The sequence below is a fragment of the Triturus cristatus genome, chromosome 6, assembly GCF_964204655.1.
Source record: "Triturus cristatus chromosome 6, aTriCri1.1, whole genome shotgun sequence".
NCBI classification, from domain to species: Eukaryota; Metazoa; Chordata; class Amphibia; order Caudata; family Salamandridae; genus Triturus; species Triturus cristatus.
The window spans coordinates 1,071,671,872-1,071,816,050 of NC_140589.1; the positions used below are offsets into that span (position 1 = coordinate 1,071,671,872).

The 144,179-nt window shown below is 46.7% G+C and overlaps 1 long non-coding RNA gene across 1 annotated transcript; it reads right to left on the minus strand.

The window, feature by feature from the left end:
• Positions 1 to 42,764: 42,764 nt before the first annotated feature.
• Positions 42,765 to 105,144, minus strand: LOC146821004 (uncharacterized). Its single transcript, XR_014963079.1, has 4 exons — positions 104,934 to 105,144; positions 51,883 to 51,979; positions 51,591 to 51,720; positions 42,765 to 51,390 (listed from the first exon to the last, which is right to left on the minus strand). It is a non-coding gene; the product is annotated as an uncharacterized LOC146821004 (long non-coding RNA).
• Positions 105,145 to 144,179: the final 39,035 nt, after the last annotated feature.

Below are 144,179 nucleotides of genomic sequence, written 5' to 3' on the forward strand. Positions count from 1 at the left end.
TTTTGAAGATCGGAACGATTACTTACTCTGACCATGTTTTAAAAAAAAACCCTTCCACAACTTGCTTGTAAAATCCTAGTTATCAGGGGTGTCCAGAGCAATGGGGTGGACTTGAATTGATCGATGGGAAGCCCATCAGGTCCAGGGGCCTTACCACCTCTACTTGCATTTAATGCCTCGGTCACTTCGTCAAGGGAGATTTGTAATTCAATGGGTGTGAAAGAGTTCAGATTTTCTGACATGGGAGCTATTAAGTCAGAATTAAACTCTTCCTGTCCCGTGATACTATAAACCTTTGAGAAAACATCTATCCATGTCTTTTCGTCTATTGCGACCGCTAATGTCGCAACATCCTTAGTTTTAAAAAAAAGGCGCATTTACTGCCCGCCAAAACAGGGAACAGTCTTTACTCAATGAAGCATCACGAAGTGCCACCCAGGCTAGATTTTTTAGCTCCTTCTTGTGGGTTTTACGCGCTTTGTTGTACAACTTCCTACACTCCCTAATCTCGTCTAGGTCTCTCTCAATCCTGTGTAGAGCCTCTTTTAAGCGGGAGTACAACTTTGTACAATTTGTATCAAACCACCCATTATTACGGTCTCGATTACATCTACGTTCAGCTTTGAGCGTGTTTTGAACTATTGAGGTAATCTGACTAAAAGCATTCAGAATAATATGATACGAAGAATCTTCCTGCAAGCAGGCTAAAATTGAATCATAAGCCTTATAGATAATTTGCTTATTTAGCTCAACCTGGTTACAGCTCTCCCAGCGCAAAGTGTATCTATTTTTGGTAGAAAGATGAACTCCCTGAGTCCCAACCAAATTATTATTCAATCGCTGAGTCGATGCGTCTGGCAGTACTAAATCAATACTTAAGAGGCAGATGGTCATTCATAACATTTAAGTGTATTTTAAAATTTGCTAGCCAGTTTGCATAACAGTTTGGGGCAATAATAAAATCTATGGTAGACCGACAGCCTCTACCCAAAAAGGTGTAATCATAGTCCACTCTAGGCGCGCACAGTCGGTTTGCAAAACCGAGATCATGGGAAAACAATAGTTCATTAAACTTTTCTCCCCCGCTCAGTGTGTTCATAATGTATTATCGGGTCATCCTCCTCAATCGTTAAACCACATGCACCTAACTCTGATTTAGAACATAAGTTAACATTAAAGTCACCCCCCAGATGGTAATCATATGTGTATCTTTAGGAGATCTCAATTTACCAATGTCGTCACTAAACTGATATCCCCCAGATAACCCTTCTTAATGTTGTTATAAATATTTACCAGGGTTAGGAGACAATTCGAGCCAACTTGAATCAAACATATCTGGTAGTAGTTTGCCGATTTTATCATAGAAATCTTTTGCACCTCCAATAGATTAGAAATGTAAATACAAAGTTCCCCTTGTGTCTGCCATGATTTGATTGGATTGCCGGCGTCTGGCGTGTCTTATACCCCTCAATGTGTAATTCCTCTGCCAGCCAGGTCTCTTGAACACATAGGATGTCGAAGCTGTCAACGAAATCAGGCCAATCTAAATTGTTTACTTTGCTCCGAAGGCCAGCCACGTTCCAAAATAACACACTAATAGCCTTCTGAGTATTTAGTTAATTGATGCTTATTGCTTCTGTGGCACTTTCAGTCTGACAGACCAGATCAACCCCCCTACACTCATCACAGTTAGGGACATCGGGGTGGTTAGACTTTAATAGGCCACTAGATCTAATCCTTGGCCCATCATATGTTTCCTTTGTGGCCATACACTCCATCCTGCCAGAGTTCCAACTCATAGTTATGTTCAGCCTATCGGGCTCATGATCCTTTGGTTTATCATACTCAGTATGAGTGGGCCTCTGCCCTTTCTTAGCCAACAGTCAGTTGTTCTCATCTAGCGTTTGCAAGATTTCAAATCTATTTGACATCTCCAGATTATAATTCCTTTGGTAATTAGGCTGTGGTCTACAAAAAGTTTCCTGTTGGCTCTTAAACCAGCTAGGTCGATAAAAAAACCTAGTGGGAAGATATTTATACCTACTTCAGTAGTATCTACTTCCCCATCTCTAGTCAGCACTTCCCTAACCAAGGATGGTGATCCAAGGGAGAGAACAACACAATCACCCCTAAAGGCTTTATAGCTTTTTCCCACCCAAGGTACCCGCCTAACCATCTTAAATGCCCCAAACATTTCAGCAGTTAGTCCCACTCTCTTCCCCAAACAATGGATAGTTTTATTTCTCAATGTATCCCATGTTTCAGATTCTCCTGATTTAAGAAATGGAACATTTGCCAGGATTACTGTAAATGGTGCTGCTGCCGGCAGAAGGTCGAGGTTATATACCTGACGTGGGCTTGATCCGGGTTGTAGGTCATTTGCTATTATGCCCCCCTGTCGACTCACTAGGGTTCTCATTCCTACTGTGCGTAGATCTCAGTCATTACTTACGGTTATTTTATCAGTAACTACCGCAATTTTCTTTTGTGAGCCATCCCTATCCACAGGTTTACTAGCCTTTTCTAGGGGTTTGTTAGTTAGATTTAAGCTTTGACAGCCAGTTATAATGGCTGAATTGCTAGGGGTGCTCCGATTGTGTGGACGCTTGTTCGATGTAATTAAGTTCTGATTATCGTAATCTTCTCTAGGCCTTTTTTGATCCGATCTAGTCTTTCTTCCAGGATGCCTATACATGATTTAACATAACTTGTTAGCTCTATAAGTAGTATTTCTAATTTGGTACTGTCACTTAGTGGTTGCGGACTATTTCTATTTTTAGGACCTAAGGTACTATCATTGTCCTTTTGTCTTAGCGTATGGCATTTTTTCCCCTGTTTTTTGGCCAAAGTGCTTTTGGGGAGGCTATTATCAGTAGGAACCTTATGAGGGTCTATCTGGCCGTTAGCGATAGGCTTTGGTAGCTTTGAATTACGCTGCCTTTTTGGGGCGGGGGGGGTAAGGTGTCAGAATCCTGATCACTAACAGAAACGTCCTCAATAGCATTATTCATCGATTGGATGCAACCATTTCCATTTGGTATTATGCTCAAGGTTTCTAATAAGCGACTCTCCCCAACCCCCTTGCATGATATACTTTTTTCCTGACTATTCCCAGTTAGTCCCTGCGCTTCCACACTTAATGACTCCTCAACTGATGAGATCTGTTTTTCTAGGACACCCACTGCACCCGTGAGGTAGTTTAACAAAGTCATTTTCACATCTTTTGGATTACTAGAGAGTTTATCAGACTTGGCACAGTGAGATTTCCGTTTCCCCATTTCCGCCTTCCGACTTCAAGATTACGAACTAGGGTTACCTGAACGCCTTCACTTATGATGTTTCAAAAAAACTTCTGGATACGAGTAATATGGCTTAATTTAAGTCTTAAACAATAACACAGTACCTTCTGGAGTTGTGATTGAAATACCTCGCTCAATTCCGGTGGTAACTGAAAGGGGAGTGGCCCAGCCCAGCCTCGTCCGCGTCCCGCGCTGCGGGAGGGCTGCTCGCGATTTGAAGGCCCCCGGCGCTGTACTGACACGTTCTGCGCGCGACACCCGGTACCTGCTGGGGGCTGTAGTCCTCAGGGGGCCGTTCCCTCACGGCGTGGCCCGATGGCCGATGAAGTGGTGAGCCGTTCCCCTCACGGCTAAGGTGGCAGCAATAATGAAGAGAAGAAAGCCGTTTCCCTCACGGCTGTAACAACGAGCTGCTAGGCACGTCCCGCGCTGCCGGAGGGCTGCTCGCGATTTGAAGACCCCCGGCGCTGTACTGACGCGTTCTGCATGCGACACCCGGTGCCTGCTGGGGGCTGTAGTTCTCAGGGGGCCGTTCCCCTCACGCCGTGGCCTGATGGCCGATAAAGTGGTGAGCCGTTCCCCTCACGGCTAAGGTGGCAGCAATAACGAAGAGAAGAAAGCCGTTCCCCTCACGGCTGTAACAATGAGCTGCTAGGCGCGTCCCGCGCTGCGGGAGGGCTGCTTGCGATTTGAAGGCCCCCGGCACTGTACTGACGTGTTCTGCGCGCTACACCCGGTGCCTGCTGGGGGCTGTAGTCCTCAGGGGGCCATTCCACTCACGGCGTGGCCCGATGGCCGATGACGTGGTGAGCCATTCCCCTCACGGCTAAGGTGGCAGCAATAATGAAGAGGAGAAAGCCGTGCCCCTCACGGCTGTAACAACGAGCTGCTAGGCGCGACCCCCACTTATAAATTCACCATGCACTGTCCTTGCAGTACTCTAATCATCCAATCAGTACCCATGTACTTATGCAATGACCCAGGTACTAACACATGCACTGCTACAATCCTCTGAGCACTACCCATGCAGTCCAGCCATCGCCCTGTCAGTACCCATGCACTCTTTCAATCACCCAGCCAGCACCATGTACTTATCCAATCACTCCACCAAACCCAAGCACTTATAAATTCACCATGCGCTCTCTTTGCAGTACTCTAATCTTCCAGTCGGTACCCATGTACTCATGGAATGACCCTGGCACTAACACATGCACTGCTACAATCCCCTGTGCACTACCCATGCAGACCTATAACCACCTACACAGTACTGATTCACTCCTCCACTTACCCAGGTTGTACCCATGCACTCTAGAAATCCCTCTGTCACTACCCATGCACTCCTCAAATCACCAATCCAGCATCATGTACTTATCCAATCACTCCGCCAAAGCCCAAGCAGTTATAAAATCACCACGCACTGTCCTTCTAGCACTCTAATCATCCAGTCACTACCCACGTACTCATGCAATGACCCAGGCACTAACTCATGGGAAATACAGAGGAGGTCATGCTAATTACAGGGGTACCCCAACGTATAGTGTTCCCAAGTGTATGTAGGTGTTTTAACTGTATTCTAAGGTGCCGATTACGATCCGGTAAAAACCGGGTACGAACCGTCGGTCGGAGCGTTTTCCCCGTCCGACTCGTACCCGGTCGTAAAACTTTACAAACATGGAATTACGATTTGCACGGAAACACCATTTCCGTGCGAATCGAAAAAAACACCGACCGACGAAAATATACATACGAATGTGAGCCGGGAATGCTGCGACGTGACGTCGGGACGCTTTCAGGCAGCGTTTCACGACCCAGGAATTACGATTCGAACCGACAGCAGTCCGGACGGCAATATTTTCACGGCACCCAAAAAGTGCCGCAAAAGCGAAGTACGGCGCGAATCGACCAGAGTAGGTGGCCCGGTACGCACCGTACCCCCCCCCAGCCCCCGTAGGTACGCGCCGACCACCCCCCCAGCCCCCGTAGGTACGTGTCGAACCCCCCCTGTACGTTCGAGTCGAACCCCCCCGTGTACGTTCGAGTCGTACCCCCACCCGTGTATGTACGGTGCGTACCCCCCCCGTGTACGTTCGAGTCGAACCCCCCGTGTACGTTCGAGTTGTACCCCCACCCGTGTATGTACGGTGCGTACCCCCCCGTGTACGTTCGAGTCGAACCCCCCCCGTGTACGTTCGAGTCGTACCCCCACCCGTGTATGTACGGTGCGTACCCCCGTGTACGTTCGAGTCGTACCCCCACCCGTGTATGTACGGTGCGTACCCCCCCCGTGTACGTTCGAGTCGAACCCCCCATGTACGTTCGAGTCGAGTCCCCCCAGCGCGTACATACACGGGTGGGGGTACGACTCGAACGTACACGGGGGGGTACGCACCGTACATACACGGGTGGGGGTACGACTCGAACATACACGGGGTGGTACGCACCGTACATACACGGGTGGGGGTACGACTCGAACGTACACGGGGGGGTACGCACCGTACATACACGGGTGGGGGTACGACTCGAACGTACATGGGGGGTACGCACCGTACATACACGGGTGGGGGTACGACTCGAACGTACACGGGGGGTACGCACCGTACATACACGGGTGGGGGTACGACTCGAACGTACACGGGGGGGGGGGTACGCACCGTACATACACGGGTGGGGGTACGACTCGAACGTACACGGGGGGGTACGCACCGTACATACACTGGTGGGGGTACGACTCGAACGTACACGGGGGGGTACGCACCGTACATACACGGGTGGGGGTACGACTCGAACGTACACAGGGGGGGTACGCACCGTACATACACTGGTGGGGGTACGACTCGAACGTACACGGGGGGGTTCGACACGTACCTACGGGGGCTGGGGGGGGGGTCGGCGCGTACCTACGGGGGCTGGGGGGTGGTCGGCGCGTACCTACGGGGGCTGGGGGGGTGGTCGGCGCGTACCTACGGGGGCTAGGGGGGTGGTCGGCGCATACCTACGGGGGCTGGGGGGTGGTCGGCGCGTACCTACGGGGGCTGGGGGGGTGGTCGGCGCGTACCTACGGGGGCTGGGGGGGTGGTCGGCGCGTACCTACGGGGGCTGGGGGGGGGGGTCGGCGCGTATGCGGGCACGTCTCCATGGTTGCTATGGGAGTTCGGTGCGGACGGTGATTTTTCCATCCGGTTGTAACCTCGGACGCACGGGATGGATCGTGATTCCTCGGTCGGACTTCACCTTTAACGTTTGTACGGTAAATCGTCCGAGGACGTGTCGGACACATTTTCCGACCCGAGGACGTGTGGGGAATGATTCCCAATGCGGTTCGTATGGACTTTTTACCATGCGAATCGTGATTGTCAGTTCGTACGGCACTTGTACGATTCGTACGGTAAAAAGACCGGATACGAGTCGCACGGGGAAATTTTTTACCGGATCGTGATCGGCACCTAAGTGTCTTTTAGCATAGCACTGGCTCCGGTCCTGGTTAGTCAGAGTCAGTTACCACCAGTACCCGTCACTAAAATGTTGGGGGCACAGGAGTACTTTCTGCTCCTTTGTTGGTTCTTTCTGCACATCTCTTGCTTCTTCCTGCACTTTTCTTCATCTTTCTGGACTTCTGTTGCCTCTTTCTGCATTTGCCTTGCTTCTTTCTGCGCTTTTCTTCCTCTTTCTTCACATGTCCTAACTTTGTAGGCAAAGTTAGAAATTAGCATTTATAAAACCATTGAAATTCACTGAAAAAAACATAGGTTTCAGGCACGTTATAATTAGAAATTAGCATTTAAAAAAACATTGAAATTCACTGAAAAAAACATAGGTTTCAGGCACATTATAGTTAGAAATTCCCATTTAAAAAACCTTAGAAATTCACTGAAAAAACCAAAGGTTTCAGGGACGTTATAGTTAGTTGGACATTTCACTCATACCAAACCATAGAAATTCCCCCGTTCTAGTTAGTTCAGCTAACTATAACTCGTGCCCCCGCAATGCACTGCTGATGTAGAGCCAGAGAAACCAGGTCAGTAGAGCTGCTCTAATGCTAATTTCTAACTGTGGTGAGCAGTCTAAATATCGAAAAGTTAATTTCGACCTACAATAATATTGAGTCTAGAATATCGAAGGGAAAGAATATCGATGTCAAGAATATCGATGGACAGAATATCGACCCTAAGGTAAGTAATATCGATTTTTTTATATCGATGTTAGTAATATCGAAGTTAGTAATATCCATATGAAATATATCGATGTTATTAATATCCATGTCACTAATATCAATATGTATAATATTGCTATGTATTTTATTATGTATTTAATATGTATGTGATAATTATTTTTTGTTAAGTGTTCAACTGGTTTAAAATATAGGTATATAATTTTTATATGTTAATAATGTTTTTTTAAGTTAATTTTGTGTTTTAGTACCGTAGCGGGTTGTGGGTTTATAGGGGAATAGGGTGGGAAGTAATTTAATTATATGAATTTAATAATACATTTTTGGGAATTATAAATTAATTTTAAATAATTTTTGCGTGTAAATTCTGTAGCGGGTTGTGGGTTTATAGGGGATTAGGGTGGGAAGTAATTTAATTATGTGAAATTAATTAAAAAAATTTAGGAATTATAAATTAATGTTAAATAATTTTTGCGTTTAAATTCTGTAGCGGGTTGTGGGTTTATAGGGGAATAGGGTGGAAAGTAATTTAATTGTAATTAAGTAATATTTATATTTATTTATTGGTATTGATAATTATATTTTTGTTAAGTATTAATTGGTAATTATTTTTATTAATTGGTAATTAGTTTTTATTAATTGATTAATTGATAATTATGTTAACTGTATTATTTTATTATTTGAGTGTTTCGTGCGTTTATAGGGGAATAGTGTTGGAAGTAATTGAAATTTAATTAAGTAATTATTAAAATTGTTGCTGGGTATTGATAATTAATTAAATGAGGATTAATTATTAATTGGTAAATATTTTAAATTATAATATTGTGGTTATGAAAATTGGGTTATTGTAGATTAATAATCAATTGGTAATTAGATATGTTTAAATATTATTTATAGATATTTCTAATTAATATATTAACAAGTAATTATTAATTGGTAATTAATGTATAATAATTATTATTTTTGGTATAAAAAAGATGCTATTGTTTAATATTTTTTAATTGGTAATTAAAGTTTGATAATTATTTTTTGGTATAAAAATGTAATTGTTCAATCTTTTTTAATTGGTAATTAATATTCATTAATTAGTATTTATTAGTATTTATTAATAATTTATTGCTAAATAATTATTTATTGGTAGTTATGTTTTTAATAAATATCTATTGGTATTTGTAAGTAATTTTGAGTTATTTAATAATTACATTATTATTTATTTTAAAGAATTATTGTATTTATAATTATGTTATTTTTAACTTCTAAGCTATCCAACACTTTCCCTACTGTTGCACTCTCTGGAATTCGAATAGTAATTTTTACCCCTACGCAATCCGACACTTTCCCTACTGTTGCACTCTCTGGAGTTGGAGTAGTAATTTTTACCCCTACGCTATCCAACACTTTCCCTACTGTTGCACTCTCTGGAGTTGGAATAGCAATTTTTACCCTTACGCTATCCAACACTTTCCCTACTGTTGCACTCTCTGGAGTTGGAATAGTAATTTGTACCCCTACGCTATCCAACACTTTTCCTACTGTTGCACTCTCTGGAGTTGGAGTAGTAATTTTTACCCCTACGCTATCCAACACTTTCCCTACTGTTGCACTCTCTGGAGTTGGAATAGTAATTTTTACCCCTACGCTATCCAACACTTTCCCTACTCTTGCACTCTCTGGAGTTGGAATAGCAATTTTTACTCCTACGCTATCCAACACTTTCCCTACTGTTGCACTCTCTGGAGTTGGAATAGTAATTTTTACCCCTACGCTATCCAACACTTTCCCTACTGTTGCACTCTCTGGAGTTGGAATAGTAATTTTTACCCCTACGCTATCCAACACTTTCCCTACTGTTGCACTCTCTGGAGTTGGAATAGTAATTTTTACCCCTACGCTATCCAACACTTTCCCTACTCTTGCACTCTCTGGAGTTGGAATAGCAATTTTTAGCCCTACGCTGTCCAGCACTTTCCCTACTGTTGCACTCTCTGGAGTTGGAATAGTAATTTTTACCCCTACGCTATCCAACACTTTCCCTAATGTTGCACTCTCTGGAGTTGGAATAGTAATTTTTACTCCTACGCTATGCAACACTTTCCCTACTGTTGCACTCTCTGGAGTTGGAATAGTAATTTTTAGCCCTACGCTATCCAACACTTTCCCTACTGTTGCAGTGTCTGGAGTGGGAATAGTAATTTTTATCCCTGCGCAATCCAACACTTTCTCTACTGTTGCACTCCTTGGAGTTGGAATAGTAATTTTTACCCTTACGTTATGCAACACTTTCCCTACTGTTGCACTGTATGGAGTGGGAATTGTCATTTTTACCCCTACGCCATCCAACATTTTTCCTACGGTTGCACTGTCTGGAGTGGGAATACTAATTTTTACCTCTACGCCATCCAACACTTTCCCTACTGTTGCACTCTTTGGAGTTGGAATAGTTATTTTTACCCCTACGCTATCCAACACTTTCCTTACTGTTGCACTCCCTGGAGTCGGAATAATAATTTATACTTCTACGTTATCCAACACTTTCCCTACTGTTACACTATCTGGAGTGGATATAGTAATTTTTAGCCCTCCGCTATAGTTTTAGTAGTAGTAGTTTTATTGTCTCTGCTATTTAATATTTTTTTTATTATTTTAGCTAATGTAGTATATAATTGATTTGAAATAAGCTTTATTTCGATAAAAGATATCTTAAAAAGCACATACAGATATAAAATGTACAAACATGTGGCACCAATATAAGAATCATATAAATATAAACTCATCATATCATATTTCATATTCCCAAGATCTACAAGGTTTTCTATAAAAAACATGTAAACATTATAAATAGGACAATATAAAAAACATACGCAGGCAAGTAAAAGAAACAGCCAGGCTACTTAGCCAAGAACTGCAAGTGCTTTAGATCTTAGGAGCCAGGCCCACCTTAGGAATTTTGATAGAGCGCAAGCGTACATAGATCGTGTGTCTGATTTAAGGATACGCAGCGCTATAAGGTGGTCACGTGTGCCCAAGGTTCTGCATAGAGGTTTGAGCCAATATGATCTTGGGAATTTATATTCTGGGCATGCGAAAAGCACGTGTGCAATAGATTCAATTTTGGTTTCACAGAAAGGACAAAAAGGTGAAGTTTGAGAGGGAAATTTCCAGTGAGCGGTCAGCTCGCGCACCGGGAGGGTACCAACCCTAAATTTAAAATAGAGGGCACGGTCATACGGCTTCTGAATAATATCGAGATAAGGCTCAAAGCAAACTACATCTTTGAGAAGAAGGAACTCAGTAGTGCATCTACCTAGTTGGGAACTAGAATTCCTTTTACCTATAACCCAACTCCAGTAGATTTTCTTCAACTCAGCTTTCGGGGGCGAAGTTCTGTTTATCCAAGCATCTTTAAGACCAAGATCGTAGAGAAGGGTCTTAACATCTTTCAGCCATTTAATTTTATTCCAAGAAGGCATAGAAAGTATTTCGGACAGGCCCTCCGCATACTTAGGTAGCTCCGGAGTCCGCCAGAGCCGTGCCCAGAGAAGTAGAGGGCGTACTTTTGCCAGGTCTATCAGCGGATGGCACCCTAAGTCCGACAATAGAGGCACTATAGGTGTACTCTGTGGAAGTGCCATCAGTTCCTTATAGAAGCTGGAATCGGATTTAGCAAGTTCCTCAATATTATTTGAGCCTCATAGTTCAGCACCGTAAAGTGCTGAGCTCACGCCCTTTGCCTTGTATATATCCAGTGCTGGGGCTATTGGCCTAGTTGAGGAGGAACGATGCTCTCTGAGAAGGGCACCAGTGACCCTCTTGTGGGCTAAGAGCATCTTTTGTACATGGGATGCCCAGCGCATGGTATCTGTGATGCGGATGCCCAAATAATCAAACTCTTTGACCCTTTCGAGAGGAACTGCATTTAAGACTGGAGGCCGACCTAATTTCTTCGGAGGATTCAGAATTAGGTATTTTGTTTTGGTGGTATTACTAATAAGGCCTCTGTCGTTGCAGAAAGATTGAAAACTGTCAAGAAGAGTTTGCAAGCCCATAGGTGTCTTAGACAAAAGGAGAGTATCGTCAGCAAACAGGAGGGATGGAACACGTTCGCCCGCCAGGGAGGGTGCATCAGCCGGAACTTCCCGCAGGTGGTCCACCACCCCATTCACATAAAGTGAGAAAAGGGTGGGAGCGAGAACACATCCCTGGCGGACGCCCCTGTTTACTGGGATTCTCTCAGTTTTCTGGCCCTGGGGACCCCAACGTACTTGGGCATAATTACCATCATGGAGTTTTACTAACAGGGCCAACAGATAAGAGGGGATGTTCATAGTGGTCAGGACACGCCAAAGATTATCTCGGGGAACAAGGTCAAATGCTGTTTTTAAATCTATGAAGGCTAGATAGAGACTGCCCTTTCCGAGAAGGACGACCTTCCAATAGATAAGAAACAATCTAAAGACCTGTTCTATAGTGCCTGTTCCGGCCCTAAAACCTGCTTGATAATCAGAGAGGATGCCATTATCATCCACCCAAGTTAGTATCCTCTCCAATATCACTTTCCCGATGACCTTCTGGGAGGAGTCGATCAGGCTAATTGGCCGGTAATTAGCTGGATCGTCACGGGCACCCTTTTTGAAAACGGGAACGACCTCGGCCCCCTTCCAGGATTCGGGGACCGGGGCACCATTTAGGATGGCATTAATAAGGGTAGAAAGTAGCTTCCCCCAGTTAGATGGATCAAGCTTGAGGACATCTCCAGGAATGCCGTCCGGGCCAGCTGCTTTCTGCGGGAAGATAGACTGGATAGCACTATGAACCTCTCTTTCCGTGAAGGGGTCAGTATTCAGGGCGTCCACGAGGGGGAATAGCTCCTCGGGCGGAAACTTCGCCACATTCTCAGAACCAGTGGAGTATAGTTTGTAAAAATGCTCGTACCATGCTATACCAGTGATATTATATGTCAAGAGTTCATGAACTGGTCTATTCTTTAATCTAATTGCGTCCCAGAAGACACCGGGGTTGCGCTTGAGGGAAGCCTCTCTTAAGGTCTGCCAGTACTGCTCCTCCCAGGACTTTTTGGCATTAGAGACAGAAGTCTTATAATCTTTCCTAGCTTTTTGAATCGCAGATGCAATCCCACTTTTTAGGGCCACTATTGAAGCAGATTAATTAATTAATTTTAACAACATTTAAATTAAATGTAATGTTTTTAATTTGTTATATATAATTATTTAAGTTATTGTTTTATGTGTGTAATGTTTTTGCAATTTTTAAATAATTTATAATTTATTAAAATAATTATAAAAACATTAAGTATATATATTATATGTATATGTTTAATTATTTTATTATTAAATTATATTGATTAATTATTAATTTTTAACATTATGAAAAATATTTAATTATGTTTATTTTATTTATAAGTATTATGTTTATTTTACATATTTTTAATAACCAAAAAAAACCGATATTTTTAAAAACGATATTTTTGACAACGATATTTTATTTTCGATATTTTTGTACTTACCATGTTGTAGATAGGATGTCGATATTCTTGACAACGATATTTTTGTTGCGATATTTTTGTAGGTCGAATTTCTGACCTTCGAAATTTTGTCAGAGATCCTCTAACTATAACATCTCTGAAACCTATGTTTTTTTTCAGTGAATTTCAAAGGTTTTTTAAATGCTAATTTTTCAGTGTGATAGTATACCTATTTTTTGTACTGATTTTCTACAGTTTTTTTAACTGTTTATTTATAAATATTTTATTCATTAAATAACATTTTTCTGAAAATAGCACACAAAAGAATTTTGTAATTCGAATTGAAATATTTATAAATGTTTTTGTTTTCATTTTCTACTTTAATATATTGATATTATTTTCTTTTGAAAATTTTTTTTTTACTTTTTTTTCGGAGTCGTGCACTCAAAGCGTACACATCGTGGTGGGTGCGCGGATTCTAGCTGCCATTTTAGAAAAGTCGTGAAGGATCCATGTACGGTGTGCGGCGGCTGCGTGGTCAGCAGAGCCGTTGTAGAGCCTAAGAAGCAGGTCAGCAGAGCTGCTCTAGAACCAGAGACCCAGGTCAGCAGAGCTGCTCTAGAGGCCGAGAACCAGGTCAGCAGAGCTGCTGTAGAGCCAGAGAACCAGGTCAGCAGAGCTGCTCTAGAGCCAGAGAACCAGGTCAGTAGAACTGCTTTAGAGCCAGAGAACCAGGTCAGCACAGCTGCTCTAGTGGCAGAGAACCAGGTCAGCAGAACTGCTTTAGAGCCAGAGAACCAGGTAAGCAGAGCTCTTTAGAGCCAGAGAACCGGGTCAGCAGAGCTGCTCTAGAGCCAGAGAACCAGGTCAGCAGAGCTGCTCTAGAGGCCGAGAACCAGGTCAGCAGAGCTGCTGTAGAGCCAGAGAAACCAGGTCAGCAGAGCTGCTTTAGAGGGAGAGAAGCAGGTCAGCCAAACTGCTTTAGAGCCAGGGAACCAGGTCAGCAGAGCTGCTCTAGAGCCAGAGAACCAGGTCAGCAGAGCTGCTTTAGAGCCATAGAACAAGGTCAGCAGAGCTGCTCTAGAGGCAGAGAACCAGGTCAGCAGAGCTCTTTAGAGGGAGAGAACCAGGTAAAGCAGAGCTGCTTTAGAGCCAGAGAACCAGGTCAGCAGAGCTGCTTTAGAAGGAGAGAACCAGGTCAGCAGAGCTGCTTTAGAGCCAGAGAACCAGGTCAATAGAGCTGCTCTAGAGCCAGAGAACCAGGTCAGCAGAGCTGCTTTAGAGCCATAGGACCAGGTCAGTAGAGGTACTCTAGAGGCAGAGAACCAGGTCAGCAGTGCTACTTTAGAGCCAGTGAACCAGGTCAGCAGAGCTGCTCAAGCCAGAGAACCAGGTCAGCAGAGCTGTTTTAGAGCCATAGAACCAGGTCAGCAGAGCTGCTTTAGAGACAGAGAACCAGGTCAGCAGAGCTGCTCTAAAGCCTAAGAACCAGGTCAGCAGAGCTGCTTTAGAGGGAGAGAACCAGGTCAGCAGAGCTGCTTTAGAGCCAGAGGACCAGGCCAGCAGGGCTGCTTTAGAGTCAGAGAACCAGGTCAGTAGAGCTGCTTTAGAGCCAGAGAACCAGGTCAGCAGAGCTGCTCTAGACCCAGAGAACCAAGTCAGCAGTTCTGCTTTAGAGCCATTGAACCAGGTCAGCAGAGCTGCTTTAGAGCCAGAGAACCAGGTCAGCAGAGCTGCTCTAGAGCCAGAGAACCAGGTCAGCAGAGCTGCTGTAGAGCCAGAGAAACCAGGTCAGTAGAGCTGCTTTAGAGGGAGAGAACCAGGTCAGCAGACCTGCTGTAGAGCCAGAGAATCCAGGTCAGCAGAGCTCTCTACTACTCACTCTCTACTACTCTCGCTCTACTACTCTCTACTACTCACTCTCTACTACTCTCGCTTGCTTTAACTTAAACGAGGGCAAGACCTATTGCATTTTCAATGCTTGTTTACTTTGGTTCCATCAAGAAGGCATTCAGATGCGTCACACATTTGCCATAAATTCTGAATGTTAGCACTCTAGTTGCTCATTAGATCACTGTAGTAAAGCTACTGCTCACCAGGGAAGTCTGCTGCTGGTATTCAAAGTGCATGTTTCAGTCTGCATGTCAGAATCTTTTAATAGAAGAGAATTTGAGAAGTCAAAATGTGCCCTAATATTTCTTTCTGCAGCACTAATCATAATTTCTATAGCAAAATGAACCCCCTCATTTTGTTCCTTTGCAAATTAAATGTTTTAAGTGTTACCACTGTGAGAAGTTGGCCTGATGTATGATGTCACTAGTTCTAGTGTACACCTTATATCAGTCCAAACAACCCTTATGGTGATTGGTTGTAAAGTCAACCTTATAGACCAGCTATCCTAGTGGTAGCATGGACAAGAGCAGTCTTAGGCTAAATTCTGAATGGCATGTGAAGCCAGCTGTGATACCATATATAATCCCTTGAATACCAAATGAAAGGACACCACAACAGATATATATCAAAATAAAGTGTATTTATTCTAGACAACCCTCAGCACTCTTTATGAGATTAGAGGTAAGTACAACACAGTCTTATTCAAGCATACATTAAGTCACACAGGTAAGTAATACAGTTAGGCCCTAGGGGCCACGCAAACCATATACTAAGTAAGTGGTATAAGGACCACTGTCACGGAAATAGGATAGGCCTAGGCCTAGGGAATCGCTGGGGCTACACTATACTACCAAAGGTTAGGAAGTGGGAGGCCCACGGGATTCAGGTGCAGAGTGGAAACACTCACGTGCAATGCGTATAATCGATAGAAATAGTACAGTTTTGAATTAAATAGATTTAGGACACTTGCGGAGTAGCTAGGAAGTCGAGACTGGAAAACTAGACACTAGGATAGTCACTACCCTGATGAGCACCGGAGTACCCAAGTTACCTAGCCCACAGGCTGCGGGTGCATAGGTGTGAAGTTGCGTCGGGTTTCGTCATCGACTCCTATGGATGCCTGAAGAAAGATGCTGACAGGCAGTCAGTGAAGAGTGTCCGGTGGATCCCAAGGCTGGGATCCGGAAGAAAGGATACCTGCAAGCAGAGGGGACAGAGTCAAGGTCACTAGCCAGTGACCACGTGGAACCAGGAAGGAACCAGGCGATGTCGTGAAGATTGCAGGTGAAGGTGAAGCTTGTCGCTGCAGCCACGAGGACCAGGGAACGTCGAGGACGACCAGGACCAGGAGGCGAGCTGTCCCACGAAGGCTCTTGCTGTCGGCGGCGTCGAAGTTGGACTAGGACTCACCAAGCCTTGGCAAGCGGAACCCACGAAGAACGGAGGACTTGCTTCTGGTGCAGACCAGGAAGGTCTGGGGTGCTTCTCTTTTTCAAAGAAGCGGGAGCCAGTCTGGAGGAGCCAAACCAGCGCTGAAGATTGCAGGGTGCGTCGTCTCAAAGGCCACTAGCCAGCGGGCAAGCAACCGGACAGACGCGGCAAGCAGTAAAATGCAGAAGGGCCCCACGCAGGACTCGTGGAGTGTGGGGGGCTGGTCTTCGGTGCAGATGGTGCTTGGGGTTGGGGCTTCTCAATCCCCGGTGCACAACTTCGAGGGTGCCTCAGAAGCTGCGCTTGAAGATACTAGCCACTTTTCCCAGGTAGCCGGTCCCACGTCTCTCGTCGCCTCCACGGATCTCAGCACGGCTGTGGATCAGGGTCGGAGAAGTCTGGAAGTCAAGGCTCTGGTCGGGCTCTGCAGTCGGTCCCTCGTAGAACTTTAGCAAAGCAAAAGGTAGTCTCTTGATGGTGCCTGTTTGCACAGGGTAGCCACTCCTTGGCCACAAGGGAGATTCTTCAGTCTTCTTCTTTCGTCGAATGTCGAAGGTCCAGAGTTTCTGTTCAAGTTGCAGGTTCAGGATAATCTAATCTCCTGGGGCCCAGCTACCACTCTTATACTAATCTGGGGGGCTGGGTTACCTGCTAGGTCACGCCTTATGGGTGGGACCTGGGAGGGGGTGGTTACACCCCCTTCCCTTTGTCCAGTTTCGCGCCAGGACTGGGGCTGGAGTGCTCCAGCACCGGTTTGAACTGGACAATGCATGGGGCACCTTGTGTGCCCCAGGCATGTCTCATTCCTTTCAGCCCTCCCTGCCCCAATACACTAAAGTCTGTCTGGGGAGGTGCTAGCACCTCCCCAAGCAGGAAACCTATTGTCCAAGCCTCCCTGGCCGGGATCACTCCCAGCAGCAGGAGGTCAGACTTGTGTCTGTGGCAGCAGCATCCATTTTGTGATGCTGAGGCTTTGGTTAGAGTTAAACAGCAAAGTAGGATTTTAACATGTCTCTCCCTCTAGAAGGGAGGAATAATATCCTCATCACCAGAAATGGTATGGGGGTATTATTCCAAAGTGTTAGACACCTTACACAACAGGTTTTGATAAAGCCAAACCATAGTTACCATAACCGTTTAAGATTATAAGGCACTTTAAGAGTATATGGTAGGCTATATCATAGAACAGCTATAAGGACATGGTTCCGAAAGCTGCAGACAGGCTCAGCTCATGCTAGAGCACCATCTCACATGTTACCAAGCACTCTGCCTCCAGGATTGTTAAGGCCTGCCATAGGAGTGGCTGATAGGTACACATGTGTCTATATATAAGGTAGATATAGATATACTATATCTAAGCAAGGGGTGATTACACGACCTTGCCCCAGCTGAGTGATCAGCCAGTTGTGTCTGATTGGAAGGCCAGACCAGGGGTGGCATAATACATGCTGCAGCCCCTGGGAGGCCTAGGGTACACCTATGCCCTGGGTACCTAGGGTACACTGTACAGGGTCCAATAAGGTGATCCTTACTAATTGTGTATGTACCTAGGGTACATGGTGTCCATTTTAAGGAGAGAGCAGACAGCCTGAGACCCTGAATGGCAGGATCTCAGGCCAACTAAGTCGAAAAACCAGCTAGACACTAGGCAAAAAGTTGGGGGTAACCATAGTCAGATATCCACCTTCCTAGACAACCCCCCCCCCCCCCCAAACGAAAGGAGATAAGGCTGGCCTTGACAGGGTAAGCCTCTATTGCCTAAGTGGCCATATAAGGAAGAACCAGCACTGGCATGGTTACCCCCCTGTCTCATGGTCCACTAAGCAATCCCTCACCCTAAAGGTATCATAGGGTCTCCACCATAGGGAATCTCTACCTTTGGCGTGTCTTTGCAAAGTAAAAGGCTGGTGTTGAGATGGAGTACTGAAGTGAGTGTCCTCAAAGTGAGGCCTCAGCTTCCTCCAATCATCCTCCACCATGTATGCCTTTCTTTCTTTAACTGAGTTGCACTGTGCTCTCAGGGTCAGCCTCTGGCTACCTAAAGCTGGAGGCCGGGTCCCTTTTGTGGGCTTACTGGAGGGACAGGTCAGGTTTGGGGCCCTAAGGTCCCATGTTTGCCTGTGCCCAACAGAATCCCTCTGGGGGAGGTCCCTAACTACCTGTAAAGGGGATCCCTCAGGAATGTTTTTACCCATCACCTGGCTAGGGCTACTAGCCAGGCAATCCTCATTCTTTTGATGGGGGGGGGTTCTTGTGGACAGGGGCCCTCTTGGGGTCCACTGGCCTCCCTGACCTCTGCAGCCCTGGGCTGACTGAGGCAGGGTAGAGAGAGGCAGGCTACCTGCACCAGACTGGGTCCCACCTTGGAAGGGGCCACTGACAGAGGCTCTGCCAGGCCAGGCCTGGCTACCTCTGGGGCAGTTCCTTCACAAGGGGTGAGGTCAGATCCCTGAGGAGGCTGACCTTTTCCTAATGTCTGGGGAGAGGGAGACTCTTCTTCCTCCCCACTACTCTCTGTTTGTGTGGAGTGATCCATAGTTTCAGGCTTCACTACACCTATGTCAGTCGGAGTATGGACTGAGACCATTACAGCCCTGCCAACCTTTTCAGGGAGGCACTCAGTTTGTGTTTGAGCTGTGACTGTCACAGCTCTGCCAGTCTCTACAGGGAAGTCTGTCTTTGCCTGGGCTGTGGCTACCACTGCCCTTCCAACCTTTGCAGGGAGGAAATCTACTTGGACAGGGGTTGTGGCTGGCACAGCCCCACTACCCTTTTTTGAAAGGCCTACCATTTTGGAATGGGTGTCTTGTTCAACTCCAGCCCAAGCTGAGAGTTCTAAGTCATTCCCCAGTAAGCAGTCCACAGGCAAGGTTGGAGACACTGCCACCCTTTTAGGGCCAGTGACACCTCCCCAGCTGAGACATACCTCTGCCATGGGATGACTGTTCTGTTTGCCATCAATGTTAGTCACCTGGTATGAGAAACCAGGCAAAAGCTGCTCAGAGGGAACTAGCCTATGGGCCACCATAGTGATGCTAGCTCCAGTGTCTCTGTAGGCCTCAGCTTTTCTACCATTGATGTAGGGCTCCTGTCTGTACCTACCCAAAGTGTTGGGACAGGCGGTGAAGTTGGCAAACCCCATGCCACCATCACAGACAAGAGTAGCTGCTGTAGGGGAATTGGCTAAGCCAGGATCCCCCTGTGTTCCCCAAGAAAACCCAACCAAATTGTTGGGGGCACTCCCACCACCTGGGGGATTACTGCTGACAGTAATAGGTGGTGTGACAGGAGTAGTTGGAGGAACAGTTTTGTTTTTAGCCTTTGGGCAACTGTTGTCAGTTTTCCAAAGCCCAGGAGTGTTACACTCATGGCAGTAAGGCTTTTTAACTGTGGTAGAGGAGGGAGCTTGGGACCCACCACCCTGTGTGGAGTTTTGGGGCCCTGAGGAAGATTTCTCTTTTGTTTTATCCCCACCCTTCTCTTGAGGCTTGGTGGTATCTTTCTTTTGGTCACCACCCTGATTTTTAGGCCTAATCCTGGTCCTGACCCATTTATCTGCCCTCTTTCCCAATTCTTGGGGAGAGGTCAAATCTGAGTCTACCAGGTGTTGATGGAGAAGCTGGTTCTGACAATTACTAAGGATCTGCTCCCTCATAATCAAGTTGTACAATCCGGTATAATCCTGCACCTTGCTGCCAGTTAACCAACCTTCCAAAGCCTTAGTGGCACAATCCACAAAATTAGACCAGTCCTGTGTCTGTGTCTTCTGGGTGTCTCTGAACAACAACCTATATTGCTCAGTGGTTAAGCCAAACCCATCTATCAGAGCACTCTTCAGGACTTTGTAATTGTTAGCATCCTCATCACTGACTGTGAGGAGCTTGTCTCTACCTTTGTCAGAAAAGGAGAGCCACAAGATAGCTGCCCACTGACTCTGGGGTACCTGCTGTAGTTTGCAGGCCCTCTCCAAAGCAGTCATCCACTTGTGGATGTCATCCCCATTCTGATATGGGGGGACTATCTTGCTTAGGTTTCTATGGTCATAAGACCTATCCCTATCTCTAGGAATGTTGCTGCCACCAGTGGGTTCTGTCCCACACAATTTTTGCTCTCTAGCCAGAGCAAGCTTCTCCTTGGCAAGGGCAAGTTCTTCCCTCTGAATCCTCAGATTAGCTTCCCTCATTCTGGCTTCATGCTCCTTTCTCTCAGGGGAAGTCATTCCCCTGTGAGAGGAAACACTAGAAATGCTAGAGACATGGGAGTGGATGGATTCCCTTGAAGGGGATCTGTCCCTCCTGCTTCTCTGGTTAAGCCCACTTGGGGGTCTGTATGGGGGGACCCCATGCAGACCCTGAATGGCAGGATCTCAGGCCAACTAAGTCGAAAAAACAGCTAGACACTAGGCAAAAAGTTGGGGGTAACCATAGTCAGATATCCACCTTCCTACAACCACTTTATTCCAATCAAGATGGCTTCAGGTGTGCCATACTTTTGTCATAAGTAAGACTGTTTGCGATCTAGTTATTCTTTAGAACACTCTGGGACATTCTGTCATTGGGCTATACTTGGGCTACATCTGGGTGATATTTGTGCTACATTTGGGCTCTTTTGTCTCTGGTGGCCATCTTGGGAGACTTATTTGTTGTGAAGTTTCCTAATTTACTCATTTACTATAGTCTCCTCAGTAGGAAATACTTTAGGTTTTTACTTTGATTCCATCAATAAAGCATTATTAAAAGTACATGTTTCAGTCTGCATGTCAGAATTTCTTTAATGAAATAGAAGAGGATTTGAGAAGTCTTTCAAAATGTGCCCTAATTTTTCTTTCTGCAGCACTAATCATACTCTTTATGGCAAAATGAACCCCCTCATTTTGTTCCTTTTTAAATTAAATGTTTTAAGAGTTACCACTTTATTCCAAACAAGATGGCTTCAGGTGTGCAATACATTTGTCATAACTAGGACTGTTAGCGCTCTAGTTGTTCTTTAGAACACTCTGGGAAGCTGCAGTATAACACAAAGGAATCAACTGACAGTCTCTGCCCTTCTTGGATGTACATGTTTTACTGAGAATGTCAGACTTCATTCTCACATGACTGAGACAGATAATGTGAATTTACAGAAAATATGCTCTCAGTTTAGCTTATAGATCACCTTCCAAACCTCTGTGGGAAAAGCATGAGAAAATAGTTTTCTCTCAAACATGATATCCCAGCAGAATGCTTTTTCACATGGTAATATCACCTTACAACACACCACAATTCCTAAAATGAGTATGGTACCATCAACAAATGATTTATAATGTAACTAAAGTCTTAAAATCTTCTATTAACTGCAATGCTTTTTAATGAGGTGCTCTCATGTATATTGGTCCCAAGATGGCTGCCAACACTTCTTGGATGAAGTGCTGACAGCCAATCAGATCTCACGATGAGATGTGGGGTTAGGCTCCGCCCAGATATATATGTGATTTTACTTTTGATTTTCTCAGCAACTACTGAACGGATTTACACAATTTAAGCAAAAGGCACGACTCTGAACCAAGGTCTACCTTTCTGCCAAATTTGGTGTAATTCCGTTTTGGGACCTCACTTTTTTCTCGGCCCCCGCTTAACGAATCACCCCGAGACTTTCAGGATAGGAGTGGACCGGGCCACGAATTTTTAAAATTTCGCGAAGATTCGTCAACCGGCGCCAAAGTTATTACAAATAGAATGTTGCAGATTTCCTATGGATAATAGGTCCTAACTATAACTACATACTGGCGACCGCCAGTAGGATATATATATATATATATATATATATATATATATATATATATAAACACCCCCCCCCCCCCCCCCCCAAGAACTCCTTCTAGAAACCAGAGCCCATGGGGGGTGGCGTGTTCGCCGGCAGAGAAGACCGGCTGTCAAATCCAGCATGCAGTAAAGTAGATCAAGAAGCATTCCAATTATTAAAAAGGGGATTTATTACACATCATAAATCAACACGCCACGGTGGATTTATAATGTGTAATAAATTCCCTTTTTGCCCATTGGAATGCTTCTTGATTCTTTGGCCTGAGAGCACGGATCTACTTTACTGCATGCTGGAGAGATATATATATATATATCCAACACAAACTTCTTTAGACAAGAAGACTCCGACAAACCAATTGGAGAAAAAAGGTGCTTTAATTTTTCACGGAGTATGTAGCAGTTACCATATTCATCCCTTACGCGTTTCAACTCCCTCTGGAGTCTTGATCACAGGTGTGCTTCTCCTTTCAAAACGACCACGTGATAATGTGTCATCAAACCTCATTTTAAATGTGTAGGTATTGATTGTATTGTCTCTTTAGAATGCGCACTGCAAAGTTTCTCATTATATATAGCAGCTAGTTTTAAAGCGTTTATACCTTCAGCGGCCAAATTATTGTTTTCCAATGCAGTACTCATAAATCAGCTTCTTGATAAGAGCTCCTCTATTTCTCCTTTTATACACGCAGAAGCCTCTAAACTGCAGGCAGGAAACGGTGCTCATGCTTGCTCCCTTGCCCTTCACCAATCCGATTTTTTTGTAGGAAAATCCTTTCTTCTTTCATTATGGAGAAGGATGGGTCAGGCTTGCCTCATTAAATCCAGTCCGTGAATCTCTGTGAAAGGCAGTGCAGGTCGGCATAAGGGGAGCGGAGGACCCACTTTAAATCCAACACAAACTTCTTTAGACAAGAAGACGCCGACAAACCAATTGGAGGAAAAGCACAAGTTACTTACCCTCGGTAACGCTAGATCTGTAAGAGACATTAGTTAGTGATAGATTCGTTACCTTAGAATTACCCCCAGGCGTCAGACTGGATCCAGAAAGTTTTCATCAGCAGTACCCCTGCACGTCGGAAGGTGGTGTTGTGCGGCTCCACGTCCATCGTATGCGTTGTGATCGCCAAGATGACGTTGCAGCAGCTACTTAGACGACGCCCTCGCGCGCTGATTTAAGCTCTGTACACAATGTCCCGCGCCAGGAACGTAGAGCCATGCAAGATACTGACCACTGGTGCATTGAAACAAGGGCCCTGAAAGGGATGACCTTAACCCTAGAAATCAGTTCGCCGAACGAGGAGGATGGGTGGGGTGGCAAGGAATCTATCACTAACTAATGTCTCTTACAGATATATCGTTACCAAAGGTAAGTAACTTGTGCATCTGAAAGAGACACATTAGTGATAGATTCCTTACCTTTGAATAGATACCCCAGCAATACCAACCCCGGTGGTGGGTCTGCGAACCAAGATCACACCAGAAAGTCACGGAGAACAGAACGGCCAAAGAAGCTGTCTCTCCAGACTTGGCTGTCAAGGCAATATTGCAGCGAGGCCCACGTGGCTGCCTGACAGATGTCTTGCAGGGGGACACCACGTCCCAATGCAGTAGTAGCTGCTGTCGCCCCGGTAGAATGGGCGTGCAGCCCCACTGGAGGCTCCTTTTTAGCCAGAGAATAACATGCTTTTATACACAAGACTACCCAGCGGGAGATAGTCCTATTGTGTACAGCCCGGCCTTTCTTGGCATCTACGTAGCCAACAAAGAGCTGGTCATCCACCCGGAACTGTTGTGTGCGATTCAGGTAAAATGAGAGCACAAGTTTTGGGTCCAGACGGTGGACTCTCTCTTCCTCTCTGGAAGGGTGCGGAGGTGGAAAGAAAGTGGGCAAGGTGATAGTTTGCCCAATGTGGAAGGCAGTAACGACCTTTGGCAAGAAGGAAGGACGGGTGCGGAGCACAACCTTGTCCGGATGAACAGACAGAAAAGGAGGTTTACAGGAAAGAGCCTGGAGCTCACTCACACGCCTAGCAGAGGTGATGGCAACCAGGAAAGCAGTCTTACAAGTGAGTAAACGAAGAGGACAGTTGTGAAGCGGCTCAAACGGAGCGCACATCAAATAGGTAAGAATCAGATTCAAGTCCCACTGTGGCATCACAAAAGGAATAGGAGGGAAGGATTAGTTACTTACCTGTAATCCTAGTTCTCTTCCAGGGGTATCCTCATCAAAGTCATAAGCATTAGAATATTCCCGCCCATGCGCGGGATCCCGGAAACACTATATTATATGTGCCCCACATATATGTATATATATATATATATCAAAACAAGCAATTGCAGCCTACTAAACACCGGAGCTGAATCATGCCATAAGGATTCTCTACCATACATGAAAAACATGCATTAGAAACAGGAGAAAACAATAGCAAAACTTGTTTTAGAAACTGTTTTAATGCTCAGCACACAGTAGAAATCCTCATAAATCACTGAAACCATAGGAAGCTCCCAGGCTGCATTGCAAACACCCAGTCTAAAAAGACTGAAAAGCTAAGTTGTAGCTGCATAGCAATACATTGACACCGTGCCTTTAAGGCACACCTGACCCCCAACTTCCCATCATGCCTCAGGGGTGAGTTAGGTCAGTTGTTCTTTGCGGAGACTGAAAAAGCCATGGCACAAAGAGATAACAACATCTTCAAAAGATAACCATCCTTTGCCCAGGGAGGCGGGAGGGCTGCTTATGACTTTGATGAGGATACCCCTGGAAGAGAACTAGGATTACAGGTAAGTAACTAATCCTTCTCTTGCAGGGGATACTCATCAATAGTCATAAGCATTAGAATAGAATAGCGAGCCTCACCTCATCTTCCTGCGGGCAAAGGGGATAAAACAGAAACATGATCAGTAGGCTTAGAAAGAAAAAAATAAGCTACCCAAATAGATTCCTCAAGGAGGCTTGGCCTACTTGAGCATCAGCCCCAGAATCAGATTCTAGGCAGTAGTGCCTTGTAAAGGTATGAACCGATTTCCAGGTTGCCGCCTTGCTGATCTCAGACATTGGGACGTCATGCAAGAAGGCAACAGTGACTGCTTTCCCTCTAGTGGAATGCGCCTTAGGAGGCAACGGTGAGGGCCTTTTCGCCAGTTGGTAAGCTAAGGTAATGCAGGATACAATCCATCTGGAGATGGATCTCTTAGCGGCTGGGAAGCCTGTTCTTATGGCGCCATAATTGACCAATAACTGATCTGTCTTCCTGATGCCCTTGGTACTTTCTAAGTAGAACTTAAGTACCCTCTTGAGGTCCAAGGAATGAAGCGACCGCTCAGCCGGGGTCACCGGATTCGGAAAAAAAGAAGGAAGGGAAATGGACTGATTAATATGAAAATCAGACACTACCTTAGGGAGAAAAGATGGATGCGCCCTTAAGACCACTTTGTTCTGGTGAAAAACAGTGTAAGGCTCCTTGGTACAGAGAGCCTGGATCTCGCTTACTCTGCAGGCCGATGTAATGGCTACCAGAAAAGCGGCCTTCCAAGACAAATACTGCAAGGAAGCTCTATGGATTGGCTCAAAGGGAGGGCCCATCAATTATGATAACACCAGGTTCAACTCCCACGGAGGAGAAGGGTTTCGAACAGGGGGATACACCTTCATCAACCCTTGTAAGAAGTCCTTGACCACCTACATTTGGAAAAAGGAGGGCTGACTAGGAGATCTCCTGTACGCTGTAATGGCAGATAAATGGACCCTGACAGAAGCATACTTTAAACCTGATCTTGCTAAGTACAGAAGGTAAGGGAGAATGACATCCTCCTGCCCCTTCGTAGGATCAAGGTGATGTTGTCTACACCAAAGAAAAAACCTCTTCCACTTGAACGCATACGACGCTCTTGTGGAGGGTCTTTTCGCTTCTTTCAAAATATGCATACAATCAGGAGGCAGATTCAAGTGTCCGTATTGCAGGACCTCAGGAGCCATGCTGCCAAGTTAAGTGAGGGAAGGTTGGGTTGAAGAATCCTCCCGCCCATCTTGGTCAGCAGGTCCGGCCGGCAAGGCAGTCTCCTGTGTGGAAGTACCGACAGATGAAGAAGGTCCGGGTACCACCACTGCCGTGGCCAGTCTGGAGCAATCAGAATCATCGTCATGCTGGATCTGAGAAGCTTGGACACCACCTTGGGGATCAGGGGCAGAGGCGGAACGGCGTAGGCATATGTCCCTGACCAGTCCATCAAAAGCACATTCCCCCTTGTCCCTGGACGGTGGAATCTGGACGCGAAGGCGTGGCATTTTGTGTTTTCGTCGTCTGCGAAGAGATCTATCTCCGGACGACCCCAATGATGGAAAAGGTCCGCCACCACCTCGTCATGCAGCACCCAGTCTGGCTGATCTTCGAAGTGCCTGCTGAGTGCGTCTGCCTTGATATTGAGCTCTCCTGGAAGGTGCACTGCCACTACCGAGAGGTTCCGGGCGAGAAGCCAGTGCCAGATCGCCTGAGACTCCAGGGAAAGAGGACGTGACCGAGTTCCACCCTGTTTGTTTAGGTAGAACATGGTCGTCATGTTGTCGGTCTGGATCAGGACCGAATCGGACTCGATTGCCGGTAGGAAGGCTTTCAGAGCAAGGTGGACTGCTCGGAGCTCCAGCATATTGACGTGGTAGGTCTGTTCCTTCGCCGACCACCGCCCTTGTATCTGAAGGCACCCCATGTGTGCCCCCCAGCCTTGCAGAGACGTGTCTGTCACCACCGATTACACTGGAAGTGGCTGGTGAAAAGGGACTCCCACCATCAGATTCCACTGCCGAGTCCACCACGCGAGGGAGGATCTCGCCGTCTGGGAGAGACATATCTGATCTTCCCAGCGACCTGTTGACTGATCCCACTGGTCCTCCAGAGTTTGTTTCAAAGGCCGCATCCTCAGCCGTGCGTTGGGGATAAGAAAGATGCAGGACGCCATGGATCCCAGCAGGGATGCCACCTGTCGGACTGACGGGTTCTGCTCCTGGAGCAGGAGTCTGCACTTCCGTTGCATTGAGGACAGTCTCTCCTCCGAAGGATACGCTCTTCCCACGCTTGTGTCCAGAACGGAGCCAAGGTAGTGGATGGTTTGGGTGGGCTGCTGCACTGACTTCTCCATGTTGACATGAAGGCCGAGACCGTGCAACTGTTGCAGACAGATCTGGAAGTCTTGCCTCACCTGCTGCTGGGATGGACCTTTCAGCAGCCAGTCGTCTAAGTATGGGTAGACGAAGAGACCTTTTCTGTGAAGACAGGCTGCCACCACTGCCATGTATTTGGTGAAGACTCGCTGAGCCGACTTGAGTCCAAAGGGCAGGACCTTGTATTGGTAATGCTTGTGGCCGACCACAAACCGCAGGTACTTGCGATGATGCTTTGCAATGGAAATGTGGAAGTACGCATCTTGGAGGTCCACCGAACACATCCAATCCCCTACTTGTAGATAAAACTTCTCCTTGACTATGACCTTGTTCAGAAGACGAAGGTCCAGGATCGGCCGAAATTGGTGCTCCTGATCTTTTTTGGGGACCAGAAAGTACCGGGAGTACACTCCCTTTCCAATTTGAGAAGGTGGAACCTTTTCGATAGCCTGCTTTTGAAGAAGGGCCCTCACCTCCTTTCGAAGCAGTTGTAACTGGTGTGGACGGGACTTTTTTGGTGGTATGTCCTTTGGAAGCGCACGGAAACGAAGCGCATATCCATTGCGCTGTATATTCAGCACCCAGCGATCTTTTGTGATGCCGTCCCACTCTGCCAGATGTTGTGAAGCACTTCCTCCCACTGGAGTGGGCAACGGCGGCGGAGGAAGCCACTGCTCATGACTTCCCTCCTCTCGCCGTGGTAGAGGACTGCTGTTGGTGGCCCCCTCTACCTCTGCTGGACTTTTCTCCCCGATATTGTGACTTTCCCTGGGCCTTATTCTGGGCCCACTGAGGGGTTTGAACCCTCTGTTGAGGCCCCTTGCGCTGGTTGGGTCTGTAGCGGCGTCTGAACTCTTTCTTTTTCTCCAACCCAACCGCCTTGAGGCTGTCCAACTCGGTCTTCATGCGACCCATCTCTTCGTCCGCATGCGTGCCAAAGAGCGAAGAGCCAGAGAATGGAAGGTTCAGGATCCTCTGCTGCGCATCAGGTTTCAGCCCTGTTAATCTCAACCAGGACGATCTCCTGGCACATACTCCATGCACGTAAGAATGCGCTGATAGCACCGCTCCATCCGCCGCCGTGCTAATCATCTGATTAGCCACCAAGGATCCCTCAGTGACTATCTCCTCGAAATCCTTCTGGTCCTCCTTTGGGAGCTTGGATTTGAACCGCTCCAAAGAGTCCCAGAGAGCTCTGTCATAACGGCCGAGCAGCGCAGCCGCGCTGGAGACCTTATGGGATGCAGCCGCCGACGTGCAGGCTTTGCGGCCCCACGAGTCCTGAGCTCTGCTCTCTTTATCTGGTGGGACAGAAGAAGAGGACGTCACAGCGCGAGTCTTCCTTGCCGCCGCTACTATTACCGAGTCTGCAGGAGGGTCCATCTTAACAAAGACCGGATCAGAGGTAGCCGGCTTATATTTCTTAAGGATGCGAGCCGGCACCGCCTTGATTGTTGCTGGAGTTAAGAAGGTGTCCATGACAGGTTCCAGGATCCCAGGAACCAATGGACGCAGCGGTCGAGATGCGGTCTTCTGATGCAAAGTCTCGAAAATCACCGCCGTCATGACTTGCGGGACTGACATCGCAATGTTGAGCTTCTGAGCCCCCCTCTACAGAACCTCATGGTAAGTGTTGATATCGTCTATGGGAGAGACCCTGGACACTGGGCTGTCCGATAGCGTGGGGGAGTAATCTCTCTTTGAGGATCGGGTGGAGGAAGTCGAGGAAGTAGATGGTGTTCTTCTACCTCGTCGATGATCACGGGCCCGTGAAGTGACTGCACGATCTTCTCGCCTGGGGGAGCGCGGTGCTGTCTCTCAGGTGACTTCTTGCCTGCTTGCCTGGGAGGGCTGACTGTCCACTTCGTCCACCAATCTTTGAAGCGGGGATCTATGCGCCAGACTGGCATACTCTTGCATCCTCCTTGTAGCCCCTAAGTCCTGCCAGTGACGTATGGGCAGCAGCCATCTGGGTGACAGTGGAACCGCAGAAGTGGTCTCGAGCTGCCTTGAAGGAGACCTGCGGACATGGCTAGCCACTTCCCTCAGTGAGAGACCTTGCGGAGTAGCTGACCTTGGAGAAGCCCTGGATGAATGAGAGGACGAATGGCGCGAAGCTGACTCCGTCACTAGGAGCACCGATCCATCCCCAGACCTCACCAAGGCCTGTTTCGACGTTGAGCGTGCTCTCGACATCGCTCTGGGCTCCTGCCTTCCTGCTGATCGGGCCTCTCGTGTGCTCGTCGTCGAACGCCGTATCGACGGCGACCTGTGCCGAGAAGAATGATGCCTCGACGTCGAACGGCGATGTGAAGCCGACGACGGAGGGACTCTCTCACTCGACGCCGAACGTCGTCTAGACGACAACGGAGCTGCGTTCAATCTCGACGTCGACGGTCTGCGCGACGACGGCTGAGGGGTATTTCTCGCCCTCGAAGCCGAACGCCGTCGAGACGACTACGGAGACCTCATCCTCGACGCCTGGTTGACGACGGCGGAGGAGTCTTCGCTCTCGACGTCGATTGCTGGTGGAACTGCGACGACGGAAGTGAGCCTGCCCTCAACGACGGAGGGGTGACACTCCTCGACGCCGAGTCGACGTCGGCGGAGGGTCTCTGGTTCTCAACGCCGATCGTCACCGGGTTGACGACGGCGGAGGGTCCCTGCTCCTCGACGCCGATCATCGCCGGGTTGACGACGGCAGAGGGTCCCTGCTCCTCGACGCCGCCGGGTTGACGACGACGGAGGAGTCTGGTCTCTTGACGCCGAATTGACGACGGTGGAAGGGTCTTGTCTCTCGATGTCGATCGTCGCCGGGTTGACGACGGCGGATGAGTCTTGTCTCTCAACACCGATCGTCGCCGGGTTGTCGACGGCAGACGAGTCTTATCTCTTGACGCCGATCGTCGCCGGGTTGACGACGGCGGACAAGTCTTCGACGGCGAGCCCGCTGTCGAAGGTCTTTTCTTGGAAATATGACCCACCTGAAGATCTTTTGTCAGCGCCGAGCCCAACGCTGAAGCAGAAGGACGCGAGGACTTGCTTCTAGAAGGCGTTCTAGACCTCTTGGAGCCCTTCTTCACCGGAGATCTTCCTCTAGATGGTTTACCTGCCAGGCCATACAGGCAAATTCTTTCCCTGTCCTTCAAAGTTCTTCTGGACAGGTTCTGGCAGTGAGGGCAGGTCGTAGGATCATGGTCCTCCGGTAGACAAAGGATAAGACCCTATGAGAATCAGTCTTGGCCTTCTTTTTGCCACAAGAAGGGCAAGGGTCAAAAAGAGATGGCATTTTAAGATATTAAAAAATGCCCAAACCTGTCAAAAAGGACAGCCTCTTAGTTTAACTGATGAAAAACGTCGAAGTAAGAAATAAAAGTTGTGAAAAGTGAAAATATTTTCTGGCAAAAGTCAGAAAAGAGTGGAGCTGTGTTGCCAGGATCCTTCCTGAAGGAGCCGGAAAGAACAACTGACCTAACTGTCACCCCTGAGGCATGATGGGAAGTTGGGGGGTCAGGTATGCCTTAAAGGCACTGTGTCAGTTTATTGCTATGCAGCTACAAGTTAGCTTTCCAGTCTTTTTAGACTGGGTGTTTGCAATGCAGCCTGGGAGCTTCCTATGCTTTCAGTGATTTATGAGGATTTCTACTGTGTGCTGAGCATTAAAACAGTTTCTAAAACAAGTTTTGCTATTGTTTTCTCCTGTTTCTAATGCATGTTTTTCATGTATGGTAGAGAATCCTTATGGCATGATTCAGCTCTGGTGTTTAGTAGGCTGCAATTGCTTGTTTTTATATATGTAAATATATATATATGGATATATATGTGGGGCACATATAATATAGTGTTTCCGGGATCCCGCGCATGGGCGGGAATATTCTAATGCTTATGACTATTGATGAGGATCCCCCTGGAAGAGAAAAGGTGAGTAACACCTTTGAGGAATCTATTTACAACAGGGTGTGGAAAACTGTGGAACTATACCTTTTTAGGGGTACACTGGTGCAGGGTCACCCTTTTGTCCACGGGTTCAAGAACCAACAAGTAGAGATCAGCACTGGAGTTGGGAATAAATAACACATTTGTTAATCACTTATGAGTGGGTCCACGTCCACACAACACTCTCACGTGCTGCCTGAAGGTAGTACATTGAAGTCCCAGAACACAGGCCTACACAGGAATAGTTACCGACAAACATTGGCAGATGGGAGATCACTTAGTCAGCAAAGTGAGAGGGGGAGCAGGAGTGCTTATGGCAGCAGTAAATGATTGACAGTTGAGTCTGAGACCAGGTGTTCTGGCAGCTACAAACTTTTAGCATGCACATTGCTTTTAGCTGAGTCAGGAAATCAACTAAAATAGACAGCACAGGCAGGGAAAAAGACGAGCAGCAGAGGATGGGAGAATTACAAAGCCAACAAAATGGATGCCACAACCAAGATGTCTTCAACTTATGCGAACAGAAATTATTTCAGATTTCCACAGACGACCCTTTTAGCATAAGCTAAGACATTTTTCCTATGCTTCTAAAGGGGTACGATAAAGGTTATATATATCAATTAGCATCATATCGCTGACTTTTCGGTCTATTGCTAAACGGGCATTTACATTTTGGACATTTGTTTTAGATGGTAGACAAGTAGTACAAGTGGAAATACAGAGGGAACAAAGCAGTGGCATGCATTGAATACATAAACAACAAGAGAAGAGAATTGTAATAATTATGAACAAGGCTGATAGTATTTTTAAACCCCATACAGAAAATATGCTCCAGAACCATCGAGCCCAAGTCCATGTTCCTGAATCTTGATGTATCTCAGTGGCTATTTTGTGTAGTTTGGAGATGACCGCATATACAGAAGGTGAATTGTCCGGTGTGAAGACACAACAGCTGGATCCGATGATACAGCCAGAATAACATTTAGAACAAGTCTTTTCTGCAAACCAACCATGCGGATCAATGCTTGTTCTTCTGTCAAGTTCCCTAAGGCTGCAGTTGTCTGATTGATCACTGCTTCCATTGTACGGGTGAGGCGACGGACCAGCTTACTGTTCTGTACTGGGCCAACAAAGAAGAAGAATCCTCTGTTAAAGTCTATATTGTTCCCATTAGGTCTCTGTCTGGTCGACTACAGAGACATCTATTGCACATTTTCCCCTACTACCAGCATGGTGATTGAACAATTGCAAATCTTGATGGATGGTAGGTTGGGAGAGCTAAAAACACAGGTAGTAGAAGGAAGGCTAGGATGTAGGAAGTAGTATGCCTTAGTTCCACAAACAAAATAAGTGTGACGCGATGCAAGGAAGCTGCTTCGGCCTCTCATAGACATCTGCAACACTGTAGTACAGTTACTGTGGTCCACTGGCACATCGCCTGTACTTTGTACACAAAGGGGCCAGTGGTCATGGCAACAGAGATAACAAGGGGTTTATTTCCTTTAGCCGACCTAGAATTTGGATACACATAGTTTGTTGCTGCACTTCCTTTACTATATGCTTCCATTTTAAGCTGGGCATGAGCCATTGTGAGAGAATGGCAGCGGTGACAACAGGATTCCTTTTATGTTCTGATAAGGAGGAATCTTGCCACAAACCCAACAGTTAGTAGCATTGCTTAGCTGGTGGGTCTGATGCAACATTTGAAGAAATGAATTGTTTCTCAGATTTTGCTGGTATCCCTGTTCATGTTGCAGCAAATCAAAACGATGGTGCTCTTTTGCAGCAAGTGATGTAACAGTAATGTTAGGTAAGGAGGCTCCAGGCATTACTTCCTCCACTATCCACATTACAGTAGCAATGATGGCAGCAGTCAAAGTCAGACCAAGGATGCAGATTGTACAGCTGTTGCACATTGTTGCAGCGATCTCCTTCTTCTTAGGCAAGCTCATTTTCATCGGCAAACAACAGCATAGATGATGTTCTAAGGTCCTGGGCAGGTGTTGGTTTCTTTACTAATGTTGAGACGACTAGTCACTAAAAGGCTACCCCCTTTGTAGTCAGTCTTTAACCACCCAGGGGAGTGGCTCAAACAGTCTTTCTGTGCTGAAATGTCTTTCTTCCTGGATCGAAGCAGATATCTAGATGTACCAGGGATCGTGTGGTCCGGGAAGTCTTCCTCAGATCTTTCAGGTTACACAACTGGTCCTTTCTCGGTAATCAGGATGTTGCGGTGATCTGTCAACACAGCTGGGCTCACGAGGGCATGCAGCATGGAATCGCCAGGCCGCAGATCGTGGCCTTCACCCTGCGACGTGTCTGGAAGTGCTTCCCATACCTGCTGATAGATAGAAGACAAGCTGTCAGTTAACTGGGACAAATAGTCACTCATCAACACATGAGGTACAATATGTATAGGGCGAAGCTTAGGGATTCCCCAAATATTCATGGGCCTGCCAAACACAACCTCGTATGGCGTAAGGCCAGATCATGTATGTGGTATTGATCTGATAGAAAGTAGTGCTAGGGGTAGAGCATCAGGCCATTTCAAAGACGTGGAAGCCTGTATTTTAACCAATTTCAACTTCAGGGTGGAATTGTAACGCTCCACCAAGCCTGCTGATTGTGGGTGAAAAGCGGCATCAAATTTCTGCTTAATCCCTAACCCCTTCATGACCTATTCGACAACTTGCCCAATGGAATTAGGTCCGTTGTCCATTTGCAGGACCTCAAAAGGTGCAGTTGGTGTCGCAAACCCTCCTGTTGGAGTTGGCGTTCACTTTTCAGGATTATACTGGAGACAGACCAGACAAGACTGGACTATCTTTTTTAGCAGTGCCGGCAATATCAGGATGATCCCAAAATTGCATAAGTTGTTTTGCTATTGAGGCTGCATCAACATGTGCCGGCCCATGTGCCATGTGAATCAAAGGATATAAGTAGGCTGTGGGTAACTTCCATTTGGTCATATCTTTATTCCTTCAACAGCCCTCATCATCCAGTGTTCCCTCCTTAGATCATCGATCTAGTTCTTTAGCAGAGGTAGATCGTTGCATGTCCAGCACTTCCTGCCTGGCATCATGCCAACGTTCAGCTTGTGTCTTCATCACAAACATGGAGGTGGTACTTCGCTGCATTGTGGTCTTACGGGCTGTGTGATCTGCAAACGTATTTACCTGCTCCTATTTTATCAGTCACTTTCTTGTGTGCACTACATTTAACAATTGCTACTTTCTTAGGATAGGTTAGGGCAATAAGAAGATTATGCACTAATTCTCCATGCACTATCGGTGTCCCATGTGAGATGAGGAAACCCCTTTCTTTCCATAAGCGACCAAAATTATATGCCACCCCAAATGTGCACTGGCTGTCGGTAAAAATATTGACAAGTAAGTCTATACTAAGCTCACATACTCGTTAGTGAGTGTAGTCTGGAGTTCCTAATACTGGTGCAGAACAAAGAGCTTGGCATGACTGTTAGAAGGCATTCTGACATTCAATAGTCCCTGGGAAAGGAATAGGAGTGTTTTTAGTCAAAAAGGGCCAACAAAGGGTTAATAATGTGTGAAAAACTGCATACAAAAATAAAAAGGTGAGGCCAATCAGTGCACGAACATCCTTTTGAGTGCGGGGTACAGTAGTGTCTAGAATGACCTGAATGCGGTTTGGTGGGAGTGCATGTCCCCCCCTTAGACAGGAGGTGACATAAATAGGTAACCTGCTGTCTACAAAATTGTAATTTCTTTCTAGAGGCTTGGTGTTGATGGGAGGCAAGAAATAGTGACAATGACACTAGGTAAGGACGCCTGAGCGGCATCCTTATTGATAAGACAGGATCTCTCAACCATTGGATAATTGTTAGTTAAATAACATGCACACCTTCTGGAAAACAACGTATTGTGGCACGAAAATATTTTAGCATATGGATACCCACAACATTGTCAGGTGTGGTAGGAAAAGCAAAAAATGGACATGCTGCAGTGTATTTGTCAAGTCCGAATTCAAGTGACTGTGAAAGTGGGCTATTGAGTGGGCTGTGTAGGTGTTCATTGAATCCTATCGATGTTATCATTGTGCCAGACAGGAGAGCCCTAGGAACCATTTTATTTTTAGACAGAGCACTACAGGTAGCCCCTGTATCAACCAGAAACCGATCAGTAGATCCCAAGACATTTGTGTCAACATAAGGACCCATTTGATCTACTGGCACCTCAACCGGTTCCTAACCCCATCCTAGGCATCCCCATGCATAATCGGAATCTGCAAGGGCATCAGTAGAATAATGAGACACTTGATATTGATTTTGTTTATCAAAAGTATTAGAGTAATTTGGCCTTTGTTCAACTGCTTTAAATCTAGGGCGAGCTCCTGTACCTCCCGTTTCCTGAATTCCCTGGGCATCCTCTCATACTTCCCCCATCCCCGCTTATACTGCTGACCTCACAAAAGAGGGCACTCAGAACGGCAATGCCCAGTCTCTTTACAATAAGCACACTGATCAGGGGACAAATTTGCTCAAGGGAGAGGGGGTACTCCAGGTGTATACATTGCACGTCCGCCTTTCCACCTCTCCTAAATGGTGGACCATATATTTAAGCCAACATAACTTGTTTTTAAAGCTTTATCCTTGACCTCCCTGCCTTTCGCTTCCTTTTCCTGTCGCTCATAATATTGGGCCACAGTCAAAAAAGAAACTGGGGAAGACTTAGTCCAAGAACTCTCACTGGCCTTTAAACGACTAACTATTTCCGGTAACATATGAGCAACAAATTTATCGGCAAACAAATGCAGACCCACATCATCGGCCAATAACTGACCACTAAAATCATGGAATGTTTCCTCGAACCATGAAAAGAAGTCAGAAATTGACTCATCCTTTTTCTGTTTACAGGACGCTAACGTAGTCCAATCTATTTTGTCAGGGGGTATGAGAGTCTTTAACTTAGTCACAATAGCTTTAGGAAGATCTAATATCTCCTTCTGAGGTTTCTGTGCAGGCTCCCAGGTGTCATCAAATGCCGCATTGTCACCTATTTTACGCATTATTCTTCACATATCAGGGGGCAAAATAAGTCCAAAGAACATATCAATATCTGGCAAGAACATAGTTCAGGAGCTAATGGCTCCTTCCGGCTCCTTCCGCCTCCTCATAGAAGGCGGCAGGATTTTTCCAGGGTTTGGGCAGTAGAAAGTAGGGATACCTTTCCTCATCATGGTTGTCCTTAAAAGTGACAGGTGCCATGCCCCCCCCCGATGTATCCTTAAAAGTGACAGGTGCCACGCCCCTATGATGGATGTGGGTGCCCCTGTGAGCCAAGGGGCGGTGTGCCGTAGGGCGAGGCTGCTTTGAGACAGCAGCAAATCAGAGCCCTATGACGGAGGTTGGACATGTTGTGATGTAGAGGTGCACGCAGGGGTTGTTTAAGGCCTCCTTAAGAGCCTAGTACAGCACACCGGCGCCTGAATACGAAAAGGATCCCATAGCAAAATGAAGAAACACAACCCGCTCATGAAAAGGCCCATGTGGGGTGGAGGTCAGCCAACTATCGATAGATATTACTGCAGCTTAACATCCCTGGTAATGGACAAGAATGCTCAACAAGAAACACCTAAGGATATGGGCTGCGATGTTACTGGTTTTGGCGATGACCGGTGTATGGAAGCACACAGTCTCAAGGATTGTGTAAGCCGGATGTCCCCCATTAAGGTCGATAGCAGCAGGAGTGTGGATTCGTGTAATAGCAGCGCGTATGAGGGATTCAGCTTCGTGGAGCTGGACGATTTGGAAGATACGATAGTTCCGCCTAACTCCCCCGTCTATGAAGACATGGGCTTTCAGGAGGATACGCCTCCTGAGAAGGTAGTTGGGCAACAGCCGGGTACAAGCTCCAAAGATGGGGCATATTAGGACATTAGTGACTCATGATTTCAGAGCCACCGCAGAGGGCGGTGAAAATGCGGAGGTTAGTGAAAATGTTATGAGCCTGCTGTTACATACTGATGAATTTCTATTTCTTCAACTAATGGCATGTCAATCTTTCTTCTTTTGACCCTAGAGAACAACCTTAGCTGGATGCACATACTGCATAATGCACTCTGGGGAAGAAGCTGGAGCACCTCTTAACACACCCGCCTATGAAGACATGGTTTTTCAGGAGGAAGCGGCTCCTGAGAAGGTAGTGGGGCAGCAACCGGGTACAAGCGTCGGAGATGATGGGGCATTGCAGGACATTAGCGACTCAAGATTTCAGAGCCGCCGCAGAGGGAGGTGAAAATGCTGAGGTTAGTAAAAAATGTATGAGCCGGCTGTTACTTACTGATGTATTTTATTTCTTCAACTAAACTAATGGCATGTCAGTCTCTTCGTTTGACCTTAGGGAGCAACCCCAAAAAGAACTGAGGCCTTGGAGCCTCCTACAAAAGCGGACAGCGTAAATCTTTACTGTCTACATTGTGCAAAACAGACTGAAAGTTCCACAAGACAAAGTACTGATGTTCCCGTGAAGGGTGACTATGTCTCCAAGAGTGACACGGATGTAAAAGAAATTCAAGTAGTATCCCACGAGGACCTGATGGCTGTTAAAGGTTTCACAGTGGATGTGGTACAAGCTTGTGTCAAGCGTGACTATTATGGCCTTTTTTACAGGCATCAGATAAATGATCCTCAGCAGGACTCGCATGAGTGTCTGGGCAATGCATACAGAGACCGAGTAATCCGCTATATATGTAGTTTGTTAGACCTGTAGAAGGTGTATAAACTGTTAAGGGTAGTGTACGGGCTGTCCGCTGAAAAGAAATATGTTCACCCTGATATGCTGAAGCTCTTGACAGCGACACTCGAGGAAACCCGACACGCCCATTACCCTGGCTTAAAAACTGCTGTGTATGCAGAGGTTGTGTGCAGCTACCGATAGAAAGATGATAGAAAGACTCGTAGAAAGGCGAATGTGTAAGCTGTATCTAAAAAATAGAAATAGGGTCTCTGACCCCCCGAAGACTATTTTAAATAAATAAGGTCTTACTTACCGTGACATGATAGCGTGTATTTAGAACAAAGTAGTAGACTGTACACCTTGAGGTGACTATGGGTTAATCGTCCTTACGACGCTTACTATAAAAATGTAAAGTACCTTCTGTTTATGCTTTGTTAATATTCTTTATTTTTAATAAAATGCCCTTACGCAGAACACTTGTCATTCATTGCCTGTGGTGTGGCGGATGATAACATGCCGGGTGCTTGGTTAAGAAAACTTTATTGTGATACAAGGAGAGTTGGCAGCTTGGGAAGCGCCGAAGCTCTGTATAGAAGGGCTGTAGCTGAAAACAAACCTGTAGGCAGAGGTCTGGTGAAGACATGGTTATCAGGAGAGGAGGCGTAGTCACTCCATAAACCAGCCAGAAGAGACGCCCTACAAACGTCAATGCGCAAATAGATTATCAATGGCAGGCTTATATCATAAGCCTTCAAGATATAGCAAAACATAACAATGGAGCACATTATATATTAACCGTCATAGATGTGCTGTCCAAGTACGCCTACGCAGAAGCGCTATGCGATAAAAGTGGGACGAGCATCACGGTCGCTTTTAAAGCCATCTTTGTAGTTTTTGAAGAATTTGACCCTTCTCAAACAGACGCCTGTAAAGAATTCATAAACAAGACATTTCACAAATTATTAAAGCACCACAGGGTTCAACATTTTGTAACACACACGGAGGTTAAGGCTGCGGTTGTAGAGCGGTTTAACAGAACTTTAAAGTCTAAGATGTGGAGGTATTTTACGGCCCACAACACCTACAGATACGTTGATGTTCTTCAGGCTTTTTTAGCTGTATATAATGCTAGTTATCACAGGCCCATCAAAACATCCCCTGTAGAGGTAACGCCTAGTAATTCTTTAACTGTTTGGAGAATGGTGTACGGTCATAATTTTGCTACAAAGGTGAAGAAGCCCATTTTTAAAAAAGATGATCAGGTAGGGATTTCAAAATTGAAAGGAGTCTTTATGAAGGGCTACCAACAGACTTTTAGAGATTAAATATTTATAGTGGAAAGTGTGGAGCTTAAAGAAGGGATGTATATTTACAGGTTAAAGGACTACGATGGGGAATCCGTGTCGGGGGTCTTTTACAAGGAAGAATTACAAAGAATACCCGACGATCCGCACAGGGTGTATAGTGTTGAAAAGATTCTGAAAAGGAAAGGTAGGGGTGCTAATAGTCAAGCACATGTCAAATGGCAGGGATGGCCAGAGAAAATTAACAGTTGGGTGTTGGACAGCTCCCTGAAGGGTGTGTGAGCTGAGGACCGTCTAAAAGCTGCTGTTAAGATGGATACAACACCCTTTTAAATCACCCTACCGTCCAACGCTTCTAAAGGCATGTTCCCCGACAACCAGATTTCTAATTATACTGTGAAATTGGCTAAGCCTGTGGACCTGAAAGGAGATTGGGAGGTAGCCCTAACCGAGATCCAATAACCTAGAACCTGGAATACATTTACACAGAGCGAGGCTAAGTTTTACTTAAAGCGTGAGTAGGACCATGTGAGCATGCACGAGAGCATCCCATACAGCTACTACCCAACCGTTTTAAGTGTTGTCGACGCCATCAACAAAGCCATAGGCAGCATCGAAACATATCCGAATACTCATCTGTCGCTAGATAACGTCAGAAGGAAGGTGTTGCTCAAAGCCCCGAGTCGCACCACGACATTTAACTGCTCCGGTAAATTAAGAAGAGTTTTAGGAACAGTACAGAATGCGAAAAGTCAGATCGAACAGGATCACACATGCCCTGATATTAACGGGGGTTCTACACGCTCTATGTGTATAGCGATATTGTGGAGGTCCAGAGGATCGGCGATAGTTACTCGCCATAGTTAAGATGGGTCCATGTACAGGGCGAAAATAACACGATGGTCAATATTCAATTCAACAAACCAGACTACGTCGCAGTTTCTAAAAACCATTTTGACACTATTTCAATTATGATCTTCGATGATCAGTCCGTCCCAGTGTCCTTTAAATATGGGAAAGATATTGTTAAGCTTCATTTAAGGCCAAGATGAGACAGAGACTATTAAGCAGGTATCATGGTGGTTGTGAAAACATATGGGGACCCGTCTATGTACAGGGACTATTACCGAAACCAGGCTGGCTAAGGAGGCCCGCAGTACTTTCAAGGGTCACCGGTTATATACGGGGCTGGTCTAGGAGGCGTCTTCTGCGGTCTGTTTAGAAGAGCTATGCCCTTCTTGAAAAAAGGCTATGAAATTGTAAAACCGCATGTTAAAGTGGTGGCTACGAACATTGGCCAGGACATGGTAGGGTCTGTTACTTCAGCAGTTGCCGAACGCATGAACAAACAGCCGCAAGAAGGCGCTGGTTTGGTGTACAGGCCTTGCGCCAATATTAAAAGGAAGCGCCACGCTTCATGACGCAGAGGACCACCTGCCCCATATAAAAAAAAGGAGGAGTTCTTCAAAGCGCATTCAGAAAAGAAAAACCCCAAGATGGAAGAGAACTTCGAAAAAGAAGAGATCCGCATCTAAAGTAAATATTTTTTAAAGCGCCGCAAACTAAAGGATTGCCTTCGCACATTGTGAATCAGGCGAGTGCGCCAAATCAGAGTTAGACTTGTTTACTCTAAAGCCCACGCAGACAAGCAACGAAAACAGCCTTTTCATGGAGGTATCGGGTTTAGCCGCTTTGACGCCTCTGGCCCCTATAGAGTTTTATGTATCAGGGTCCACGGATAGGTATTTGGATCTCAACAACTCGCTACTCCATCTTATGTGTAAAATCGTAAAAGCAGCAGACGCTAAAGGGGTGACGATCTCTTACCCCCCTAGCAACCTTGCTTCGTCAGGTTGACATCACCCTGGGCGATCGGCTCATCACACAGAGCGATAACATGTACGCCTACAGAGCCTACCTCGAGTTTTCTAAATTACAGTAGCGACGCCCTCGACACGCAGCTTTCAGGGGACTCTTCTACAAGGACACAGCCGGACACTTTGAAGCCAAGGAGTTGGTCGGTGACAATCAGGGTTTTGTAAAAAGAGCAGGTTTTGCGGGGCAGTCGCCAGTTTGACCTCCTGGGGTGCATACATTCACACCTCTTCTTCCAAGATAAGCTGCTCATCAACGGAATTGATCTTAAGATCAAGCTCACGTGTAACAAGGACGCATTCTGCCTCATCAGCGGGGATGCGGACCAGTACAAGCTGGAAATACTGTCAGCAAGTGTTTGTAAAGCGGGTGAAAGTGTCCCCGAGCGTCACTCGCTCACGCCGACGCTTTTCAAATATCAAACGGCAAGTACGCGGTGAAAAGAGTAGCTCTGAAGGTATTCAGCATCCCTGCCGGTACCCGGTTAACACGGCAACAGAATTTATTTATGGGTCAATTACCCAAGCTTATAATCATCGGGTTAGTGAACAATACAGCTTTAGCGGCGCCTTCGGCTCAAATCCCTTCAATTTTATGCACTACAACATCAACTACGCTGCGCTGGTCCACAAGGGCACCGTGATTCCTGCAAAACCCTACACCCCCAGTTTTAGAACCTCCAACTACATCAGCGAATACCAGGGGTTGGTTTCGAAAACCGGGAAGCATCTACGGGACTGCGGGGTAGCCGTGACAGGAGAAGGCTATGGTGCCGGATACACGCTGTTCGCATTCGACCTGACTCCTGACATGGAAGACGGTGATCACTACAACCTGGTCAAACACGGCAATTTAAAAGCTGAAATACGATTTAGTGATCCGCTAACTGCGAATGTGAACATGGTCGTATTCTCGGGATTTGACAGCATTATTCAGATCAATCACGCCAGACAGATTTTGTTTGACTACCTTTAAAAGTTTGTGAAATGGACACTGTGCAGATACGGGACGTCTTAAGCAGACATAAATATGCTAGGAAATACTTTAGGTGTTTTCCCTAGCGGTGGGCTACCGACCGAAATGGGGCCAGAAAGACCCCGCACCCTAGTCTTTAACACAGATCCTCATTACAAGGGTGGAACACACTGGGCAGCAGTATTTGTAGATAGTGACAAGGTTACGGTGTTTGACAGTACAGCAGAGTTCCCCAAACACAGTATCTATACACAGCCCATATTCAGTTTATGAAAAAAGCCGCAGCGAGGGTGGAGTATAATAAGCTAAGGGTAAAGGATTTGTTAGCCATCACATGCAGGGAACACTATGTATTTTATCAGTAAAATGGCGGAGGGGGTTTCGTTTAGAAATTTCCTAAATCTATATTCGAGTGACCTTGTTAACAATGACCGTCTAGTTGTGAAATATGTAAAAGTAAACACAAGGGCATCGGTCAGACCTGCGAAAACTAAATATAATGTTTGTCAAAATTGTAAGGGCCTGTAACGTGTTTTTAAAATACAGTCCTTTTTAAAACATGCATTCAGACTCTGTATTTCTATGTTGCCCCATACCCCATAAATAAAAAATGTTAAAAAGAGACGGGTTGAAAAGTTACAAAAGTGTTTATTACAAACAGTTATGTAGGATGCGCATTACAATGACATCTATTACTAAAGAAATATATGAAGAAAAATCAGACATGATTATACACGTAATAGGCACATTTATTCAAAAAAACTGTAGAAACATTAAGAATGAATCCATGTATGGGCTTTGGACAACAGCCTTTTCCTCCGTACAGATGGCGCAAGTGGTGTACTCCAAGAGGGGGATAGCCGTGGGGCTTCAGAGGTGGGCAGTAATGGAGGGAGGGTTGTCTTTAAACTTTCAAGCATACGGCGATGATCGTTATTACCCACAAGTGTGGAAGGGATGTTGAGTTCAGCGGCTGCTCGTAGAAACTGATCCCAACCTCTAGGAGCATTTTGATGCGTTAGGGTCTTCAGGTGAGTGAGGCCTTTGACTAGATCGTACATGTATGAACCAACAACCGGCTGCTCCTTGTAGAGAAATTCACCTCACTCATTCCATGCTGTTAGGTCTTTAGAAGCGGCGAATTTACTCATCAACATTTGCGCTGCCCCCCCCTGTGCCTCTAACATATTTTTTAGGAGGTCGTCAAAGATATCTGCGGTCTGGGACGGGGCCTGCTGCGGCTGTTGGGGGTGCGTAGCAGGCGCCGGCATTGCTGGCTGATCAGAGTCCGGGGCATACAGAGTTAGCTTATTTTTGTTTGGTATTCCACTGCTTGTAGTAACTTAGAGCATTTTTAAGGGTGGTGGTGTAAAGGGACGCTTTGTCATATTGGGTTAGATCAGTCCGGTTCAAAATGACTTTAATTTCAGCATCCAGGCGTAGAGTCTCATTTTGCCGTATATCCCATGCATTGTCCGCAGAAGAGCCCAGTTTCTCCAACTGCTGTCTAGGAACCAAATACATATTTGCGGCATGCTCCATCACTGTCCCGAGAGGAGGCTTGTAATTAGAGGTATAGCTATGCCCAGCAATGAACCTATAAAACCCCCAGACTGTTTCACCAGTTTCTTCTTGGTGATGAGTGAGGCCCTTTGATTACTGAGTTTCTTGATAAGATGACGCTTCTTCTTCAACACCTGTAACTGTCTCTTTGATATAGGGACGTTGCCTTTTAGGGTGTTTCGGGCTATTTCTGAAATGGCAGCCACTAAATCATCAGAAGCAGCGCAGAGGAGGGCCTTTCTGTGCTGGGGACTGGCTCTAACCAGCATTTTCAGGAGGGCCAAATTGCGGCGTAGGCGGTCAGACATTGTCAACACTCAGGTTATAAGGGCCGGGACTATAAATGTCTCTAAAGGTCTTCAGCGCTTCTTTTTATAGGCTCGGAACTTAGTCTTTGGGGTGTAAGCGACGGGGAGATCAGGGGGAAAAATATCAGACCTCAGTTTGTAGTCTTCTAGAGTGCTATTTTTTAAGTCGACTAGCAGGTAGCCGTGAGGTTTCGTTATAGCATCGTTAAAGGCCTCCATGAAGAAGTGTGTATTTCCTGGGTACATTTGTTTAGCTATGACGGATATTTGCTGTTTGTCACGAGGATTTTTAAATAAAACAAGGTATGAGGCGTTGAGTGCTATAGAGCGACTGTTCTTACCCTTGTAAAACAAGCTCTGCACAATGTAGCATATGCTTAGATTACGGTGGTATGAATATTGAGTAAAAGCTCGCTCTAGCTCAGGATGGTCACCACCTTCACGCATAAGGTCATCGACAATTACCATGTTTACAAGGGTCGGGGGTAGCAGCTCATCATCGTTGAGATTATCAGGTATACCTTCTATAAATCGGATATGAGGGAAGCTGCGGGACTGGTCGGTATAAAGATCTTGCCAGCACGAATAAAGCCACACAATGTTATTAGGTGTATGGGATAATGCACCGGCAGCATTTTCTAAGAGATTTTTTATAAAGTAGTTTTTACCGCAGTTAAGGGTCCTGCTAACACGCATGAGAACGGATGCTGTAATCGGGTGTTCATTGTGCTGTCTATGTCCTCTCTAATGCGCCTAATAACCGTACGGCATTGTTTTATAGTCCGTAGTCAGAACCTGTTTGTCAAAACAACGCATAAGGTTTTATGTAGGGGCTGGGTTATAATTTCCCACTTATTTTTGGATCTGACTGTGCAGGGCTGGTTAACAATTATGGTTTTATCATTTTCATGATCGGCCGATGATGAGTATTCGTGCACCAGATCCTTCAGACTGTCAAAATTAATTTTTAGGGTGGTGCTGACGTTTAACGTTATACCTTTGACCTACATGCACACTTTGTTGTTGTTTGTTTTGTACGAGTATGTCTTAGGTCCGGCTAAGGTACATTCTATTATATGCTCATCCTTATCGAGTTCGCTGGTCAAATTACCTAGATAATCCCCAAGAGGTAGATCTACATCCCCCGGTTTACACAGAAAAATCACAGAGTCCGTATCATGATACAGACAGCGGTCCTGGAGTTTATCCAGAACCCCGTAAAGCTCTAGACGGGCGTGTGCGGTCGTGAAGCATGTTATGAAGATGTTTATGTTGTCACATGTTGTGGGGTACTCTTTTGTGTATTTCCAGCACACAGCAGCTGTTTCGTCATCGATAAACTCGCAGCTGAACACCTCGTAACAAGGGGCAAAAAGGTACTTAAACAGTTCATCAGGATCTGTTATTAAGGTTGTGTTTGACATGTTTGTACGCTGTGCGAATTTTCCCCATAAGGAGTTGAGGCAGAGTTTGGCTAAAAGTCGGCGGACAGGGTTTACCTCTATCAAATGGGGCAGTAAACGTATACCCTCGTGAGTGTGGTAGTCATCGATGTATTTATGCTTTGCATCTTGACTAGTACACCAGTCGGGATATCCTGAGGCCTCCTGTTTGTCTCTGAGAAACAAATTATTTTAGCGTGAAAAGAGGCGTGTCGTGGTCCTCTTAAAATGCCACACCTCGTGTACTCTCCCGAGTCTGTAGCCTTTCTCTGAGGAAGCTTGGACCTCGATGCTGCACCAGGTCCCTGTGAGAATCCTTTGTTCTTCGGTGTGACTACAAACACCGACCTCTTTAAACACAGCGCAGGTTCGACAGAGGGGGAACATCAGCTTATCATCGACTCTGTATGGTAACACTGGAAAGTAAAGCTGCCTTGGAGGATAGATTTCACATTTGACGAGCCCAAAGTATTCGGAAAGGGGCTTAAAGTCTCTATATATGATGGCGGGGTGTCCTAAGCGGTATACCTTCATTTTGTTCACAAATGGGTACAGACTGGTGAAATCATAATAGTGTATTTTCTCAACGGCTCTGTACAGTTGTATGGCATTTGTACGGCCTCAAATAAGGCATCGCGGGGTTCCAGAGGTTGTGGTAAATCACGACTCTGAAGGAAACAGCTGAGCTGTGTGTCGGTTGTTAGCATATCTGACCACTCATGCTCCCATAGGACCCTCATAGCAAAGCCACATTTTTCAATATATTGGGCCCTCAGAGTACGTCTGTGTAAGTGTTCAAATTTGACACCCATCAGTCTGTTAAACATGTGGGGTTTGTAACACTGAGCACAACTGTGGTAAAAACAGCCGTTGTATTCAAAGGCCGTCGGCACGCCCTTAATCACAGCGTACCCATTCAGGTAATAGGGACCCAGACGGTATTTACCACCCTGTAAGGCGTGCTGAATATGTAGGTCTTCCTTCTCAGAGACGTAAATTAGCCATTGGATAGACGGGTTGAATAACGTTTCTGTTTACCGTTATAGAGGTCTGGCGGCACTAGAGCGATACTTTTGGTCTTAAAAACATGTGCTTGTAGATGGACATACACATGGAGGCCAATGTGATGTTTTGAAAAGGGTCTATGTATTCGACTGTCTTTGTCTTTTGAGGCGTCTTGGGTTTCAAGACCCTGACTTTTAGTCATTTGAGGCGTCCTGGGTTTCAAAACCCTGACTTTTAGTCATAGACACCACAAAATCTCTGAAGAGGTTGCATGCTTGTTGCAGGATCATTACATCGGCCTGGCAATAGGCTTTCAGCTCGGTTTGAAAATGAAACTCCTTTTCACGGTTTTGAGAGGAACATTGTAGAAAGCTCTCTTTCTCAGCAGAGATCATATATTCAACTCCGTAGCTGTCAGGAGGCGGCATGGGCCCCACATAATTCTGGTTTGCCCAGGTGTTAAAAAAGTGTGGAATATAACCTTTACACCCGGGGAAACCAAAGGCTTTTGGCAGCTTGCTCAATTTCATGGGTAGGAAATTCAGGGTATCTATGAACCTTATTTGTAACTGGCCAGCCATTAACAACATGAGCTTAGAACCTTGAGTGAGGAGTTCTACTTGCACCTTCTCACGAATCATATTTTGTAAAATAAAGAATGAGTCCTATGCTTTTGATTTATGGGCCAGCATGGTATACCCTTTGAATTTGGTTTGAAGGAATGTATTAAGGAAATCACCAACACACGTTCGCCGCTCAAACTCCCAGCTGTCATCAGAAGTTAGATGGTGGGCGTAAATATAGTTAGGTTGGTGTACCCCCGTCTCCTGTGTACACTCTATATCAAACACTATGTAGTCTTCGGTTTTGGTCTGGTGTTGACCTTTAACCATGTAACAGCGGTGTACAAATCCCGCCCTACATGGAGCCTAACACCTTGGACATTTCATGCCTTTGCATTTGTGATCTGCCGCCACATACCGGCCACACTCAAAACAGTCCATTTTAGGGGTGCATTTAACAGCTTTGCAGTGTATGTTCAAGCAGGCTTGAGAGTGACAAAACATCTGACAGTTGCTGCATCTCACCTTCACGGAGGCGTCTACGATGCACCCGTCCCTCTGACACATCTTACAGTGTATTTCACACTGGTGATGTGCCTTAGTGTTGTATATATGGTCGCAATGTGTGCACACGTACTTGACTCCCAGAAAACCTTTAAGGTTCAAGATACCGTAAAAGTGATTTTCATGGTGAAGGACATATATGGTCTTGTTTTTCACACGTTCCCTGGTTGTAAAGTACTTCCAAGAACCGTTGTGATAAATAACTTTCTCCGTAACAGCAAAATAGTTCTCAAAAAGACCTATGTCGCCAAAGCCGACCATGCGGTCTGGAGGTATTTCAAGAACCTCATGGGCTTCAGCCGCTTTAGACAGGATGGCAGCGTCGCTGGTGTTGCGCCCCATCAGCAACCCCACGATGTTGGCCGCCAGACAGGTGTTGGCTGCTCCGTTGTTAAAGTTGAGCAGCCATCGTTGTTTCTTACCAATTATCTTACTATATAGCACGCTCTTTAAAGGCCGGGAAACACCCCCCTCACGACCCCGTACAATGAGGGCTAGGACTCTGTCAGTGCCATAGGTGACTAGTTCCGCCTTACTCTGTAAAAGCCTCAAGAGGCCTTTGGCATGGGACCTGGCTCCGGGAGGTTAGCGGACTACAAGGTTTTAAAACATGAGATCTTATAGGCAGCTCACAGCTTGGGGATGTGTGGGCTAAAGGTCATATACTTACCTTCCAGGAGCTCCAAACTCGCTATTCCCTACAGTCGTCCCAGTTTTATAAATATTTGCAGATGAGACACGCCCTCCACGCGCATATCCCGGATGACACGAGGCTCCCCGAATACAGCCCCACTGGAGGCCCAGATAATGATGGGGGACTTGGGTAAGGGGGCGTCTCTCGTATTTACCGCACTTTAGTTAACAATACACCAGCCTTCTTATATAAGTTGAGGGAACAAAGGGTGGAAGGGGTGGGCCTTCTCGATGAAACGGATGGCGCAATGCTCTCATGGCCCCCAGGATAGTCACTGTCTCTGCCAAACTCAAATTGATTTAACTCTACTACCTGCATGCTGTGTATCTCACTCCCCCGCGCCTTTTCCAAGCGGGCTTATGCCCGGATGCGACCTGCGCAAGATGTGCCCACACCCCGGCAGACTTTTTCCATATGGTTTGGTCATGCCCCCGGTTGGAGCAATTCTGGAGAGCTATTGAGTCGGAACTTGCAGAGGTGTTGGGTTGGGAGATTCCGCACGACCCACGTCACTCACTGCTGGGAATCACGGATGGGCTGGATGGGTCCAGGAACATTAAGCTATTTTTAAGACAGCCTTGGTCGTGGCCAAGCGAGACATAGCGGCAGCTTGGATAAGTCCCGAGCCACCTGTTCTGGGGAGATGGCGCAGGGGGGTGGATTGGTGCACGTCACAGGAGAAAGCCCTGTACATGGCCAAGGGGTGCAGCAAGAAGTACTGTAGAGTATGGGGGAGTGGTTGGGTAATGTTGAGGGTTTTGGGTAACCTGCCCTTGTATTTTGCATGTGTAGGACTTTTGGGGGTCGTGATTGGGGGTTGCATTGATCATGGGAATGTAATTTGTTTAATGACTTTTGTGTACGTGTTGATTTGTTCAATGTGTTTAAAATCAATAAAACTTGATTATCAAAAAAAAAAAAAAAAAAAGCCAAAAGGTTTTCTAAAAATCCCACTGCATCAAACACATCGATGGGCCTTTGTTTGGTGAACAAAGGACTATCAAAACCCTGCTCCTGGAAGCGTAGCAGGAAAAAGTAATTAGGACCCACATCGCGTAACAACCTTTCTACAAGTGTTTGCACAGCCTGATGTATGGCTAAAACCCATGAGTGGAGGACCTTATCTGGTCAAGGTTAATAAACCTAAACTCATCGTAGTGTTCTGTAGCAGTAAATCTCTCTACAGTCCTGCTGTACCTTCTAACGCTCTAAGAACACAGGTTCTGAATACTCATTATGAGGAATCTGACTAATGGGGGAGTTTGCTGCTGTATCATTTTGGGGATTCTGGTTTAGCAAGAGCTCTGGGGACCTTTTAAGCCGCCGTGTAGCGCATATTTTGGCTTTCTTAATTTACTTATTAAAAGCCGGCGCTGCTTAGCGCTATTAGACCACTTTTGTTTTTTTAATGGGACCATGCTTTTCTAGGTAGCCTACCCCAGCCTACCTGAACCGTATAATTTGTGCCGGTGGTCGTCGTGCTCAGAGAGGCCTCTGCTACAGACCCTGCCCTCGGCCCTTCTGGGTGTTCCTGGTATCGTCGTGTTGGTGTTCTACCCCTCGAGCCCTTCAATAGTACCCCCCTCGGGCTGTTCTCTCCTGAACTTATGTAATGCTGGGTGCATGGTACTGGTGTATGTGATTCTGGCTCTGTTTGTGAAACTGTATGACTTTGTTTGAGGGGTTCCATGTACTTTTTACATTTGACCAACCGTAAGAAGCGCAGGGACTTTGTCAGTATCGTGTGGACCTTACTGCTAGATTTATATTTGCGCATACTTTTATTAATACCCAGAGCATGTTGGTTCTTTAGGGGACGGCATGGGCCTAGTCACGCAGCGATACTCCATATGTTGGCCGCTGTTGTTCGACACGTTTTGAGGATCACCCTTTTACAATGGTCAACCGTTTGTAGTATCTTACGCTGCGCCTCCAGCCCAGCCCCGTCGTCGCTATCGGCCAGCCCCAGTTTTAAGATGGCGGTGTATGCTTGGCATTTTCTGACCGCCAGCTGTATGTCTTTCTCATGGGTCCCTAGTACCTCTTTTTACAGAATCATATTGAGGCAGATTAGGGATAAATACAGTGCTTGGTTGTACAACTGTCTGTAACACCCCTGGACCCTCTCTAGCCCCGTCCGCCACAACACCATTCTGTACTATTATCGTCCTATATTGGTGGTGGTGATCTGTGGCTTACACTGGCTGCGGGGCTGGTTGGGTCGTATGCTCCCAGAGGGTTGATAGGCGACATAAGGGTTGGGGAGTGTAAATGGTTGCAGAAATAATAGAGGGACCTTTCGGCTAAGGAATTGTCGGGGTTGTGGGCTGGTGAATGTCTAAAAGCCGTACACAAATCCCCATTGTACGTGTTAGAAGGACCCTTGTGCGCGGCTTCTGAGGGTCTATCAAGTTTGTCTACCACCCCCTCCACCGCCTTGAGACACCCAATGCTGCCGTTATAAGGGGGTCATGAGGGTTTAGCATTTTCAGACTGAGTTCCTAAGCCTATCAGGCATGATTATAGCAGGTTTTGGGGGTTGGTCTAGGGGGAGCCCCTATACAGATGCCGTTAGTTTATTTAAAACTATAGAAGGTTTCAGGGTATGGGTAGGGGCCTGCGGTGTAATAAGTTTGATTATGTGATCGGCTATTGTTTCCACTTGTAACGCCTGTACCCCCTGCTTCTTCTTAAGAGTGGCGATTCACTTTAGGGGGTTGGAGCTGTACCTGCTCTTCTGCAACGGTCGTCACAGCCGCTGGACCATTAGAGATCAGGGATGTAGAGGGCTCATTCATAGATGTCACAATGTTTTTAATGAAAGATCTAGAGGTATAGTTTGGGGCTCAGGGACCACCTATTTCTTCTTGAGATCTAAAGGGTCTGCTTTGGCCTCCAGGACCACCTGTTTCCTCTCGGGATCTAAAGGGGATGCTTTGGACTCCGAGGCCATCTGGTTCTTTTAAAGGGCGGGAGTGCTCAAGAGACGATTCCCGTTGAAGGCCTGGTCATTTTAGCAGTTGGCTTGAGACGGCATTTTATCTCTTATCTGTTGGATGTGCGTATAATAAGAACACAAGGGATCCTGGCGTACACGCCTACTCACACCTTTTGCTGCAGGCTCCGCATTCTGAACTGTCTTTGTTATGTCCATTAATGGTTTAGCAGACCTCTTGACCTTACACAAATCTTCGTCATTGCTCTTTTGAACGGCTCCTAGAATGTAAGATAAAGATATATATATTAGAAAAAATAAAGAACCTGTAGAAGCTGCTTACACTACCCACAGACATCTCACCACAATAATTTCTACACGGCCCACTTTATACAGCCACTACTACTTGGCGGTGGCCCCTTCTACTTGCGAGAATAAAACCCTGAGAGTTCCTTATCGCACCCTTTTGTAAAAAACACACCTGTTAGAGGTCTTTCCCCAGCTCCTTTCTTTGTCACCGGTCCCTTTCCAGATGTTGAAGATTTCCTTTTCAGAGGCTTTTCTTTTGTTGGCTGAGCTGTCTCTTGCACATCCCCGCCGTCTGTGCATGACTCCGTGGGTCCGGCAAACAAAAAAATAATCACTTTTGCGGTATAAACAAGTCCTTAGCAGTACCTTCTGAGGAGCCCTCCTACAGTACGCCCCTGGGGGTTATTGGTCTAACAATGTCTAAGTCTTTGACAGTTTAAAGAACCATGGCATTTTTGATTTACCTGGAAGAACTGCGTTATCCTCCACATTCAGCAGCGCACTTTGAGATCCCAGGTACTGCTGTAGATCGTGAAGATCTAGTTGTACATCGGTATCAATCTATAAAACCATACACACATGAGAATACCATTAGAAATGCAGAGCTTCTGAGGCAGTGGTGTACAAAAACTACTCAGAACTATACAACTCTAAATACATATACCTGTTTGCAGGCTGAGCATTTCTGAGTCGGTGATGGTTATTACAGGGATGTCCTGTGTTTAGGGTTAGATTTAAAAAAAGGCTGTTTTAAAACTACGCCTCATAAACACGGCATTACAGTTTGTTACATTCACCTTAGAAACCGTAAATACATATTACATAGAGAAACGCATCCTTACACCGTGTATACGTAGAAACAACCTATAAGGCGTTTTACTTTTTATTAAGAAAGCCTGGTTGCCACCCACATGCCCCACCATATATACACACATAATTTGTGCATATCAATAGTATACAGTCCTCAAGTTGTTCTTTGCAACCATTTAATAACCACTGCGCCATGTTAGGATATTAACTTATAAACTGCAAGTAGCAACAGGATATCTCCTAGGTAGAAAGCAGTCACAATCTGACCCTAAATACATTATGCGCAGCATGGTCTATGAGGTACACATTCTTTGCAACATACCTATTAACCCTCATGGGTATTTTTAAGATCATCTAATACCATGACCACTAACAAAACCACGTCTCACCAGAAAGAGCATTAATCAGATGTGTAATTTTATGAGGTAGGCTGGGAAATGAGGGTTGCATTGTTCTTGGCAGCAGTTGATTTTAAAAACAGCTGACACCATTCTTAGAGTGCTTGGCATTCACTTGAGCTCAACATTGTAAATGTTTTTAATATTTATTTATTTTAGGTTTCCCTGGAAGCAAGGGAAACAATGATCCTGGCAGCTGCGGCTTTTAAAAATGGCTGGAGGGGCGAGCACAGGCATAAGAAAAAAAAAACCCTGCTCAACAACCTGTGCTTTTGGCCAAATCACTTAATGTCCCAACACACACCGTCTACATGAAATGAATGTAATCGTGTGTAACTTAACAGTGGCTCCAAAAAGCGCTCCAAGACCTTCAGGTCAAGTTTGCGCTATATAAAATGACCCCCTTAGAAAAAAAAAACCAAACAAACAAAATAAAAGCCACAAGGACGCTGCTAAATGATCCCTGTGGCTGTAAATACATTTTTTATTTATTTAATGCGCCCTTGGGGGCACAGCCGGCATGCATAAATACCCATCTGTGAGTTTCCTCGCCCTTGTTTGCGTGGCCCTGGCATGCCCCTCCGTGATGTCATGGGGTGTCCCCGGTGACGTCCCTGAGGGGCAGGCCTGGACCTCGCAAACACGGTGACGAAACTCGCTGCGGGCATGCCAGCATTTTTTTAAAATGTTTTTTTTATATTGGCAGCCCCTTGTGGCGTACAACACTCGCAGAGGAGCCCCCAGCCGGGAGCTTCCCTCCGCGGCTGAGGTGGAAGGACCAGCCCCTTCAATGATGTCAGGGGAGTCCCGGTGACATCACTGAAGAGGCGGGTCTACCGAAGCTGCGAAGGGGGAGCTCCCTGCTCCCCTGCCTCAGCTGCCATCGGGATCCACGTGGGATCCTAGGCCACCATCCTCCCCCAACCCCAAGAGTTGCGCCTATGGAGCGGGCTCTGGGGCCATATTTTTCTTTTTTGCTTTGGGGCCTCAAGCCCCCACACCACCGCACAGTACCCTCCCCCCGGAGCGAAGCGGGCTCCGGGGGCTTCTTAAAAAAAAAATATATATATATATATATATATATATAAATAAATTCGGGGCCACGAGCCCCCACCCAGCGGACCATGCCGCACACGGCCGCACAACCCCCAGAGCTCCGCATGGAGCACAGCAGGCCCCACACCTGCCAAAGTCCTCAGGAGCCCCCACCACTGCTGCACAAGCTCCCAGAGTACCACGCATGGAAGCGGACTGGAGGCTTTTATTTTTAAAATGTTGCAGACTCAATCCCCAGAGCACCACCAGGGGCCTCGAAACCCCACACCACCCCAGGACCACCCTTGACCCACAACCCTGGAGTACTGCACGGACCTCAGCGAGCTCCGGGGGCTTTATTTTAAAATATGCTTTGGGGCTGTGACCCCCACACACAGCAGACATAGCCGCACACACCGAGAGCCCTCCCGGCCGTCCGAGGGCTCTTGGATACCTTGGCTGTCCCCACCAGAGGCTTGCGTTGCATATCCCCAGAGAGCCCCTAATTAAACTGCATTAAATTCAATTGGTGCCTCTAACACTCCATACCATGGACAACGCTGATGAACCTGCCTCAACCTGGAGCAATGTGTTTGACCCATGCCGGTGCAGAACCTCTACACATATTGGTGAGTACATAGGTGTATTATTTATTCATTATTATTTTATTTGTAAACAATGTATATTATTTAGTATGTTCTGACAACCTTACAGTACCCCAAAAACTGTGTTACATGTTTCTAGGCGCTGTAAAATATTATTGTTACCTCTGTTGTTAGCCTCGTAGCGCCTCTCTTATACACCTTAAACACAAACACCCCAAATGTATTAAGTAACATTTAACATTACAATCACATTTCACCTCCAGCCTTATTCACATTAACCAACAGGCCACATCGCTTTAAACATTATTTAAAACACTATAAACACAGTCCTACATAGCGCTAAGTACCATTTTATAATGCATCCTTGTTCATTTTAAATGCATTCCCCTAATACTTTAAATAAGCCCTTAAATCCTTAACATTCAACATTGAGTCCCCCTTATTTACTTACATCCCTTAACGTGTAGCAGGCGGCGTCAATCTGTGATAAGTTGCTCTGATCTATCCTGGCCTTTAAGTTTCTGATGCAGGTCTGCACAGCAAACAATCCAAACAAGGAGTTCCAAAAGGGGTTTTTAAATGTCTGTTTCTGCCGCCACCTAAAGTACACTTTTTATACTTGTCCTGGCATGCTACTTAGAAGACCCACACTTTATGGTGGGTGGACGGGCTTAGAATCATGTAGAGGTGGTCTTTGGAGGGAACTTTTCACAGTTACATCATGCCTGAGCATTGTCGTAAGGAGTTAGGCCCAGGAAATGTGTTTGTAGGGCTTGCTGAGTCAGCACAACCCTGGATGCTGAGACTGCTAGCTTTATCTCCTGCATCCCGTTTTCCTGCATTGTTTTTTCCTTCCCCGTGTTACCAGATTTCCAATTCTCCTGTGGAAGTTTGAGACCCCCCCATCTGCTGTCCCTTTATCATTTTAACATCTGCCCGAGCCCTGCCTGGAAAAGCTGGAAGCAGCTTTTGTTTTAAGTTTTTGCCTTCGCAGCATTGGCTTGCCACACATACATCATGTCTCGAAACATTTTGCACACAAGCTGTCACTTTTAAGGACAGAAACATCCTGACACTTTTAAGGACAAGCGTTTCATGAACCCCACACTGCAACCCATGGGGGTGGGGGGTTTGAGGACGGCCTGCACATTTACAGCTCAGCATGCTTAAACAACATCTGCCACAGCCCTGGAGTCACAGTTTTAAAAATGTCCATGAAGACACTTTTGCGCACACCCATAGGAATACATTTATTTTCCTTACTTGGCCCTGCTAACCTAACACCACCCTCAAACCCTGCTCACACCGACACAAAACCCTGTGCCACACCCCCTGCTCAGCTCCTGTTAGGGCTGCTACACATTCATCATGTACCCAAACTTTTTGTGCACCAGCTGTCACTTTTAAGGACACACAGACCTGTCACTTTTAAGGACACATGATGAGGAAAGGTATCCCTACTTTTTACTTCGGGCAAAGCAGCTTGAAGAGCCATCACATCAGCTCTACTCCAAGAAGTATAAACCCAATATATAAAATATCCCTTTGGCTCTAATTCCTGAGAAATGTGTCTGTAATTAAATATTACCTCCCAAACAAACTTTTCTACAAAATAAAATTGCTCTGCACTGTTCCACTGTTGAACCATAGTTACAATTAGTGATGCCGCGTGAGGCCGGCGAACCTCCTCCCTAGCAGCGGCTTTTAATTTATCTTTTTCTGCTCTAGTCAAAGTAGAGTGAGTCTGTCGCCCATCTTTCTTATCTTTTATCTTTTTATTCTGAAGACAAATGCTCCTTATCAAATACCTCATCCTCAGGGGCACCTGGAGTGGGGAATTTATACAGGGGTGGGGGTTGATCAAAGAGGATGCAGTCATCCTGAGATTTATTAAGTATGGGATAAATAGGATGCCTAATAGGGTACTGGCCCTTTACCTCTAATCGACGTTCCCCATCTTTTTTTTTTCTTTTTTCTTAATTCTAGTGCTTTTTGATACATCGTTTTTCGTTCTTTTTCTGCTATAGCTTGTGCTCTTTTCACTCTCTCTCGTACTTCTTTATCCCCCATATGCACACAATCAAACATATCCTGTCTATTTTTTCTTTCAAATAAACACTACTCTACATATTGAACCTTTTTAAAATCAAATGACCCATTCACAGGCCATTGTAGATCAGAATCTTTCTTTGTGTATTTGTTCCACAGTGTACTTACTGTACATTATGGAAGGAATACAATATTTGACATATATGTCTTTATTAGGTATCCCCTCTGGGGGAGCCGGCTGACTTTTTTTTTCTCAAGTTTACTTTGGTACCACCAGAGCAGCAACACCACCTACGGAGTGTGCTGAGAATAGGCATGCTCTACAAATATTAGTAAAATATTACTATGTCAAACAAATATTTCAAAAGGAGAAAAATCTCCACACTACCCGCCTTCAATTTTTTCAAAAACTGAATCATAAATTCAAACAAAAAGCCCAGGCTTAACAAAACAAAAGTCCCGCTTTAGTGACCTTACCAGACAGAAGTCTCCAACTCCCACCTGCTGATCTCTGGTCGACCTAATGGTCACTACAAGAGTGCACCAAGGAAAACCCCCTGTCGAGACCGGCACCACCTGGAGGGTCAAATCGAGAAAACCGGAAAAGTCACGTCAGCCTGCAAAGACAAAGGTCTCCTCGTGCAGTGCACTTCCTCAGTGAAATTTCGATCTTCCGTCAAGACCACTCCTTCGGGTGGCCGCGTCTCCAATGGGGTCCCACGACGGGCGCCAACTGTGGAAATATACCTTTTTAGGGGTACACTGGTGCAGGGTCACACTTTTGTCCACAGGTTAAAAAACCAACAAAGTAGAGATCAGCACTGGAGTTGGGAATAAACAAGTTTATTAATCACTCATGAGTGGGACCACGTCCACACAACACTCAAGTGCTGCCTGGAGGTACTACATTGAAGTCACAGAACACCGGCCTTATATACAGTTTTTTTTGCACTGGTAAGCATGTGGATACAAATAGAAGGTACAGGCCAACACAGGAATAGTTACCGACAAACATGGGCAGATGGGAGATCACTTAGTCAGAAAAGTGGGAGGGGGAGCAGGAGTGCTTATGGCAGCAGTAAATGATTGACAGTTGAGTCTGAGACCACGTGTTCTGGCAGCTACAAACTTGTAGCATGCACATTACTTTTAGCTGAGTCAGGAAGACAACTTAAATAGACAGCACAGGCAGGGAAAAAGACGAGCAGCAGAGGATGGGAGAATCACAAAGCCAACAAATTGGATGCCACAACCAAGATGGCTTCAGCTTATGCTAACAGAAATTATTTCAGATTTACACAAGGGGACTTGAAAAGAGAGGGCTGATCAGGTAGCCTGAGGAAGGCTGAAATTGCACAAAGGTAGCCCATGATAGTGCCCAGAGCAGAGCCCTGCCGGGCCAAAGACAGAAGGAACAAAAGGACTTCTGAAAGAGGGTCAGAAAGGGGATCCACAGCCTGCAGGCGTATACAGACTTAGTGGAGGGATGCCTGGCTGCCAAAATAACATGGAAAACAAAACAGTTCAAAAAGGAGGGTACAAGGGAAAAGTTTTAAAGACCACTAAGGATTATCTCCTCAAATAACTAATGTCAAAACAACATCCCAGACCTCAGGAGGCAAGTCAAAAGGAATCAACTGTCGCCGCTCAATCTCCACGCAAGGAGCTGGAGACTGGACAGGTTCGGGTGGAGGACCGTCCCCTGCTGTTGCAACAGAAGATCCTCCCGAAGAGGCAGTCGGATCAGGAGATCCACGCTCATACTGAGTAGCTCGGGATACCAAACTCTTCGAGCCCAGTCCGAGGCCACAAGAATGACTTGGGCCGGTCGTCCCTGATCTTCTTCATCACTCTGGGTAGAAGTGGTATAGGCGGAAAGGCGTACAATAGACGGCAACTCCACTCATGACGAAAAGCATCGCCGAGCGTGTGCCGCCTTGGAAATTCCAACGCGCAGAACTACGGACATTGCGCGTTCTCTTCAGTGGCGAAGAGATCTAACCAAGGCTCTCCCCACTGTTGAAAGAGACCTTGTGCCACCTCAGAGTGAAGACGCCATTCGTGATCCATCATGCACCTGCGGCTGAGTTCATCCGCCCTGGCGTTCAAAGAACCTGCCAAGTGTTGAACCACCAAGGAAATGCTTTGATGTTCCAGCCATGTCCAGAGACGCAGAACCTCCTGACATAGGGTCCACGACCCAACCCTGCCTTGCTTGTTGCAGTACCACATGGCGGTGGTGTTGTCTGTGAACACCTGCACTACTCTCCCCTTGACAGAGGGAAGGAATGCCTTCAGTGCAAGTAGGATCGCCCGGAGCTCCATAAGGTTGATATGGAGCCTGGACTCCACTGGAGGCCAGAGGCCTCTGATCTCCACCTCTCCCATGTGGCCGCCCTAGTCCAGGAGGGACACATCCGTCACCACTGTTTGCTCCGGCTGGGGAAGGGAGAGTGATCTGCCTCTGACCCAATGCTGGTTCGTGAGCCACCACTGCAATTGCTGTGCAGTGCCCTCCGAAATCGGGACGTACTGGGACAGGTTCCCCTGATGCTGCGCCCACTGGAACATCAGGTCGCGCTGCAGAGCCCGCATATGCCATCTGGCATGATTGGTCACCAGGATGCAGGAGGCCATGAGGCCCAGCAGCCTCAATGTCATCCTGACCGAAACCCAGCACAAGGACTGAAAGATTGGAATCATAGCCCGAATGTCCAGGACTCGCTGTTCGGGAGGAAAAACCCGAAACTGCGCTGTGTCCAGAACCATTCTGATGAATAGCAGCTTCTGCGAGGGAATCAGGTGCGACTTCGACACGTTGATGAAGAGCCCTAGCAAATGCAGGAGATCGGCCGTAGTCTGGAGGGGGGGGGGGGGGGGGGGGGGAGACAACTGCTTGGGGCGAGCCCGCCTTCAACAACCAGTCATTGAGATAGGGGAAGACTGAAACCCCTGATCTGCGCAGATGAAGTGCGACCACCACCATCACCGGCATCCTCCAAATCCTCTGCCCAGTCCGGGTCTAACCCGCATTGGGCTGCGAGAGGGTCTTCAGATCCCTCCCAGTCCTCCGTAATCTGCTGGGCAGGAGGGAAAGACGTAGGATGGAGAAAAGGATAAAAATTCCCCATCGGCGTTGGAATCGGCATCGATCAACAACGGTTCGGCACCGTCTCCGTGTAGTGGTGGAAGCCGGGGACGACATCGGCCGGGGGTCCGGCCGGCGCCGGTGCCATAGACGTCGATGTCGGTCGTACGAGGTCGGCCGACATGGACTGGGATCCATGGGAGTCTGGCGGCGCCGAGGCCGGAGCATTTGAGGACGTCGGGGCCGGAGCCATCGACGAAGAAGGGCGAGAACCCCTAGTCGGACCTGCGGGGCCCGAAGGTGCGCCGGCGTGGCCAGACGGGCCAAAGAGGCTGGCCATTGCTGACAGAAATTCCTGTAGCCGGGCCGGAATCGCCGACGGACCCAGGAAACGCGGTTAGGCCATCGGCAACTGCGTAGGCTTCGACTTCTTGTGCTTCGTCTTACCTTACCCAGAGTGCGAAGACTTCGTCGAACGGGACCTTGAACGGCGCAAAGCCGACTCCCGGGCCTCAAGCAACTTTCGGGACCGCTCCCGCAAAGTTTTCAGAGCCATGGCCCAGCAGTCGGGGCACGACGTGGGGTCGTGGTCGCACCCCAGGCAGTAGAGACACTTGCGCTGCGGTTCCGTCACTGACATCATGCGGGAACAGGTCTCGCAAGACTTGAAACCGGGCATCCCTACAGGACCAGGAGTCAATACTCAAAAAAGACAGACTAAAAGTCCCAAAGAACTCAGGCAAAAAGTGGCTGGGGTACCGCTCTCTCCAGATCTGCGCTTGCTGGCACGGAAAAAGAAAGAACTGACGTCAGCGCGTGAAGGCGGCATTTAAGTAGCTGCTGCATCCTGGCGATCACGATGGACACGGAGCCACACAACTCAACCTTCTGATGCGCAGGGGTACTGGCTGACTTTTCAGATCCAGTCTGACGCCTGGGGGAAATTCTAAGGTAAGGAATCGATCACTAACTTGGCTTTTTCAGATAGGTGCTTGAATTTTTCACGGAGTATGCAGCAGTTGCCATATTCATCCTTTACGCGTTTCAACTCCCTCTGGAGTCTTGGATCACAGGTGTGCTTCTCTTTTCAAAACGACTACGTGCTAATGTGTCATCAAACCTCATTTTAAATGTGTAGGTATTGATCGTATTGTCTCTTTAGAATGCGCACTGCAAAGTTTCTCATTGAGAATATATATCTGCTGTATTTTATGCTTTTTTGTGGTTTAATTTTTATTAAAGGGAAGGGATTTGTGTAGTAATGGGTAGTGTTTGTGTCATACAGAAATTAAAGCTAGAATTGTTAGCATGTTCTAGTTACTTAAATATATGTGTGGAATGTTGGGATAGAGAAAGCTGTGCAGTACTTGCGTTGGTACTGGTTCACCTGTGCACTATGAGGCTGAGCAATAAAGAATAATTTACAAAGCTTACCTGAGTCCTTGGTTACTATAGTAACCCAGTCTTTAGTAGTATACTGCTATATTGCACACACTGTTCTGGTGCGTACAGCCATTGTTAAAAGGACTGACTGGCACCGGAGTCCACTTATCCGTCATTTGACAAGAACACAGCAGAGCCTGGGTCTTTCAAAAAGGAGAACATTAAAAAAAAATTGGTGTTTTTCGTGAACATCTAGACTAAAGGTAAAATTGGGCACTGACCATCCTGTACAGATGTAGTCTTCGTATGTTTGAGTTATAGTGATGTTAGTGGTTTTCTTTTCCTTCATGTAGAGGGCTGCGAGGTTGCCTTACATGTGCCTTAATCTCATGTTGCCCTCCTGTGAGCTCAAAAACTGGTGGTTTAGTTTGGACAAGCAGCTCCTTAAGATTTACTAAGGAGATATGGGTCAGCTTGAAGATCCCTGAATAAATGAATGCTCGCTGTCCGATTCCGATAGAAGCTGGTGGGGACAGGACACAGCCTATTCAAGTGTAAGTGAGGCTGGGTCAAGCTCCTTCCTCGCATCCTCCCGGGATGGCCCATTAAGTCACACTTAAGCTCCCACTGTGTGTAGCTGTCTAGGGGGAATACACTAAACCCAGCTGTCACCCACCTCAGACTGATCAGAGACTGGCAGCAGGCACCAAATGGCTAAAGTAAGAAAATCCCAACTTCCTAGAAGTGGCATTTCCCAAACTGTAATTTAAAATCCGGCTTCGCCATTAGTAAGGGTTTTAAAATAGGATTCCAGAGACACTAGACTTGGGGGTGTCATCACTTCCCAATTGGAAATTACACTTATAAAATATAATAAGGAGATCCCAATGTTATCCCATGGGAGATACGACTTGCAGTAGTGAAAAATGACTGTGGGAGTTCTTCACTACCAGGACATGTAAAACTTAAAAGTACATCTCCTGTCTTTTTAAATACATTGCAACCTGCCCTTTAGGCTGTTCAGGGCCTACCTTAAGAGTGACTTGTATGTAAAAAAAGGAAATATTTGGGCCAGGCAAAAGGTTCATTTTGCCAGGTCGACATGGCAATGTAAATCTACACACACACACAGACTCTACACTGGCAGGCCTGAGACACGGTTAAAGGGCTACTTCAGTGGGTACATAATCAGTGCTGCATGCCCACTAGTAGCTTTTTATTTACAGGCCCTGGTTTACTGGGGACTTATAAGTTAATTAAATATAAATGGGGATGAACCAATGTTACCATGTTTAGGTGTGGGGGCACAAGCACTTTAGCACTGGTTAGCAGTGGTAAAGTATACAGAGTCATAAATACAGCAAAGCACAAACAAGTTCCGAAAAGTGGATGAGGTAGGCAAAACGTTGGGCGGGGGGGGGGGGTTTGGAGACCACCCTAAGGCTGTCAGATCTAACACACTGTGTTATCAATTTTTTTTGCAGTGGTACAAATCTTTATTGTTTAGGTTAATACAAACTTAATCTTGCTACAATTATAGAAACATATCAAATATAGTACAAGGATAAAACAAAATTCATGAAATTCACGTCTCATTGGAGACTAAAGTCTTCGCAATTCCTTGATGGAGCATAAAAAAAAGAAAATCAGAATATCAAATTTCGGCAGATTAACATACAGTAAAATCCCCTTTACTTGTCAGTAAGTAGTCATTCATAAAGTGGCATAGTGCTCTTTGTGCCTAGATCGTTAATAAGTACAAATTGTTATGCACAATCCATTTTTTCATTAATGATTTGTTGAGTATATTATTGCCTTTATACCTAGACCAGCTTGTGGTCTTGTGAGCCACCACCTAGCAAGAAGATACCTATGGATCATCTGAATGTAGACTGAATAGCTTTTTCACGTAAAGTCAACTATTTCAACTTAGAGTTAAGCTGAGGATCTGCTGGATCAAGTCTGTTTATTATAGCCGTCCTGCAGGATCAAATGTCCCTAGCAATAAAAATCCTTGTCAATAGGAGAGCATGTTATGTTTTTAAAAAGGGGCATATATAAATTAAATTAATAAAATCCTCCTTCTTGGAGCCACAAAGTCTACAGGATATAAGACCACAGTATTTCCAGGATGGTTGGCCTGCCAGAGGTGGTAGTGGGCCAAATCAAATGGTCATCAAATTTCTCTTCATATGTGCTGAAAATGTCACAGTTAAATATGAGGACGGTTTCATTTTGTTGTAAGATTGAAGGACAATCCAGGCATGCACACGGTTAGTGAATCTGTTTTTATCATCAATATAAGAGGGCATTTTGGCAGCTTTATTGCTTGCCGAAAGACTGGGAAGGACAGGTTCATGTTGCAGAGCGCTTTTATCTTTGTTAATTTCAAGGATGAATAAAAATATTCATAGTGAGTAGCTTCAAGATCCTTTCCAATGCCAACCATATCAAGTTATTTAATAAACTTCCTTGATTTGACCAGATTTTATACCAGGTTTTTATTTTGGAGTCGCTTCTCCCTAGGGCTTGTTGCATAAGACCAAATTCCAAGGGACCTTGTGCTGGAGAGGCGTTTTGTGGAAGTCTGAATACCCGCTTGAAAGCGTTCACTTGCAATCCGTCCAACGACGGTGCGTCTTTCCCATGCATAACACTCGCATAAGCCACAGTTGGTAGCAATTTGGCCACTAGGACTGCCAGTAGTGGCTTGAAGGAGGGGCCGTCCAGCTTCTTACCCAGTGTACAAAACTCATAAATCAAGGTGCTTCCTTTCTTGGTGGCTTATTGCTGAGCTTTTTGAAATGTAGTCTACTATTTATGTACATTTCTAGATACATTCTATAGGACATCATCCAGCTTAATTTTGAGAGGTGGCCCAGGTCGATTACGGATAATCATTGTTTTAGTTTTTATTATATTGATTTCAAGTTTGTCAACAGTAAAGAAAAAACATTTCGATGAGCGATCTTTGGAGCCCCACTCTTGTTAAGCTAAGCAATACTATGTCATCTGCACAGGAGAGGTGTGTTAAACTTAAAGGGCCCAGGTGCTGTGGCTGAAAATGTACCTGGTCGAGTCTGGAGGCTAGATCAGCCAAGAACAAAATGTACAGGCGTGGGGCTAACACGCAGCCTTGTTTGAGGCCTATTTCCGTGGGGATTTTCCTTGATAATCTGGTACGGTCTGCAACTTGAACTTGGATCCAAGTGAGTGTGTGTGTACAGTTGTTCAATAGCACTAGTATTCTAGCTGGGAGGCCCCACTCTCAGGTTTCTCCACAAAAGCCCCAGATCTACATGGCTGAATGCTGCTTTAAAGTCTAGGAAGCAAAGAAACAGCATTTTCGGAGATGCTTGCATTTATCGGCTATTAGCGAGATGGCTAGTGTATTCGCAGTTGATCCAAACTCTCTTCGAAACCCTGTCTGGTTGGATGGAACCAGGTTGTTCGCGTTTGACCATTCTATAAGCTCCTTAAGAATTAGTGACGTATAGTACTTTGCTTCAGAGTCTATTAGCACTATGAGCCTATAGTTTGCAGGGTTAGACTGGTCTCCTCCCTTATAGACCGGATTTTTTATCGACCCTCTCCAACTCATCGGGATCGAGCCTGTTAGTGCCACTTCCTTGTACAGTGCGGATAGCAGGGTTGCCAAATATTTAGGATTTAGTTAAAAAATAGCCTGCGGGATGCCTTTTGGCCCCGGCGCACCATCTCTTCGCCCTGCCATTATTACTTTCATTACATTACTAAGTGATTAGTGCTGGGCTTCAGACCCAGGTGAACTGACCAAAGTGATGCTCAGGTTACTATAACCCATTCTTTTGTTGTTGCTAATATCTTCTATTGCTATTTGCTAAGTAGTGTAGCAGCATTCTTTATTACTTGACTCATCCATGTTGAATCTTCCCTTAGTAAAATGTTGCATACATTCGACCCAAACTAGGTTTGAAAAGAAGTACCGTCAATGCATGTATCAGTCAAGTGCACGGCCCTTTCCTTAGTAGAAAGACATATATGCTCACCCTGCACTTGATTCTTGAAGCGTGTATCATCAAGTGAGTGTCTTAGGTGGCCAACCCAAGCTTTCAATTTTTTGGCAGAATTCATCAGTTATGTGTTTAAATACTTAATAGATTTATTAAACTATGATAAAACTTACATGTAGGTAAAGGCTCCACCCTTTATTTGTCACAATTATGCAATTATATATTCAAACACAACATTATATTCACTGTGTGATTTGATTTCTTTAATGTGTGAGATGTATTTAGATCTATCAATGGAATGTAATTATCGCATAGACTTCGGATTTACATACAAGATTGCAAACGTTCAATTAAACAATGTAATCATGTTTTCTTTTATTCACATTTTGTATTTATTCTTAAAATTTCACATGTGTATGTATAATCATGTATTCCCAGTTCATGTTGACTAATGAGTTAACTTAGCCAGACTACAGGCCTCAATTGAAATGTGTTCAGCCTTGCCAGTAAGCTACTTCTTTTCTCTTACATGTGTAATGCTTCTTATAAGCTAGAAAGGCTCATTCTCTGTATTTGAGCAGGAGTCTCCAACCTTTCCTGTAATGAGAGCTAATTCTGATCAGTGAAAATCATTGTGAGATACTGAAGGCCAAGTAACTTGTGCATTGTTACCAGACCCCCCTCGCCCAGCTTCATTGACTTTAAACCTAATGCCATGGAACCGGATACTATGGTTTTAACAAAATACTGTGACTAGTGGTACTATGATAGAGCTGCGATATGCATCAGTGAGTGCATGGTCTGTGGGGGATGTATGAACATGTGTGTGAATGAATGGGATTTTATGTGTAAGGGTGACTAAGAACCTGTGTTGTGTGCATATGTGGCACCGTTACATGTACACGTACAAATGAGATAACAGTTCCTAAGAAAAGCAGTGCCGCTATGGTCTACTGTAAGGCGAGAGATAGACAGAGCAAGGGGTGGGCTGAAAATTAGGTTCGAAGATGAAGGTGTAGTGAAGACCAGATACTCCTGGGTGGTACTAGAAGTGCCCTCACACACCCTTGCGGGTGCAAAGCATCATCATCGGGCGGTGCTCCTCGTAGGGGTGGCGCTGCAGTCCCTCACGGGCCCTTCAGGAGGGCTCTTTGTCGGAGATCTTTTAGTGGAGTCGCCGTAGTTGTGCATGCGGGTGTGTGGGGTAGGAGAAAAAGTGTAGTGGTGAGGCTAAAAAGACCGTATGGTACCCCAACAATTTATTAGTGGGTCCGTGGGGTCTAGTAAAATCTAACGGGGGATAGTGTATAAATGACACTCTGAGTAGGGGAAGGCTAGATGTAAACAAGTCCCACTGCTCTCGACCCGTATGTGTAAAGGTTAAAGTGAGAGAGAGGGTGTAAAAAGGGTGGTCAACATGTTTCGCGCTGCCCGCGGTCCCTAGTGGATCCTTAGCGCTTCGTCAGGACCTTGGTGGGAAAGTAAAACGTAGAAGCAGGGAAAGGGATTCAGGACAAAAAAGGAGAATAACCTATAATCCCAACATAGCATAGAGGAACACGTGTTATTCGTGTCCCAGGCGTCGAACCTACAGGGAGAGGGAGAGAACAGAGAAGTTACAAAACATAAGAAGCTCATCTCGGACTGGGACTAAGGTACTGTACACCAGTGTAGAGAGCGTGCCAGCTGGAATCATGCTGGGGTAAGTGGTTGTACCAGGTGTCAAAGAGGGGGCAGGGTAAGTGTACAACCAAGCCCTTATGTGGGCCAGAGCAAGATACAAAAAAGCTCAGTTAGCAGTGTAGGAGTGACGGATATCCATCCTAGTGAAACATGCGGCACGATAATTGATCACGGGTGCGTGGCCATAAGATGCTGGATGTACCGTAGTGAAAGTTTAGAAAGCCGTAGTGCCAGGCAGTTACAGGGAAATGGATGGTAAACGTGAGCTGCCCGGTCTTGTAAACAGGTAGCGAAGGAGTGGACTAAGGACGTTGCTAACCGTAGATCTATCAGTGCCCGCAACTGGTGTAAGCTACATAAATGTGAGGGTGGATGCTATAAGCATAATGGTGGACTGAATTAGATACGTAAGAAAACACATGCCAGGAGTGCTAAATCTCGATCTCCTACCCGCAAAAGTCAGGGTCCAGGCTGTACCGGGTGTGGACCGTCTGGGGCGGGGGCTACAGCTAAGAAAAACCAAGTCGTTGGGAATGAAAAAGCTACGTAAACAGAAAAGAGCCAGGTAAACAGGAAGACTAGCAAATCAGACTGGCTTGTGAGACAGCTGTATTTGAAAGGAAAAAAGGCTCGTGCTCACCGCTGAAAGCGGTAGCGAATTTAAGTATTAAGTACTTACATCTGCCCCGGAAGTTCCAAATCGTTAACCTAGGGTGCCTCCAGAGTCGCCGGTAACAGGTGTTGGTGGGGCGGGACGTTTTATACTGAGGTTTGATAGGAAGTAGCAGTGCCGGGACCAAGACTAAAACTAAGGAGGGACTGACCTAGGGGCCGGAATGGTGGCGGCCATGTTGGAACGGGTAACAGTGTGGAGCTAGTGGATATAGAGAAATATCTCTCGTTACTAGAAAAACTTATCTCGCGATTCTGAGAGATAATGGTTGGTGACGAAACTGGTGCGCTGTATAGTAGAATGGTATTGCGCACCTAACGGAGGTCAGATTACATCAGACTCATAGGTGGTAACCCATGATAAGTGTGATTAATCCGAGTTGGTGGTATATGCTCTGTGAATGGAACCCAGCTGTCTGTACGGAATGTACAATAAAAAAAGAAAAAAGGGTGCAGCGAGAAACGGACAATGTGCCAGCACCACCCAGGTTGGTATCATAAAGTAGGTGCATATGCAAAAAGACTATGTGGTGGTTTAGTAGCATACCCTAATTGCGAGTTGTAGGTACGTACTAATGACCGCTACACTGTAGGTGTGTGTGGGGCGGATGTCTGCTGGCAGAAGTCACAAGTGTGGTCACTGTGCGGTAACATTACAGGCATACAGAAGTATGTACCTAGGGTACAGCTGGGCATTGAGGGAGTGTGTAGCCACAGCTGTGCAAGACCCGGTGTGTGGTTGTTAACTCAGGCAGTAAGGGTGAAGGTACTCTGCAGAATGTCATGGTAGGAGAGAACTCCATGGAATGTCATCGTTGAGGCCGGTGACATTAGACCTGAGTCTGAAAACCCAGCGTTGCTCAGTCTTGAATAGAGTCGCCGGTGTCCATGCAGGATTGTGGTCAATCACAGTCCAGCTTAGAATGTCAGGGGAGTGGCTGAGTTCCAAGAAATGGTTCTGCAACCTGGTCTGAGTTCTTTTACACCGTATCGTGCTCTTATGTTCCCCGATCCAGGTTTTAACCGGTCTGGCGGTCATCCCTATGTAACGGAGTCCACAGGGGCAGGTAAGTAGATATATGCAATTTTTGGAATTGCAGTTGGTGTGACGTCTTAATTGCCATGGTCTGGGCAGTCCTAGATCCACCTCTTTCATAGGTTTAGTTTGTGGACAGGAAGTACATGACCCACAGGGAAAATGGCCAGTGACTGGAGGTAAGGTCCATAGGGTTTGGGGCGGTTTCGAAGTGGTTCTGGGACGGGTGTGTACCAGAATGTCTCTCAAGTTCTGAGTGCGTTTGAACGCAAACAAGGGGAGGGGGCCCGGGTCGAAAGATCCAGTTTTAAGTATCCGCCAATGTCTTTTCACTATTCTCTGAATAGTGTTGGAAAGGGGAGTGAAAGAGGTAACGCACGTGAGAGCAGTACTCTCAGATCTCGTTTTAGTTTCCAAAAGAGAGTCACGATGGTTGTTCCTAGCCCTCTTGTGGGCTGTTTTTATGATGCTGATGGGATATTCCCTGGCAATAAGGTTCTTTTTAAGGATGGCCGCTTGGACTTCAAACTCGGTGAGAGTGTTACAATTCCTTCTAAGACGGAGAAACTGACCCACAGGGAGATTGTCCCTTAATGCTTTAGGGTGGTGGCTATGATAGAGTAAGAGGCTGTTTCTATCAGTGGGTTTTTTGTAGTTCGTAGTTAGAAGACCACCATCTGTGAGGGATATGGAAAGGTCCAAAAACGGGATAGACTCAGGAGATTGGGTCCCAGTGAATCTAAGGAAGGGATCGATAGTATTCATCCAGATGAAGAATGCTGCGCATTCCTCTGCACTTCCTCTCCAAAAGATAAGGATGTCGTCGATGTATCGGCGCCAAAGGAGGATGTTGTCATGGAAGGGGTTGGAAGGTGTTCTGATTTTATCTTCCTCCAGATCGGCCATGTAGAGACATGCCAGGCTCGGCGCAAATGTGCTGCTCATGCACGTACCTTGGGTTTGGTGGTATAGTTTGTTATTGAACGCAAAGAAATTTTCTTTGAGTGCGAGGTGGGCACAGTCACAAATGAAAGGTATCGGAGTGACATATGACCAGTGATCTACACTGTGAAGGGCACGTTCAAGGACAGTGAGAGTGGCGTCCTGAGGTATGTTCGTATACAATGCTTCGACATTCAGGGTGACAAGAAGATCAATCGTCTCAGGGGAATTAAATTGCTGTATCAAATTGAGAACCTCCATGGTGTCTCTCAAGTAGGTAGGAGTATTGATTACCAGAGGTCGTAGGAAAAAAATCACAAAACTTACTCAATGGTTCAAGTAAGGAGTTGATGCCAGAGACGATGGGGCGCCCAGGGAAAGGGTTTTATGCCTTTATGAATCTTCGGAAGGCAGTAGAAATACGGTGTCCGAAGGTTGGTTTGGTTCAGAAACAGCGCCTCGTCATGTGATATCCAATCTTCAGCTTCAGCTTCCAGAGTCAAGCTCTGTATCTTGTTCGTAAGGCGTTGGGTAGGGTCAGTGTCAGTAGGTTGGTAATACCTAGTATCTGAGAGTTGTCGTTCACATTCTGCTTCGTAAATCCCTCTATCGAGGATGACGATGGCGCCGCCCTTGTCAGCAGGTTTGAGGATGATGGTCTGGTCGTTAGCGATCTTGGTAAGGATGCCCCGTTCTTCCTTAGAAAGGTTATCAAAATGATGATCGGTGGCTTTTGTATCGAAGACATCTTTAAGGACCGCCTGCTCAAAAGTGAGGACTTCATTGGGTGTCATAGCTGAGGTAGGGGTGAACTTGGATTTGTTCTTCAGGCCAGTACCTACCACCAGGGTTTCAGGTTTCCCATCGAAGAATGCCTTGAGGCGTACTTTCCTGAAGAATAGGTGAAGTTCTTGGTGCAATCTAAAATCGTCTTCTCTGGGAGTGGGGACAAAACCGAGGCCTTTTTCCAGAAGTCTCTGTTCATCCAGAGTCAGGGGTCTGGTTGACAGGTTCACTACAAGGGTCTCGTTGACTTGCTCCTGAGAATCATCTGGTCCTGATCCTGCCATTGGACGTTTTTTGGTCCCGTTCTTCTTCTGCCTCTTCCTCTGCCCCTCCCTCTGTTTAGAAAAGGGGGGTTCTGGAATTGGTTGTACTGAGGCATGGTTTGATTAGGTCCAATGGGAGGATTCCACAGAGGTTGGGGGCCCATCCAGGGTCCTTGGTACATGGGTGGTTGGTATGGGAGGCCCGGAAAGCCTTGAAACAGAGGATGGGGTGGGTGGGGATGTCTATACTCTCCCCGGTACCTCGGTTGCCTGTTCTCATAGCTGGAATTGCTATTGGTAGAGCCAGATGAATGATTACTACTGGCATCATCCGATGTTTCTGCGGTCTGGAAGACATAGTCTTCCTTGGTGAAAGGGTAAACCTTCTCCTTGTCGAACCGTTTCACATCCTTCTGAAGTTGATGCATCTTTTGTTTGGTAAGATAATCTTTATGGTCGTTCATCTCCTGGTTAATCTCGGAGAGACGTGACTTAAATGCAGTGATGGCGATACCTGTCTTAAGTCTGTTCTTGGAGAGTGTGATTTGAATCAGGAGTTCGTCCGATAGCCTTTTAGCTGTGTTGATAATCAGTACCAACCAATTTCTAGTACATTTCCATGAGATACGGGACCATTCCCGCCGAAAGGTAATATCCTCAAGGAATATTCTGGGTGCCAGAGTGACAAGAAGACCATTAGGGGCAATGTTGGCTCTGAGGTACTCGGTCATGACTGTGCCATATAGAGCGGTTTTAATTTGTAATCTCCTCAATGCTTGTAAAGCTTTCCAATCGTCATCCCTGTTACCTGATGGAAGGTTGCCATCCTCTGACACATACAACTTTTATTTTAAATGGGAGAGATGTAAAGTGCAGAAAATTGTTCTGCAAAAATGTTCTTAAAAAGGAACATTTTTCTGCACTTTAAATTTCTCTTCTTTCAAAAAATGGCTGTATTTTTCAGTTATAAATATGGCAGCATGTCTCCCAGCCACTGGGAGCAAGAAGCCTGCTTTGCATAAATGCGACACTTTGAAATGGGAGAAAATTCAACTGAGCAGTTAACTTTATGTTTATATGCATTACATAAAACTCATCATTGCAATTTTCTCCCTGGTCAGACTCTCTTAAACAGCAGGCATATTACTCCCAGTGGCCTGTAGACATGGTGCCATGTTTATAACAGGAAAATACAGTTATTTGTTTAAAGGTGAGGAATTTAAAGTGAAACATGCTTCATAAAACATTAGTACTTAATTGGCTTAATTTAAACTAGAGCAAAACATTAGGACAATGTTTTATAGAAAAATGTTTCTTCACTTTATATTTCTACCATTTAAAAGAAAATGACTGTACTTTTAAGTTATAAATATGGCACTCTGTCTACCACCCACTGCAAGCATGATGCCTGCTGTTTGTAAATGTGACACTTTGGAAAGAGAGAAAATTAAAATGAAGAGTTAATTTTTTTTTGATAATCAAAATTTGTATTTTCTTGTAGAAGAACAAACTTAAAAGGCACATACAACAGACCAATTGAACTGGCTTCAAATTGACATATCATGGGCTCAATGACAGGCAGTAGCAAAATCCTCCATCCCCTCCCTTGGCCTCCCGCACCCCTCACCCGTGCTCCCCCCCCCTAGAATAAGCCCCCTAACCATTTCCCCCATACTCTGCGAAACTTTTTGGGGCATCCCCGTGCAACATAATGTCCATTCTTGTGCGGCACACCAGTCCACGCCCCTTCTCCATTTAGCACAATTGGGTGGATCGACCTGCTTCCAGGCGGCAGCAATATTTCTTTTAGCCACTACCAGAGCAGTAGTTAGGAAATATTTTTCATTGCGGGATCCGTCCATACCATCCGTTATCCCCAACAAAGCCATTTTGGGGTCATGGGGGACCTCCCACCCCAGGACCTCCGTTAATCCAAGCTCACTCTCCCCCCAGTAGCTCCCCAAGCGCGGGCAATTCCAAACCATGTGGAAGTCGTCCGCCGGGCCTACCCCACAGCGGGCGCATGAAGCCTCCGGGGAAAAGCCTGCACGGTAGAGGCGCTCCGAGGTCAGATATGCGGCATGCAGATAATAAAACTGGATGAAACTGGATGAGCCTCAATCTAGCCGAAGTGGTAATCGTCCTGGGGGCCATAAGGGCGTCTCTCCAATCGGCTTCATCCAATGGACCCACCCAGGTCTCCCAGCGCTGCTTCAGCCCTTCCCAGTCTACCGGGGTATTGTTAACCAGGGAACGAGAGATACGGGGAATTCCTCCCCTCCCAAGGCACCCCAGCATCACCTGGGCCTCAGGCGGGCTGTGGTCAGGAATCCGTGATTCCGGAGGGATGTGAGTTTGGACCGCGTGGCGCAGCTGGAGGTATTTATAGAATTGCGAAGGGTGCAATGAAAATCGGCCCAGAAGCTCCTGAAAGGAACACATGCGCCCCCCCCGCCACAGGTCACCTAAGCGAGAGATCCCCAGAAGGTCCCACGCTCGAAACCCCTCCAACCCCGCTACCTCCCGCAGCCAAGTCCCATGCCAACGTGGTGTGACAAGGGTCAGTGTCCTTGTCCAGCGGGTATGCCGTAGAGCAGCACGCCATGCCAAGAAGGGGGCCCGCGTAACGTCCGAGAGCGACAGGGGGATCGCCGCCCCGTAGAGCATGTTTTGAATGGAGGAGAACCCCACGCGCTGTACCTCTAGCCTATAAGCCGGATCATCCCACCCGCCCGAGAACCAATCATGGACCACCAGAAGCAGAGTTGCAAGATAATACAAATAGAGGTTAGTCATGCTCAGGTCTCCATCGTGTGAAGGAATCTGACAACGGTCCAGGGCCAGACGGGGCCTACCGCCACCCCAGAGAAACTTAGTTGCTACCTTGTCCATCTCCCGGAACCAGGAGCGGGAGAAGAAGCAGGGCGTATTCTGTAGCATGTATAGGAACTTAGGGAGGATCATCATCTTGTCGAGTGCGATCCTCCCCAATGGATTCAATGGGAGCGACTGCCACTTCATCATGTCCGATCTGGTCTTGTTTACCACCGGGGCCACGTTGAGGGCCCAGCAGAGCTCCGGAAGAAGGGTGATCCAGATCACCAAATATTTAAAGGAGAGTCTCCGGAGGGGAATATCCGACTGCCAATCGAAGCACTCCCTAGACGGGTGCAACGGGACCAGGACACCTTTTTTGGGGTTTAGGCGGAGACCAGATGCCTGTCCGAAACGGCGAAGAATCTGGCGAATAAGAGGGCCCGAAACAGCCGGGTCTGAGAGATAGAGAAGGACGTTGTCCGCGTATAGGGCAATCTTATCAGGGACCATACCCGGCCAGTCCCATCCGTGGAAAACTGGGTCCGATCGGACCAGAGCGGCCAGGGGCTCCATCGCCAGAGCGAAGAGGAGAGATGAGAGCGGGCAGACCTGTCGCGTTCCCCGCCCTATGGAAAACGTGCGAGAGAGCTCTATTCACCAGCACTCTGGCTCGTGGATCCGCATATAGGACCAGGACCATAGCACGAAACTGGATGCCAAAACCCATGCGCTCCAAGACCTCTCCGAGGTAAACCCACCCCACCGAGTCAAAGGCCTTTCCAAAGTCAACCAGTAGTAGGGCCCGATAAGGAGATAGGCACTCCCGGTGGACCAGGGCCAGATGCAGGCGCCGCAAGCAGTGCCTAGTCCCTCGAGCCGGCATAAATCCACACTGGTCCGGGTGGACCAGTGAGACAAGATGCGGGCGAAGCCGTTGCGCCAGGATGGTAGCGTATATCTTAAGCTCGGTGTTAATGAGAGATATAGGCTGATAATCCGAACAAGACTGCGACGGGGGTTGTGTTTTTGGAAGGACTACTATCGTAGCTGTGTCCGTCTCGGTTGGGAATGAGCACCACTTCAGCATAGAGATCCAGAAGCCTCGGGGCAAGGGTTTCACGGTAGTGGGCATAATATTCCTGCGGGAAGCCGTCCGCCCCTGGGGTCTTCCCGGAAGCCAAGTGACTAATTGCTTCATCGATTTCCTGGAGCGTGATGGGCAGATCTAATGTCTCACTAGCCTCCCCTCTCAATTGCCCAAGAACAGCCCCGCTCGTCCCCATCATCTCCACAAGGGAGATGCCCGAGCCCGGTATAGGTGGGAATAATAATCTGCAAAGGTCTGTGCCACTGCGACAGAGATTGTGTGAGTCACGCCAGAGGAATCCACAATGGCAGGAATAATCCGGTTTGCGCGAGGGTAGGTGACCAGCCAGTGGAGGAGCATACCGTTCTTATCCCCCCATCCGTACACCCGGGCCACCGAGGAGCGCCAAAGAGTCTTGGCCGCCTCCATAGAGTGCATACGTAACTCCTCCCACAGAAAGGCCAGCCGCCGCGCATGCTCGGCATCACTCAATGCCTCCTGGTCCCGTTCAAGTTCCAAGGCTTGTGCCTCGCAGGCCGCGAGCCGCTGGAGCTGTGTCCGGCGTTGCTGCTGTATGTGCCCCCGGGCAGCCCCCCTAATAGTCGCCTTGCCGGCCTCCCAAAAGGATGGGCGAGGAGGAGACAGAACCAACATTATGACGATAATAATCGGTAAACTCGTCTCCCACTGTTTTCCAAAAATCTTTGTCCTGGAGGAACCAGGCATTCAGGCACCACATCGGGCGGGCGGAAAAGGGAGGTGGGCCGAGAGCGAGAAGCAGTGGCGAGTGGTCCGAAAGGCCCCTTGGAAGAATGCGGGCGTCCTGCACACCCGCACATTCCGTAGACGGGACAAAAATTAAGTCAATCCGGGCGTGTGAATGATGTGCCGCCGAGGTGTGAGTGTATTGACGAGCGCGTGGGTGCCAAACCCTCCAGACGTCGCACAGGCCTTGGGCTTCAACCCAACTAGACAACTGCCTTGCGCGAGCGGCTCTGGCGCGTGAGATCGGACTCGTCGAATCCATATGGGGCGTGTAGACAGCATTAAAGTCGAATCCATATGGGGCGTGTAGACAGCATTAAAGTCCCCCCCTAAGATGAGCGAGCCCGCCGGGAGCGTTGGCAGCAAATCTGCGGTGTAGGAAAGGGCAGCCTGCAGCAAATCTGCGGTGTAGGAAAGGGCAGCCTGCAACAGGGACGGCGCCGCATATAGGGACATCAAGGTGAGTGATCGCCCCTCGAGAGTGCCACAAACTGCAACCGTCATACCCTGGGGATCTAAATACACTTGGGCCAGTACAAAGGGAAAGGACCGTCTGATCAGGATAGCCACCCCCCGGGATCCCCTAGCAAAGCCGGAGTGCCAAACCCCGTCATATCCGTAGCGGGCGAGAAAGGGACATTTATTGCCGAGGAGGTGGGTCTCCTGAAGGAGGAGCACGTCGATCTCCATACGCTGCGCATATTTGAGGACAGCCATGCGTTTGAAACGGTCCAAAAGACCATTTACGTTCCAGGACAGTATGCGCATGGCGGCCCTAGGAAGGGGTGTGTCAGCCATAAGTATAGTTGGGGGCATGCCTAACCAGAGTTCTCGTCTTCCGGAGTAGAGGGAGCGTATTCCTCAGACCGTGGGGAACTCCATAAGCTAAGGGGAGCGAGCCTGGAGCAGAGTACGACGCCATCTCGGCGCGTGTTGGGGACAGGTGCCTTTGGAAGAAGCGCGTCCCTTGTGGGAACGGATGACCCCGGAGTCCATTGCAAGGAGGGCCGGGGAGCACGCAGAAAGGGGCCACCCGTAGGGCACGGCACCCAAACCAAAACTGAAGGGGGCGCAAGCGCATGGTCTCCCCGGAGGGAGAGACATCGGGAGAGCGGACAGGGGATCAGGTCAACAGTGTCTGGATGCCATAGAACCACAACAATGAGGAATTCATCCCCCACCAACGAAAACCCCCCTAGGAGGAAGAAACACCCCCAAACCAACCCCAACCCCCCACCCTATACTTCGAAAACAGAAGCATCTGTCGCCCTAACGGTATGGAACAACAACCAAGCTAAAATGCTCGGGCTTGAGCATCTAGTGGACCCGTCAGTATAAGAATAAGACAAAATCTCCTGCCCTGGCCGAGAGCTGCAATTGTAGTGAAACACTGAAGCCCAGTCCCTCGCATCGCCAGCCTGGAAAGCAAATCCCTTCCCCCTTCCACAAGTCCACCTACATTAAAAGAAATCAAATGACCGGACTGCGGGAAAAGATCCGTAAGGTCCATTTGTGCGTCTGGCTGGGCTACAGAGCCCGCCTGCAGGGGGGACTCAGTGTGTCGTCCAGTAGCAGCGGGACGTGTAGGTGCAGCCAAAGAGGCAGAAGAGGCCCCAGACTCCCGGCGTGTCCGGCCCACGGAGCGCGTGACAACCGCTTCTCCTGCTGCGCACCTCCGGGGCAGTGTGCGTCGCAGTCGACGGGTTCTGGACGGCCGGGTCACCTCCTGTCCCAGACGCCCAGCTGCTGGTGATCCCTGTCCAGATCTGTGCAAAGGACGCTCCTCCGTCAGCCAGGTCCAGGTTGCACGCGGCATGTCAAAAAATATTGCTTTGTGCTGATAAATGACCCGGAGGCGGGCCGGGAACTGAAGCTGGTACTGCAGGCCGATGGCCCGCATCTTCTGCTTCACCTCCGTGTAGGATCGCCTGAGCTCCTGGACCTCCCGGGTGTAGTCCGGGAAGATCATTATAGTGTGGTTTTGGTATGTGAGAGTCTCTTTGCGCCTGGCCTCACGGAGAATCGCGTCCGTGTCTCTGAAATTGAGAATCTTTAAGATGAAAGGGCGGGGGGCGCCCTCGGAGGCCTGGGAGCCAGCGAGCAGTGGGCCCTCTCCACCACAAACCAGGTTGACAGGCTGTCCGCCGGCATCCAGGACTTAAACCACCGTTCCAGGAAATCATCTGCACGGCCCGATTCTGTCCCCTCCGGAAATCCCACCAGGCGGAGGTTACTACGCCTGGCGCGGTTCTCTGAATCCTCAGCCCAGCGGTGCAGCCCGGGTGGTCAGCTCTCGCACTTGGTCCTGTAACTGACGAATGTCGTCCTAGGCTGTCGATATTCTTGATTCGGTTTCGGAGATGCAGGCGGTGGCGTTACGCAGGTCCTGCCGGAGTAGGGCAACGTCAACTTTGATCTCCCCGACCATACCCTCCAGGGAGGAGCGGGAGGCATTGATGGCCTGCAAAATGGCTGTTAGGTTCGTGTTGGGGACTGAATTCGCCGCCTCGGTCGAGCCCGCCCCCCTCTCGGAGGTCGTGTACTGATCAATCCTGGTTTGGGTGGCTGCGGGTGGCGGCCTGGAAGCCCTGTCCTTACCCATGATGGCCGCCCCACGGTCAACGGGGGATGTCCCGGCCCGACAGTGAACAACACGGGTACCTTCTGGAGACCCCACAGGGACCAGGGCGGCAGATGGCAGGAGGGGACGATGCACAGCCGGGGCACCTCACCCATCCGGCAGGCCGATTGCCACCAGCAATGCCGATCACACCCTTGCGCGCCGCCCGAAGAGGCAGCCGAATAGCGCTCAAGGCCGCCGATTAGAAACTCCAGACTCGAGGCCCGCCAGTACCCAGGGCAGCGAGCCACCTCCTACCGGACAACACAGCAAAGGTCAGATCCACGGCGCCCCCAGCGAAGTCACAGGACCCGAGCAGTCCGTGCAGACATCCAAGCCCTTCAAGGTGGTCTTCGGTGAACAGGCGGAACAGACCTCCCCCGATCCAGGCACCTCGCGGTGCATCCCGAACCACCGATGCGAGCACTCAGTCCGGGGCCGCGGGCACCGGATTCAGCTCAGGTCGCCCCCTCCCAGATCTTGACCCTTCAACGCTGACAGCATAAAGCCAGCAGCCATGGGGGGGGGGGGGGGGGGGGGCAAGGGGGTGAGGATGCCGCACTCACCGACCGCCGGCTTGCGGCCCGATCAGCTAAGGCACCACTCAACGGCCCCCGCAGATCGCGAGGGACCAGGTCCAAGTGCAGCGGCGGACGCAGGGGGGGGGGGGAAGGGGGAGCCAGACCCCGACCGTCGACACCTGGCCCGAAGGGGGGCCCCCCCACTACTCCCCGGTCACCTCGACAGCCAGGGCAGCCCCACTCACATGCCTTGCTCAGCGCCGCACTCATCGGCCGCCGTCCACCAAAGTGCGGCCCCCCGGGGCCCGCTCCGCACCTCCACACTCACCGCCGGCAGTCCTGGGGCGGGAACACCTCTCTTCTCGCGGGGGGGGGGAAGGGGGGGGTCAGCAGCGGCAGCTGAAGTGTCTCCACAAGGCCGCCGATGTCTCAGGAAGGCCGGGCCTAGACACCACGCGGGAGCCGCGGGCTTGATTAGCAGCCCACCCAAGTCACAGCACCAGGATTGCCACCGCCAGCCTGCCTCCAGGTCGCCGATCGTCGCGTGGGCCAGGCCGAGTCCCGTCAACTTCGGGCTCAGGGCCGCGGGTCAGGTCCGCGCTCCGTTGCGCCACGAATGAGCCGGCCAGGGCAGCTCACCACGGATTTAGGAGGATTTACGGGGTTAGGCGTCCGGAGCCTCACCGACGAGCAGCCATGTCGGACCGGCGCCACCTAGCGCTCGGTGAATGAAGAGTTAAATTTAATCATTAAGTTAACGGTTTACTTTAATTTTCTCTCATTTATGGTTTTATTCTTTTTATTAAACAATGCCGTAAGCAAGCTTGCATTAAACGGGCCACACATAGGCCACCATGGATACTGATGAGTGCATTGAGATTACAAAAGTCAACAAATAACTGGTACATTCCCACCCTCCAACACGAGAAAGGAGAGAAAAGGAAAGAGAAGAAAACTCGGAGATTACCACTCCCCACCCACCCTGGTCCATTCCTTCTGTGCGACGCCGCACCAGGCGGAGTGTCATTCCTGAAGCTAGGCCAGCCTAAGTGGAGAGTCCAGTGCAGTCAGGCACAAGAGGCGTAGGTATCTCGGGCAGGACAGTTCCCGAAATTCTTGTGAGTAGAGCGAGGGATGGCTGCCAGAGATCGCTAAAGGAAGAGCCCTTCCCGGCTAAGGCAAGAGATTTTTTCCATGCCCAGTACGTGCCACAATCGCTGGTGCCACCCTGTATGTGCGGGGATGCAAGGTGTCATCCAATGAATCAGTATGTTCTGAATGGCTGTGCCCAGTGCTATGGCTATCTGTTTCCCTAGTCTAGATTTCAAACGGTAGTTAATGGGACTTGGTACCCCCAATAGGACATATGCGGGGAATCTAGGGAGTTCTGTGTCAAAGTGTTTGTCAACATCGTTAAGTATTTGCGTCCAGTAAATCCGGAGATGTTCGCAATCCCATAGAAGGTTAACCTGTGTGCCCCTCCTCCCACACCCTCTACAACAGTCAGGGCTCAGTTTCGTGTCAGCTTGGTGAAGTCTCTCTGGGGTGTAGTACCAGTAGTAGACCAGCTTGGTGAGTGTTTCAGTGAGGCCTACTTGTGTTGCCGTGTGGCGTGCTCCGTAGCACGAACCTTCCCATTCCTCGGGACTAAGACTATGTTCAAGATCCCTTTCCCAATGTGCACAATCCACAGGGTAAGCTTGGGTATAACGGGACAGGAGCATCATATACAGACCAGAAATCAGCTTCTTGTCCGAAGTCCGTGTGATGAGCCACCGTTCATAGGAAGTGAGAAGCCTAGACGCCTGCACGCGATTGCCAGGGTGCATGACCCAATGTCGTACCTGTAAGTAGTGCAGGCGTTCGGTTTCTGGGAAGCTGCAATAAGCTGAGAAGGGGACAATGTCACCCGTAGCAAATAAAAGTCCTAATGCTCGGCATCCGGCCTCTCTCCACAATGGAAAAGACTGCGGACCCATCCCGGTGCTAAAGTCAGGATTATCAAAAAGTGATGTAAGTAGAGAAGGGAAGGTGAGACTTCAGAAGAAAGGGAATTTTCATAAGAGATGTACCCACAATTGCACGGTCTTGAAAGAGCCAGTCTTTCTCGGATTCAGCCCGGCTACATTCGACCAAGTGTCAAAGCTGTGCAGCATTATAGTAGAGCGTGAGATCTGGAACCCCAAGGCTTCCTTTGTGAGGAGGGAGAAAGCTGATTAACCTTTTCATTCTAGGTTTGCGCCCTTGCCAAATAAAGTGAGAGAGTTCAGACTGCACCCTATGCAACCAACCGGCTGGAGGCAGCAAGGGAAGCGTCTGAAAGAGGTACAGGATTTTGGGGAGAATCGTCATTTTAATAGCTGCAACACGCTTCAGCCACAAAATCCGATAGTGTTTCCATCTGCGCAACTCGGTGCGGATGTGGGTGTGTAGGAGGGAGTAGTTAGCCATCCTCGTGGCCTGTAAGGTCAGGGCCAATTGGATACCCAAATAAGGGACGACGTTGTCCGACCACTGCAAAGGAATGTCGGGTCTGAATGTTTGCCCGCTCCTGGGGTGACAGATTCAACTAGATTTCATCAGGTTAACCTTAAACCCAGAGGCGTTCGCGAAGGTGTCCAGTTCCTCCAGAAAAGTCCCCAAAGCAATCCCAGGGTTGGTTAGGGTGACTAGCACGTTGTCCGTATACAAGCTTATAGTGTGGGTGTCCCCTCCAAAGCGGATGCCAGTTATCTGAGGGTGGTCCCTGACTCTCTGCGCCATGGGTTCCATGTAGAGGGAAAAGAGTAAGGGCGACAGGGGGCACCCCTTCCTCATACCTCTACTGATGGAGAATGGGGTGGACGTATGCCCATTGATCCGTACGGTAGCTGTAGGGGACCGGTAGCATTTAAAAATGTGCGTCCACATCTTTTCCCCAGGCCAAAGCGAACCATTGCCTGTTCAAGATAGGGCCTGTGGACCCGATCGAAGGCCTTCTCCGCAATTATGGTGAAGAGTATTGTTGTAATCGCCTTCTTGGTACGTTCCTCCCCCCCCCTCCTTCCTCCTCCCTTGGTTCTTCCCTCTCCCTGTCTCCAACATTCCATTGCACCCTTCCTCTGATTATGCTGGATCCTGTGGTGGTGTATGACCATTAAAGAAGAGTTCTTACTTACCTGCCTTCTGGTCATCTTTATAACACTGGCGACGTCTTGCTGTGTGGGGACGGCTCACCATCACCCCCAATTCTTCAATTCCAGCTCTCCTGTGTCGGCGGTCGTGAGTACCTGGGAGGCTCCGCTGCTTCAAAATTCTTCAAAGTAAGACTGTTACTGTGCTGATTAAAGAGGCGTTTTTATCCCTTCAATTTCGCAAGTGTGCTTCTGCCTGCATGTGGCTGAGATAAGGAGGGAGTTTGCCACTTTCGCTTCGCCTCCGTGACCTTGTGACACTTGCTCTGTGTGTGGGCCTCTTAGCGCTGCCTTTCCTGTCCTGCCGTGGCTTCGTCTGTGAAGGGTATGATTTCGACTGTGTGATTAGTCGGGTTTCTCCCTGCTTCTGCGGACGTAAGGAGCGTTTCAGCCGCCTTCGTTGCAATTCGCCTCATTTGGAGTAAATTCCCTGCTTTTGGCCATCCAGCGCTACCGCACCGGTTACCACAGCGCCTGCCTGAGGGTGCGACGGGGTTGGCTTTCAGTACTGCTTGGACCTCAGCAACGCTGTATTGGCTGTGGTTTGAAGCACCGTCAACATAGCTTCTGTTTCTTCGCCTTTGTCATAGCCGTGTGCGGCAGCCTCTGTGTTGTTTTCTTCAAGTGAGGCATTTCTGACAGGATTCCTGACGGCAGCCGAGTATTCCTTCTCGCGCGCTCGCAACTGATCCGTCATAATTTACACTCCTCAGCTGAGGTGAATGGGGGTGCGTTTCTGACTTCATCCACCAGGTGGCAGCGTGGCTCTTCTTAACGATCCGGTTGTGGGGAAAATACAGCAATTTCTTCATCTTAAGGGCTCCAGCGAAATTCTCCACATATCCAGGATATAGCTGTGTAAATCCTTCTTTGTAATGTGTTTTCTTCGTTTTCGCTGATGGGCACAGCTTGTGGAATCTTCTGCCTGTCATTTCACGCTGACAGGCACAGCTGCACATAGTTTTTGTCACTGATGGGCACAGTTATCATCACTGTTGTCGCGCTTGTCTGCTCACGCTGACCAGCTCAGTTTCCCTTTGCTAACATTCTCAATCACACGTTCTGTTGATACTCCTGTGTGGTGTTGTTCGCCAGAGTATTGTAGTGTATTTTGGTTATTCAATTGTATTTTTGATGACTGTCCAAACTGGTACCTTTGCTAATTTTCTGTACTGCTCCATCATATATTGAAATGTACATTGACTTTTGTATGGGGTGGGGTGTAAAACAATTTTGAGTATATTGGGTTTTCTCCTCTTCATTTCCAACGTTGTTCATTGTTTTGTTTTGCTGTATTTTACCTCCTCCCTCATAGTTATTGTAAATTATGGCAGCTGCTAATATGTCGCAGCCCCCACCTTTCCTTAACGAGGCAGGAGAACCTATTCTGCCTTGGAAACAATGGTTTGGGTTACTGGAGTCCTATCTTATTGCTATTGGAGGGGAGAAGTTTTCCCATTTACGCAAGTTACACACCCTGCTACACAATTTGGGCGTGGAGGGACGCAAGGTCTATGATGACATTTCGACTAATGCAGAAGGGGGAAGTGATAGTGATGACGATGAAAATGTGTATATTGTGGCAGTAAACAAACTAGAAAAGCATTTCAGTAAAAGGATAAACGTAGTGTTAGAGAGACATAAATTCTTCTCAAGAACACAGGGAAAAAATGAGAAGGTTAAACCATTTATTGCAGCCTTAAAGGGTCTAGCGAACACATGTGAGTTTGAGTCCCTTCAGGATTCCCTGATTAGAGACCAGTTGGTCAGGTGCACCAACAATCATAAGATTCAGGAGAGGCTGCTTGTGGCCAATCCTAACCTCAAGGAAGCCATAGATATAGCGGTAGGGATTGAGCACACGGCAGATTGTATGGTTGAAATGAAAGGTGAAGGGGGCAAAACCATGGAGGTCAATGCCATAAGCAAAGATCACAAAAGTAAGATAGCTAACACCCCACTTCAGGGAAATAAATTCAAGTGTTATAGATGTGGGAGCCCTACACACTTAGCCAATAACCCGATTTGCCAAGCACGTTCTGTTGTCTGCCACAAATGTGGGAAAAAAGGACATTTGTCCAGGGTATGTCATGATCAGCGCTCTAAAGCGGTGTTGGAGATTGAGCCACAATTATTTCCTGATCCCAAGTTAATTTTTCAACTTAAAGACAAAAACAATACCGATAAATTCCCATCTTGCAACATTACCCTGGATAACAAAACCCTAACGGTCTTTGCTGATTCATGTTCCCCTTACACCCTGGTTGATGCCACCATATTTTCTCAATTGTTTCCCTAATGGGAAGAAACGGTACAACCTCCGGACATACAACCAGGAGGCTACAATGGGGACCCCATACCCCTATTAGGCATGACCACTAAGGAAATAGGGTTCAAAGGAAGGAACACGGTGGGCAAGATATACATTACCCAGAAGGGGTCCAACTTGTTGGGATGGAAACACCAGAGGGAACTCGGGATTAAGTTAGACCCCAACAGTCCCGACCAAGTCCTCTTAGTGGATCCCTCGGTGGGAGGGATGGATGTTTGCAATGATTTCCCCAAAGTGTTTTCTGATGACCTAGGATTACTCAAGAATTATCAGCATTCCATCAAATTGAAATCCAATGCCAAACCGGTAGCACACAAAGCCAGACCCATACCACATTTAATGCACGTGCCTCTTCAAAATGAGCTAGACAGATTGCTGTCGTTGGGGGTGATCGAACCCACAGAGTGTTCACAGTGGTTGGCCCCCATTGTTCTTACCACCAAGGCTACCAGTAAGGACATCAGGCTCTGTGTGGACCTCAGGGACCTTAACCAAAACATATGGGTAGACAGGCACCCCCTTCCACGTATTCATGAGGTGCTTACCCTCCTTAATGGTGCGAGTTGTTTCAGCGTTCTCGACTTATCCTCTGCCTATCACCAGGTGGAGCTTCATCCCAACTCACGGCATCTCACCTCCTTTGTGACACCCCTAGGAGCCTTCCAATTCCGTCGCATGCCTTTTGGGTTGGCTTCTGCTGCGGCCGCCTTCCAGAGGATCATGCAGCATGTCTTGAAAGACCTTCCCAGAACACTCTGTTTTCAAGATGACATATTAATCTACGGGAAGGACTTAAACGAGCATAACGTCACCCTCAGGATGGTCTTGTCCAACTTGGAAAAATCAGGGCTCACTCTAAGAAAGGAGAAATGTCGTATTGGGGTGGGATCGGTTGAGTATCTAGGACACACCATCTCTCAAGATGGGATCAAACCCAAAATAGACCTAGTTAAGGCGATTAGGGACACTGAGGCCCCTAAAGGTGTTCAAGACCTTAAATCATTTTTGGGCCTTTCCGAATACTATTCAAAATTTGTGAGGAACTATTCCTCAATAGTGGAACCTTTACGTAACTTACTCAAATCCAGGACCTCGTATGTGTGGTCCGATGCCTGTCAGAAGGCCTTTGATCTTGTCAAAGAAAGCATAATTTCTGCACCATCCCTGGGTAGGTTTGACCCGAACAAAACCACAATCCTTTGCACTGATGCAAGCAATAAAGGGTTGGGGGCCAGCCTCACCCAAAAGGGGGAAGGCAAGGAACACATTGTGGCCTTTGCATCTCGAGCTCTTAAGGGGGCAGAAATCAACTACTCAGTGGTGGAGAAAGAAGCACTAGCTTGTTTCTGGGCGATCAAACACTTCCGCTTCTTTCTGTGGGGTATCCCTTTTACTGTAAAGACGGACCACAAGCCACTGATGTTTGCTTTCACCACCAAAGGGGCTAACAAAACCACTCCCAGAATTGCTAGATGGATTTTGGGACTGGAAGGATACAACTTTTGTGTGAGATATATGCCAGGTCATCAAAACACGGTTGCTGACTTTCTGTCACGGTCTCCCTCAGAGGGAGAAAGTGCTCCTGTTAGCTGTGAATGTGATGATGTGATTTTGCAACTCACATGCCTAAAAAAGGAAGAATGGAACGACAGTATGCAAAATGATGCAGAGATGTGTTCAATTAAAGAGTTCATCAAGAATGGTTGGCCGGAAAACAAGAATGACATTCCTATCAGTTTAAGTAAATTCTGGGATGTCAGAGTAGAACTCAATATACAAGGTAATGTGGTTTGCAGAGGGGAGAAAGTGATTCCACCGGAGAACCTGAGAGAAAAGATTGTGGGGCTTGCGCATGTAGGATACTTAGGGCGAAGCCTAACCAAGAATAAAATCAGACTGGAATATTGGTGGCCAGGTATGGACGCCATGACGGAACAGGTGGTGAGAAATTGTGTAGACTGTAGCCGAAGTGACAAAACTCACCAGACCCGCAAGCCCCCCCTGTCGCCTGTTGAAGTGCCTAATCGACCATGGTCAAAGTTAGCCTTGGACATCATGGGTCCCCTCAACCTAAGAACATTAAAGGAACGGTTCATTCTGGTGCTAGTGGACTATCACTCAAGGTGGTTGGTCTACAAATGTGTCCAGCAGATAGACACAAGAGTCCTCATACAATTCTTAGAAAATGTGTTCTTTGAGGAAGGGTTACCTGATACCCTTATAACAGACAATGGAGTACAGTTCACTTCGGACAAAATGAAAGAATTCCTGTATCACCGGGGCATCACTCACCTCAAATCTGCTTTGTACTGTCCCCGTGCAAATGGGTTAGTGGAAAGGATCAACAGGTTGTTCAAAGAGTGTTTGCAGAGAGCAGAAGTAATGGGGACACCAGCAAATTCAGCGTTAGTGGAAACAGTATGGGCCTATCGCACTTCTCCAAACAGTGTAACTGGGGTTTCTCCGTTCACCTCTCTCAAAGGTAGGATCCCGAAGACTAAATTAACTCCACCGGTAGGGCCAAGAAAGGACGCGGGTGTAGTAAACAGAGGTGAAATCTCAAGGAAAGTGGAGGAACACCAAGCTAAATACAAAGTCAGGTATGACCAGACCAAACATGTAAAAACACAAAGGTTCAAAGAAGGTGATTGGGTCCGGGTGGATTTACCTAAAGCACGCAGGAAAGAAGCGTCAAGATTTTCGGATCCTTACAAAATAACTAGTGTGGGTAGGAATGTAGTCCATCTCGACAATGGCCAAACATGGAGCATGGACAGAATCATTCCTCATGGACAAAGGGGTGACTTGGACAACGAAAGTGACCCAGAGACAGAGTTGCAAACCCTCAGTCACAGAAGGTCTATGAGAGCAAGGAGCTCACCTGTCTGGACCAGAGACTACTGTGTTGAATGAGAATTATTGTATATTGTTCCTTGTGGTTCCTTCTCTAGCTTTGCTGTTCTACTGCTTACATGGTTCTGCAGTGACCTGTCGCTGCTTGTTAATACGTATATGTCTCTTTTTGCCCTATGCAGGGAGGTGTGTTGTAATCGCCTTCTTGGTACGTTCCTCCCCCCCCCCCCTCCTTCCTCCTCCCTTGGTTCTTCCCTCTCCCTGTCTCCAACATTCCATTGCACCCTTCCTCTGATTATGCTGGATCCTGTGGTGGTGTATGACCATTAAAGAAGAGTTCTTACTTACCTGCCTTCTGGTCATCTTTATAACAAGTATATAGTCCACAGGTATGCGGGAGGCCTTCTCTATGGGGTGCGTGACACGTTTAGTGTTATCACTCGTTTGCCTCTGCGGAATGAATCCAGCCTGACCGGTGTCCATGAGTCCCAGCATATAGGGGGAAAGCCAGCTTCAGATCAATGTTCAGAAGAGAGATGAGTCGGTATGGGTCGGTATGACCCACAATCCGTCTTGTCCTTCCCTGGCTTAGGGATGACCGCTATCGCTGCCTCCAACATGGAGGAGGGGATTGCCCCAGAAGCTGCAAAGGAATTGAAGAGCCGGGAGTGAGCGTTAAGCAATATTGCTTATAAAAAGCCACGGTTTAGCCATCGGGGCCAGGTGATTTGACCAGCTTCAAGCGAGCAACAGTTGCTATGACTTCCTCCGGTCTGATCTCTCTCTCGCTCTATACGAGCCGCCTGTTCTGGCGTCAGGGCGGGGAGGTGAGCCTGAGCTAGGTACGCCTCTATATCCACCTTTTCCAACGGCTGTTCGTCATAGAGTTGGGCATAGAAGTTGCGGAAGACTTCGGCAATAGCCGCGTCGTCCGAATATGACACTCCTGCGCAGTCCCTAATTTCCTGCACCCCTTCGCGTTGTCTAACCTCCCGGAGCCTATTCGCGGGCAATCGCCCACATTTGTCCCCGCTAGTATAGAAGGAATGCCACAGACTTATTGCAAGAGAACAACCAACTGATGGTTGACACTGCGCTGGGGGTAGCTAAGACCCTAAATTGGTAATCTCCTTGACATACAAAATAGTCAAACACAACGGTCCAAATCAAATGAACATATATTAATTCATATATGTAGTGGATAAATACACAGGTTGTCAATCCGTTAATATAAAGTAACAATAATTATTTACAGTCATCAACTGAATGCATTTCTAAGAAATCATGAATATGATACATAGTACATTTGTTTGATCACATGATGACATGGTGAGCCCAATGCATTTCGGGACTTTGGTGTCCCTTCGTCAGGGGCAATCTGCAAACAAAAATGAACATAATGATCATGGATAATACTAAAACCTAAGATATATATTACATGATACTCAATGGTAAACATCACTGATCGTGTAGATACCAACAGTGAATTACCCAAGAGGGGCCTCAAAACAACATGCCACTATAAAACGGGCTATGCAAGATGTGTGAGATTCTATGTAAAGTGGAGAAGTAACGTCATCCAGAAGTGTGAGGGCACCATGGTAGTGAATGTGTAACAAAGTAGAAACTGCTAAAGGAAGGAAGTGTCGAAGAGGAATATAGGAGTGTTGAACGCATGGCAAAAGAACCTCACCTAATGTACTATGTCGATGAAACCTCAATGAGGAAAAGGTCGTATCTACCGGACAAATCCGCTGCTGTATTGGGAAAAAAAGCGAACATAAGGAACGAAGAGGATGCTGACCAACGTAAATAGTGGTCGGAACAGGGTAGACCTAACTTACCAACAATGCTGTCTGTGGGGCCACGCAGATGAGAACTGCAAGGAAAAACGCATGAAGTAAACAGAAATGCTGGGAGAGGTACGGCAAAGTAAAAAAAGTGTAAGAGGTGAAAACGCCCGAATGAGCAAAGTACTCACAAAGTGGTGCAGGAGGCGTAGCGTGGACCGTGGTGACAGGAAACGTCCGATGCCGGAAAGAGATACTGAAGATCAAACGTCACGCCATAATAAGCAACCAGGACGGAAGGACTGGTGCGAATGCGGACTTCCGGAGTATAGTTAATCTAGAAACAAGACTGGAAAGGGATCGCCATGTTGGAAAGGTATAACGTGACAGTCACGAAAGAGGAGCCGGAAATCGGGTACAAAGATGTCGCGGGGGAAGTCACGAAAAATGTGAATACAATAAGGGTAAAATAACTAGACAGATGCAAAAGGGAGTAAATAGTAATAATGAAAAGTAAATGAAATGGGAAGTGACATGAAAATAATACTCTGAATGGAAAACGGAGGCCCTGTACGGTGGGGCTGAGAATAGTATGGAACACCTCAACTGATACCATGATCGGGTACAAAGTTGTCAAGAGGGATATGGATACAAAAAAGAAAAATAAGTGCGAAAGGGAAAACAATAAAGAAATAAGTGAATGAAATGCAAATTAATGTGGTACCATTCCATTCGGAAAAGGGCACCGAGGAACTTCAGAGACTAAGGGCCGAAGAGACGACTTCCTGTGGTTTTTTAGGAATCCAAAAGAATCCATCAGACAACAGGCCTGGTGCACATCCTCCGATGCCTGAAAGAAAGAAGGAGAAACAATCAGCTAATCATCAAGGTAAAGATACACTTGAATTACTCGAAAATAGAGAATACCCACCGGGGGGGTGGGAAGATTTGTAAAAACTCTTTGAGCCTATGAAAGGCCAAAAGGGAGCACCTGTAACTGGTAGTGCCGTGAGCCCACTGCAAAGCGCAGAAATTTCTGATCTGCTGGATGGATTGGAACATGCAAGTAGGTGTCCATCAGGTCGAGGGAGGCAAGGAAGCACCCCCGATACACCAGCTGAATCATCGACTCCAAGGTCACTACCTTGAATCAGCAAAGAGGAATGTACAGACTCATCTCCTTCACATCCAGCACGGGGCAGAACACCGTAGTGTCCTTTTAAACCAGAAAAAAAAAATGGAATAACCTAGCCCCCCTTCCTGGGAAAGAACCTTGACAATAGCTGCCATCTCCAAGAGAAGCCGAACACCCTCTAGCAAAGCCGCCCACTTCACAGTATTCTGTGGCAGAGGAGTCTCCTTGAACTCCCAAGCTGGGCGAGATGAAAACTCGATCCACTAACTAGCGGTCACCGTCTGAATTGCCTAGGCATCGAAAAGACCCTGCAAGTGGAGACAAAAGACAGCGAAGCCGCCCTCTAACAGGAAAAGGCAGATTGTCACTGCTTTGGAGAAGGAGCGGAAGAGACACCAGTGGACTGAGACTGGGACTTGTCACCTCCAGGGCTCCCCCCGGGCCATGACCCATGCCACGAAAGGCCTGGTGAGCACTCTTGGCCTGAGGAAAGGCTAAAGTGTGGCGATATCCAAAACCCCTACCACAAGAGGGAGGGCAAACAGGAGCCACCAGCTTTTGATTTTCAGCCAACTGCTTCACCAGCTCCTCCAGCTATGAGCCAAATACCTTTGAATCATCAAATGGCAATTTCGGAAGGACAAACTTCCTCAGAGGCCTCTGCTTTCCCTGTTCGCATACAGATATGGTGACGAGACGCAATGGAAGCCCTTAAAACTGCAGCAGCCGCACACAAGTTATCGAAGGAGAGGTCAGACAAATAGCAAACCTGGAGCTCCATCAGAGCCAACAGTTAGGAAGCATCCCCACCCATCCGAAGAGCCAGAGCCTGGAAATCTTTTAAAAGGGACTGAAACATATAATTGCTATAAGCTGTTGCACTCACAGAAGGACTGAAGGCGGCGTAAGACCTCTTCACAGTACCCTCCACCTTCCAGTCGACAGGGCTGGAAGGAAGGGTGTCATCTGAAAGTACGATGCCTTGGGAAGACAGCCCAGCCATCAGGCAATCTACTTTGACAGACTGTGGGAATTCCTTGGAAAACCCTTCCAAAGCATAACATTTGCCCAAAAAGCAGGGGAATGCAGTCTCTTCAATGTCCAGCTATTCATGGGCAAGCACCGAGCGAACCACACTGTGCAATGGCAAAGTCTGGATAGGCTGGTGGTACTGGGTAAAAAAAAAAAAATCATCCTCCAAATTGTGCACCACAGGAGAAGCAAAACTCAGATTGCCCTTGACATGGGCAAATAGATCAGAGAGCTCACTCCCCTGCACAAAGCGCCCCCTTCGTCCTTTCTCCTCAACAGGGTCATCCATGTCTGCCAGGGGATTAGGCCTAGGTACTTTAGTAAGAGGACCATCCGCCTCCCTAGCCCTGAACACAGTCTCCACAGCCTCATTAAATGAAGAGGCGCAACGCATCCCCTGTCAGAACACCTGCTGAGCCACATGAGGCACCCGGCTACATGATTGCTAGAAGCATGAATACAGGCGCTTCCTGCATCAGACCGGTTTCTAAGGAAACTAAGTCTTGCGATCCCCACACTTTCACGGGAGCCACTGTTATGCAGGAAGCACCTGTAAGCCCAAAAGCAGCACAGGGGGGCAGGCACTTCAACACAGAAGAACTTGGCCACAAGGAGAACAGCAGAGGCATCAGCGGGGCCGAAACGTGCTCAAGGAAGCTCAGCGCCGCAACCCACAGCTTGAACCAACGCCCACGGAGCATGGCAGCCAGGTTCCCGGAGAAAAGGCCGACTGCTAGAGCAAGTGATGGTAGGCAAAAGATAACGATAAATAAATCAAACTTACCTAACCTCGCTAGGCAAAAGGTCTGCAGACACAGAAAGAAAAGAACAGGCAGTCCTGGTGACGTACTTCCTCCTTTATACATGCTGAGTAGGCACTGCCATATTGGAGGAAGTATTTCATCTCAGCTAGGTAATAGGGTTCTGTGGAGCAGATGAGCTGCTCACGTGTACGAAATGGGATGAGAATACGGACGCGGAGGAAATGCTAAACACTAATTCCCCCTTTTTCTAAGACTTCTACATAAGTCTGCTCTATGTGGACACCTTCTAAGCTGTCCAAATAAAAACCCTGGTCAGATGATCTCATAGTCAATCTATGCTTAGAAGAGAAGGTACTTAATGGAACCCCTATTAACAACAATTTGTTTCATCACTGTTGTGGCTGTCACTATTCTGTATCTCATTTTATTACTGCTTAATCTATAGAGATATTTCAGTTTACCGGCTGTATTTCTATACCTTGTGAACTTATTTTTATTTTGGTTATATACTGGATTGATTAATATCCTAAAATAAAATTCCTTAAAAATCATAGTTGGTGAGTCCTGGCTCTTATTGTGGAGTCACATTGGCTTCACAAGTCGGAAATGTATTTCTGATGTCCTCTCCCTTACAGTCAACAAACAAGGGTGTGGTGATGTGATGCTGTCAGCAATCAGCAAGGACTCTGATGTCATTTGGAGTGTGTATGAGTATTCTGCCTTGAATGTTCTGTAAGTGGCAGTTACGGTTTATGCCTGAGCTGTGTCAGCTGGGACGGCTCCCTGTACCCCTTAAATAAATAATTCTTCAATTTCAACAACTGTGTCCTCTTCACTTCGCATCAGCCATCTCCATCTGCTGATGACCTTCGTGGGCTGCGTTGCAAGTATTTTCCTATCTATCATATTGGAAGGCAGTTGCGAGTACAACCTCTTTTTACTTCTTCCTCACCCAAGGCATTCCTGCGCCTTGGTACAGAGAGCCGTGGCCGTGCTGAACATTTTCTAGAGCTTTTGTTTACTGGGACCTACTCTGCGCTCTTGAATTGGTTGCAAACTTGCTGTTGTGAGGTTCCTGATTTGTGCCCACTCCTCCCAGCGGTATTTTCAGTCTGGACTTTATTTATTTTTTTTTTAAAGGGAAGGGGTTGCTGCGCCGACATTGCTCTGTGAAGCGCTTCCTCGCGCTGCCTTACCGAAGCGCTCCCTCGCGCTACTGTACCGGCATTGCTTCTTCAAGACGTATTGCCGCGAGCTACCAGCACGCTCCAATTGGCTTGCGCAACACGTACTGCCAGCGCGCTCCAGTCTGCTTGTGTATCTCTCGAGTCGTCAGTGTGTCACGGCCCGACTCATGCTCAAGTCAGCGTGGCTTCAGGTTTCTGTGTATTGGTTGCCTAGCAACAGAATTCATTCACGGAACAGCGAGTGCACAGCCATTCAAATAAGAAAGCTTTATTCATTGCGCTGACACACTCAGCTCTTACATTTGTGTGTCGACAAATTATTATTAGCGTTTCTTCAGTTCATGTGGCATCTTAAAGAAGGCAATTTTTAAAAATTCCCGGAAAGCAATTTCTAACGATACTTCACATTCTTCCTTTAGTCAGACACTTTTCTCTGCTTTCATCTTATCCAATACTGCCATTTAGTGACCGAATTAAAAATGTAATATCTCATGTGGAATGTTTACTGTGTATTACATCTGTAATACACACACTTATTTTCTCTCATAATTACTTAATCAGACAAATCATTTTGTATACATATATATTTTTTTCTCTTTTTCTTTTATTTACTACTTCATTCCACAGGTATTTTTAAAACATGCAAAGTGTCACTCCGCCAGCGCCTTTTCTACAAGTACCTGGTGATCCACCTTTAGAATGGAAATTATGGGTCAGATCATTCATGGCGTACTTAGGTGCAATTGATGGCCAAAGGTATAGGCCTGAGAGAAAAAAGAATCACAATTATCATATAGGAGTCGAAGGTCAAAATGTATTTGATCATTTGCCTCCGTACGATCCTCCTGAAGGTGAAGATCCTGACGAGTTTGAAATAGCTGTGGCTCAATTGGATAAGTACTTCACCAAAACAAAGAACATTGTTGTGCACAGATACAAGTTCTTCACAAGGATGCAGAAACCTGATGAAAGTATAGACACCTTTATCACAGCTTTAAAAACGTTAGCCTCAAAATGTGAGTTTGATAACTTCACATCTCAAATCGTAAGAGATCAACTTATTGCACGATGCTACTGTAAAAAGATTCAAGAAAGACTACTTACCTGCAAAGATCCTACTTTAGACAAAGCAATTGATATTGCCAAGAGCATCGAAAGTTCGATGGAAGATGCAAAGCAACTTGAAACTGCTCTAGCCAATACAACCGTTTCTGGTGCTATCTCTGCCAAGCCTACTTCTACCAAACCTTCTTTTGTTCCACGTGATAATATCAGAAGACCAAACTGGCCTAGAGGTGGAAGAATTTTCACTCAAAGTAGACAATCCAATCCCAGAATTTATTGTTATAGGTGTGGTTCATCCTTACATGTCTCCTCTTTTAAAAATTGTCCAGCCATTTATCAACAATGTGGCCAATGCGGCAAAATGGGCCATTTTGCCAAAGTCTGTATGAGCAGCAGAAGAGGAAATGTAAGATGTGTTATCAATGAAAGTGATAACTTCTATGATGAAGATGTTACTAGTGCACAGATGCAAAAAACAACAAAAGAGTGTATCCTGAACAGGAAAAGGAATGTCAGAAAAAAAAGTCACTACAGGATAGTAAAAGAACCCTCACTCACCGACCTAGTCGGTGACATGCTTCTTCATAGGGTCCCCACCATAGATTCCGAATGTATCTCTGGTGTGCTGCGACGCTTTAGTTATAGCGGAGCGTATTGAGAATCCAGTATGTCAAGTGAAAAGTGAGATGAAATTTAAAAAGGGGGCCTTCGTCCAATCAATAATTTTAATTTGTGGAATTGAAAGCTCTTATTAAAAACAAGTGAGATGGATGTCACTAACTGGAATTATTTTGACCAGTTACATCCAAACAAAGTGCAAGTGGTCAACATGTTTCAGCTTCTATTATTTGTTTTAGCGAAACTTTCGTCAGGACCTAGAGGAAAGAATACCACGGCGGTATAAGCGCGCTAAGGCTTATCCTAACCTGTGGTATTTGTTATGTACCATAACTCACGGTTGTGCAGAAACCTTCAAGTATTTCTCAAAAGGTCACCAAGTCTGAAAAGAACAAATGGGGATATATACATTGTAATAGTCAATCTCATTAAGAGTAGAACAACCCAAATTCTGACGTATCTTGCTGACAACCAACTTGATAAGGGGCAATTAATTATTGAACAAATCAAAATTGGCTTCAAATTTGCTTAGCATAATACTCAATGCATATAATGATTGTTAACTACTATGGTAGTATTAGCCCGCTCGATACCAAAGATTATTGCGATGGTAAAGTTTGCAGTTATTCTGAAACAAACTGAATTTAAAAAGCGACGGTGGAATACGCTAGCTCAAAACAATGGCAGATTGGAGTTCATAACAATAATGGAGAACAAAAGGACTTACATTACACATGGGTAAACTTTGCTCCTTAAGTACTGCCGGGTAGCGGGAGCCTCGTCAAAATCTACGACAATAGGTAGCAAAAGAAATCTTGTTAGCGTCTGTCAACAAAGACGCGCAAAAAATGCTACCAAACGCTACGTGAACTTACTTAGCAGAGGATCAACCGCCGGCCGTTCCACCTAGGAGGTCCCAGCAGACCTGGAGATGAAACACTCTCCCGAGCTGGGAAAGAAATACCCTCCTGGTCCTTCCAAGCGGCGCCAAAAAAACACGGAAGTGTACTTCCGGGTCACGTAACATGAAGGTTACTAGCGAAAAAGGCTAGAATGCTAACCGCTGGTGGCATTTAGTCATCAACAAACTTTATTCAGAAGGAGCAATAAAAAAGGGAAACATTTTTATATTATTTATTAACCCAACGTGGAACCGTCGATAGCACAGAGTGACTACACTGCAATATACCAAAACCGCTACTGAGAGCAGCAGGAAACAAGAGTGATAATGCAGTTATTAGACACATAAAATCAAAAAGACATAGTAACAAGATACAATACTACGGGTGAGGGCGATCAGACTGAACCGATCGTGCATGGGTGTCGCTAACAGAAGATGTTGTAATTAGATAGAAAGAAGAAATCTAAAGTAGCAGAGCCCCAAAGCCTCATAAGAGGGACATCCTCTTGCCCAGAAAATTCATGTTAATCTATATCCTGATGAAAAAGGGTAATAGATCTTAGCAGGGGTTAGCGTCTCATCACCGAACCCCACGGAACATTGTCATTAAGACCATGAATGTTAGTGGATAAACGATAAATCCAACGCTGCTCCTTTTCAAACAATAAGTGTGTACATGATTTATTTGAATTGAGCTGTTCGATGACTGTCCATTGCATATCATTAGGTGTATAATTGAATTTTAGAAAGTGATCTGTCAGTTTCGTTGTGTTCTTTTTACAGCGGACATTACTACGATGCTCACAAATTTGTTGTTTAACTTTGCGAGCGGTCATACCCACATATCTGAGGGCACATGGGCATGTTATCAAATACACAACATTTATTGTGTTACAATTTGTGTGTGACCTCTGAGTCCATATCTTACCAATCTCTAAAGCTAGAGTTTTAGTAGCTGTAGTAAGATGGCAAACACAACATGACCCACATGGAAAATGACTAGTCACACGGGGCAGACCCCATGGAGTCAAAACTGAAGGATCCTCAACAGGATTGGTCTTCCTTGGTCTGGTATGTACCAGCGCATCCTTAATACTTCTTGCTCTCTTGTAATAAAAAAGTGTTTTCTCCCATTTTAAGTTATTACTCGTAAGAATACGCCAGTGTTTCTTGATCGAATTCGACACTGCGTTGGATGCTGTGCTGTACGTGGTGACACAGGTAAGAGGGACATCTTCAATTGATTTCTGTGATTCCTCTAATAGAGCCTCTCTTGGTTGATTTCTGGCTCTTTTACAACTCTTCTTCAAAATTTTCTCCGGATAGCCTCTGTTCTGCAATTTAGCAGTCAGATCTTTAGATTGTATGCGGAAATCTTCCACCTTACTACAGTTGCGTTGGATCCGCAAGAATTGCCCGTAAGGGAGATTTTCTCTTAGAGGTCTTGGGTGAAAACTTGAAAAGGTTAGCAGATTGTTCTTGGCTGTTGGTTTATAATATGTTCTAGTAAGTAAACAGCCCTCAGTCTTAGTGATCACAACATCAAGAAAAATAATTTCATGTTTGTTGAAAGTGTGCGTGAAAGTCAAGTTAGGATCACAGGTATTGATCCATTGAAAAAAATCCAAGAGAACCCGTTCGGAACCCTGCCAGATGACAAACACGTCATCTATATATCTTTTCCAAAATATTATGTTGGATTGAAAAGGATTAGCTGGTCCCAAAATGTTTTTTGCACTCGAAATCATAAACGTACAGCCCTGCCACACTAGGAGCAAAGGTGCTTCCCATAGATGTACCGGTGGACTGTAAATAAAGGGCACCCTTATATTCAAAAAAGTTTTTCTTGAGTGCCAGGGTTGCACATTCAATAACAAATTGTTTAGGAGTCCGAAAATCCCAGGAAGCTGACCCCAGAGCTTCGTCCAGGACTTTGATAGTATCATCCTGGGGGATGCTCGTATACAAGCTTTCGATACCTAAAGACACCAGGATAGTGGATTCCATTTCTACTCTCAGATCATGTAAAAGAGCCAGGAAACTTTTTGTGTCTTTTAGATACGTTGAAGTCTTTTGAACCAAAGGTTTAAGAAAGAAATCACAATATTTAGACATGGGTTCCAATTGTGATCCAATGTCCGAGACTATCGGTCGTCCTGGTGGAGGTGTCTTGTTCTTATGAATCTTTGGTAAAATATAAAAATAGGGGATCACCCCTGCTCCTGTCGTCAAGAAACCCGCCTCATGTTTGGTGATGAAACCGGCGGACTCCGCATGGTCAACCAAACTAATGATGGTAGTCTTCAATTGCGGGGATGGATCAGTAGGCAAAGGAGTGTAGTTTCTAAGATCACTTAGTAAACGTCTACACTCATTGTCGTAATCAGTCACATCCTGAATCACAATCCCACCTCCCTTGACTGCTGGTTTTATGACAATGGAGGAATTTGACTGTAAAGAGTGTAATGCTTGGAATTCTGCCGTACTCATATTTTTGAACACATTAGTTTCCTGGAATGATTCAAGATCGTTGTAGACTGCCTGTTCAAACGTTACAATTTCTGGGGGAATCATGTGGGGAGGAGGGGTAAACGTAGACTTAACTCGAAGTCCAGTATCGCTAGGAAGAGTCAAAGTTTCAACAGACTTCTGTTTTTCAAAAAAGGACTTCAATTTTATTTTTCTAAAGAACTCGGCGAGTTCGCAATGAAGCTGGAACCGATCTAGACGTGCAGTCGGAACGAAACCTAATCCCTTTTCTAGGACTGTCTGTTCAGTCTCAGTTAGTTCTCAGAAGAGAGATTAAAGATTAAACTCTGATTGCTTAGTCCTGCTTTGCTGCGGGTGTTCCCCACTGCTTCCTCTTCCTCCCAATGAACCTGATTGTTGCCCCTTCTTTTGCCCCGACCTCTTTGTCCTCTGTCTAAAAAAAGGCGGGCGGAAGGAATTCGGTTGGAAAGAATTTTGTGGGAATTGAGTATTATGCTAAGCAAATTTGAAGCCAATTTTGATTTGTTCAATAATTAATTGCCCCTTATCAAGTTGGTTGTCAGCAAGATACGTCAGAATTTGGGTTGTTCTACTCTTAATGAGATTGACTATTACAATGTATATATCCCCATTTGTTCTTTTCAGACTTGGTGACCTTTTGAGAAATACTTGAAGGTTTCTGCACAACCGTGAGTTATGGTACATAAAAAAATACCACAGGTTAGGATAAGCCTTAGCGCGCATATACCGCCGTGGTATTCTTTCCTCTAGCTCCTGACGAAAGCTTCGCTAAAACAAATAATAGAAGCTGAAACATGTTGACCACTTGCACTTTGTTTGGATGTAACTGGTCAAATTAATTCCAGTTAGTGACATCCATCTCACTTGTTTTTAATAAGAGCTTTCAATTCCACAAATTAAAATTGAGTGGACGAAGGCCCCCTTTTTAAATTTAATCTAACTTTTCACTTGACATACTGGATTCTCAATACGCTCCGCTATAACTAAAGCGTCGCAGCACACCAGAGATACATTCGGTATCTCTGGTGGGGACCCTATGATGAAGCATGTCACCGACTAGGTCGGTGAGTGAGGGTTCTTTTACTATCCTGTAGTGACTTTTTTTCTGACATTCCTTTTCCTGTTCAGGATACACTCTTTTGTTGTTTTTTGCATACTTGACCCAAGGGGACTAAGAGTGGTTCCTTCGTTTTTTACCTTTTCTCTCTTGTTGTTTCGTAATAAAATGAAGATGTTACTAGTCAAGAGTATGCTGTAGTAGTCAAAAACTGCAAAGAAAAGCAACATTTACTACATATTCCTGACCCTGAGGTTGATGTCACTATTGAAAAGAATCAAATTCAACTGTTAGTATATACAGGAGCACGCATTACTATTGTTTCACAAGATATTCTCACTATAGCCTTTGAAGGCAGTAGAATTAAATTGTTAGGCTATTTGTGGGCTACTATTGGTGTTTTAGGGGAATCCATCAAAGGTAAAGTGTATGTTGCAAGATGAGGGATCAATGTTCTTGGTCTTCTTCATCAAGCTGAATTTGCATTGACTACCAAACCTGGTCTAGCTAATCCTGTTTTCATTGACAGACAATCTAATCAAAGCTTTTCTTTCACTTGTGTCACTGATTCCCTGTCCACCATTCAAATGAGCAACATTTGGGAATGCAAGTTTAGCAAACTTTAAGAACGTCTGGGTAAGATCACCAATTTTCAACACTCTATTAGAGTTAAGGATTATGCCATCCCAGTTAAACATAGATTACGTAATGTTCCCTTAAGCATTAGAGGTGATCTTTCCAAACATTTACAAACATTGTGTGATCAAGGTATTATTGAAAAAGTTGAGTCTACCCTATGGCTTTCTCCCATTGTTTTGGCAAAAAAAAAGGTCTGGGGATTTGAGGATGTGTGTGTCGACTTGAGGAGTCTTAATGAAGCCAACTGGGTTGACGGTTTTCCCCTTCCACGTATTGAAGATCTTATCGCCAAAGTGGGGTCATCTTCATGGTTTACCAAGCTAGACCTTAAAGCCACTTATCACCAAGTCGCAAACATTCTCAATCTCGACACCTTTCAGCTTTTGTTACCCCGGAGGGTGTTTTTCAGTTTTGCAATCTTCCTTTTGGTCTGGCCTCTGCGGCCACTGTTTTTCGGAGACTTATGACTGAAATGTTTAATCATAACCCTCATATTGTAGTCTTTCAAGACGACATTCTTATTTTCACAAAAACTGAAGCTGAACATGATTCAGTGATTGATCAAGTCTTCAATATTTTAGAAAGCAGAGGAGTAACGCTACAGAAAAGCAAGTGCACCTTCAAAGTAAAAGCAATTGAATACTTGGATCATATCATTTCTGAACATGGTATTAAACCTAGACCAGGCCTAGTCAAAAGCATTGTTGAAGCACCTGCTCCTCAAAACAACCAACTCATCTCCTTTCTTGGCCTTTGTTAATTTTATGCAAAGTTTATGAAGGATTTTGCCAAAACCACTGAATGTTTTAGAACATTACTTAAGAAAGGGACGGATTACAAGTGGTCAGAGGAGTGAGAAAGGTTTTCGATCCATCAAAGATCATATTGTCAAAGCTCCGGCTCTATAAGCCTTTATTGAAGGTAGGCAAACGGTTGTCACAGTTGATGCTTGTGAGTATGGCCTAGGAGCTGTGCTATCGCAATATGCTGAAGGAAAGGAGCACACGGAAGGATTTGCCACTAGGACTCTTCGTCCTGTTGAACGAAAGTACTCTGTTATTGAAAAAGAGCTGCTGACTTGTGTCTGGAGTATCGATACATTTAAACCATACTTATGGGGTAGATCTTTTATCCTCAAGACTGATCATCGTCCTTTGGTTGACATTCTGTCTGGGTAAAATATTAAGTGTACTACTGCTCGTCTGGCCAGGTTGTCTACCAAATTACTTGAGTACAATTTTAGTATAGAGTACAATCCTGGAGGGAGGAATAGCAGAGCAGATTGTCTATCCAGGCTTCCCATCTCTGATACAGATGACAAAGATTGGGAGACTGAAGTAGAAGAGTGTTTTGTGGCAAATGTTAATCAAAACTGCTTGTCTTTTGTAGAAGATGACTGAGTAACTGAAGTTGAGAAGGATGTTGTACTCAGAGAAGTTGCTTCACTGATTAAGATAGGTTGGCCGGAAGAAAAGTGTCTTTCCTCTGATCTTCAGATGTTCTGGAAGGTCAGTAATGAGCTTTCTGTTGAGGGTGGAAAAGTAGTCAGAGGTGACAAACTTGTGCAATCGAGAGAAAATTATTTTAGCCGCTCATTCAGGTCACCTTGGTGCTACTATTACTAAAGGAAAGTTAGGTCTGATTTTTGGTGGCCTAGGATGGATACTCAAGTTGATGAAGTGGTTAAACAATGTACATGATGCAATGCCAGTGACAAAGTTCTTGACTTAGAGGGTAGTGGTGACTCCGGTACCTCCTCCTGGTAGAGCCTGGCAGAAGTTAGGTATGGACTTTCTTGGACCTTATCATGTTCTTCCCGCAAATTCAAGATATTTTTGGGTTCTTATTGATCATTTGTCCAGGTGGGTTGAGGTTGAACCCATCAATATCCCCAATTCTAAGAGTGTCATTAACTGCTTGAACAAAAATTTTCTCAGGGAAGGTTATCCTGAGGAAATTCCTACAGACAATGGTGTCCAATTTGTCTCGCTAGAAATGAATTCCTACTTGCGTTCTTGTGGCATTAAAACACACCAGAACTCCTCTGTATCATCCTCAAAGCAATGGCAAAGCTGAGAGATTTAATAGAGTAGTTGTAGAGTGTGTCCAGGCAGCTTTCAGATCTAATTCTTGTATTTTTCAAGCTATGAAAGATCTGGTTTGGTTGTACCGCACATCGCCTCATGTTGCCACCAATTTCAGCCCTTTCCAACTTATGAGAGGGAGAAAAGCTTCCTCACAGGTTTATTCCTTTTGGATGGTGAAGTCTTTTCACCATAGTGGTGACATGGGAGGCATGTGGGAATCGGCTAATAAAAAAATTGTCCAAAATTTGTTGTAAAAACATTGATTCTACTGTCGAGAAAGAAATTCACAGGATTCATGTTGGGGACTGGGTTGAAGTAAAAAATCCAGTCTCAGTTAGAAAAGGCCTTTCTAAATTTTTGGATTCTCAGCAGGTTGTAGAGATTCGCAGGAATGCTGTGAAATTGGCCAATGGAAATTGGTGGAACACTTCACGTGTGGCTAGGGATCCTTGTTTTTTCTATAAAAATGTGGAGATTGACAAAAATGTTTCGGGAGGGGAAGGGGTTAGGAAGAGCTCCAGGGTTCATGCCAGACCAAGCAAATTACGAGATTATGTATAAATTTAAATGTCAGTTATTTACATTTTTATATGCCTGTTCTTTGCATTGTGTTTTGGTTCCCTTTTCCTCTTTTCCTTTCTGTATCCTTCTCCTTTCCTGTTGTCTCTTTCTTTTTGTTAAAAGGAGGAGGTGTGGTGATGTGATGCTGTCAGAAATCAGCATGGACTCTGTGATGCCATTTGGAGTATGTATGAGTATTCAGCCTTGAATGTTCTGTAAGTGGCAGTTACTGTTCATGCCTGGGCTGTGCCAGCTGGGACGGCTCTCTGTACCCCTTAAATAAATAATTCTTCAATTTCAACAACTGCGTCCTCTTCACTTCGCTTCAAAGGGTCAATACGACCAACGGCTTTACTAAAAGATTAAGTTGTAAGTACTAACCCGCCATCGCCAGCTACAGTGGACTTCAGTCCTGCCAAGTACCACACATCAGGTGTTAGACTAACATTTTACTGAGGTGCTCCGCATCTCCACATTGAGATGCATCGTCACGCATATGCATGTCTCACCTGTGACTAAAGCCCCCCTGCAAACAGAGTGTGTAGCAGCCGGCAGCACGCTGCCCATGGCCTTTGCGCTGCAGGCTTAGGGCACTCACTGCGCAGCTGAGCTAAGGCACTGGCAAGCTCACTACAATGCACTGCTCTGAGTCACACAGCCTGATGTCATGTGATAGTGCCCAATGGCTGCTAGAACGGGGAGTTAGTGAGGAAAGCAGCTGGCTTCTGGTTTGAGGGCCATGGCACCGGCTACAATTATGGCACTCCGCTCACAGCACTGCCTGCTGCTCACACCAGGCCGCCCACGCCGCTCTGGCTGTCATATTATTATGATCTCATTATGCCCGCTGGCCACGGCAAATTCATTATTGCCTAGCCCAGGGAGAGAGGCATCACCAAGTCATGACTCACCGTCACTGTGACTGGTTGCAGCTGCCACAGAGGACAGACAGGGCTCACTGAGGACAACCGGCACACTGCACTAAAGGCGGGCGGCAAATCGGAATGGTTGCCAGTGGGTGGTGGCTCCTGGCCTGAGCTGCTGCCTTGCAGGAGTCACTGATGGAGCAGGGTTTTTACTTTAAAACCGAATGCCTGTTTCATTTTCGCATGTTATAACTAAAAGTACTACTGATTAATTATTAAGTATTAAAAGTTTGTCAAAAGTTGTCTAATCAACCTTATTAACAAGAGAATTACACGTGGGAAGGCTATTGCATGGCTACAATAATAAGTGAACTAAGTTGGTGAGCAAACTGACAGAACTTGATGGTGCTTATGTGATGTTATTGTGTTTGCGCTTATAATTAATATGCATTAATGGCTTTTGATGTCGCAAATGGCTAGATAAATACACACACATAAGGGTATTAGCAGGGGAATAACACTGTATAATCATTTCCGTGCAGTAATTCTGTTTTATGTTTATTTTTGCTTAAGTTGTCCAATGTGGCCTACCCGAAAATGGCTACCATCTACAGCCTGCACTCGAGTAGATGGAAATTTACAAAAAGGCTTCGCTCTACCTGTGACCTTGCACCTCCGATGAACTGAAAAGCCATAAGCATGATGACAAGTCCGGGACATCTGCCAAGAGCCCCTGGAAGACGGAGAAGTTGCAAAAGTTGAAATATTGACTACACGAACTTGTTATGATCCCATCATTTGAAACAAATTTATCCGGTAGAGACATCCGTAAATGTATCGAAATTAGTCATGAACATTCAATTTTCTATTCATTATTTGGGACAATCTATGCGTGAGAAAATCTCTCATAATATCGAAAAAGTACCAAGATGACATTATTTCCGCCATTCATCCGTTCTGAACAAAGAAATGTAACTTTATAGAATGTAAATTTAGTATAAATATGAGCAGACTAGAGAGGTATAGCGCCACTTCTTCCCGAGCAGACGATTCGAGGTCCCTATGCTGACGAAGAGGACGGTGACTCTACATGACTGCAGGAAAATCTGTTTCTCCTACGGAGGACCGGTTCTGACTTAGGATCTGACATTTAGACAGAATAGGTAAATATGACAGAAATTAATTTTGCATTTAATTGGCTTTTCCTACAATTTTAGATAAAATGAACAATCTGTTAGAATTTCTGTCTCGGGTGGTTATTTCTTGTCATGTTTATTGAATTTGTGTATTCTATGAAATGTTCTTGGCTAGATTTACAAGCAACTAAGCAGATGCCATTGACCTCAAAGTACAGGCAGATCGGATGTGTTTTAGTGAAGGTGTTTCTCCTTTACAGGGCACGGATAGAGTGATTTAGGATGAATGTTGGTGTAATGGGCCCCACCAGCGTATGATGTGTGTATGCGTGTGTGACTGTGAAATCATTCCGTCCATGGAAGTAGAGGAGATTCGGAAGCTCTGATCTGCACCATCACTACCTGCAGTGCTGCAAAACCCACAAACAGTAAGTAGTTACCAGCCAATACAATCCAGTGTGTGTGTGTACTGTGTTACTAATATAACAAATTATTTCCAATGTTGCCAAACTATTGCCTTTATTTTAAGCCTCATTACGAACGTACTAGAAATGATATTTTCCTCCAACTCCAAGCACATAAACATTTTTGTTGTATCATGTTGATTCACCTCATGCACTCTGACAATTAACCCTTCAAAGTCATCTGCTTGCTTCCTAAAAGCACCACACAGATAACATCACTGTCTGCATGATAGTTACACCCAGTGCCTTCCAGTGCATGGAGCAGTAGTCACGCGGTATAACTGTTCTGCCTAGTTTTCAGCTGCCTCCCGTTAGCGAACTTAAAATCAGTGACTTCTTCGAGTTTGACGTTGCTATATCGGCGTGTATTTCAAATATGTATGTTTACCTTATCTTTATTTTGATTGCAATAAAATGTCCCCCATAGTCGTTGAAACGTCAGTCATAATTACAGTGAATTTATGAAAAGGTCACACACAGCAATCTGAAACTTTGGCAGCTATGGGACTCCGATGAAAACACTTAGACCCGGTACTTTATCTTTTTACAAATTAAGCACTGGACAGGTGGGCACCAAAAGGGACACAGACAGGCAGGTGAGTGCTAGAAGTATCGGAGGAAGGGCGGATTTACTAGGGTCCTCCTGCGTTAAAAAAAAACCTAAATATTTAGTCTCTATTGGCGCCCACCTGTGTGCAGTGCCTAATTTGTAAAAAGATTAAGTGCCAGGTCGCAAGAGCTCTGTGAACTATTTAAGTAGCTTTCATTCACGACCGGATCGCCATGACTTACCGAGTTCGAATCGTCGAACATGCTTGCCTTGCGCCTCGACATCTTTCTAGAATCTTCAACACTTTCCGTAACCAAAAGGCTATGAACAAGTATGAGGCGAACAAGGTTACAAGAGTCGGTTAAACCGTCGCGCACGAACTTTGAGGCTGCAACAGTGGCGCGCAGGTTCCTATGTTAACTTTCTACAGTCTCTACGTTACAGCTCCTTGAGTTTTTTGTGTCATAGCTTTCTATATTTCGGCAGCTCTTTCAAATATATTGGTCCCGGAGCTCTGCCCTATTGGCCAGCTCGGAGGGCTCTTCGGTAGCCACGCCCCCTTAAGGAGAGCCATCTCAGCGCTGCCGCTGCAGGGACAGACGTAAGCAGTCGAGCTCCGATCAGGACTTCTGCTCTCAAAATGCATACACCTGTCAAATGAATGAATATATCGCTCCTCAGGGTCTCTTGAAAGCGCTGAACTGTCCTGGTTTGTTTATCTTGCTATCAGCAGTGAACACAGCAATGACAACCTTGTGGGACAGCCACAGTACGAAAATATAGCTAATAAAATGTTAAATAAACGGGGAAAAAGGAAAATATAACTACCTTATTTGCAATTTTTTTTTTTTTAATTGAAATGGAAACACATGAACCCAAAGGGAAGGTTAACAAAGGCACACAACAGTGCCAATAGCTTGAAGGAAATATGCAAAATGAAGCGCATAGCTGTCAAGTTTTCAGATTGCTTATGAGTGACATATTCATAATTTCAGTGTAATTATGAATGACATTCAACGACTATTAGTGACACTTTCTCGAGAGCAAAAATCAAAGAATGAAGACTTGGGAAACATAAAAATATCAGAAATTACACCGAATAACGAGGAACTCTAAGAAGACCTTAAAACTGCTGTAAAGCACCAGAAATGGAAGGGCACTAACCGACATGACACACATACATTGAAACTCATCTTCAGTGAGTGCTCTGCTGTTGGACTCACCTGTGTCGTGAACATTGAATCAGCCTCTCTGCAGTGCCAGGCTGAGGGAAGTCAGAGAGTGCGACTTTGGCCCATGTTCTGCAGGGGTATCAGTAGGGTGATCAACTGGCATGAGTGCAAATTCTGGATGGTAAGTGTAAAAATTCAGGACAAAGGGTCAAATATCAGGACAGAAGCTCAAAATTCAGGACAGAACTTCGGGACAAAAGGTAAGTTTACACATCAGAGGAAGTTATGAGATATAAAAGTAAGTAAATAGACAACCACTTAAGTACAAGTCAAAATAAGTTTATATTAGGTTGAGACAATCGTGCACTTCATGTGTTTTCGGTCTGCACGCAGCTTTGAGCAAATGTGCAGGTCTTTTTGTGGTATTTCATATGATAATAATCTACTTATATGGTTACTACACCGGGTTGTCCAGTCTGATATTTTGTTTAAAACTCATGATCCTGAGCAGGCATGTTTGGTGAGTGAAGTAGTCAGGAAGATCTGCTCGGATAGACTTTGTTACTAGCATTTCATATCTGAGTGCCATTGTGAGATGTTAAGTGGCACGCATAGGTGAACTAAAGGGAGGATTGCTGTGATGAAAACACTATAGGGAACGCATTAAGGGTGTTTCAGCAAGTGGAACTTAAAATATGGAATCTGACTTTGCTTATGGGGCTTCGCAGAGAGTTGCACTAGCTGATGGAAGTCACAAAGATGCTTTTCCCTGCAGCTTTCTTAAAGAAAGCACTGTAGATACACTATTACATAGTTTATTTTTAATGCCTTGCCTAGTGCTACAGACACAATATGTTTAGGCGCGTCCTAAAACCTTACACCTAAAAAAAACCATGCAAACATTTACAATTACTGGTGTAACATTCAAGTAGCAGTTGGGTGTCACTCAAAATGTCACATTCATGATGTATAGATCCCACACAGAAGCACACAGAAAATACAGAATAGTAACACATAGGCAAGGGAGAAGCCAGAAAATTTAAATACCTCCCACTTTCAACTAAAGCTCTTAAGGCACCAAGAAAGCAAAGTAAGTCATCACAACCCTCTCCACAAGAGCTCTCTTGTCCAAGAATCTAGCCATTCATCCTTCCATCAAACCCCTGATATCCACCATTTCAAATGTACATTCTGTCATCTATTCATTCTTTCATCCACCATTCAGTCTTTATCATTCATTCTGTCCTTCCATCTGTGTGCCCATCCATTTCCAAACCTTTTCAACCATTTGCAAACCTATCCATCATCTATCCTTCCATCCATCATTTAGATCATCCATCCCTCATCTACCCTTTCACTTATCGACATCTAAGTCAGGCGCTTGGATGCCGGTCGGCCAGAAAGATGTTTTCTGGAATCCTTATTGGGGGCCACACTGGGTGAGTACCGCATAGTGGTTTGGTTGTACCTTTGATACTCCTGCCTTTTCTGCCCTGCATACGCCTGGTTTTCTCGATTTCAGATGGTCAGCTGGGTCGAGATTGGTTGATGCCTTCAAGGCCCTGAGTGCTATCGGCTGCCCAGATCACTCCATTTCTCGCCTGTCCTCTGCTGTTTGCAGGTTCTGTCTTGGTTTCTTCTAGTTTTGGACGCTTGTGGTTAGTCAGTGTGCTGTAACCTTTGGAAGTGGTGGCTGGTTCCTGTTCCGGTTGCCTTTCCTGTTTGGGGCTACTGGTGACGTCTTGATATTGGCAGGATTGGGCAAACATTCCAGGAAGCGCAAACATATGGAGTGCTCCTCCTCTCCATCTCCGAAGTCTTCTCCCTCTCCTTCTCCAGCGCGGTCTAAACGATGCAGGGAGAATGATGATGCCAGAATCAAGAGATTGATTATGGAGACAGTGCAGGAGATGGGGGGGGGGGGGCAAAGGCTCTCTTCCTGTTATCCCTCTCATTCTTATGATTCTGAGGAAGATTGGATTGGGGGTGAGGCGCATATTGGTAAATACATTGATAAGGATATTTTGCCGGACTTGGTGAAGCATGTCAAGTCCAACATGGGTTTTCCTAGCGACAAGACTCTCAGAATGTCTGGTGGTTCAGTGCTGCGCCAATTTCAGAGTTCATCGGCTGTGGGTGCGCCAGTCCATCCCTACATCCATGAAGTGCTGAAAAGGGAGTGGAAGGACCCTGATCGTATTATGATTCCCAGGTTCATGGCAAAACTGTACCCTCTTCAAGACATGTCAAAGGACTTACCGGACTTCATTCCAATTGATTCTTTGGTAGCTAGTCTGGTGAGTTGGGCTTCATTGGCTGAGGATGCAGTTATTAGGGATCCTGTGGATAAGAAGGTGGATGCTTCCCTTCGGAAGGTTTAATCAGGTTTCTTATTGGCCCTACGGGCTGGTATTTATGGTACTTAAGCTGCCCAAGCTCTGATTTCGGATATCAAGGCTCTGTACCAGTCACTGGATGATACGTCTGACTGTTCTGGGAATTTGGAGCATATCAACTCACAAGTGAAATTCCTTTCCGATGTGTCCTTTGACGTGGTTAGGGCTTTAGCCCTTTCTGGGGTGGGGGGGGGGGGGGGGGCTGGTGTGGTGGCTCACCACAATCTGGTTTTGAAGGACTGGAAAATTGATTCCGCCCAGAAAGCTTCTGTCCTTTACTTGCCTTTTGAGGGGACTATGATGTTTGGGGAAGACAAAGGAAAAATATAGGTAGTAGTGTCCCTAAAATTAGGGAAGAACGGCACACCACACTGATTGCAAGTAATAACTGAAATACATAGAGTTAAGGCGTCAAAATATGAGAAAATCAATAATGATTGTAAGGTGCTCACAGCTTCAATTAATGTCCACTACCTAGGGACATCATCCATATGTGCAAGACATACATACATTGATTATTGCAAGCTTAGAAGACTTAAATGGCACTCCCACACAATATATGGGTTAAATACCCCACTAATATAGATTGTCAGCTCTATTCAAGTCACATATGCTTGTCAGCAACAGAGATGATGGGATCAGTTCCATTGATTGGTTGTGTTGTCTGATAACAAATCCAAAACCCCTTGGATATTAATTGCTTGTCATCTTTATTTATTAAAGCAGGATTGCAAGTTCCAATACACGGACCAGCCGACACGTGTTTCGTCTTACAAAGACTTTTTCAAGGCACAAAATGTAAGATGAATAAGGTTGTTGATAATATTCCGGGTCATGTAGCTCATAGACACGAAGTCCAAAGTCAATACATCATGTGATAAAACACACCATCCATAAAAGTAAGCAGCTGTCCCTTCCAATTTGGGCAAGTAGAAGCTTATCAATAAAATTCTCCAATAAAATTCATGGTGTAAGTGACGTGCTATCTCCTTGATACGAGTGCACTCACTACCTGTCTCCACCGAATGAAGAATATAACCGCAACCCGCACCGTCCAGCTAATTTGTTATCAGACAACACAACCAATCAATGGAGCTGATCCCATCATCTCTGTTGCTGACAAGCATATGTGACTTGAATAGAGCTGACAATCTATATTAGTGGGGTATTTAACCCATATATTATGTTTGGGGAAGAGTTGGAGGGCAAATTTCACAGGCTTTTTAAGGGAAAAAAATCACTCCTTCTTTTTAACAGTCCTCCACCGCAGCTTTTTCTTCTAAGTCTAAATCCCTCTTTCACCCACGCTCTCAGAGGCAGTTTTCTAGAGGTCATAGGAGGTTTTCTTCTGACAGGGGTCGGACAGGAAAGCTAAAATCCCCCCCCCGCCAAAACCTCGTTCCTGACTACATTACAGCCGATTCCGGATTGTTGGTCGGAGCTTAGCTTCATTTCTTTCTTCCGGCCTGGCTGCAGTCCTGTTACGAGGTGTGGGTGATGGACTTTGTGAGGCTGGGGTATCACATCGAGTTTTCAGAGCCTCCTCCGGATTCAGGGATTCGTCTGACTCCTTGTCCGTCCTGTCAGATCAAGCAGACTGAGCTGTCTCCGGGGAGCAAGTCTCTCTTCTATAAGGGGGAGATACAGGAAGTGCCTCTTCTGGCAATGGAGGGGCTCTTACTCCCTGATTTTTCTGGTGCCCAAAGTGACAGGGGGTTCCGTCTGGTGCTGAACAAGTTTGTGGTTCATCCTCCCTTCAAAATGGAGACTCTTCAGAGGGTGATTCCGTTGGTTCTACCGATTTCTTGTGCACCCTAATCTGCAGGACGCATACTATCATGTCCCGGTTCACTCCTGCTCTTGCTGGTTTCTGAGGTTTTGCCTTCGGGCCATCATTTTCAGTTCCGTGTCCTTCCCTTACCCTGAGGATCGTCCCCAGGGTATTTACCAAGGTGATGGCACCATTGGTGGCCTTGTTCCATCTTCAGGGGGTCCTTGCCTACCCATATCTCGATGATTGGCTGATCTATGCTCCATCTCGGGATCAGTTGTTGAGGGATCGGGAGTTGGTGTGTTCTGCGTTGAGGGCTCATGGGTTTCAACTGAACCTTCCCAAGTGTCAACTGGAGCCCTCTCCGGACTTGAGTTTCATAGGGGCTCGCTTTCACACTGATCTTAACAGGGTGTTCCTGCCTGTCTCTTGGGCAGTGACCTTGGGTTCTCTTGCTCTGGAGTTTTTGAGGGGTTCTCCTTCCCCGCCCGTCTCTGGTTGAGGCTTCTGGGTCTCATGGCTGCTGCTGAGTTTACGGTGCACTGGGCACGGTTTCATCTACGGCCTCTGTGGGTGCATCTGTTGGCCCGTTGGGATCGTTTGTCTCGTGATCTTGCCCTTTTGGTGCTGGTGTCTCCTTCCATCCTCCCTGCACTGCGCTGGTGGACGGTGTCAGCCAATTTTTCCAGGGGTCGGCTGTTGCAGCCTTCTCCTCCGGTGGTCCTGACAACGGATGCCAGTGCTTTCGGGTGTGGGTGACATTCGAATCCGACTCACTCAGGGTCATTGATCCCTCCTGGAGGGGAGGCATTCTACTAATTAGCGTGAGTTGATGGCAGTATCCCGGCTGTCATGGAATTCTGCAGTCAGTTGTTGGGATGCAATGTGGTGGTGCGTTCCGACAACACGATGATGGTGGCCTACCTGAATCATCAAGGGGGACCAGGTCCAAGTCTCTGAATACGGTGATGATTCCCTTGTTTTGTTGGGCCCATCTGTTGTCTCTGTCAGCTGTTCATATCCAGGGAGTGGACAATGGGGTGGCGGAAGCCCTCAGTCGTTATTTTCCTGCCTCCCAGGAGTTGTCTCTGACACCAGAGGCTTTTTGGCTGATGTGCATGAAGTTTGGGCTTCCCTTTCTTGACCTATTTGCTTCCCGGCACAATGCTCAGCTGCCTTGCTTCTGCTCCTGTGTCCGTCAGGAGGAGGTATGGGGGTGGATGCTCTGACTGTTCCTTGGTTGTTGCGCCTGTTGTATGCCTTCCCGCCTCTTGCACTGATCCCCTGGTATTTGGCTTGCCTGGTGCTGGAGTCTCGGGAGGTGGTGGCGGGGTGCCGTTTTGGCCTTGCTGGTCTTGGTTTCCCTCTCTGCAGTTGATGGTGGTTCGGGGTCCTTAGTTACTCCCCTGCTTTCCATCTCCCCTGTGGTCATCCCCGATGTTGTCCCTTCCGCGGCTGTGGCTGTCAGTTTGGCGGTTGGGAGGCAGAGGTGGCGGTTTCAGGATTTCCACGAGCATTTAGCCTTGGCTCTGCAGCAGTCTCGGAAAGCTTCTATTCTCCGGTCCTATGTGTGGCATTAGTTGAGTTTCCACCGGTGGTGTCATTCTCTGGAGTTGTCCACGATAGATTGCTCTCTTCCTGCGGTGCTCCAATTTCTCAGGGAGAGGTTTGAGAAGGGGTTATCTGTTTCCACTTTGTGGGCTCAGTGTGCCGCAATTAAGGTCTTTCATTCTCCTTGGGGGAATTTGTCAGATGTGAATGTCTTGGTCTCCAGGTTGCTGCGGAGTTTTTCTTTAGCCCATCGTGTTCTGGTGGGTTCTCCCTTTGAGCCTTTGGCTGACGTGGACATCATTTGTGATGTTAAAGGTAGCTTTTTGGGCGGCCATTACTTCGGCTACGTAAAGAAAACAATGGCCCACATGCATCAAGCTAATTTGCAACTGTAAAATTTGCGAATCGGTAAAAAATGCCGTTTCAGATCGCAAAATAGCTAGTTCCGATGCATTAAGCAAAATCGCACAAAATAGTACTCTTTTTTTTTTGTCCTCATTCACCTCAGAAAAAGAGAAAGATGTCCATTTTTTCTGCCCTTATCGTTTGTTTGGGTTACCAACCTCTTAACGGGCATACTCCAATAAACACCAACCTTTCTGCGGCTGTATCTCATACCCGGTATTATACCGGTACTGCAAGAAAACAAACGTTACAGGCCCTGAAGCAGTACAGGAGTGTTAGCCGGTGTAATCATTGGACGTGAAAGCATACTAATATCGTAAAAATATAGCCCCAACCATTACTTCATTCACCTTCCAGCCAAACAGTTAATAGATTCCAGAAAGCCTTCTTTTTTGACATTTTCCCAGAGAGATCCATTCGAGACATATATGTTAGGGATTCCAACCAATCCGAATGCTGTGGGTTTATGTTGCTTACCCATTTACGACAGATTTCCCTTCTGGCCAATAATACAGCATAAAACAGCAAATCTCTAGAAGTACCTGTTATCTCATCATCCACTCCAAAAATAACCAGAGAGAGGCTTACCTTTATTAGCCGACCCAAAATGCCTGTCATGGTTGTTTCTACTTTGTTCCAGAACTCTCTGATTTCTGGACATAAAAAGAACATATGGACATCGGCTGCCTTTTCCAACCCACATTTCGCACAACTGGATTGGGTTCCTTTCCTCATCTTGGAAAGTTTCTCTGGTGATATGTAAGCCCTATGAAGTGAAAAAAGGTGGTTTCTTCTTAAAAAGGCGGGTTTAACTGTGTTATAAAGAGTCCGCATAGATACTTGCCAAATATTCTGTAACTGGTCGCCAGGCAAGTATTTTCCCCACAGCTTCTCCGCCAAAGTGAATTCTCCATCCATGCTGTCTTGAAGGTACCAACACCAAAGAGATATTTCTTTGCTTCCCGGTGCCTTACTTATCAGTTGATCTTCCAGGATGTTATTAGTACCCAATGTCGATGTCTTGCTTTGCGCCCAACTTTTTAATTGTAGATACTTAAATTTTGAGAGGGAGCCCATCATCAATCCATTTAAGTCATACCAAGATAACAAATGTCCATCTCTAAACAGGTCCCCCCAGATGTTTAATTTGGCTTCTCTGATTGATAGTGCCAATTTATCATTAAGACACTCAGGGGTCCCTGGGGAATCCCAGATCGGGGCAAAATAAGAATAATAATCCATTTTCAACGAGCGTCGTATATGATACCACATTGATGCCATCGAGTGCAGTACCTTCAATTTAACTTTTTTGAAGAATTTAGGATCTCCAAATTTAAAAAGAAAGCCATCAGGTTTAATTTTTTGCTCTTTTAGCATAGCTGTAAACATTAAACCTATTACAGATCTATCGGGGGTCTTCAGAAGCACTCTGGAGTTTTTTAATTGGAAGGCCCACGCATACAGTTGAATGTCGGGTAAAGTTAAACCCCCCTTCTCCCTTCTTCTGCGTAGCTTCTTCCAAGAAATCCTAATCCCTTTATTAGCCCAAATAAAAGAATTAATTGCTTGCTGGATACTGTGTATAGTAGCATTGTTAAAATGTAACGGTAAAGAATTAAATATGAAAGTGATTTTTGGCAGGATACACATTTTTACCAGGCTGACTCTCCCTAAAATAGTTAATGGGAGATATATCCAGTTTTTCATTAATTGTGCAATCTCTTTAGACACTCTTCTTAAGTTTGTTTCAGCAATTTGATTAATATCCTGGACTATTCTAAGACCAAGATACCGTATCTCCCTTTTAACTAATGGATTAGAGCTAACCTGGTTCCATATCATAGCTTCGGTCTTAAGTTCGTTTACAGAGTACCCTGATATTCCTCCAAAGTCTGTCGCTATACGCATAATAATAGGCAGAGCAGCATCGAAATTAGATGAGTATATCATGAGGTCATCAGCATATAGGGCGACTTTTTTAACCCAGTTACCCTGACAAAATGGTGGAATGTCAGCTGAATGTCTAATTCTAAAGGCCAAGGGTTCCATATATAAATTAAATAGAAGAGGAGAGAGGGGGCATCCCTGTCTTGTGCCTCTGAAGATCTTGAAGGCGGAAGATAATCTACCGTTGACTAATACTCTTGCCATCGGCTCTTTGTATATGTGTTTTATAGCCTGACAGAAATTATCACCCAGATTATAACTTTTTAATACAGAGAACAGGTAAGACCATCGAACCTTATCGAATGCCTTAGAGGCATCCAAAGTTGTTATAGCTAACGGTGTATTAAGGCAAGTTGCAAAATCGATAGCCCCAACAAGCTCATAAGAAAGCTCATGTAGATATCTTCCTTTCACAAAACCTCTCTGGTCTTCATGGATGATATATCCCGCAATTTTGGCTAGTCTGTCAGCTAACATCTTAGTAAAAAGTTTATAATCTGAATTTAAGAGTGATATAGGCCTATAAGACTCACAGGATACAGGATTTTTACCCGGTTTCAAAATAAGGGTAATTGTCGCCTCATTCCATGATTTTGGTAATTGTATTCCTTGATCTAATATCTCATTTATCACTAATGTTAGGAGTGGGGATATCTCGTCGACTAAGATCTTATACATCTCTGTTGGAATGCCATCTGGCCCTGCCGCCTTGCCTCCTTTACTGGAATGAATTACTTTAGTTACTTCTTCCTTACTAACTGCTTGATTTAAAATATTCTGTTGACTAATATCTATAGGACTAGTAGATTCATTGAGCCAATCCTCTACCTCAGTTCCTACAATATCCTCTTTTTCTTCTGTGTATAGATCACTAAAGAAGTCTTTAAAAGTCTCTCTTATCTCCGTTTCCCTGTTAAGTATGGCTCCAGACCGTTCTTCTTTGATCTCCTTAATCCTATTCCTGCTCCGATCTGACTTGACTTTCCAAGCTAAAAGTTTTCCCGCTCCCTCACCATATTCAAAGTGTGCCAACTTACTGGTCTCCCACCTTTTTTTAACTCTTAACTGGAGAATCTCTAATAATTGATTTTTCTTAGATAGTAGCTGCTTCCCAAGCTCCTCTTGTTCTTCTGATTCAGATCCACTTATGTGTAGCTCTATGTTTTCCATCTCTTCCTCTAGTTGCGATATTTCAATTCTGTATTTTTTATTTGAATTGTTCATTATACTAGAGATTTTACCCCTTAAAAAGGCCTTTAGACTGTCCCACACTATTCCATTTGATGCCGAGCCTATATTAATCTCTATGAATTCTCTAACGTCAGCTTTAAGCTTTTCCATTACTTCGGTATCCATTAATATAGTTCTATCCAATGTCCACCTAATCTCTTCACGCCCACTACTATTTTTTAGAGTTAAAAGTACTGCCGAGTGGTCTGATAAATGAGCCGCCTTATAATTGATGTCTAAAATATCTTCTCTAAGACCCCAGTCCACAAGAAAGTAGTCAATCCTTGACCTACTGCCATATTTTTTATTATGGAATGATATTCCCTGTTGAAACCCTGCTCTTTCTCTGCAAAGATCACATATTGTGTGTTGAGTCATCAAGTTTTTTAATAATGTACGTGAGTTTGGGGTTGGAATGGTTCTAGTTTTACTTGATTTATCCAATTTTAAATCTAGCACAACATTGAAATCCCCTCCCATAATTATCGGACCAGTGAAATCTAAGAGGTTAGAGAATAGGTTCGTCAAAGGTTCACAATCATCATAATTCGGTCCATAATAGCCTACTAGCGTCAATGATCTGTCGTCGATTTTAGCTTCTGCAATAATCCATCTACCCCCTTTATCTGTTTTTGTACGTGTTACCCAGACTTTTGTCTGTTTTTTTACTATTATGGCCACCCCCCTAGTATTCCCGCTTTGGTCCGTGCAAAACACTTGTTGTACCCATCTTAATTTTCCAAAGATGTCTAAACACTCCTTTTTCAATAGATGCGTTTCTTGTAGGATCAATATTTGTGCGGGGGAGTCTTTTAGATATTGGAGTAGCTTATCCCTTCGACCCTTCACCCGTAACCCATTTATATTCCAGGATAATATCTGTATGGACATATCTTTGATAATTTAATGCTAAATATAAGCACTAATACTGAGGTGTCTGAGGATTTTATTTTTATATTTTTACCCATATGCTCCCCACCCTGTGACCCCATTCCCTCCCCCACCCTCCCCTGGAGAACCCACCCCTGCTTCTTCCTCTTGGACATGATGTTAGTCCAAGTTAGATTTTTGCTCCATTGGCCCCCCAGTCTCGCCAAGTCTCATTAAGTGTATGAAAATGCCTACATTTTAGCAAAGAGAAAGAAAGAAAGAAAAAGGAACAAAAAAGAGAGGGAATCGCCTCCGATATGTGTACCTATAGTGTATATTCAATATAAATGCCTAAAGAACCCAACTCTTCTTTCCTCCTCCCTTCTCCTCACTTCTCAGTTTCCTCCCCTACTCCCTCCGTCTCCATTCCCCCCTTAATACTTCCTAGCAAGTCCTCAGCCTCTCTTATGCTCCTAACCATATACATTTTGTTATTAAACATAACTCGTAGAGAGGCTGGGAATTTGAGCTGTATAGTTGCCCCCACTTTTTTAAAGTCACCCATGCGCCTCCCAAGTTCCCACTGTCTATCTAATGTGGCTCGTGCTAAATCCGATCGTATTTCAAACGAAAAATCGGGACCCCTTAGGGTTTTGAGTTTTAGCGCGGCTATCAATATCTTTTCTTTAAGAGCATACGTATGGAAGTTTATCAAGATCTTCCTTGCCTTTGTTCTCCCCGGGGCTCTTTTAAAGGGGTCCCTATGTATTCTTTGAATGTCTTTGGCAATCTCCATCTCGCTCTCCTCCACCTCAACTGCTGCTTTTATGAGAGCGACTACATAAGTTTTTAGGTCCTCCCTCTCTTTTCCTTCTGGAACGTTAAGTAACCTCAGATTGGTTTTTCTTGAGTTATTCTCCAACTGTTCAACCTTCTCCAAAAGCCCCTGTTCCTCTTTGCGCAATGCTTGGAGTTCCATTTTATTGTTGACGAGGTCCTTTTTTAACTCTTCTACTGTGCCCTCCAGGATCTCGGTCCTGTCTGCTAATGTATCTAGTTTTTTCTCCAGAGATTCACAAAACCCGCGAATCTCACGCTGGTTTGCCTCTGACTTTGCAAATCCGCTCCTTATTTCCACCGATAAACTCCCCAGCATTGTCTCTAGCGGGTTAACCGGAGGCATACATGGCTGAATATCCAGATCTCTACTGCTAGGAGCTATATTGATCGCTGAATCTATGTCTGAGCTTGTAATGTGCAGAATGTTAGTATCTTGCCCGTTTTCAACATTAACATTAACATTAACATGACCCCCATAGCTTATATTCGGGCTGTCAGTAGCGTTAATCACCTCATGAGGAGGTTCAGGTATGTCAGCATTTGTGAGGTCCTTATTTACAACATCCTCCTTGAGGCTCCCCTGTCCTGAATTAATACCGTTCTCCACACCACTCTTCATAACAACGGGAGTAGAATTAGTAGCCATGCTAACTCTAGTCGCTGCAGTTGTACTAGACCTTAATTTTAAATCTACTAATGTAGGTTGTGAAGGTCTTTTTAGGGCAAGTACTGAAGGCTGGACTTTAAAAAAAGAGCGTAAAGATGGTGTGATCTTAATTTTAGGCTCTATATAATCCCCTCTCTTCTTTTGTTTTTTGCCCTTCTTTTTAGTGTCTTGCTTTGCACTACCCTTGGGTAGCCCCTTCTGGGGGTATTCAGAAGTCCCAGCAGTGAGACTCGAGGAGGCTGAATCACATTCTAAGATCTGCCCACCTTTTTTCTCAGTACACTCACTTTGACTACTTTGATCCTCCTCTCCTCCCTCTGCTAAGGGGCCCTTTTTAGCATTGTTGCAAAACAATCTCTCCTCATTAGGTCGCCTACCTTCTGCATTCTGTAATTTTTCCACCTTGGTGCAGGAGATGGCCGATAACTGCCTCGAGGAAGCTCCAACTCCCAAGCGATTCAGATGTGTAACTGCCGGGTATGTGCTGACGCTGCCACTGCTGGTCCCGGGATAGCCTCGCGCTGCTGCCCTGCGGCTCTTCCTGAGCTCCAGGGCGGCTGAGAAACAACGCGGACCGCTGTCCGTATTCCGGAGGATACCGGGCGAAACAGGGCTCAAGGGACTCAGGTAAAACCCCCGTTCGAGGCGCATAGGAGCGGAAGGGTATACGAATATGCGGTAATTAAGTAAAAAACATTTTTAGGCACAATGCATGGCTCGGCTCGACCGGGAGCTTCTGGAGCTATGACCTACGTGCTTACGTGGCCGCCATGTTCTCCCCCGATGTACTCTTAGCAATTTTTGCTCTTCATAAAATACAGAATCGGTAATACCGATTCTGTATTTTAGGAAGGGCAATTAAGAAACCGCAAAATGGGATGAATCAAGTTTTCGCAAATACAGAACTAGCCAAAAATCGCTATTTGCATTCCTTAAACTAGAAGAAATCAAATCAGATGGTAAAAATTACACATAAGCAAAAACAGGCGGAAATCATCAGCAAACAACTTAAACAGTCCCAGAATGCATCACAATGACCCACCATGGTAGCGCTGTACGCCGTGACAAGGAGGATGAGGCTGAGAGCAGCAGCACATAGGAGAAGGAGAATCCAGGAGAGAATCTTTAGAGTGTGAGTCACATTGCTAGGGCAGACGGAAGAGGAGATTTATGATAAATATAGGCTGAATGCTGCAGCTATCTTATATCTAATTGCTGAGTTAGACCACATACTGCAGTGTCAGACCCGTAGGACACATGCCATACCCACCCATGTGCAGGTCCTGTGTTCCCTGCATCTCCTAGCATCAGGGACCTTCCAGACAGTAATTGCAGCAGCTGGAGGGGTCTCCCAAAGTCATGCAACAGATATGGGACCCCCTTAGAATTTACTTGAGGTCAGGGAAAAGGGGAAAACAAACAATCAAAACAGAAAAACTCCCTCACGACCTCTATTACTAAAAGACAATTTAATTGTGAAAGGGAAACTTAAGGGCCTGCACAATAGTGATACCAACCACAAAGAAATATTTTTCAATTTATTTATTTTTTATTTTTTATCATTTATCATTTTATGTTTTTCTTTGAAAAAATCAATATACTTCTTTTACTTATCACAAAAATAAATTTCAAACTCTTAAATTTCACTGATTAAATGCATTACAGTGAATATACATTGAATTAATTAATAATTAGCAGTAGTCCCTGGGACAACCTAATATAGATCACAAAGGATCTATCTCATCCCACAATCACATCTACACACATCCCACATCATTCCACATTCATACATATACATCTCAAAATATTTCTTTGTGGTTGGGGTCTCCCAAAGTGCCATATCGTGCTTTTTTAACAGTTTCCTAAATGCCATGTTGCAGAGGATACACCACAACACCAGGTTCCGCACGACACCACAGTATTTGATGCAAACAAAATTAGATTTTTATCAGGTTGCACAGTTCCCGCATGTGATTGTTTGTATCGATGGGACGCATGTACCCATATGTCCGCCTGCAGTGAATGAGTATATGTATAAACTGTGTTGTTTTATTAGAAAAGCGCTCCCCCTACCTGGCCGACCTTGCTCGGCTGAGCCTCCGTCGCGTCAAGGGGGTTAGCGCTCTGGTGTATTACCTGTGGCGGCTATATTACGTCACGCTGGAGCGACCGCGCTCCATTAGACATAGTAAAGAAGCGACGCCTGGGGGCTGGGCTGGGTGCTGAAACGCAGGAATTGTGTTATATTGTATTTTGCAAACTTTGCACACAGAAAGTATTTAACTTAGCGATTTTTGCACACGAAACAGCGGAAGCGTGCTTTTTTAGCTCCATTGTTAGTATCTCTTGGTTCATGTTTTAAAAAATGTTTAAAACTGTGTTTTATTAGAAATGCGCTCCCCCTACCTGGCCGACCTTGCTCGGCTGAGCCTCTGTCGCGTCAAGGGGGTTAGCGCTCTAGTGTATTACCTGTGGCGGCTATATTACGTCACGCTGGAGCGACCGCGCAGCGGACGCGCGCAGCGGGCGCGCCAAAGGCAAGCCTGTCTGCGCCCGTCCGCGCACCGTTGGCGCACAGCGCCAGGAACTATGTCGCTCCAGCTCAAAAAGCTCAAAAGGATGCGGATATTTTTAGACAATGTTACACTAGAGAACAGCTGTGCGAATTAGGTAAGCATAGCTTTGCATCAGGGGCATCAGGGTTAAGTCACTTGGTGGGGACCGGTATCGCTCCACTACAGGTAGAAGCCTTGAATTGTGGCCTCCTTAATGTAAGGTCACTCCCTAAACATGCTACCGAAATTCAATTGTTAATCGATGGGTACAACTTGGATGCCTTATTTATGACAGAGACCTGGACAGAGCCGGGGCTGGATCTTGAGCTGGGTTTAGCTTACCCTGTAGGATTTAAAGTTTTTCACAAGCCGAGATCCAGTGGCAGGGGGAATGAAACCGGGATCATATATAAAGACTCCTGGGACTTTTCGCCGCTGGATATAGATGAGATCATGCACATTGAAACCTTAGGTTTTTCGTTGAAAGATAGGTCCGGGCATATCCTGACAGGCTTGGTCTGATATCGACCCCTAGGTGTAATGAATGCTCAGTCACAACAGCAGTTACTTGATGTGATCAGTAATTTAGCTCTCACTCATCACAGACTGTTAATATTGGGAGACTTTAACCTGTGGCCCAATGAAAAGATGGCGTCAGCTTACAATAACATTATTCAATCGTGTTCCAACTTAAGTCTGCCGCAATTGGTTCTGGAGGCAACCCACACTGCAGCCCATGTATTAGATTTGATATTTTCCGGGGATAACGTGGTGGCCATTGACGGAATTTTACCAGTGGATTGGTCTGATCACCATATGGTCAAATTCCGAGTGATGCTTGTCCAAAGAAGTAGGCCTTCTTCACGGGAGGAAAGATGTGTCCTGGGCAGGGACTGGAAGGCCTTACTGAGGAAAGCCCAAATGGCGCCGCTTCTCAGCCTTAACTAGGGGTGGGCGGAATTTGCGAAATTAACTGTCGCAAACTATCGCGAAAATGCTGAAAATCTCCGCAAACATGCCAAAAATATCACGAAGACGCGGACGTTTTTTTCCCGCTTGTTCGCGGTAATTTTTGCGTGATCGCGGGTCGCCAACTTACCCATGCGGTTGCTCACGGGCGCGGCCATCTTGTTTTCACTTGTCCCGCCCTCTCGCGATGCTTACTTCCTGTTCCGGGTCGCGCAATGCATGTTCGCGCCCGTTCACGGTATATATTTCCTGTTCGCGACCGCTTTTACTTGATCGCGTTGCTTTTTGCTTGCTCGGGAGAATATATTGCGCGAACTTGCGCACATGGTCGCAATGGGCGCGGCCATCTTGTTTTTCACTCTATTGCATGGTTCTGGGGCCTGATTTTGAATCCTCCCAAAATCTTTTCAATCCTTTGTTTATAGCCACTTTTTTTGGATCTTCATTACTTATTATTTCTCTAACTATTTTCCTGCCTCTATATTTTTGGTTTTTGTCTACTTTTCTTTTGTTTTTTAGCTACTTTTTCTCTTTCTATTGCCTGCTATGTATTTCCTTTACTCCTTTATTAATTTTACCTTTTCTTTCCCGCCCCGTCCCTAGAACCATGTCCAAGGGTAGGGCTGTTCGCCGGCGCAGCCAGAGCCGCGACCGCCTTCCTTGCGGAAGGCGGCGCCCACAAGGGGTGCAGGCACGGGCCTTATTTGGGGAGGTGGAGTTGGCTGCACTAATTTTCTTTGTGCAGCGCCACCTTCCCTCAACCCTGGCAGCAGGTGGCAGGCCTGGGTCCGGGTACGGCCTCCGGGAGCGTCAGCAGCGGTGGGGGAAGTTGCGCCGGGCAGTGTCACGCTTCTCTGGTGTTCGGCGCACCCAGGCGCAGCTGACGCACCGGTGGTCCGACATCTTGGACCGTGAGCAGGACCTGCTGGACCTGCTGGGAGTGGAGGTACCGGGGCTTGGTGAGTACCTATTTAATTATTACTACTTTGTGTCTGTTCTTCTGCTATGTGTTATATATAGTGCGTATATCTTTTTTTTCTTCCAACCAGCTAGAATGTTGCTGCTTACATTCCAGGTTAATTACGTTTAAAAGTCTGTGATTTTTTTGACACAGGTGCTCTTCTGCGCTAATCTTACTTGTTTGCAGCTTTGCGTTTGCGCTTGCTTAGCGTGATTCTTTACGAGTTTATTTTAGAGAAATTAAGTTACGTAATGCTACAGTGACTCTAGTCCACTCCTTACTTTGTCCTGTCACTAATAGATAGGGGCGGATTGATACTTCGGTTTAGGTACTTTGTATGAGCTTCTAATTTGTTAGTGGTATGCGTGATGCCCCCTCACTCAGTTACGTGACGTGCTGGTAGTACGGCTGTCTTTATTAGAACCTTTTCATGTTTGTTCAATGAGTGGTGGTAGGCTTAGCAGTTACTTAGCACTAGCAGATCAGCATCAATCAATCAAACCCAAATTTGGTGTATACAAAACATGTAGTCATGTTCATGTGTCCTCCATGATTTGACCATATGCATTGTTGAGGAATACAGTGGAAATGCATACTTAATGTACAATTGGCATGCCTGGAATAGTTGGGCTAGGTTGGGTGGTACGTTGTACTTAGGCTTAGTTGTAACTTGGTATTCTGGAATCAGAATGGAAGACTGGATTACTGTTGATAAATAGTAACTTAAGTAGTCGAACTGCGAATCCCCCGATATTAGTTGTTGACCAGATGAGATCGGTCAATTTAGTTATTGCAATTGTTGTTTACATAAGTGTTTTTTGAGCGTTGTTGTCAGGATCTTCAGTAACACTGGAGTCGGCACTGATACCTATGCCCACTACCTCTGAAAAAGAACTCAATGTACACTCTGGACAATTGCTGTGAATAATTGGAAAATACAGGCGAAGTCTCTTACCCACAATATGATCTGTACGAGCCCCTGGAGATGATTGATGACAGGCGATGTACTGCTTATCCTCACAAGAGTCTATCGAAGGAACAATGGGGAATGGACAGACAACACTCTTGAGGAATAGTAGTGGAGTAGTTCCGACTCAAGGGATGAACTTTGAAGTAGACACTATGACTTAAAACCCTAGCTATGAGTAACTAATATTGTCCTATTGAACTGACTGAACTGTGAAGGAGTACTAACCCCAATTCTGGAACCTGAGGTAATTAACTAGAATTTCGTGAAGTGGCACCAACTAAATACATACTACGAATTCTTCAAATAAGTCACTTGCCAGAATCCCACGTTGCGCATGCGATAAGAACAACCAAAACAGAAGCGCTGACAGGAATTCCCTCAGAACAAGAACTTCACTCAGAGCTGCGCAGTGACTCCGGTGAAGAGGTCAGTTGAAGTGCGCAGATTCCTGAGCAGCTGTGCGCTTCATCTCCACAGCTGCTCGCACGCTCTCGAAGACTAGAGCGCTCACTCCTCGCTGTTTGTAATCCCCTTCGGCGGCCATGTTGGGGTACTCGCTTCTTCAGGTTCAATACACAGCGCCGCAGGAACAACGTGGTGACTCTATGCTGCCTTCGCCCACATGGATACTTGGAGCCCTGCTTGAATGACCGTTGAGCTTTTGCTGGCACTGATCTAATGCTGGCTATGGTTCTGGAAGTCTTGACAGTACCCCCTTTCAAGAATGTTCCTTCCACAGCGGGCTTGTTTGGGTGTGCCTGATGAAAGGCCTTAACTAGTCGTGGGGCATTTACATGGACTGCTGGTTCCCACGACCTTTCCTCAGGTCCGTACCCCTTCCACTCTATCAAGTAATACAGTTTGTTTCTTGTCACCTTGGAATCTAAGATTCTGCTGACTTCGTATTCTTCGCTCGATTCTGCCACTATGGCGAGTGGAGAGTTTTTTAATCTGACCTTGTCTGGACTTTTCTTCAGAAGGGAAACATGGAAGGTCGGATGAATTTTCAGTGACTTTGGTAATTGTAACTTCGCCACTACAGGATTTATGATCTTCTGAATTTTAAATGGCCCTATGAATCTAGGCTGAAACTTCCGATTACCCTTTAATCTCAAATGCCTTGTGGATAGCCACACCTGGTCACCTTTTTTAAACTGTGGGCCTTGTCTTCTCTTTTTGTCTGCCTGCTTTTTATAGGATTGTTTGGCCTTGATTATATTGCTCAAAGCTCTTTTGTAAGCGCGCTGCAGCTCCCCCATTACTCTAGCCACGGCAGGGACCTCCCCAATCTGTCTCCCCAGTGTGATAGCTGGATGTCTGCCTGTGTTCAAGTAAAATGGAGTGAACCCTGTGGAATCATGAGTTGCGTTATTGTATGCGAATTCTGCAGTCCACAGTAATTCGGACCATTCCACATCCTGCTCTAACAGATAGAGGCGTAAATATTGTTCTAGCTCCTGGTTCAACCTCTCGGTCTGACCGTCTGTCTCGGGGTGGTAACTAGTTGAATAACGTGCGTCAACGCCTAAGTTGTGCATAAAGGTCTTCCAAAACTTCGACATGAACTGTGACCCCCTATCTGAGATGATTACTTGTGGAATTCCGTGTGCCCGAATGATGTGTTGGTTGAATGTCTGTACTAATTGCGAAGCTGTGGGTACAGCCTTGAAAGGAATGAAATGTCCCATTTTAGAAAATGAGTCCACCACCACCAAAATCACTGTGTTACCTTGACTAGAGGGCAGATCCACTATTAAATCTAATGTCACGGTGTGCCAGGGGTAGGGTGCGTTAGGTAAGGGTTGCAATAACCCTTGTGGGGCCTGACGACTGGGCTTCCCTTTGATGCAGACTTCACAGGTCGAAACATATTGTCTTACTTGGGCTGCCAGACCCGGCCACCAAAAGTGTCGCCGGACCAGTTCTTCGGTCTTCTTGACCCCCTTGTGGCCTGCCATCCGATCATCGTGACAACCTCTCAAAGCCTCTTCTTGGAGTGTTCTGGTTGGAAGATATAGCTTGCCTTCATGATATGGGAGTCCTTCGACAAGGTTTCTTTTAGCATCGGCCTCGGCCCACTTACGAAGATCCTCTTCTGAGCAGACTTGCTGAATTTGTTCATCGAATTCTTTCATTTGCATGGCTCCGATTATTTGTTTCAATGGGACTATGGGTTCTTCGACTGAAGGTTTCTCTTCGGCTGTTGGGTTCATGCGCGAAAGTGCATCGGCCTTCCCGTTTTTCGCACCTGGTTTGTATGTGATCACGAAGTCAAATTCTGAGAAGTACAAGGACCATCTCAATTGACGTGGCGAAAGTGTTTTGGCAGACTTTAGGAATTGGAGGTTGCGATGGTCTGTAAACACAGTGACAGTATGCTTGGCCCCCAGTAAGTAGTGTCGCCAATCTTGGAATGCTTCTCGAACAGCCAGTAGTTCCTTGTCGGCAATGGAGTAATTGCGCTCCGTGTCCGACAGCTTCCTGGACCGGTAGGCCACCGGATGCAGTTGTCCCGTCGTTTTGTTCCTCTGTGACAAAATTCCTCCGGTTGCGAAGTCTGATGCATCAGTTTCGACGAAAAAGGCTTGTTCTGGATCAGGGTGCATTAGAATGGGGGCGCTAATGAAGGCCGTCTTCAAGTCTTGGAAGGCTTGTTCTGCCGTTGCAGTCCACACAAATTTTTGTCCCTTCTTTAGCAGGTGTGTGATGGGAGTGACTTTAGACGAGAAATTAGGAATGAACCTCCGGTAAAAATTGGCAAAACCAAAAAAACTTTGGATTTCCTTCACACTTCCTGGCGATGACCACTCCTGAATGGCACGGACCTTTGAATTATCCATCTCGACCCCTGCTGCGGACAACATGAATCCCAAGAACTCCACCTTCTCGGCATGGAAAGAACACTTCTCCAATTTCACGTACAAGTGGTTATCCAAAAGCTTCTGGAGTATAGCTCGCACATGCTTGACATGATCTTCCAAGTTGTCGGAAAAAATCAATATGTCATCAATATAGACGACAGCCACTCGATCCAAGAATTCTCTCAGAACATCATTAACGAAGTTTTGAAGTGCTGCTGGGGCATTGCTCAACCCATAAGGCATCACTTGATACTCAAACAACCCATACTTGGTCCGAAAGGCTGTTTTCCATTCATCACCCTCGGCTACTCTCACCAAATGGTAAGCTCCACGCAGGTCAAGCTTGGTGTAAATCCTTGCTCCTTTGACTTGATCCAATAGTTGATTGATTAGTGGCAATGGGTACCGATTTTTCACTGTAACTTGGTTCAAGGCTCTGTAATCGATACACGTGCGGAGAGTCCCATCCTTCTTCGGCCGGAAGAAAAGCGGAGATGAAACTGGAGACTGTGATGGCCTTATGAAACCCATCCTGGTAAACTCTTCCAAATACTCCTTGAGGTAGATGTTCTCTTTTTCGGTGAGTGCGTAAACTCGACTGCAGGGCAGGTTGGCACCGGCTTCCAATTCGATCTTGCAATCATAGCTTCTGTGTGGTGGTAATCTCTCTGCATTCCTTTTGTCGAACACACTCGCCAAATCTTGGTATTCTTTTGGTATTTCCACTGCGCTAACAGTGCAGATGTGGAGCGACAATTTGGCCAACCCTGTAGCCGGCGGTCCCTCGCACTCTTCTGACTTCTTAGTAAAACAATTCCTCTGACAAAATTCCGAGTTCATCTTGACTGTTCTCCTCTCCCAATCGATAACTGGGTTATGCGTGGTCAACCATGGTAACCCTAAAATCAGCTGGAACTGGGGTGCGTCTATGAGGTTAAATCTAATAAATTCTCGATGACCCTGCAATCCTTCCAATTCTAAGGTCTCTGTTTCTTCTACTATGGGTCCTGAAGTTAAATTGGAGCCGTCGACTGCCTTTACGACTTCGAGATTCTTCTTCTTGATCGCCCTTATGCCCATTTCTTGCGCAAATCTCAGGTCACAGAAGTTCCCAGTGGCCCCCGAATCAATCATGACTGAGACTTCTTCCAAATTCTGGGTTCCGAATTTGACTGTAAAAAATACTGTAAGATGGGGGGCCGCTGACTGCAATGTGTTAATCTGTTGCTGAGGCTCATGAGTTGACTGTTTGGAACATCCCACCAGGGCAACTCCTGTTACTGGTGGGATCGATCTTTTAACCCCTGATTACTCTTGTTTCTCTTCGGACACTCCCTCACAAAATGTTCCGAGGTACCACAATACAAACACAACTGATTTGCTCGCCTTTTATCTTTTTCTTCTTGAGAGAGAGGGCCCCTGATGGAACCTATTTGCATTGGTTCCTCCCCGGTACCCGTATCAGGTTTTGAGGGTTCGGGTCTCATACGGTCTAGGCGTGGCACAAACGACTTGTAGTCTCGCTTCTTTTCCGACCTTCTTTCAAACAATCGATGCTCTATTTGAAGAACTAAATCAATAAGTTCTGAGATTTCCTGAGGACGTTTCGGGATCTGCGCCAATGCATCTTTGAGACCACGATAGAATATCGCCGCACGTTTACTGTCGGGCCAATCTGTCTCGACGATTAGTTTGTTGAACTGAGCTATATATGTCACCAATTCTCGATTGCCTTGCTTAAGGTCTAGAAGTTCGTTGTCGGTGGCTTGATTGGCCGTTCTTCTGTCGAATATTCGTAGAAATTCCTTCTTGAAACGGTTGAAATCGTACAAAGCTGCGTCGTCTCGAGAGACCAACGGCATAGACCAAGCTGCGGCGTCGCCGCTCAAGTAAGACAACATGAATGCGACCTTGGCTTGATCCTCTTTGAACACCACTGATCTGCACAAGAAATGTAGGGAACATTGGGTCAGGAAAATCTGGGCCTTATGGGGGTCCCCGCTAAAGCGTTCTGGGTTGGCTAAGGGGACAATAGGTGCCACTGAATGAATTACTTGCGTGGCCACTTCTGCACTAGAGTTCTGAGAGGAGTTGAAGCTAGGTAAAGGAGTTGTCCCCGCTAAGAGTTCCTCTAATTTCTGTTGAACGTGACGAGTTTCTTGTTGGGACCTATTTACCTCATCCCTCAGGACTCTATTCTCTTCTGTGGAACGTGTAAGTTGGGTCTGTAACCCTTCTAGGATTCCCGCCAAGGAGTTCATATCAAATCCCTCAGCCATGTCGACTCGAGTGAAAGGTTTTTTTTTTTGGCACTTCAATCTGTCAGGATCTTCAGTAACACTGGAGTCGGCACTGATACCTATGCCCACTACCTCTGAAAAAGAACTCAATGTACACTCTGGACAATTGCTGTGAATAATTGGAAAATACAGGCGAAGTCTCTTACCCACAATATGATCTGTACGAGCCCCTGGAGATGATTGATGACAGGCGATGTACTGCTTATCCTCACAAGAGTCTATCGAAGGAACAATGGGGAATGGACAGACAACACTCTTGAGGAATAGTAGTGGAGTAGTTCCGACTCAAGGGATGAACTTTGAAGTAGACACTATGACTTAAAACCCTAGCTATGAGTAACTAATATTGTCCTATTGAACTGACTGAACTGTGAAGGAGTACTAACCCCAATTCTGGAACCTGAGGTAATTAACTAGAATTTCGTGAAGTGGCACCAACTAAATACATACTACGAATTCTTCAAATAAGTCACTTGCCAGAATCCCACGTTGCGCATGCGATAAGAACAACCAAAACAGAAGCGCTGACAGGAATTCCCTCAGAACAAGAACTTCACTCAGAGCTGCGCAGTGACTCCGGTGAAGAGGTCAGTTGAAGTGCGCAGATTCCTGAGCAGCTGTGCGCTTCATCTCCACAGCTGCTCGCGCGCTCTCGAAGACTAGAGCGCTCACTCCTCGCTGTTTGTAATCCCCTTCGGCGGCCATGTTGGGGTACTCGCTTCTTCAGGTTCAATACACAGCGCCGCAGGAACAACGTGGTGACTCTATGCTGCCTTCGCCCACATGGATACTTGGAGCCCTGCTTGAATGACCGTTGAGCTTTTGCTGGCACTGATCTAATGCTGGCTATGGTTCTGGAAGTCTTGACAGTTGTTGAAAAATATTGTATTTGTTTGACACCATCCATCAATCTTTGTCTCTTTCTTATATCTTTCCTGTTCATCAGCACCCAGGGGCAGACCGACCGGGACTGGGCAGTCGGCGGGACACACAGAAGAACACCACCAGGAGGACACCGCTGAGGGCTCCTCTGCTGGCCCCAGTAAGTCTTCTTGTTTTTAATAATATTTCCTATTCCATAACTTGTACTGCCCCATATTTTTCCCGAACTATTGTTTGTTTCCAAATGCTATTTTTTTACCACCAATTATCCTTTGATCTGTACGGTTTCAAAAATCTTACCCCTGCCTCCGCTATGATGACTCTGAGTACTACTACATACTATCAGTCTGTCTGTACTGTAGTAGCTAGTCTTGCACAGTTGGCCAATGCCACTCTTTGTGAAAGGTTGTAATATAAAACTCATATTCACCAGTAGCTCGAGCCACTGAGTCCAATCCGTTGGGTCGTTGTCTTGTACTACTTTTACTCTTATAGATCTTGAGGCTTTGAAAATTCACAGCAACAGCCCTACCAGATTTATTCCTATTTTGATATGATACCCTATAGGACATACTACTGTTGTAGGGATCTTGCACATACACAGACATTTGCACCAGAAAATAGGATGTTGGTGATGGTAGGTTGGACCTTCCTTGCACACCTCAATCAGAAATTCTGCACCCACCACAATTCCACTACTTGACTATAGTACTGTCTTGTCATAACTATTAGGTCTCGGAACCCTCCCCCCAAGATACCCAACAAGTAGACAACCCAGAACATAACACACCCAACCTCTCAGTCGTGGAAGCAATTCCCATGCACACCCTTACTTTAATTTGCTCACTCGTGTAAGTTAGTCCACACCAAATACCACCAAGTCTATGTAAGTTCAAAATGTTTATTTCAGTTTGAGAAGGTCTGTACACTGTTTTCTTATAAATGCAGCACCAACCGGAAAATCAATAACATTAAAACAATATACATTGTTACACTTATACAGTTGGGAATTAAATCACATGATAACTGAACAGTGGTGGAAGGCAGCACCACCATCCCATAGCAATTTAGTTTATATAAATTCATAAATGAAGATGTGAGTGAAGGGACCCCTCACCTTAGAAGAACCTAGTACTGGTAGTTGTTGCATCATTCAGAAGCTCTGGTTCGTAGAAGGGAATCTCGCGTCTGTAATGCGAAAAAGGAAATGGTGTGCGTTAGTATATTGCAACCTGCAAGCATTTCTCAGCCGTGCCAAAAAGTGTAGCATTTATGGATAAGCAATATGGACTAACAGTAACAGTAGTACACCAGTACTTCCTAAAAAAGTGGTGTTAGACGGCGACCTCAGAGGAGCCCGGAAGGGGTCCTGACTACCCTGAGACCCACCCTCGTAGTATCGTAGCCGGGCTCTGGCGGGAGACTCCCCAGGGGAAGGAATCTCGTAACTAGGATCGTACTTCTGGCACCACACGACACAGAGTGACCACACCGGGTATTCTCAGAAAACAATCTTTATCAGGTAGGTCAGTGATTCCCAAACTGGGGTCCGTGGACCCCCAGGGGTCCGTGACACATTCCTAGGGGGTCCGCAGGCAGCAGTTTTAAAAGCACTGCAAAGTTCCTTTTCTAATCAGCAGTTTTTGGGCAGCAATAAAAGTGTCAAGATAACTCCGGTGATTAATGTACATGCTGGAGAGAGATGGGGGTTTTGTCCAGTGGCAGCTTTGACTCATCTAAGGAAGTGCAGATAGTTAATATGCCTGCTGCAAAGAATGTCTACCATGCATTAAAAAAAACAGTATTTTGTTTTGTGCAGAGCTCAGTGGGTTCCTGCTTTTGCCACAGAGATTATTTTGTTATTGTGCCGTTCACAAGTTCCAATAGTAATCTAGCACAGTGAGCTATAAACTGTCAAAGAGCTGCATGCAAACTGCATGGTACAAGTTAGCAAATTATGCTTTTTCCCAGTCTTTTATTATCCCGATGCTGCTAAAAAAGTTTGTTTGGTAGAAATAAATCCTTATTATTAAAGTTAACGCTAACCCCTGTGTTATGTTCGGAATCCTGAGTTTGTGCTTCTCCAGACCAAGCCCTCTTAAAAATGCCTACCAGTATGTATGACATGTAAATCCTACATGTTGTAGTCCCCTTTGCCTTATGTAACATTTTCTATTCACTGATCTACACATGTATGATTCATTGTAGCTTTATGTGTGTGATGTAAAGTGCTCTGACACTCTACAGTGGTATGAGAGGTGCTATGAAATAAATTAAATACATGTGACAGTGGGGTTATGGAGAGATGAGAGGCACTGTTGGAGGGTAGTAGTGAGGGAATCATTGAAGATTGACAAAAGATTGTTGTATCCTGGTGCATAGTAAGGTCATTATTTATTATGCTTTATAAGCTACTACAATTCAATATAATGTCAAATGTGTTGTAATATGAACCAGGATCCCCCAATTTTCTTGGGGGAGAGTCCCCCAAAACTTTCTTTGAAGTGGTCAGGCTCACTTGCTGCACTTGGTGTGCACTGTACAGGGACTGGTCTGACAACATTTGCCAGGGCAGCTTTAGGTTTCCAGTCCATCCAGTCCATAAAATCTTTAGTAATTCAAGTCTGTTTTTTGTTTGATGTGCACATGAGTGTGTTTATTTTTTTCGAATTACAGTTATAGTGTTTGACATTTAAATCATACAAATTGCTTGGGGGTCCCCAGCTTCCAATAGTGACTCAATGGGGGTCCTCAGGAGTGAAAAGTTTGGGAACCACTCAGGTAGGTTATCCCTGCAAATATGTACAAGGTGAGCTCGGGCTCAAGAGTCTCGGAAAGGTAGGGGGTAGCGGGACAGTCTCTGGTAAAGGTTCAAAGCAGGGACGTATCCGGCGCGCAGCTCACAATCCTTGAGCTGGGGGATACGTTGCTGTTAGTCGGGGTCCGGCGGGACCGTGAGAGTCTGGGGGAGCCGCGAGTCACTCAGCGGGCTCAGGCACAGGTTCGGAGGTTTTACGATCTTCAAGGAGCCGCGAGTCACTCAGCAGGCTTAGGCACAAGTTCGGAGGTCTTACGATCTTCAGGGAGCCGCGAGTCACTCAGCAGGCTTAGGCACAAGTTCGGAGGTCTTACGATCTTCAGGGAGCCGCGAGTCACTCAGCAGGCTTAGGCACAAGTTCGGAGGTCTTACGATCTTCAGGGAGCTGCGAGTCACTCAGCAGGCTTAGGTTGGTTTCAGGTTTCAGGAGCCACGACCACGTCGGCAGGCTCTCGTTGTTCCAGCGTCGAATCTGCCGGACAGACCCAGAGCACCCCTTGTTATAGGTCGACCCCTCTTTGATGTCCGGAGTCTGTGCAGGCAGGGGTCTTGTCACCTGGGGGTCGCTCGTCGGGATTTCCTGCTATTGTCTTTTGATCCTTTCAGGGCCGGGTCGGGAGGAGTCCCAGACACCCAGCAGGCACGGAGCCAGCCCGCAGGGAGGCCGGAGGGCCGATCGAAACCCATCGTCCCAGGGGAGTTCAGAGGTGCGATAGAAACTGCTCCTCCCTCTCTCATCCCCTGGAAGCGTGATGTCCTCCAGCCGGAGTGGCGCCTCTAGGCCCGGGTCGCGCTGGGGCCGGGCGGCCATCTTGGTGCATGAAGTGGGCACGCGGGCCCGGGGTGGCCGAAAGGAGAGAGGCCATGGACGGGGATGTCCGGGGTCGGTGCGGGTGTCTTGGTGGGGAGGGTCGGCTGGGCCGTGTGCTTGGGCTGCAGGTACCAGGTTTCGGTGGTGCGGGGGCACGGAGGGCCATTCTATGAGGCCGGGTCCAACACGCGTCCCCCCCAGCTGAAAGCCGGAGAGAACTGCCCATCATCTTGGGGGGTTCTCTTCGCTGAGGCGGAAGAACCGGGAGAGGCCGTCAGCGTTGGCGTGGTCCGTACCAGGGCGGTGTTCTACGGTGAAATCCATCCCCTGGAGGGAGATTGACCACCGCAGTAGCTTGGGGTTTTCTCCTCGCATCTGCATGAGCCATCGCAAGGGCCGATGGTCAGTTTGGACTCTGAAATGCGTGCCGAACAGGTAGGGTCGTAGCTTTTTGAGTGTCCAGACCACGGCAAAGGCTTCGCGCTCTATGGTGCTCCACCTCTGTTCTCGGGGCAACAGCCGCCGACTGAGGAAGGCGACGGGCTGGTCTAGGCCTTGGTCATTCACTTGGGACAGGACGGCCCCAATGCCATGCTCGGAGGCATCGGTCTGGACTATGAACTCCTTGGCGTAGTCGGGAGCCTGGAGGACGGGGGCAGTGCACATGGCCTTTTTTAGAGCATCGAAAGCTTCCTGGCAGGCAGCCGTCCACTGCACCTTCTTTGGCTGTTTTTTAGACGTGAGTTCTGTGAGAGGGCCGACAAGGCTGCCATACCCCCGAATGAATCTTCGGTAGTAGCCCGTGAGTCCCAGAAAGGCTCGGACCTCCGTTTGGGTGATGGGTGGTTCCCAGGCCAGGATGGCGTCGATCTTTGGCTGTAGAGGGGCGACCTGGCCGCTCCCGACCTGGTGCCCCAGGTAGACTACGGATCCTTGCCCGATCTGGCACTTGCTGGCTTTTACTGTGAGGCCTGCCTGGCGCAGGGCGGTTAGCACCCTCCGGAGGTGCTGTAGGTGCTCACTCCACTCTGAACTGAAGACAGCGATGTCGTCCAGATATGCCGCGCTGAACTGTTCTAACCCGGCCAGGACCCTATTCACCAGTCGCTGGAAAGTGGCCGGGGTATTTTTCATCCCGAAGGGCATTACGCGGAAGCGGTAGTGCCCATCGGGGGTGGAGAAAGCGGACCGCTCCTTGGCCCCTTCGGTGAGCGCAATCTGCCAGTATCCGCAGGTGAGGTCGAAAGTGCTGAGGAACCGGGCTGCCCCTAGTCGGTCAATGAGTTCGTCTGCTCGTGGAATGGGGTGGGCATCGGCTCGGGTAACGTCGTTGAGCCCCCGGTAATCCACGCAGAATCGGAGCTCGGGGGCGACACCGGGGACCGCTGCCTTGGGGACCAGGACCACGGGGCTGGCCCAGGGACTGTCAGAGGGCTCGATCACCCCCAGGGTCAACATCTTCGAGACCTCATCTTGAATGCAGGACCGGACCCGGTCAGGAACCCGGTAGGCTCGGTGTCTCACCGGCGGGCTGTCCCCGGTGTCCACGTCATGAACACACCAGTTGGTGACCCGGGGGGTCAGAGAGAAGAGGTCGGCAAATTGTCTTAGGAGCTGGCGCCAGTCCGCTTGTTGCTGGGCAGTGAGGGCTGGGGAGGGGTTCACTCCTTCCACGGAGCCATCCTGCTCCTTGACACACAGGAGGTCCGGGAGGGGATCCGACTCATCTTCGGCCCCGTCATCGGTGGCCAGCAGGAGGCTCAGTTCTGTCCGCACAAAGTGAGGCTTGAGGCGGTTCACGTGCAGGACCCGGAGGGGATCCCGAGGCGACTGGACGTCCACCAAGTATGTTACTTGACTCTTCCGCTCAACCACTTTGTAAGGCCCAGTCCATCGGTCCTGGAGGGCGCCAGGCGTCACGGGGGCCATGACCCACACCTGCTGGCCCGGCTGGAACTCGACCAGAGTGGCATTCTGGTCGTACCAGCGCTTCATTTCCTCTTGACTCGCCTCCAGGTTGGCTTCGGCCAGTTCTTGTAACTTCCGGGTCTGGTTCCGGAGGGCCAGGACGTATTGGAACACATCTCGGGGGGTGGTCTGGGGTGCTGCCTCCCACTCTTCCTTAACCAAACTGAGGGGACCTCGGACGGGGTGCCCATATAGTAATTCAAACGGGCTGAATCCTAGGGACTTCTGGGGGACCTCCCGGTAAGCGAACAAGAGGCAGGGGAGCAGGACGTCCCACTTACGCCGGAGGGGCTCTTCTAGGCCAGCGATCATCCCTTTCAAAGTCCTATTAAACCTTTCTACTAGGCCGTTCCCTTGGGGATGGTACGGGGTGGTGAACTTATAGGACACCCCACATTGTTGCCACAGGGACGTCATATACTTTGAGATAAAATTAGTGCCGCGATCGCTCACGACCTCGCGGGGAAAACCCACCCTGGAAAAGATCCCCATCAGGGCCCAGCCCACCACGGGGGCCGTAATGGTGCGCAGGGGAATAGCCTCCGGATAGCGGGTGGCGTGGTCCACTAGGACCAAGATGAAACGGTGACCTTGGGAGGTGGGGGGGTCCAGTGGTCCCACGATGTCGATTCTGACTCGTTCGAAGGGGGTACTGATGACCGGGAAGGGTTGGAGGGGAGCCTTGCGCTTCCCCCCACTCTTCCCACTAGCCTGGCACGTGGGGCAGGACTTGCAGTGGGCCTCTACCGCTGCTCTCATCTTAGGCCAATAAAAATGGGTCACGAGACGGCTGTAGGTCTTGTCCTGACCCAGGTGGCCGGCGAGGGGGACGTCGTGGGCTAAGCCCAGGAGGAAATCTCGGAAGCCGAGGGGTACCACCAGTACCCGTCCGGATCCCAGCTCCACCGACTTCTGCTCACTGTACAGGATGTCATTCTCCCAATAGATTCGGTGCGTCCCGGTCTGGTCACCTGCGGCTTGGCCCTCGGCCTGGTGCCGTAGCCCGACCAGGGAAGGACAAGTGGCTTGCTCCCGACAAAATTCTTCCCGGGTGGGCCCGCCCTCGTGGCGCCAATGGGCCAACTCGGGTAGATCCCCCAACTCGGGGACCGGGGCGGGGTCGGGTAGTGCGGGTTCGTCGCGGGCGACGGACCCTCCTGCTGGGGGGACGGGAGGACCCTCAGCGGGGACTGGACTGGTCTCTTCGATCGGGGTGCTCTCGACTTCTCTCCGGGGAGTGAGTCGGGCTGACATAGATCGGGTGGTGGCGCACACCCACTCAGGTAGTCCCATCATTCCTAGGTGGGCCTTGCGCTCTACGTGCTTCCAGGGAGAACTCTCCAGGTCGTTCCCTAAGAGGCAGTCGACCGGCTGGGAGGTTCTTACGGCCACCTTGAGTTTACCTATCACCCCTCCCCACTCAAATGGCACCAGGGCTACCTGACACAAACTCTCTCTATTGTCTGCGGATATTACGGGGCAAAAGACGTTGGGGAGGATCTGCTCCTCGGGGACTAGGTGCCTGAGGACACCGGTGATACTGGCCCCGGTGTCCCGCAGGGCCTCTACCTGGTGGCCATTGATCTTGACGAGCTGCCCATATTTATGTGTGTTAGAGGGTAGGAGGCTACCAGGGATCATCTCCCTATCTCCCAGGGATACTAGGGCCATCGCTGCGGGTTCCCACTCCTCGGCTTCCTCAACCTCCTCCCCCAGGGCTACGTTGGCTATCTGTCTCGCCGGGGAGGCTTGGGTGGCCATGGGGCACTCTGGGTCATTGGCGTAGTGCCCGGGTTTCTGGCAACGGAAACATGTGAAGGTCACCCGGTGTCCCCGTCTCCCAGGGGGCCCCGTTACTGGTGGAGGGGGCGCCGGGAAAGGTGGAGGTTGTGTCTTCGGGGGGCTAGGCTGGGACTCTCTCGGCCCTCCCTGGTTCCCTCCTCCTCTCTGGCGGGGTGGTCCCTGACTGGTTCGGGGGTACTCTCCTACCATGCCCCGGGAGACCCGGGTGTTGGTCCAGCGGTCGGCCTCCACAGCCAGCTTCCGGGGATCTGTGAGCTTGCTGTCCAGCAGATGCTGACGTAGTTCTATGAAGCAGTTCGCAGCCAGGTGTTCCCACAACAGGAGGTCGGTGAGTTCCTCAAGGGTGGTGACTTTGCTGCCCTTGACCCACCCATCGAAGGCCCGACTAAAAAAGTTTACATATTCCACCCAGGTGGTGCCCGGGATTTTCCTGCAGTCCCGGAACCGTTGACGGTACATTTCTGGGGTGAGGCCGTATCTTGTGAGTAGAGCCTCTTTCATGTGGCTGTAGGAGGTCTGCAGGGAGAGGGGAGGTCGAGCAGGGTGTCCCTTCCTTCGCTCAGAAACCGCCCCCACAACCCAGCCCCCCAGTCCTTCTGCGGGATCCGATGGGAGGTCATGGCGACCTCGTAGGCCCGAAACCATTGCTGAATGTCGTCGTTTTTATAATATTCCTTGACCACGTCCTTGGGGATGTGGACCTTCTGTTCCGCTGGGGAGGCCGTCTCTCGGTTTCCCGGGGGCCTCCCTTCCTCGTTTCGGGCCTTGAGCTCGAGTTCCTTTAAGCTGCGTTCGTGCTCCAGTTGGAGCTTCCTTCCTTCGTGCTCCCGTTGGAGCTTCTTTTCTTCTAGTTCGCCTTGTACACGCATTTGCTCTACTGCTAGCTTTTTTTCCGCTAACTTCAATTCGCCCTCGATTTTGAGTTTGGCTAACTCCAGTTCATGATTGCGGCTTCTCTCTCTGTCCGCGAGTTCTTCCGGGGATAAGCCCCCGTCTGGTACGATGCCTCGCACCTGATTGCTGCTGCTTTCACTTTGGGGAGGTTCGGCTTCGTCGGGACGCTCGCCCGTGCCTTCCGGGCGGGAGGCCCCGGTCTCCACCCAAGTTTTCAGTGCTTTCTGCAAATCTTCCTTAGTGTTGAGACCAGTGGTAGCGATTTTAAGTTCTTTGCAAAATTGCTTTAGCTCTTTGTGGGTATATTCTTCTAGATGCTCCACCTGGAACACCCTGTTGGCGTTGGTTTCTGCGGGGCTCATGGCGCTTCCTTCTGCCATCTTTGTCGGTAGTGCGTCCGTTGTTCACGGTACGATCTCTAGGTGATGGGCCCGAATCCCGTCGCTGCCACCAATGTTAGACGGCGACCTCAGAGGAGCCCGGAAGGAGTCCTGACTACCCTGAGACCCACCCTCGTAGTATCGTAGCCGGGCACTGGCGGGAGACTCCCCAGGGGGAGGAATCTCGTAACTAGGATCGTACTTCTGGCACCACACGACACAGAGTGACCACACCGGGTATTCTCAGAAAACAATCTTTATCAGGTAGGTTATCACTGCAAATATGTACAAGGTGAGCTCGGGCTCAAGAGTCTCGGAAAGGTAGGGGGTAGCGGGACAGTCTCTGGTAAAGGTTCAAAGCAGGGACGTATCCGGCGCGCAGCTCACAATCCTCGAGCTGGGGGATACGTTGCTGTTAGTCGGGGTCCGGCGGGACCGTGAGAGTCTGGGGGAGCCGCGAGTCACTCAGCGGGCTCAGGCACAGGTTCGGAGGTTTTCCGATCTTCAAGGAGCCGCGAGTCACTCAGCAGTCTTAGGCACAAGTTCGGAGGTCTTACGATCTTCAGGGAGCCGCGAGTCACTCAGCAGGCTTAGGCACAAGTTCGGAGGTCTTACGATCTTCAGGGAGCCGCGAGTCACTCAGCAGGCTTAGGCACAAGTTCGGAGGTCTTACGATCTTCAGGGAGCCGCGAGTCACTCAGCAGGCTTAGGTTAGTTTCAGGTTTCAGGAGCCACGACCACGTCGGCAGGCTCTCGTTGTTCCAGCGTCGAATCTGCCGGACAGACCCAGAGCACCCCTTGTTATAGGTCGACCCCTCTTTGATGTCCGGAGTCTGTGCAGGCAGGGGTCTTGTCACCTGGGGGTCGCTCGTCGGGATTTCCTGCTATTGTCTTTTGATCCTTTCAGGGCCGGGTCGGGAGGAGTCCCAGACACCCGGCAGGCACGGAGCCAGCCCGCAGGGAGGCCGGAGGGCCGATCGAAACCCATCGTCCCAGGGGAGTTCAGAGGTGCGATAGAAACTGCTCCTCCCTCTCTCATCCCCTGGAAGCGTGATGTCCTCCAGCCGGAGTGGCGCCTCAAGGCCCGGGTCGCGCTGGGGCCGGGCGGCCATCTTGGTGCATGAAGTGGGCACGCGGGCCCGGGGTGGCCGAAAGGAGAGAGGCCATGGACGGGGATGTCCGGGGTCGGTGCGGGTGTCCTGGTGGGGAGGGTCGGCTGGGCCGTGTGCTTGGGCTGCAGGTACCAGGTTTCGGTGGTGCGGGGGCTTGGAGGGCCATTCTATGAGGCCGGGTCCAACAAGTGGCTTGTTAATGTTTGTTGACCGCTTGTACGCAGCGCGTAGACTAGACAGAAGCAGTGTGAGACAGGTCATGTGGGCTCAAAGGTGTCTTATACAAGAAGCTGCAAGATAACGTCACATGTGCAAAAATAAAAGACACAAAGGTAAAATGGTAGCATGGCTAGGGCTAATTAAGCAAAGGCTACAATAATCATATATAACTATTAGTGTCTACTCTACTACTACCTGATTTGTACTAGTGATGTATGTTAATATTAACTCATTTTTCAACCTTGCTACTGATCAATAGGGGGGAGGTGTATATGACGCCTAATAAATGTGTAATGTTTTCTAGGCGCACTACCGACCACCATTGCCGGGACCAGCGAAGGCGATGCGGAGGGCGAGGATGCGGCAGTTGCTGCAGATAGCAACGGAGCGGTAGGGGGAGTGGCAGCACCAGTGGCAGGCGGTGGTAAATTAGATTAATAATCCTTAACTATTGTTGAACTTGACAGTACACTCACTGCAAGGGTGTACTGTATGTATATGTATACTGTACAGTTGTGACTTAGGGCCCCATTAGGATGGTGGGCGTATTGCCCCCGCCGGGCCGGCTGCAATTCACTGCCGACACCGCAGGGGCAAACCTCCCGCCATCCCTGTAGAAAATATTCAGACCCCCCACATGTCGACCAGGCGGAAAAGGGTTCAATATGGCGGTGGTGTCTCTCTGAACACACCGCCAGCCATATAATCTGCATTTTGGAATGCCTTTGCGTGGCGGCATTGCCGTCCGCCACGGAAAGGCATGTAGACATTGCAGAGTATGCTTGGGGGCCCCCATGGAGGGTACCTTCCAATGCTATGGTACCCCCCCGCCTTTCAAAGCAAAACGTGACAGGCTCCGTGCGGGGCCCGTCATGTTGTGCTTGGAAAAGCAGCACAACATTTTAGCATTGCTTTCAGCAAAGCCAACCAGAATGTCGTAAGTAAGTATGAGTTGTTGGGGACGTTTGAAGAGTGAACTAGAAGACTAGAATTCCCTTTAATTGGCATAGGACTAGGAGCCGGAGTATTGAGTAACCAGTGGCCTCATCTATCTGATTTCAACTCCGCTTTGAGAAGAGCACCTGGTGCACTGTTCAACTAAAAAGTGAAAGACGGGTGGAAGGAAGAAGGACGGGCGACATTTAAAATGTTATGTACTACTGTGCTTTATTTTATAGTGCTACTCTACCATGCCACTATGTGTATAAATAATTACCTTGTCCTACTGTTTTTCTAAGAGTATATTTTACAATTGTCTTTTTTTTTTCTTTTTAATACACAGCTACTCCGAAACTGGACCGGAAGGAGTTGGCCGCCAAGGCACGGCGCCGGAAGCTGGAGGCAATCCAGCGGGAATACCGGTGGCTGGTGGTCCTAGCCGAGGAGGAGGAGGAGACTGCGGCAGCAATTGTTCAAGCCTCCTCCAGTGCCCCGGGCCCCGGCCACCGCCCTCCAGCGGTACGGCGCCACCGTCTGGCGGCTGCCCGCCGCCACCGTGCCATCTCCGGTGCCCCCCCACTGTGGCTGCAACTGCCACGGCCTTAGACGCCGCGTCGCCCGTTTAGAGGACGAGATGCGCCAGATGCGTGTCCTCCTTCAGTCCCACCCCACCACTTAGTCCCTGTCATCCTGTTCTGCCCCTTTTTTAATTCTTGTTTGGGTGGGTGGGTGGGAACTTGTTAGGGTGTTACGGACTTCTATGGACATTGGTTGGGGTTAGGGAGGGGGGTGGGTCAGCTTTTGTGGGTTTAGTTTATTTTTGTTAGGGTAAATTAAATATATTTTTCTATGTTACATGCAATGCTGTTAATGTTTTGTAGGTGGGGTAACTGTTTTACATCACACTGTTTCCTTGCTGGTGCATGGCCGCCCATAGCCTGTGTTTGATTTCAATAATTGGCTGACTGTATAAGACACAAACAGATAGATGCGACACACCTCACTCATTGACTGGTCCTTCTAGTACTTTCAGTCTGTCCTGTAGTCTATGCATTCCTTGGAGTGGTGTGTGAAAATGAAATCATTGACAACATGTCCATTATTAATTCTGCCTCCCCCAAACTTCTCTCTTACCGGTGCTTGATGTTTATGTCCAACTGTGGCACAGCACTGGCTGCATGGTGAAGATGGTTTCCTTTTTCATACATGCCATGATTGGGGTGGTGGTGGTAGCAGCATAGTAGTAGTAGTAGACACTGGCAGGGCGGCAGCATTTGCAAAAAAAGAGAAGGAGACAGTCAATCGCCTTTGAGAGACTGTTAGGAGTAGTTGAATGAAGTACAGTACAGAACTTACCGAGCAACAATAATATGCTCAAATATTTGACAAAAAAACAGAATGGTGGTTAGGAGGATAGCCTACTAGACAGAGTTACAAACTATAGTTTTGTCGAGTCACTTGACTAGGCCTACAGCCTAACAGTTAGTGCTGTATATGAGGAATGACAAGAAACAAATCCAATCAATGGCGGCAATTCATGCTGAGGTATATGTTCCTTTGTTAAAAAAAATAACCTCTCAAATTTCCTACTCATGGGTGGCCAAGCAGAAGAAGATCATCGCTCTGCCTTGAAATTGAAGTAGTGTTGCTTTCACTACATCTGCCCCAGCAAGTGTGTGATTAAGTATTGGTGTACATTTAATTTAGTTACACCTCGACAATAAGTCACACAGCCCGGGAGAAGAGGGTTAGGGTTTGTTGAATGGATGGGAAGGGGGTTTTTGGGAAAGGTTTGACATAGAAAAACAGTATGCATACTTAGACAAACAAACGACAATCATTGAAGACTACCATATCCATATGTTAAGGGAGAAAAAGTCAATGCATGCATGATGATGAGAGACCCGTATTACATACACTTCTAGTTCTTGTTCTGTTGTGCCGGCCTTAATACTTTAACAGATAGCAAATAGAAATTTTAAATATTGGTAGGGAAGAATCGTAATTACACAGAGCAAACCTAATGATGATTGATAATAACAACTCCAAGAACACACTGTTGTAAAGATTGTATACAAGATATTAATCAAATTATTTAAAAGAAGATAAAAGTGGATACTGTTACTGTCTTATCCTGGTCAAAAATGTGGACTGGATTTTTGCATCTCGGCATTCCTCTTGCTCCTCTCGTCCATCAATCTTGGGTGTGTCGCCTCGCCACTCGCCACTGCCCGGCTGGAAAAAAAAAGGTGATTGATTGGTAAGGTAATTAATATGCATTGGAATGTTTTACAAAGTTTCGGGCAAGGCCTGGCCTGTAATTGTAGATTGAAAACCAAAGGGGATATTGAGAAAGAAAGTTTAAACAAATGCACAAGTGATGGTGTAGTGCAACAAGAACACTCTCCGAGGTGGCATCTATGCATCATCTCTACTCTAGCCTGTTTCCAGCATTGACCTTCAACAGTAACAGGAGAGAGCAGGCCCACAGTGCTTAGCATTTAGCACATCCTACGTTAACACTTAAAATTCTTTTTTTTTCTCTCAAAGAGTTGGACAAACGCAAAGCACATTATCCATTCCAAACATAGCATTTTACAGTTTAAGTTAGTAAAATCAATGCACTGCAGTCATCCCACCACTACACTCTATTCAACTTCTACACAGACATTTGGGTCTGCTGTGGTTGTTGTTGTTGACGTGTTTACCTTTTGGCTTTTCCGTTTATGCCACTCATGAAACGTCCTACTGAGTCCTGACTTAATCATCATCATCTCTGATACTTTTACTGACTGACTGTGAAGATCGGCCTGCAGTATAAGTAACATTTTTATGACACAACAAGAGTAGAAATATAAATATTACTGACTTGAGTCATTCTTTATTGTGTACAGAAAGATAGATTACTAGTACACTTTGACATCACTTTGTGCACAACAAACAAACAACGCAAACACAGACCAATAGCTTAGAGTCAGGTGTCCAATGCATGCCATTAATTGTCATCATTACCTGTTCCTTCTCATCTTAAGTTAACGGGCCGTCTATTTCGCCATCATCATGATGGACGGTGCTGTTGAGTCAATCATACTCATTGCGCAGATTGAGTGAGTCCCCTTCCTGTATTGAATTAAAAGCAATGGGTCACCAAGCTGCAGGAGAAGTACCAATTTCTTATTTGCAAGAAGGGGGAAATTAGTGTGTTCTGTAGAAAGTTGATTAGTGGCAGTGCACAATTACATAAATTCATGCACAACAAACACAACAAAATCTAAATCATTCAGTCTGCGACTCTGCGTCCAATGCATGGCATCAATCATTACCTGTTCCTTCTCATCTTAAGTTAACGGGCCGTCTATTTCGCCATCATCATGATGGACGGTGCTGTTGTGTCAATCATACTCATTGCGCAGATTGAGTGAGTCCCCTTCCTGTATTGAATTAAAAGCAATGGGTCACCAAGCTGCAGGAGAAGTACCAATTTCTTATTTGCAAGAAGGGGGAAATTAGTGTGTTCTGTAGAAAGTTGATTAGTGGCAGTGCACAATTACATAAATTCATGCACAACAAACACAACAAAATCTAAATCATTCAGTCTGCGACTCTGCGTCCAATGCATGGCATCAATCATTACCTGTTCCATCTTATTTTCAGTTAATGGCCAGTCTCTCTCGGCTCTAAAAGGAGGATAGCTATAGTAGTCATCTGATTCATGGTCCACTTCTTTTGGAAGGACTAGGAAAGTTTGAATTTGTTGTTATCATCATCCAATCATCATTCATGAGGGAAATAGATTTGCGCAGGAGATTCAGTATGATGGAGCGGAGGAGCTGGATTCGGAGGACTGTACTGTCAAATAGCAGACACCTGAAACTTGTATATTAAATTAGAAGAGTAGAAGACGGTGGTAATGGATTGGTTGTGATTCACAAGTTTATAACCGGAACAACAGACACAAACAAAGGGGGAAAAAAGGGAGGAAGACAGTAAGTGCGAGCCTAATTGTCAGGGAAGTATAGCTCGTCCTCAAACTCTGGGGGTTCAGCCAGTAGTAGGTAATCATCTGACACAATACTTCCGTCACCTGAGCCGCTGTCCTCATCTTCCTCCGTTGATTCATGTACTGTGTAATTCGGTGGTATGAAGTGCTGATTCATTTTGATCATTGTTAACCTCTCCACGTTTTTTGGAGATAGA